General features: G+C 44.7%; 9 protein-coding genes across 18 annotated transcripts; 2 read left to right on the plus strand and 7 right to left on the minus strand.

The window, feature by feature from the left end:
• The first annotated feature begins 10981 nt into the window (after positions 1–10981).
• Positions 10982–18071, plus strand: sox10 (SRY-box transcription factor 10). 2 transcript variants are annotated; one of them, XM_084570500.1, is made up of 4 exons: positions 10982–11242; positions 13444–14256; positions 16150–16412; positions 16509–18071. In XM_084570500.1, the coding sequence occupies exons 2-4, from the start codon at positions 13811–13813 to the stop codon at positions 17306–17308; spliced, it is 1509 nt and encodes a 502-aa protein (XP_084426626.1). In that variant the 5' UTR covers positions 10982–11242; positions 13444–13810; the 3' UTR covers positions 17309–18071. The 2 variants fall into 2 exon arrangements, with proteins under 2 accessions (XP_084426626.1, XP_084426625.1); XM_084570499.1 differs by having other exon boundaries at positions 16150–18071.
• Positions 18072–23321: 5250 nt separating this feature from the next.
• polr2f (RNA polymerase II, I and III subunit F) lies at positions 23322–25928 on the minus strand. The gene is made up of 5 exons (XM_084570508.1): positions 25771–25928; positions 25529–25598; positions 25315–25445; positions 23648–23719; positions 23322–23534 (listed from the first exon to the last, which is right to left on the minus strand). The coding sequence occupies exons 1-5, from the start codon at positions 25788–25790 to the stop codon at positions 23444–23446; spliced, it is 384 nt and encodes a 127-aa protein (XP_084426634.1). The 5' UTR covers positions 25791–25928; the 3' UTR covers positions 23322–23443.
• A 138-nt stretch (positions 25929–26066) lies between these two features.
• LOC311506509 (MICAL-like protein 1) lies at positions 26067–33205 on the minus strand. 4 transcript variants are annotated; one of them, XM_084570492.1, is made up of 15 exons: positions 32846–33205; positions 32508–32772; positions 32138–32186; positions 31894–32035; positions 29933–30254; positions 29261–29790; positions 29111–29156; positions 28262–28685; positions 28042–28164; positions 27800–27926; positions 27578–27668; positions 27413–27486; positions 27209–27323; positions 27059–27105; positions 26067–26967 (listed from the first exon to the last, which is right to left on the minus strand). In XM_084570492.1, the coding sequence occupies exons 2-15, from the start codon at positions 32648–32650 to the stop codon at positions 26843–26845; spliced, it is 2358 nt and encodes a 785-aa protein (XP_084426618.1). In that variant the 5' UTR covers positions 32651–32772; positions 32846–33205; the 3' UTR covers positions 26067–26842. The 4 variants fall into 4 exon arrangements, with proteins under 4 accessions (XP_084426618.1, XP_084426620.1, XP_084426619.1 ...); XM_084570494.1 differs by having other exon boundaries at positions 29933–30075; positions 30169–30254; positions 32508–33205; XM_084570493.1 differs by having other exon boundaries at positions 29933–30251; positions 32508–33205.
• Positions 33206–34115: 910 nt separating this feature from the next.
• LOC311506512 (ADP-ribosylation factor-binding protein GGA1-like) lies at positions 34116–43020 on the plus strand. The gene is made up of 17 exons (XM_084570498.1): positions 34116–34168; positions 35298–35382; positions 35956–36031; positions 36143–36241; positions 36549–36672; positions 36751–36851; positions 36935–37015; positions 37240–37377; positions 37468–37549; positions 37725–37838; positions 37928–38071; positions 38465–38538; positions 38628–38815; positions 39576–39787; positions 39880–40049; positions 40135–40245; positions 41891–43020. The coding sequence occupies exons 1-17, from the start codon at positions 34126–34128 to the stop codon at positions 41999–42001; spliced, it is 1953 nt and encodes a 650-aa protein (XP_084426624.1). The 5' UTR covers positions 34116–34125; the 3' UTR covers positions 42002–43020.
• Positions 43021–43087: 67 nt separating this feature from the next.
• Positions 43088–53044, minus strand: LOC311506511 (putative ATP-dependent RNA helicase DDX17). 2 transcript variants are annotated; one of them, XM_084570497.1, is made up of 14 exons: positions 52919–53044; positions 52630–52692; positions 52348–52504; positions 52162–52258; positions 51949–52082; positions 51789–51854; positions 51563–51704; positions 51213–51373; positions 50949–51121; positions 50719–50829; positions 49390–49451; positions 49241–49300; positions 44901–45137; positions 43088–44119 (listed from the first exon to the last, which is right to left on the minus strand). In XM_084570497.1, exons 2-14 carry the CDS (start codon positions 52677–52679, stop codon positions 43602–43604), a joined length of 1968 nt encoding a protein of 655 aa, XP_084426623.1. In that variant the 5' UTR covers positions 52680–52692; positions 52919–53044; the 3' UTR covers positions 43088–43601. The 2 variants fall into 2 exon arrangements, with proteins under 2 accessions (XP_084426623.1, XP_084426622.1); XM_084570496.1 differs by having other exon boundaries at positions 52348–52507.
• Positions 53045–53882: 838 nt separating this feature from the next.
• Positions 53883–72392, minus strand: LOC311506515 (transmembrane protein 184B-like). The gene is made up of 9 exons (XM_084570502.1): positions 71916–72392; positions 68613–68849; positions 62655–62820; positions 59488–59578; positions 59336–59411; positions 59148–59239; positions 58598–58767; positions 58297–58491; positions 53883–56120 (listed from the first exon to the last, which is right to left on the minus strand). The coding sequence occupies exons 2-9, from the start codon at positions 68847–68849 to the stop codon at positions 55891–55893; spliced, it is 1257 nt and encodes a 418-aa protein (XP_084426628.1). The 5' UTR covers positions 71916–72392; the 3' UTR covers positions 53883–55890.
• Positions 72393–73438: 1046 nt separating this feature from the next.
• On the minus strand, positions 73439–85152 carry LOC311506516 (casein kinase I). The gene is made up of 11 exons (XM_084570503.1): positions 84957–85152; positions 79656–79746; positions 79368–79478; positions 79097–79245; positions 77743–77971; positions 76007–76177; positions 75771–75919; positions 75467–75662; positions 75223–75362; positions 74313–74380; positions 73439–74223 (listed from the first exon to the last, which is right to left on the minus strand). Exons 2-10 carry the CDS (start codon positions 79729–79731, stop codon positions 74348–74350), a joined length of 1254 nt encoding a protein of 417 aa, XP_084426629.1. The 5' UTR covers positions 79732–79746; positions 84957–85152; the 3' UTR covers positions 73439–74223; positions 74313–74347.
• Positions 85153–86984: 1832 nt separating this feature from the next.
• Positions 86985–99343, minus strand: LOC311506505 (trinucleotide repeat-containing gene 6B protein-like). 4 transcript variants are annotated; one of them, XM_084570485.1, is made up of 21 exons: positions 99009–99343; positions 97691–97778; positions 97456–97477; positions 96856–97293; positions 93812–96769; positions 93552–93716; positions 93247–93437; positions 93107–93169; positions 91920–92078; positions 91657–91800; positions 91168–91368; positions 90852–90968; positions 90543–90753; positions 90314–90466; positions 89953–90120; positions 89715–89861; positions 89201–89293; positions 88886–89101; positions 88633–88703; positions 88043–88182; positions 86985–87950 (listed from the first exon to the last, which is right to left on the minus strand). In XM_084570485.1, the coding sequence occupies exons 2-21, from the start codon at positions 97745–97747 to the stop codon at positions 87335–87337; spliced, it is 6330 nt and encodes a 2109-aa protein (XP_084426611.1). In that variant the 5' UTR covers positions 97748–97778; positions 99009–99343; the 3' UTR covers positions 86985–87334. The 4 variants fall into 4 exon arrangements, with proteins under 4 accessions (XP_084426611.1, XP_084426609.1, XP_084426610.1 ...); XM_084570483.1 differs by having other exon boundaries at positions 91135–91368; XM_084570484.1 differs by having other exon boundaries at positions 93552–93722.
• A 1582-nt stretch (positions 99344–100925) lies between these two features.
• Positions 100926–118399, minus strand: LOC311506508 (caspase recruitment domain-containing protein 10). 2 transcript variants are annotated; one of them, XM_084570490.1, is made up of 24 exons: positions 118232–118399; positions 114617–114859; positions 113239–113376; positions 111415–111601; positions 111187–111325; positions 109626–109835; positions 109406–109525; positions 109112–109237; positions 108846–109025; positions 108654–108761; positions 107936–107972; positions 107802–107839; positions 107630–107718; positions 107502–107548; positions 107305–107425; positions 106092–106269; positions 105873–105996; positions 104567–104807; positions 104410–104476; positions 104217–104319; positions 103948–104106; positions 102702–102814; positions 101990–102105; positions 100926–101800 (listed from the first exon to the last, which is right to left on the minus strand). In XM_084570490.1, exons 1-24 carry the CDS (start codon positions 118299–118301, stop codon positions 101593–101595), a joined length of 3162 nt encoding a protein of 1053 aa, XP_084426616.1. In that variant the 5' UTR covers positions 118302–118399; the 3' UTR covers positions 100926–101592. The 2 variants fall into 2 exon arrangements, with proteins under 2 accessions (XP_084426616.1, XP_084426615.1); XM_084570489.1 differs by having other exon boundaries at positions 104407–104476.
• Positions 118400–122195: the final 3796 nt, after the last annotated feature.

Here is a 122195-nt window from a genome sequence, read left to right on the forward strand (position 1 = left end):
TTCCCGTATTTCGCCCACTTTGTCCCGGGCATTTGTTCCTCAATAACTCTCCTGAAGTCCACCATCATTCATTTAAACGACACTCACTGACGTTTTCCTAAAAAAAACAGATTGCCCTGGTCTGCCTCTGATTGGCTAGTACTCGTTGCCATCTGGGTCAAAACCAATTAGAAGCAGGAAGTGTGTGGGGAAAAACTCATATATCTAAAATATCTGCTTGACAACTTATTATGGAGCTGGGAACAAGTCTAAATAAGCAATTAAACTTTAGAAACGAGCCCCCCCCCCCCAAAAAAAAAAAAAAAATGCGACCCACGACTACTAATATTTGTAAGTGACTTTACAGGCCCGAAGTTGCTTATAATAAGCAGACTTGGCAACACTGCACAGAAGTCTAAACCGCCTATAACGCCGTTGCCTGACATGCACCTCCCCAGAAATGTAACTGCACGCCGTGGTTGCGCAGACTACAAGAGCTGTGATTGGTCCGCTCGGTAGTAGCGTGTTTCCTCTTTAGTATTTCCGGCTGCTTCTCCATCTCCACAATTTTCGAATTGATTGTTTTGGATCAATAAAGATTACGGAACAAGGAACACACTGATAAAGGTTAACTGAGGAGGTCCGTAGATACAAACATTTGTAAGATTCGTCTTCAGCGAAATTTTGGCAAGAGTTTCAGTCGCCATTGTTGAAAGTGAAGCAGGAAGTAGAAACAAAAATGAACCTGACTGGCAAAACAGACACAGCGCCGACTAGTGTTTGGATGGAGTTGTTACAGAGTGAGCCAGACTGACGTGGCACAAGTATAAATAGCTCAAACTTACGTACGTAGGTTACGGCGTCTAGGTCCCGCATACTTTAAATGAGCCTTTAGAAGGGAGAAGACTTTAGCTTTGAGAGACTGGTGAACTGATAAATAGTATTTTTGTTATCCTGGTTTAACTAGAGTATGTCACATTGTATTTGACACATATTTATATTATTGTGCTGACTCTATAGAAGCTTTAACGGTGGGTGTAAAACATTAATTTTACTCTATCATGAAAACTAACTCAGATCTATTTTAGGTGACTTCTCTGACAGCTGCAGTGGATTCAAGTTTTTAAAGGAATTTAATTTAATTATTACTTTTAAAAACACCAATAACGAGCTCCAATTTTGTTGTGTTTTGGCTTTTTTTTGTTACGTATTATAGAGAGACGGGCGGTAAAATCATTTAGCCATCTCAGCTCAACTAAATGCTACAGATAAATTGCACTTAGGGAGACAAAATGAATTCTTTCCAGCGGCGAGATGCGCTTAAAGAGTTATTTGTTGCACATGAATGCATCCAAGTCATACACTGCAAAGCCCTAATGTCACCAACGCCAACAATAAGGGCGGCTTTGTTGGAGCGGACACCTCGGCCCGGGCACTTCACGCCGAGCGTGGGTAATGAATTTTACATGTGCTAAAAATAAAAGTCCATCACTCAAGTGAACTGACAGCCATCGCAGAGGAGCATCCTGCACCGCCGCTCTGCTGCAGACGACAACAATATGATGCTGTCTTCTTTTCTGACTAATGTTGTAGTAAAGAAATGCTGCGACAAAATATTATTAGCTCCACGTGCAGAGATAAGATTTAATGCAGCATCTGTATGTCTTTGGATTCTCATTAATACCAGACTTGGAAACAACTTTTGATCCTTTATCTGCCTAATGCTAATATTCAGACATAACATAACATACATGGACTTCTGTAAGTCTTCAGACATGGACAATACTAAGCCTAACCTCTGGAGAGTGTTCTTCCCATGGCTGGATGTAAGTGGAAGGGTTTATCTATACGGCCAATCAAGAAGTTCATCAACGTATGAGACTTGTTGAAGAAATCATGAAACGCCTGTCCATAAAACAGCTTTTTATTCTCTCTGGGAAGGTTATCAGTTATCCAGGTTGTGGAAACTCTAAAACAAAGGCAACTGGACTTTGGGACTTCTGTAGGTCTTCTCTTTATTGTAGACATGGTCAATGCTGTGTCCACCTTCTGGAGAACGTTCCAGATGTTGTGGAAGGTCTTCCTTTGAGGCCATGCTTTTTTTTTTTTAATACTACTAAGCTCATCAGTGGGATTTGTGGGAATCATTGGAGAAATAATGAAGGAATATCTCACACCTGACCATAGAACAGCTTTTCAGTCTGTCTGTGAAGATCTGTGGATCTGTGAAGATCCTCAGTCATCCAGGTCATGGGATATCTAAAGCAAAGCTAGGACAACTGGACGTGAAGGTGTAAATATTATGACCACCTTCCTAATATTGTGAAGGTCTCCCATGTGGTGACTCATCAGAGAATGGACATGGTCCTTCTGAGGGTGTCCTGTGGTGTCTGGGAACAGAATGTTGTTCGTGGGGGGCCTTTGAGGGGAGGGGCCTCTGTGGATCATCCCACAGATACTTGATCAGTTTGGGATCTAGAGAATTTGGAGGCCAGGTCAACACCTTGTGCTGTTCTTCATGTTTTTTTTAGTTGTTCCTAAAGCGTTTTTGTGGTTGCATCCTGCTGGGGATGGCTGCTGCCATCAAGGAGTGTCATTGCTATGGGGTGGGGGTGTCTGGTCTGGTCGAGGTGGGTGCTACATGTCTAAGTAACATCCACACCAATGAATGCCAGGTCCAGAATTTTCCCAGCAGAACACTGAACCGTCGCAAGATGGTCGATCTTAGTTACTTCTCTTGTCACTGGTCATAATGTTATGCCTGATCGGCCACGCACCCATCTAATAGTGAGATCTGTAGAGGCCTCTCAGATGAAACGGCGCCAAGAAACCACTTTTGAGCCGCTAAAAATAGACGTTGTAGGAAATGCTTGTAATTCCTACACCTTTACTCCAATTTAGATGTGAATACCTTCAAATTGAATTATAGCCAAGAATCTGCTCTTTACGCCAGTGTAACCGTAACTTGAGGACATCTGGACAAGCAGATGATATAACAAATAATATAAATTATATATTTACGTGTATATTAACTTAATTCACAGTCGAACTTTTAAAATTGTTGCACTCTCTCGTATATATTTTTGGGTACTTTCCTTTGAGCGTGATTGTTCATGAATGCATTCAGATGTATTCACTCCTGACCTTTTCAGACAGAGACATGATACTCTCACGTCCTCAAACATGAGCTGATCTGATATTATTGACAGCTTTTAGTTTTACTTTTGAAGCTTTGTTTTCAGTAGAACTTATGAGCTCCCGCCGGTGGATGGACGTCTGACTGGCCGTGTACTGTATGTTTGCCTGTAAACACTATGTAGCACGCATATCTCATCTAGCTGTGTGCATGCGGACTCCTAATGTGTACTTCCGACTGTGTGTTTGTGTGTGTGTGTCCATGCGAGCAGCTGTAGGCCCTGCGTTTGAACTCGAGCTCACATGGGCAGAGCGAGGGAGGGCCGCGGGGTGAGAAGGCGATAGGAGAGGGGACTGATGCCCGACAAACTCGCCATCTCCCTCTCCCCTTTCATCTCCCTCTCTCTGCATCAAACAACGAGCTCTTTCATTCGGGCGACTCTGCAGCCAGCCAGCCAGCCCCCAGACCCTCGAGGCCCCCCACCCGTTCACGCTGCTTAATTCAATATTCCGAGAAAAACTCATGATTGGAAGATGACTTCTTCTTCTTTCTTTTTAAAAAAATAAAAAATAAAAATCCTCTTCATTTTCCATATCTGCTCTTAAGATGCCTCACCCCCACCCACGTCTTATCCTGTAAAACACCAACGAAGCAGAACCAACGTCGGTGCAACTGGACGTCACAGCGATGGTGAACAGCACTTCCAGTCAGCTGGATGCCAGTACATTGCGTTATGGACTTGGAAACAGTTATTGTAGTGATTTGAATGCAAAATCAGATTCATCATTACACAAACTCGGAAAATTAAGGACAGAAAATAGGATATTAATTCAACGATACGGATATAAATGACTCGAATCTAATGAAAGTTTCTTGTAATGCCTCTAGACATTGAAGTAATTCCTTTCCAGTTGTGTTCAGGTGGGAACGTACTCAACCAAACAATCTGAAATACAAGTTTATAACCCACAAACAAGTCTTAAAACAACAATTACATAAACATTGTGAACTGGATATTGTGCAAGAGAAGTGTTTGCAGTGTTTTAGCTGATTAAATAAACTAAGTAATATTTATAAAGCACATGAGACGACCTCTATCTGCAGCCAGCAGCAGAAAATGAAGCTTTATCAAACTTTAAAAAGACACCAGCGACCAGATTTGGCAATTTATTTAATCTCATTTCAATACACAAGCAGCTAGCACACATTTTGCCAGTTTATTAGGTACACACCTGTCAAAGACTAATGCATTTTGTCTTGCAATAACACATCATTTCAGAAGAGATGCTAATTTATCTTCATTTTTATTACTTTATTATTAGTTTATGATAATATTTGTATTATTTGTCAATTTTCATCCAATCTAATTGTATTTTTAAATAGTTTTTCTGGTGTAAAATCTTACAAATATGTTGTTTTTTAACTTAATTTATAATAATGCACCATATTTTATCATTTTTAATATAGAGCCAGAAGCTTTATGAGCAGTAATATAGTGGAATAAAAACCACTATCCTCCAGTTGAAGTGAAGTTAATGAGAATAGTGACCCAAACTTCAAATAAAGAGTAAAGTAATTGAGTGAATGCGCTAAAAAGTTACTTTCAGACTTTCAAGTATCTGAACTGCATGTCGATGTGCTCAGCTGTTGAGCTAAATAAGTCATTTAATAAGAATTTATTTTTTCGTGTCCGAGGGGAAAAAGAGGATTTTCGTGATGATGTCCCAAACAGCAACCGACCAGACACGCAGCAGAAACCTCCGGACAAAGAAAACCATTGTCGGCGGTGGAATTCTTGAACATCGTTTTCTACATTTTCCTGCAAATGACTCGATCTCCACATCCCTCGCCTCTCATTCCGCCCAATTATCATTTCTCAAGCATGTCCTCTTGTCTTACAGAAATGGATCGTTTGGGAGTTTCCAAATCTGTTAGAAAGTTGTCTGGGCCAAAAGAAAAAATAAAATAAACTGAATAAAGACACATATACAATAGATTGGGAAACTGATGCATGTGAAATAGCATGTTACAGAGTTTCTTCCAAAAGGAAGACGGGGACAGTTGTACGTGATACAAGGCACCATTGAGGTTTCCAATTCTGTTCATCCTCCCCCATTTTTCTTGCCTCTTGTTGCCGTCGCAGCTGCAGCCGCCCCGAGCAACTCACAGTTTTAAGGGTCACTTTATGAGTTTAACGTTTGTTACTTGCTGCTACCTGCGTTTGTGACCATGGTTAATGTGATGCTGAAGTATCTCAATATCCAGCCAGATGTTATTTCTTTTAACAATAATTACTTATACTTAAGAATTTCTTATAAACCTTTAATTGTTTTTAGCACGCATGTATTGGGATAGTTTGGAACTAAACATCTTTAGAAATCAATGCTTCAGGATTCAACAATTTTACGACACTAATAGAGCAAAGAGCAAACATCCCTTCTTTTTGGGACCACCTTGAACATCAGCAACAAAGACCTTCAGTGGTTTCCTTCCTGCTTCTGTTAGAATTTATAATATGTTCCGGTGCACTCATCTCCTGTGGAGTACCACAAGGCTCCATGTTAGGCCCCATTGTACAGTAGTTTATCTATGTTTCTTTTTAATCAGTTAAAAGAGAATATTTTCTACTATTGTTCTTCCCCTCTCTTTGAAGCCAACAGTTAGTCTCTAGTGGATGTTCCAGCCTCTGGTTGCCTAGGTAACAGCAATTTTCTAAGCACAAACATATTCCTACTTTATGGAGGGAGCCAACTCTTCTCTATTTGAAAAGCAAAATACCATCAATGACAACGCCGCTCCATCTGAGATCATCCAACGCTTCAAGCCCACTATCAGCATGGTGGATTTGATGATAGGAACCAAAATGGTAGATGTTGTTTCATTGTGATAATTATCTAAACTCATCTCCTGTGGAGTACCTCAAGGCTCCATGCTAGGCCCAGTAGTTTATCTATGTTTCCTTTGCAATCTCTTAAAAAAAAAAAAAAGGAATAACTTCTACTATTGTCTTGTCTCTTTGTATCTGACAGGTGGTCTCTTGTGGGCATTCCAGGTCCTGGTTGCCATGGTAACCCTCTTGTGTATTTACGAGTGAAACAAGCAGAACATCAAAATATTGCTACTGTATGGAGGGAGCTAGCTCTTCTACATGAAAAGAAAATGCTGTCATCGACAACACCGGTCCATCTGGGTTCACCAACGCTTCAAGCCTGCTAGCAGTACAGTGAATTTGGTGGTAGGAACCAAAATGGAGGGTGGTCTTTTAAAGTGGTAAATCTTTGGGGACTTGGTTACCGGCCCTCTTCAGCTATTGTTGCCAAAAACTCAGTTTCCATTAACAATTCATAGTCTCTTGAGTTCACCCCATCAGAAAAGTGTTCCCTTTCTCCACACTCATCTCCTGTGGAGTACCACAAGGCTCTGCGTTAGGACCTATTTTATTTTCAGCAAACATGCATCCTTTGGGATCTGTTCAAATATAATATCTCCTACTACTGATAAGCAGCTGTAGGCCTACCTCACACTGAAACCTTGTGATCCAGGCGGTGTTAACTCTTTTTTTATTTATTACAATACAATTATTTTATTGAAGATGCCAAAATCTTGGATGGCTAAAAGTTTCCTTCAGTTAAACCAGAATAAAACTGAGGTTTTAATGTTTGGCCTTGCAGACAAAACAACACACCATATGAAAGTCATGTGACAGCAGAATTTAGTTTGTTGCTTGAACTTGCCTCAAGGATTCACCATCAGGAGACCACAGTCGCCTTGAGAAATGCTGCAAGCTTGCTAGCTAAAAATCACCAGGTGAAATGTTCAGATCGTAATTTATTATCAATGCCAATGGGCATCTGAGAAAGAACATCTGACATATCTGCTGGGCCAGCTTCACAACAACAAGTAGAAGGATGATTACCAAAAAAAAAAAAAAAAAGCAGCAGAGATCGGCCTCAGGTAACTAAACTCTCCCTCTCTCACCTGGGACCCTTACCCCAGTATCAGTTCCTTTTAGATGTCCCCCCTCACACAATTGAAGTAACTAGATTCTTTCCTTTTGCAGGCCAGTGGAGATATGAAGCAGGACACACAATGGGCTATTCATTAAGGTAGCAACACACACACACACACACACACACACACACAGACAGACACACAAGTTTGCAGATGCATGTAGACTTGCATCACATTTTCCGGTTCTTACACAACTAGTAACTTGGAGCAAAACAAGTCAAACACACAAAAACAACAACAACTTTTGTTGTACGTGCACAAATGTGGGATTTACAGGAGTCAAAGAGGGGGACTGATTTAAATGTAACACCGCTGCAGGAATTTATGAAGAGAAGTAAAGGGCTGAACTTTTAAATGATCTTTTAAAATTCATAATAAAGATCCAACTCATATTTGCCACTTGAAGAATGTGAGAAATTATAAAAGCTTGTGATTATTCTGGGCTACTTTTAAAACGTGGCTTCAGAAACTAAAAAAAGTTCCAGTTAGGACTTTCTGAGGCCGACCCCGACCTCCGTCCTCCCCTTAGGGCTCAAAAATAAATGGGAATCCATCAATATCTCATTATTATAGCCCCGGCGCCTCAAGCTTGAGCTCCTCAGAAAATATAAGACAGAGTTGATTACATTTGTAATTGAGTTAATAACGGCAAAGTTAACAGGGCACCGGATCCTTCTGCAAGGTTGACTGATCGACTTCAAGAGGGGGCGATGGTGGCGGTGGTGGTGGTGGGGACACACCTGCTTTGTCCTGCACAGGTGCATGAGGGGCGAGAGGCAGAGTGAATGAATTAAAGTCAGATCCCAGACGGCCAGAGTGAGTCTGTGATCAGCTCTCAAACAGGGCCGTGCTACACAACGGGATTCACTGATATAAGGGCTTTTTTAACATGTTTATCTTTGAGGTTTAGTTGTGAATACTTCATGTTTTTATCTGGGTAAAATCCACCAAAGATCATCCAGTTGTTTTTTTATAAGTTTTAGCAGCAGATAACTGGGTTGGCACACATTTAGATTTGAGTTTTGTAAAGAAATTTGCAGTATCTTTGCCTCCAACATTATTGTAATGCTATGCCACATAAACTCCAGCTCCTGATTCATATAGAAAAGCATAATGGTGCATTAGAGTGGTTCAGTCTAAGCCCTGAGCGGACTGGGACCCCACAGCCTCATGGTCACAGGACGATTCGTGGCCTCTGTTAAGGCTCGAACTTCGTTGCGGCCGACCCACACACTGACGACCTTTAACTGTCACCCTAAAGAGCTGCCTGTGTCTCCTCATTGGGTTCACAGAAACACCATCACCCTACCCTCATTTTCATCACATGACAAACATGTGGAGTTTGCATCGTTTTGTCAGTTTGTGCAGCGAACGCCTCAGAACGTCTAGTTAAATCTGTTTCATTCAGACCTGGATGACTGTGAATCTTCACAGTCACAACGTCTGCTTTTATTTTTGTGTATGAAACTTAAGCGCAATGGATACTACCTGCCTTATAAATAAATAAATATGCATTTAATTTGTGCAGAGACTTAGCAGGTTTTTACTGCATGAAGGCACAGAAGGCAAAGAAGAAGAGTCATTACTGGACATTATAGTAATCCTAAAGTTTTTGCATTAAGGTTTATTAATTCAAAGAATTTTAAAATTATATCTATTGTTAACTGTGAACATTTTACAAAACATATCTTGACCTGATTTGAAATAAAGTCTGGCACAAAGTCTTGTTTCATTTTATTTTGAAAGTTGCAGAAACTTTATTTTGACACAAATTATTTTTTTCTTTCAAACTAAAGTTTTTTTTTTGGAAAACAAAAATGAAATGTAATTGTAATTATTTAAGGACAAAATTTTACATTTTAGGATGTTAAACAATTAACAGGTAAAATTTAAGTAGAGGCGTTTGACATCTGAATAGATCTTTTCATTTATAATAATAATAATAATAATAATATAAAAAGGAGCAATATAAAGTTACAGAAGCATTAATATGTTCACATGTCAGTTTTTCTCTTCAAACAGGCTATGAAACTCTTAAAGCTTATATGCATTACACAATACACGTTTTGTTTTTCTAAACGCTTCACGCGTAATTTAATTTCTGGAGACTGTCAGACATCACAAAGGCAATTTTTTTTTATTTTTTTTTTTTCCCCCAGACACAAACATCAAGTCCTCTTTCTCTGGAAATAAGTCTTCTCACAGATAATTCACATCAAAGACAAAAGTCAGGCTGGTAAATAAGTTGTCACAGCGACACAGATAAATAAATTATGGCAGAAACATTAAATTCCAGCAAACTTATTATTTTTTTCTCTTAATAAAAAGTTTGTTTGTCTTTTTCTTCAATTCATAAACAACAACAACAAAAAAAAAATCCACTCACGTCAAACCGAGGCTGGGCCGCAAATTCCCAGCTGCACAGCGGGAAGGAAATCCCCGGAGTGGCTCCATGAAGCTCCTCGGTTTTACAGCTCCAGGAGCCGGACTGTCCCACCGCAGCTCCCCGGGATGTGCTCCCCGCGCTCCTGGAGCATTTTGCTTTATATGTTAGTAGTTTACAGACACGGAGCGATGCTAGAATGAAAGACACAAGGCTTTTCCCCCCTTATTTTCTTTTGTCAAACGCACACAACTGCTTTCTTTCTTTTTTCTTATTTAATGGGGGTGGAAGGGTGCGCTCGTTTTGATCACATGATTACAATTCACCTGTGATAAAAAAAAACAAAAAAACAAAGGGCGCAAAGAAAGGAGGGGAGAGAAGGAAGGAAAGGAGCCAGAGCATCGGACAGAGAGATGCACTCATGGTTAGGATTCCCTTATCACAGTCAACATTCATGCTTAATGTGGAGTAAAAAAAAAAAAAAAAAGTGGTGATTTTTGGATTGGGGGGCCAGTGTGTCGCACGGCGGGGATACAAGGGGTCATTGTTGCGAGGAACAGCGCTCGTGTTTGTATCCCTGCGGCCCGCAGTGTCCTCTCTCTCTCTCTCCTACTGCATACCGGCACTGTTTTGGTTTTAAACGCGCGCTGTGTCTCAGTTAAGGCGTTGATTTAATTAGAAAACGCACACGTGGACGCGAAGAGGCGAGATCTGACCAATTACAGGGCCCTTAATTGGTCATAGTCTGCACCTGTGGTGTGCCTCTGATTACACTGGAGGAGGGGGAGGGGTGAGGGTGAAGCGACAGGAGCTGAAGAGTAAAAATATGGATGAAATGATGGATGAAATCTGCCTGTTTTGAAGTTATAACCATTTTTTTAAATATAATAATCAGGGCTACAGATTGTGGTTTGCATTTTTTAAAAAATATTTTTGCCTTTTAAAAAAGAAGTTATAACTGATTCTTGCGGTCCCTGCTGAACTTGAATTTTCAGTCAAATCAGATCTATTATTTATGTCTCTCTCGGTGCGTACTGGTGCGTAAACGTGCGTAAAATCCCTTCTCATTTGCATGTGTCTATATTTGAGACCTGAACAGAAACCTACAAAACTACAAAGCCAAAATTTTATTTTATTTATTTTTAGAATAAATTTAGAAACTTTCCCCCTCGAGCTCGTCCTGGTATCTGAACACAAACCACTTTTATTGGATAATATGGATGTGAACTAAACCTGCATGAAACTCTTGACGAGGAAAAGTTGATTTAATTCGGAATGCATCTACTTTCTAGACTCTGTGCGCAGTTTAAATCTAGAAAACACGTTTTTTTTATTCTAATTCTTTGCGTAAAATTACGCACGGATAATATGGGTAAGCTAAAATTAATTAGACCACAGAGAAAAGACAGACACATAGATAGATAGATAGATAGATAGATAGATAGATAGATTTGGAGAGTGAGAGAGAGGGGGAGAGAGAGAGTAGCCAATCAGAGTTCTCGGAGTCTGCGTCCGTATACTCGCGCTGCTCCTTTAAGACCAGTCCTCAGCATCGTTTTTATTTTTTCTCTCGGCCTCATACAAGGAGCTCTTTAAGCCCTGGTACCGACACACAGAGCGGGCATTCATAGCTACTCGGGCGACGCGAGCGAGGGGGCTGGGGAGCGAGCGTCACTTTGGAAACTGGACGGATTCTCGTGCTAAACCGGCGACCTCCTTTTCTCATTGCTGAAGTAAGACGCTTAGCATTTCCATCTCCTTTTTCCTCTCTGCTGCCGGCGGCCGCTCTGACTCTGCGACCTTTGGTTGTTTCTTCTCTTCTTCGTCGAAACCTCAGAGTTAGAAATGTAATTTGTGCATTTGTTGTTGATTACTGAGTGGATTCATTAGATGCTGTTTTTGTTGTTGTTTTTTTTGGTCTGAATTGACACATTTGTTCATCCTGGAACATTTTTTATTTTCCTGCGTAAAAACCATCTGATAATGGAGCTGTCACAAACTCCAAAACAGTTTAAATGTTTTACTTTATTAATGCGTGTCTCTAGTGATGGCTGCTATTGTATTAGTGCAACAAGTGCTCATGTTTTAAACAGACGTGTGAGTTTATTTTTATTATTTATTTGCTCTTTCTTGGCGCAGATTTTAAAATCCAATCTCTTTCCAACTCATTCGGAGTTAAGAAAAGCAAATTGCGCAAACTGTTATTTAAAAGCGAAGCTCGGAGCTGCGTGAGATTGAAAAAAAAAAAATCTCAAAACTACTTTTACAGTTCAGACTTTGCGCACTTTACCTCATTAGATCCTCCGCTTTGTCCTGTATGCGCCGTTAAACTGGAGCAGTGCGGCCCGGACGCAGCCCTAACTGAAGAAACAACAACAAAACAAACTTTCGAACAAGCAAATTAAGGCCAACTTATTGGCAAGTGGGGCGGTGATAATGAGTTCACATGGGTGAAATTCATTAGGCCGCACAGCAGCGCAGTAAACGCGCTCTCAAATATAAATTAATAACCCGCATTATCTAAAAAGGGCGTGTCGGAAACAATTAGGCTGCATACTATCAGACGATAAATCAAAAGTTTTTCTTGGCGCAGTCTTTGATATTAACTGTCAACTCGCGCTTCTTTTTTTTGGCTGTTGTTGTTGATTTGATGTTCAGTTTGCAAAAGAGAAAACATAATTTCTAATTAATGTGGTCATTAAAGGAAACTACCCCCTCTCCCCTCCACTCAGTCGAGCTGTTCTCTATCACTGCGCTTTTTCAAAAGGGGGTGAAAACACTGGACTAAGCGCGCAATGGGGCGTTTGGTGCCAATTTACGCGCGGTGTTTACGCACCTTTTTGGAGACCTGATGGCAGACTGAGAAGCGGCCTCGGGGACCAGGTGGTGAGCGGATATCAAATAAAAAAACGCGCCCCAGACAGATGGCGAAGCTTCACCCAGACCTCCACTCAGATGTTAATTAAAAGCTGGTTTTTAGAAACAAGTTTATTCGAGAGTCACATGAGACGCGATCTGTAATTTGATCCGCGTTTGTTTTGGTAAAGAAAAAGAAGAAGAAGAAGAAGTGGTCAGGTTACTAAACAACAGCCAAAATCCCAACATAATAATTGTAGAAAATGTTTCAGTTTTACTGCAAAACGTGAAAAAAGGCGAAACCTGCGAGCTGACCCGAGTGTTAAGTGGGTGTGTTCCCTCTCTTAACCCGCAGCCTGCTAAGATTTGACAGCTTTGCAGAATGTCGCCACATCCCTTAATTTCCCTGCAACGCGATACCGAAGCAGAAAACAAGCCAGCGGGCTGTGCGTCGCTGCTCTAACAGGAAGCTCCCTGATTTTAACGCGTAAAAAGGCGAAGGCAGGGGTGTTGATTTAATGGATGAAGAAAAAAAAAAAAAAAAAAGTGGACAGGTTTCGCCACCGGCCCACAGACCTGCCCCTGTTCCACAAACAGACTGTGTCCAATTCACACACGCGTGTACAGAAAGCAAACGCGCGGGGGTTTATGTTTCCAGCGCCAGGTCGTGTTTATCCAAGAGTATAAATTCAAGGTCTGTGCTGCTGCTGCTGCTGCTGCTGCGGCCGCCTATATCTTCCCAACACTCTCTCTCTCCGGGGAGCTTGTCATAACTGCAAAACCTTGAACAGTAGCTTGTTAGGGGAGGGGGGCGAGGTCTGGGCCTGCACAGGGGCGCTGCGCTAAGACCTCTGCTTATGGTCTGGAGGCTATTTCATTGAGAAAATCCTCATTTTAGGTCTTGTAGGTTTAATTATTGCACTGGGAGGAAAGAAATTACACAACATCAAGAACAATCCTTCCCCGTGGTTAAGTCAAAACTCGCCAACATGTAGCCTGATAACAATTAACCAGACAACAGAAGGTCCTCCCTGAAATAACCCAATGCACCTCTGACTATCCTCCTCCGCTGTTTCAGGTCCTTTTTGTTGGATTTCACCCGCGGGGCACACGGAGGAGAGAGAGAAGGGGGAGTGAGAGCGGGCGAGTTTGGCGCAGAGGGTTGTGCAATAGCAGGTAAACTGGGGTCCAAGGTGCGCACTGAGCCGCCTCTGATACCAACTACACGGATGGAAAGAACTTTAATGTGGAACCCTCACAGAGTTTTGCAACGGAGGCTGAGAGTAGAGACGGACTGGCAGTTTATATTATAACTTGGAGGAGGCCAGAGAGACAGTGCAGTCAGTGTAGGGGATTCACAGGAACAGGAGCCCAGCAGCTAGAGCTCAGTATTTAGGATCAGGCCTTAACGTCTTCTGCGCGCCCGGAGGCTTGCGCGAAGGAAGATGTCCAGAGAGGAGCAGAGCTTTTCAGAGGTCGAGCTCAGTCCGGGGATGTCGGACGACAGTCGCTCCCTCTCCCCGGGCCATTCCTCCGGTGCAGCTGGAGGCGGGGACTCTCCTCTCCACCAGCAGCAGCAGCAGCAGAACCCGCACCAGCTGGCGGGTCTGGACGACGTGTCCGCGGGCTGCTCGTCCGTGAAATCCGAGGACGAGGACGAGCGCTTCCCCGCGGGGATCCGGGAGGCGGTGAGCCAGGTGCTCAACTGCTACGACTGGACCCTCGTGCCCATGCCCGTGCGCGTGAACAGCGGGAGCAAGCACAAGCCGCACGTGAAGAGGCCCATGAACGCCTTCATGGTGTGGGCGCAGGCGGCGCGCAGGAAACTGGCCGACCAGCACCCGCACCTGCACAACGCGGAGCTCAGCAAGACCCTGGGGAAGCTCTGGAGGTGAGGAGGCCACTTCCTGAGGGTGGTTTGGTTTCTGAGTAGTAGTTCCTGACATTAATTGCAAATAACTGGGGCACAATCACAGTAAAGGCGTCAGGGAGGATTACAAAGCATTTAGGGCGAAGACAAAACAAAATTTTTTCAAATTTTCCAAATAAAATGCTCAGAATAAACTCTGCTCTGTAGAGGTCAGAGTTTATGTGAGGGTCAAAGGTCAGTGTCAGGCCTGAAGTTCAAGTATAGCTGCATCAGGGTAAAAAAAAAAATTTACCTTAAAGGGGAACTACTGTTTTTTTACAACCTGGACCTTATGTCTGGCATAAAATACGATCGTTTCCTCACCCATATAACTTTTGTGTAATTTGTAGTCAGTCGGGAGATATTTAGATCTTCGTATATCCATATGGTGGGAGTGACTGGGGCACCGAGACGCAGCCTCTAAATAACGCATTATCTGCCGCGAAACTCGTCCACTGTGCCAATATTTTGTTATGATACTCTAGTGCTAATCCCCGTTGATTCCCAGAGATGACAGGTAACTCTGGACTCAACGGGGAATAGCACTAGAGTATCATAACAAAATAATGGTGAAATGAACGATTTTCACGGCAGATAATGCGTTATTTAGAGGATGTGTCTCGGTGCCCCAGTCACTCCCACTATATAGATATACGCTGATCTAAGTATCTCCTGAAGGAGTGCAAATAACATAAAAGTTATATGGTGAGTAAACGATCGTATTTTATTCTAGAAATAAGGTCCAGGTTGTAAAAAACAGTAGATCCCCTTTAACAAAAGTCAAAACTTCTGTCGATTTTGCCTGAATCAAATGCTTTGCCAACTTGTGTTCAAAGTTTCCATCGCTTTTTAATTTTCTCTAAATTAGTTTTTATCCCATTTATATAGATTTCATACAAAGTCAGATTAGTGCCAATGCTAGGAAACGAGTTATAGCGTCACAGGACGTTTTGCCACCTACACATTTTTTACAACACAGCAGTAATCGCTTGAACATGCGTTTCTGAACCCTCTGATTAATTATTTTTTATCTCAAATCGTTTTAGTTCTGCCTCATGTCATGATTTCATTATCCGTAATGGGGACGAGACAACGCTCCCTTTTATAAAAACATGTTCCCAATAAAAATATGTGTGCAGGAGCCTTTATGGAGACTGTGCCTTGCCGCCGTGCTGTTGCCCACTTTTGGTCACAGCTCAGCGGTTGAGCAGCATGTGAGCGTGCCGTGGTCACATGCTCCCTGAATCCAGGCTAATTTCATCCGCCGGTGATTTCCTGGCAATGCGGGCTCTTAAAAATGTAATTTTTACAAGTTCAAATATAAAAGTACAAATAGTTTAACTCTTAAAGTTGGAAGAATTGCGAGATTTATACGTTAAAAATGACCTCGAAACTCTTTAAACGAATGTTGCTGACCAGACTCTGAACCCTCGTTGCTGGCTCAGCTCTGAGTCCTCCCGTCTTTACCGCTTTCTCCTGCAGAACACCTGCAGAACACCAGGTTCTGTAAAGGTCAGGGAGGTTAAATTCGTTGACCTCGTAAGGATCTCCTATTAATTAGATAAAGACTTGACCTTTGTGCTCGGTCGGGATTAGTTAATTGTCCCAGAAGCACAATGAACGGGAGAAGGCTGAAGAGGGTCAGTTGTTTCTCATGGCATTCCTGCCAGCGGTGGTAATAGTAGGAGCCTGAGTCCCGTGTTCCCGGGCAGGATGCAACTTTGGTTATCTCATTACTGTCCAATTAGATGCAGCTGTGCACATGTAGCGAATGAATCTACCTGGGGCAACTGCAGAACCCCTGCCCCCATCCCAAGACTAAGCGTACTGTCGACGTATTTGAGCTGATTTTAAGGCTTATTCTTCTATCCCAAGGCTTCTTAATGAGAGCGACAAGCGGCCCTTCATTGAGGAAGCGGAGAGGCTGAGGAAGCAGCACAAGAAGGACTATCCCGACTACAAATATCAGCCTCGACGCCGCAAGAACGGAAAGCCCGGGTCAGGAAGTGAGGCTGACGGCAATTTGGAGGGCGATGCCACCCACAGCCAGTCCCATTATAAGGGCCTCCACCTGGATGTGGCCCTCAGTGGGGCAGCCAGGTCCCCTCTGGCAGATGGGCACCACCCTCATGCTGCAGGTGGGTGGGCTGCAACCTCCTTCCTACTAGTACCCGACTCTGTTACATTGTTAGATCCCTGTATGTCAAAAACTGAATTTTTTTGTGTCTTCGCAGGGCAGAGCCACAGTCCTCCTACACCTCCAACCACCCCCAAGACGGAGCCCCAGTCTGGGAAGGCAGGCGACGCTAAGAGGGAGGCTGCTGGGAATGGCTCACGTGGCGCAATGGGGGCAGAAGGAAGCTCAGGTGCTCCAGGATCTGGAAAACCTCACATCGACTTTGGTAATGTGGACATCGGTGAGATGAGCCATGAGGTGATGGCCAACATGGAGCCTTTCGACGTCAATGAGTTTGACCAGTACCTTCCACCTAACGGGCACCCGGTAGTTGGGCAGAGTGCCGGGGCAGGAGGTGCTGCCACCGCTTCTCCAGCTTCTCCCTACACCTACGGCATCTCCTCAGCTCTGGCAGCAGCCAGCGGACATACAGCAGCCTGGCTCTCCAAGCAGCAGCAGCAGCAGCAGCAGCAGCAGCAGCAGCACAGCTCCCCTCTGGGCTCAGACCCCTCCAAGGCCCAGATCAAGAGCGAAGCTGGAGGAGCTGCGGGACACTACGCAGAGGCAGCCTCAGTGGGTTCCCACGTCACCTACACCCCCCTCAGCCTTCCTCATTACAGCTCCGCCTTCCCCTCCCTGGCTACAAGGGCTCAGTTTGCAGAATACGCCGACCACCAGGCCTCGGGGTCGTACTACGCCCACTCCAGCCAGGCCTCAGGGTTGTACTCCGCCTTCTCTTACATGGGACCTTCACAGAGGCCCCTGTACACTGCCATCACCGACCCGGTCAACGTGTCGCAGTCGCACAGCCCCCCACACTGGGAGCAGCCCGTCTACACAACACTGTCGCGGCCATGACAGACAGCGAGACCAGAGGGCGCCGGTGCAGGTTCAGCCCCGATGTCGGACCAAAAGCAGCAGCAGCAGCAGCAGCAGCAGCATCGTTGGTGAAAGTGGTCTGGTCTGGGGGGAGTGGGCAGGCACTGGGGGAGTCAGGAGAAGAGAAACTCCGTTCTGCTCTTGACCAGATGCAAAAAAAACAAAAAAAAAAAACAAAAACGCTGTCGGAGCCCAAGGATGAGCTCGGAGTGTGGTGCCTTTGAAGAGCGCTTGATTGTTGCAGGGCACACGGCGTACAGTAGTCAGAGAGTCTATTACCATGGCGACACCAGCAAAGCAAAGCCTCTGGTGCTCCAAACAGGTGGTAGGGGACCGTGCCCCTGTATCAGAGCAGGCACACTGTAGTCAACAAGCCCTTCCTATGGGCCGTCAGCGGAGTCGGCACAAACAGGGACACAGTGAGAACTTCTAACCTGTTTCGTGAAGCATGTGAGGGAGCCAAATACATATGATTATTAAGGGGTGCCTTAAGTCTCAGGCAAGAACGACCTTTTATCAAACACATGTTGGCTTTGTATATTTTCAGAAGGTCAATACAAGAAATGACATTTTTTTTTCAGAGCCACATTTGTCCCTAATTAATTCAAACGATTGCGCTGTTTCACTTAAACTGTACAACAAAAAACGCCATGAACCCATGCTGAGGTGTTGTTAATATTATCTGAACATAGTTTAAACAAATGTACTTGAAATGTATACAGATATATATGTATATGTATAGTAGAGGATTAGGGCCATTGGAAAAAAAAAAACTCTTTGAGGGGGTATGACTTTTTTTGTTCCGAATAATTCCTACAACTTTTTCTGCAGTTTTTCATCAAACTTTTGACTTTTTTTTCCCGATATTTTTTTTTCTGAATTAATTCCTAAATTCAAAACTTTATCGTCAAATTGTGGATTTTTTTTTCACTAGAATTAAAATTTTTTTTTACAAATTCCTGAATTCTGACATTTCCCCCAAAAATGTTTGACTTTTCTTTCTCAAATTCTGACTTTAAGACTATATTTTTTAAACACTGACTTTTTTTCTCAAAATCCTGATTTTTTTCCCCCTGATTTCAGATGTTTAGTTCCCAAATTTATTTTGGAATTTTTACTTTTTCCTCAAAATTGTTGACTTTTCTCAAAAATGCAGACTTTTCTCAAAAATGCAGACTTTTTCAGAATTTAGATTTTTTCCCCGCAAAATTCTGAATTTATGCCTGAATTCTGACTTTTCCATTTAAAATTATGACCCCCCCAAATTTGTGACTTTTTTCCACAAAATTCAGATTTTTCTCAAATTCTAACTTTAATACTTGAATTCTTTTCTCAAAATTCAGTTTTTTCCTCACAGAATTCATTTTTTCCTTCAGATTTCTGACAAAACAACATATTAATTTAAATTCTTTCAACAAATTCTGAATTCTGAAAATAAATAAATAATAACCCCCCAAAACAATTTTTTTTTCCTACAGTGGGCCTAATCCACTTTTGTTGTAAAATGACCAAAGTTTTGAGACCAAAACTTTACTTTGTACAGAAGAAACTGACTTTATAGACGTTTCTCCCAACGCGACACCCTAAACTACCTTTTGATTTGTTTATTCTGTAGCTAGTTTAGTTAGTTTTCCTCGTAGCTGCGACTCGTTTATTGTAAGTTTACTTTTTAAAAAAAAGTGTTTGTGTCTAAAGTTACTTTTGATGAGATCTGACGTATTTGTGACGAATGCTCGCAAAGAAAAACATTTCTATTTATACTCTTCGTAGAAAGTTGCTGACTGTAACGTACCCGCCATTATCATCTCCACTGAAAGTCTGCACCACTGCCTTTTGCTTTTGCTTGTGCGTATTGAACAGTATTCAGTGTGAAGTCAGATTATTGATTGTAGTTTGGGAGATGCCAATACTGATAAACAGCTGCCAGAGATTTAACCCGATATTAAATAAAAAATGTGCCTTGTCTTTAACAACACGCGTTACTAACACAGGGAACAGAGACACAACCGCCGCCATCTTGTTTTTGTCATTCACACTTTTTAAACTAATGTGTTTTTAAAGGTTTTACCTTCATACTAATTTTACGCATCTTATTATCCATTCGGAAAGTTAAGAAAAAAATTATCTATTCTCTTTTAATATGCACCACTGGAAGCTTATTTAACCATTTACCTCCAGCACAAGGGTTTCCTCGTACGTCCTCGTTGCTATGTGTGTGAAATATACATGTATGAATTTTCTTATTTATATTTGCGTGCACTGTCTCCGTCGTGAAGAAGGAAAAGTTTTGACTATCGATGCCATTTTTTTTTTTTTAGTGTTTCCTCTCTCTCTCGTGTGACCGGTGCCAAGCAGAGCACGGCCACCTCTCAAATAACAGCGGGAGCGAAAGCCTAAACATGTGATGGTGACTAATGATCTTTTTACTCTCACTTGAAATAAAGCTCTTTTTATTTCTGCTTTAACACGTGTCCGCCTCTTAAAGCAGCATTTTCAACCTTATTTTCAACAAACTGTGCAACCAGAGAAAAAACCACGTCCTTGCAGCAATTAATGATGCTATTTACTGATTCGTGTACTGTAGCTTGTGGCTGATTACTCTCCCACCACGACTTGAACTAATCTAGCCTGGGGGGGGGTTACGATTGGTTATGCAGGCCTTTACACATATTTCAGGTTTCTTATACCGTGCATGCTATCTGTGTGTGTGTGTGTGTTTGTGTGTGTTGTGGGTTAAGCCTGACTCCTAATTCCCTCCCTTTAATCGGCTGTGTGATACTTTGGAAAGACAAAGAGGTCCATTGAAGGGGATCTGACCGGGAGGAGGGGAGGGAGGGGAGCAGGAGCAGGAGCAGGAGCAGGAGGAGGGAAACGGGGCGAGTGAGGGGAGCCTTACCCATAACTACCCAGCCTGCAGCTTCACTGGGACACAAAGGGACGCTCACTCTCTGCACATGCACCAATCAGCCACAACATTAAAACCACTGACAGGAGACGTGAATAACATTGACAATTCAGTGCTCTGCCGGGAAACTTTTGGACCTGACATTCATTCATGTGGATGTTACTTAGACATGTAGCACCCACCTAGACCAGACCAGACACCCCCACCCCATAGTAATGACACTCCTTGATGGCAGCAGACATCCCCAGCAGGATGCAGCCACAAACACTGTTTAGGAACAACTAAAAAAAACATGAAGAACAGCACAAGGTGTTGACCTGGCCTCCAAATTCACTAGATCCCAAACTGATCAAGTATCTGTGGGCTGATCCACAGAGGCCCCTCCCCTCAAAGGCCCCCCACTAACAACATTTTGTTCCCAGACACCACAGGACACCTTCAGCAGGCCCATGTTCATTCTCTGATGAGCCACCACAAGGGAGACCTACACAATATTGATGTACGAACCCCCAACCTGTACACTGATAAAAAAAAAATCTGTTTTTAGATGAAATTTAGATTAAAACCCTGAAAAAGTTGAGATATACTGAATTAAAGAAGGCGTCCTGCAGAGGTTTGGGTAATATCTAACTTTAGTTTTGCAGGTCAATCTATTAAGTGTAATCTGATCTGGAACGCTGCAATAATCTGCAAGCACAAATAATCTTCAAAAAGAGAGCGTTGGGAACATTTTTTTTTTGTCTTTGTTCTGCAAGGCTTTGCATTAATTAAAACACAGGCCAGGCCGCGCATCAGAACGCAGCGGTTAGTTAGACGGCTCTGGGCTCAGCGTGAAGCGACTCAGCTCAGAGATAATCCAATCTGGGCGATCCGGCGAGCGAAATAAATTCGGAATGGTCGAAAGCCGTTTGTTCCAGGTGCCGCGTAATCTCGGGGATTAACGGGGGAAACAACAGGTGGAACGAGAAGAGGAGGAAAAAAGTGTCCGAAGTGGGCGAGCAACTTTGGGAAAGAGGCAGGAGATGTTAGTGATTCCCTCAGCTGTTCTGGAGGAGGGTCTGGTGTCACATGGGGCTTCAGAAGGAGTCCAGCGTCACCCCGAGGCGCCGTCTCCCTCAGTGAAAGGACAGATTAGAGCGTTTAAAGATGCCAGCACCGACTAGTCTGCATAGCTCCACCGTCAGGACAACACGCCTCTACACGGGTTCTGTTCCCAGCTGCACTTCTTTTCTATAAATGTCATGCGTATTGTACATACACACACTCTGAGCACGTAATCCACTGATTCTTTCACCAGAGCATCATCATCATCATCATCATCATCCAGCTTTAAAAAGCTCCTAATCCCTTCTTTCTCACAGACCCTCTCCCTCTCCCCTCCTCTATCTTCCACCAGCACGCACCGAGCCATCTTTCTGCCTGAGCAACAAACCATTTCCACCAAACAATACAGCGACTGTTCGGCTGCTTTGTGCGTACGTGTTCGCATGGGGGAGGGATGGAGGGGGAGTGGAGGGAGGGAGGGATGGAGGGAGGGGAGGCAGGCAGAGAGCATCACCGCAGTCACAATACTTCACCACCATCAGCATCTTTTTTTTTCTCTCTCTCTCTCCTGAACAGAAAACATCAGGTGTTCAGTTCATCAAAAAAAGAATAAAATGCACCGATCAGCCATTACATTATGACCACTAATGGGTCAGGAGTTGTCTGTTGGTGAGATACATAAGGGGACAAGTGGAGCATCTACAAACCTGCAGCTCTTTTGGGTTGTTCTGATCCAAGGAAGGAAAAGTGGGGGACCAGCAACGGGGTGGTGGGGCGGCCAAGGCTCATTGACGCATGTGGGGAGCTAAACTTGCCCGTCTGGTACGATTCAACCCAACAAATGAGAAGCTATAACTTAGATAGCTGAAAAAAAAAAAAGAATTCTAATTGATAGAAAAGGTGTCGGAGCGCCAGAACTAGACCAGGGTGCAATGGAAGGTGGTGGTTCAGGTGGCACCAGGATGTAAGGAACAGTTGCACTTGTTGTTGTCATGAGGGGTTCCATGGTCTATATCGATGTTCCCCCCACATAGACGATGTTAGAAGCAGGGAAAAAAGGCAAAGTAAAAGGATTTAGACAACTTTGAGAACAACTGGGTCAGAGCATCTTAAAACTGCAGCTCTTGTGGGGTGGTTCCTGGTCTGCAGTGGTCAGTGCTGATCAAAAGTGGTCCAAGGATGGAAAAGAAGTGAACTGGGTAGCTGCAGACCAGTCAGGGCGGCCATGCCGACCTCTTGATGAAAACTCCTACAATGGACACATGAGAACTGGACCACGGAGACACGGAGGAGGAAGGTGGTTCTGGTCTGATGGAACGTGTTTTCCTTTATACGTCTCATGCACAACTGGGTTTTAATGTTGTGGCCATTCGCTATAAATGTGCACATAATTAATTGTTTTTTATTGTACTGAACTGGAGTCGTTTTATCTTTGAGCTACAGATGCCTACAGTTGAACGGCACCATCTTCAGCTGGAAACTGTTTTACATGACAAGCGTGAATTCACTTTAAATCCGTTTTAAGAAGATACGTCTTACCCACCAGTGGAAAATCTAATATTTATCAAACTATGTCAACTACAAGCTGTTGCATTTTAAAGTAGAAAGTGTATTTTTCCAGTTTTTTTTTATTGCATATTTACACCGTCTGTGGTGCAGCTTTGACTCCTGTTAAAGTCACTTCACACTCATTTCAAACCTCTGTGACGCTTCATCGTGTAAGAAATGCATTTTAGAAACTGTAATTTATACAAAAAGAGTTTATTTATAACAATAAAACTGTTCTTTCACTTCTCTACAAAAGCAACAAAAAGGAACATTTATAACACAGGATTATTTTGTAAAAACATTTTGAGTGTTTGTCCAGAGTTACGTCTCCCCCTTGTGGCCGTGAGTCAGAATGCAGCTGTTAAAATGATTGAGTGATAAATGTGACTTGAGTGTGGCGTGGAATGAACGCAATTACTCTGGGAACATTTTTACACTGGGAACAGTTTGTCAAGGCTCTTGATTTTCACCAGTCTTTGATTTTGTGGGTTTACATTTCAGAGGCTCACACCTGAAAACGACGGGGCTCCAGTTTAGGCTTGAACATGTAGCCGATAAATGCTGCATGGTTTGGACTCCTTCGGGTTTGTGTAGCTCCTACAGACCGGACCGGTCGTTTAGTCGGTTATGATGAGCTCGTCGCAGCCCCAGTCCTCATAACTCCCATCGGGAAGGTACCTACGGATGATGATGGGGATCTTTCTGCTCCTGTTGGAAGAGGCGAGCAAAATATTTAAATATAAACCAAAAAAAAGAAAAAAGAGGGAAGATTTATTATATGAATTCATAAAGCAATGAGGAGAACTGAAAGGATCACTTACTTAAGTTCTTTCATGGCTATTTGCAAGGGGTCTGTTTCTCCCTCTAACTCCACCATGACCGGAGCGCACATCCTGTTGGAGACAAGTCAGCGGGTGAAGTGTTGTTGGAGGCTCTGCCTTGTTTTTGGGGCAGCGACCCAGTAATTAAAGCTAAGTCGCTAAGTCCTTTCAGTAGAGACGTTGCAGCGGAGGCAAACAAAGAGGATGTTGACAGAGGAAGTTCAAAAATAGCAGAATGACAAAGCAACAGGTTAGACAAGATAAAACCTCAGATGTGACCTTTAGTTGCAACAGAAAGCGTTGCAGAACAAAGCGCTGCAAGACAGATATTGACCGGGCGTTCTTCTGGTTAGACTAGTAAGTAATTAGGGATGACCAGGAGGTTTTAACACGATCAGATCAGCTTCAGCCGAGCCTCATCTCCTGTAGTTATCTATTTCAGATCTGCCTTAAACAAAAACCATGTCCCTGCAGCATCAGAACTTCTTCTTCTTCCGTTTTAGTGGCAGTTAGAGGAAGAAGAACACAACTAAACATGTCAAGCTGTGTGGAAGAACTTTACTCTGGAAAATGAACTGAGTCGGACAGAAATTAGTAAAATGTTCAGCGTGGATGTTTGATGAGGAGGCAGTAGGAGATGATCATTGAGTTCTATCAACTTGATTCAACACCTACAGAGAAATACTAATAATCACTAAACTGAATCCATGGAGTCTACTCAGGTAAAGGCTGCTCCCAAACAACAACAACAATAATGCTTTTTAGTTTATGTGGACTTTGTAAACTTGCTGTGACAGCCATTAGCAAACTAGGATCCACTGGAGAGTCAAGGTACGAATCGACGTTCGGTTAAACTGAGAATTTCTGTTCTCTGATGTTTTGTACTTAAAATAAAGCTGATGGTGAACGGGCTAAGACACAAACATGTTCCTGTTCTTGCAACAACACAGTCTGGACTGACATGACCAGCTGATGCAATGAGTAGCTTCTCATTTCTTCAACAACCATGTCTAAAGACACATCCTGTGGTCGTGGAGAAGATGTTAGTCTGTTTGAGAAGGGTCAAATCATTGGCATGCATCAAGCAGAGAAAACATCTAAGGAGATTGAAGAAACTACTAAAACTGGGTTAAGAACTGTCCAACGCATTATTAAAAACTGGAAGGATAGTGGAGAACCATCGTCTTCCAGGAAGAAATGTGGCCTGAAGAAAATCCTGAGAAAAACAACAGTAGAACTCATGTTTAATAGTGAAAGTAAGAGCATTTCCACACGTACAATGTGAAGGGAACTCAATGGATTGGGACTGAACAGCTGTGTAGCCTTAAGAAAACCACTAATCAGTGAGGCTAACTGGAAATAAAGGCGTTAAGTTGCTAGGAGCATAAAGATTGGACTCTGGAGCAATGGAAGAAGGTCATGTGATCTGATGAGTCCAGATTTACCCTGTTCCAGAGTGATGGGGGCATCAGGGTAAGAAGAGAGGCAGATGAAGTGATGCACCCATCATGCCTAGTGTCTACTGTACAAGCCTGTGGGGGCAGTGCTATGATCTGGGGTTGCTGCAGTTGCTCAGGTCTAGGTTCAGCAACATTATGTTGCCCAAAGAATGAGGTGGAGTGACACTAAAGTCCCACCATCCATCCATCCATCATCAAACAACTCACGCTATCTGCAGAGCCCGCGTCCCCAGCACCCTGGCTCTCTCATATTTGGTCATGTACGGTGTTGTGATCCTCTTCTGGTTCGCCTGCTGGCCCTCTCCAGCGGGAAGGATCTGCACATTCTCCTGATCCTCCTGCAAACAGAACGAATCACCTTAAAGATGAGCTCCAGCCAAGTGTCCCAAGTATCGTTCAGCCTTCACCGGCTCAGACTTACATCTTCCGCGTTTTCCAGATCATCTAACCCCTCGTCCTCTTCCGCATCATCGAAATCCCCATCGTCGAAGCTACAAATTTGACAGAAAATCCAAATATAAGACGTAGATAATCAAACATATCCAGATTAAGTTTGTATCAAGGTATGCTAGCTAACCGGCTAAAAGCTAGTGTAGCTAGCCGGCTCAACCGTTAGCCCGTTATTTCTTAAACGGTGTTTTTTAAAAGTGTGTTGCTACTTACTTATCTTCGTTGTCGGACATGTCTGAGTTTATTTATATCCCTTATTAATCCCAACAATGATTTATTTTTGAGTCAGGTCCTCTTTCTCTTGTCAACATGGAACCGCATGAACGCAGCGAACGTTACACTTCCGGCGAGTCGGTGCGTTGGAAAAATACTCCGGGTGCTAAATAGGAACTTTATTTTCTTCGTTCCGTTCCACATGTACGGACAGGTTAATAAAAACGGCTTAAACGCTTTTTCTTTTTATTTCTTCGTTTATTATTTCAACACAGCACTTTGAGAATCGATTTTAAAACAAGTGGAATTTTATCCGTCTGCTTTATTGTGGTGTTTAGTTTTGAGGAGACGCTTTGTTCGTATTTCTGTCCCCTTTTTACTTACACTTGAACACAAATTTCTGGTATTTTATGTCGTAATTTCCTTTATAACTCTAAAATGTTTGGGTCAGAACACAAACCTAAATCCTCAAGTATATATATCGGGTGCATTTAATACTATTTAGTTTATCTCGACTTTGTAAGGTTGCCATTATAAAACTTTTTAAAAAGAGTTTGTCATGGTTCAATACAGGACGTTTCAAGCATAAAATTATTAGAAATATCTCCAAATAAGAAACGAATAAACCACAAATCATGATGCACAATTCCACAAAAATATTGCATTTTTGAGTAACTCAAACGTGGGATGCAGTTATTGCATCCCACGTATGCAGTTACTGCATCCCACGTTTGGGCCACTCAATTCAAATAACGTTTTTGGACTAGCACCTCCGAAAAAAGTTTGAAATAGCCTTTTAATTATAAACGGTACAATTTTTCTTCACAGACGAGACATAAAACATATCAAACAGACATTCATTGCATACTTCATCTAATATAAGTATGTAATAAAAGACAAAAAAACACATAAATATCTATTCTACGCAGCAGACAGTACAGAGACAGATAGAATGCATACTGAATCATTTGCAGAAACTAGCATTAACACATATTTGATATGATGATCAATCCTCCCACCAGCTCCAGTTGAGTTTCTTGTCTGCGACACGTTCCGCAGAAACGACCGCCCTTCAGCTTTTTTTGTGCATGGAGTCTTTGCTGCTCTCCGCTTTGTGGTTCATCATTTTAAAAACTTTCGAGGGTTTGAACTTCCCCTTTGACTTCTTCAGCTCCTTCAGTCCTTCCCTCTGGAAGTCTGAGGAGAGGACACACAGGTACCAGACAGAAGATTAAGACTCGAATGCAATTAAAGTTGGGATTAAAGAATTAAAAAGTCATTTTCTCACCTTTGTCTTTCGACGTGTCCTCCCAGAGCTTATCTTCTTCCCTTTCCCTAACAAGAAAAAACACAGAAAACACATTTTATTTCTATTTCACAACAATCAATACATGGATTTTTGGATAATTTATGGATGTTTTTCTTTTTCCTTGTCCACCTCTGTCTGTCCTGATCCAAGCTGCTGATGATCTGGTTCCTCTGTTCGATGATGGTGACCAGCTCCTTCATCATCTCCTTCTCCCGTCCTTGATCCTCTGGACTCCACTCGCTCTCTGGAGACGACGGTGAATGAAATTTGAGAAAACAACACAACACATTCACAAGCTTTGCCGACAAAAGTCACAAACAGATGCACACTGACCGGGTTTATTGAGGAGACACCGGAGCTCGTACTCCACGTCTGCCTGTCTGTCGTCTAACTTCTGCTGCTTTGTCCTGGGAAACGACAGCCGAGCATCAAACAAATAGATAAAATTCTTTGCAGGACAGATCATGTCAGAGCAAAACCTTCGCCTCGTCTACTCACAGATAAACCAGCTCCGTGTCTCTGCGTGACAGAACGTAACGCTCGTGGATTAGAGAGAACCACTCCATCAGCATTTGCTCTTCCTCTTTATCTGAAAACAGAAAGAGTTGCTTTGAAATGTGGGCAACAACCCTGCGCTCATACTACCAGTCATCTGGTGCCAATAAATCTTTTTTTATTTATTTTTTTTTATCCAGAAATAATAGAAAACATCAGACATACCGTTCTCGCAGTCTCTCAGATTCCTCTCCAGCTCGACTCCCTTCAGTTCCAGTGCATCCATTTTTTCATGCAGCTCTCTCATCTGCACCTGCAGGTCTTCTGTGGAGACACACTGGTCGGTCTGCACCTGTCAAGCAACATATAAGATAAAAAGCAAGAAAACTCAATTTACAACGGAACAATTTGCAATGAACTGTAATGAAAATTTCCACAAATATTAAGGTTAAAGATGAACGCCGTACCCTTCTCTTGACGAGTGGGAAGCCGTGACCAGGGGCAGGAGGCCGACTGGATGAGACGTCCTGAAATGTCTTTGATTTGGTCAGCGTTGGTTTTTGACTGACTTGAGTTTCTTTGCTGGACGACTACAAAATGGACATAAAATAAGACATGAACGCGTGTCAGGGGCCGTGCTGCAGATAAAACGCTCACATTGAGCCCTGATCTGATCTGTGGTCATACCTCACTCTGACATGGAGTGCGACTGTGGTCAGACGTCATGGCTGGCACAGAAAGACTTCTGGGAAACATGCGACTCTGATTTGGACTTTGTCTCGCGTCGCCAGAAACTTCAATGGTCCCCTTCCCTGTCTCGAGCGCTGCAACTTCACCGCTGCCTTTAAAACCATCCTCTGAACGGACGGCTTTCACCGGGGGCTCCGTTTGGTTTGTAGACCTCGGTTTTGCAGCCTTGCCCTCAGTGTCCTCCTCCTCCTCGTCAAACGGATTGGGAGGAGGCGGTCTGGGCTTGCACCACGACTGCCGTACTTGGACTTGTTTGGATCGAGCAGTAGCTAATGGGGGAGGAGCTGGAGGCAGCTGTGACCAGGGTCCAGAATGTACGAGGTTCATCCACGGATGGTTGATTTTCACTTTAGGGCTGGTGCTACAAAGAAAGACAAGGACGATGTTTTTAGAGGTTTGATGTTGCCGAGAAGTCTGTAACAATTTGTGCAGCTAATTTAATATTGTGATAGCAAACTGCAAAACTCTGAGATTTTCCAACATATAAACTTTCTTATTTGTTCTTCTTGGATTTTTTATAAACGCTTTACAAAACTCTTCTGGTGGTTTCCAACATTTAAAGGACCAGTGTGTAGGAATAAGTGACATCTAGTGGTGAGGTTGCAGATTGCAATATTATCGTATGTTTCTGCAAACATATCTCTAAACCCTCATGGACCTTTAATAAAGTATGTAAAGTGAATAGAGAACAAGAAAACATGTGGAGACACGTTTTATATTTCAGAACAAACAAAGCAGAGAGGTAGTTTGTGCCTGAGGCGATATCAGAGCCGTTTATGTACTTACACATGCGACGGGGAGGGTGGGGATTTATTATGCTGGGATGAATCGGCTGCAAAGAGCAAAACCTGTTTAGCTTTATTTGTCATTTATACTCCAATGACAGAACACAGTGTACAAAGATTACAGCAATAAAACAACATTGTGCATATTTACCTGTAGCCTTCGAGCCGTTCATCACCTGAGCTGATTTGGTCCTGGGTGCAGGAACCGGGCCGGCACAGTCTATCCTCCTGGGGGCTGGAACGGGACGAGTCGGCGAAACAGTCTTTGTCGCGTCCGGCTTTTCTTTCTGTTCAGGTTTATCTTTTTCCGCTTCTTCCGTGTCTTTAAGTCTGGGTGGTCGAGGACCAGGAGGTCCGACAGGTGAGTTCTCGTCGTCCTTAAGCTCCCTGCTCCTCTCCTCCCGTTCCGTCCCATCTGTTTCTGAGGTTTTACAAACCAGTCTGTCTTGTGTCTCTGTTGTCTTAGTGTAATGAGGGACGCTGGGGATGGCTAATCCACCCAGAGAATAAACACCTGCCTGAAACTTACACCTGGGCCCATTACCAGCGGAACCGAGTTGCTGATTGGGTTCGACACATGTACTTTTATTGTCTGTGGTATGGAAAGTGCAGACCAGGGAACCGGTCTCACTTCCCCCTGTATAAGACTCAGGTAAAAGAGTGCTGTGGCACAATCTGCACCTGAAAGACATTAAACATGTAAAGGCGTCATTGAGAGATAAAATTGTATAATCAAATGTTTAATCATAATCAAAATGGTCCCCTAACGGCCATCAACCACATGCAGAGTTGTTACCTGGAAACAGAAACAAGCTGTTATTACCTGAAACAGTTACGATGGTACACCTTCCCATCAACGAAATGCCTCTGTATCAGGTGGACGGGCTTGAAACACAAGTTGCACACCGTCCTCTGCCTCGTGTTGGAAAAACATTCCCCAATGCTGGTTTCCATATGCGTCGAGGTCTGAAAAGAGAAGAGGAACCGGGAGCTCAGAGGATTAGCGGCGGAGAAGTTGCAGCAGCTACGGCGAGAGGGAAACAGGTTGTGAGTCGTTACCTTCGGGGGCTTCGCAGCACCAGAGGTTTCGCTGTGCGTGATGTTGCTGACGGCGACGTGTGATGACCACAATCTGGCAGGACCTGCTGCAAAGTCAAGAGAAGCCATGCAAATGTGGCGCAACTTGGTAAATGTGGACTTTAAGATTAAAAATAAAAAAAGGACTTTAAACAACACAAAAAATGTCTGCTTGAAATATAAATGCGAGTAAAGACATGCACCATTATGAACGTGGGATTGAGTGACACTGATTTTTATATTTCTCAACAAAGACGACGTCAAACGCAGGAAAAATGAGGCAGCTTTAGGTTTTGCTGCGGTAGCAAAGTTGTCGATTAGCCGTTTTTTCATCATTAGCCATGTTAATTCAGGTGCATCTAAGGTTTACCTGCTACCTAGACATCTAACTTAGCGTTCCATAAAAGTTAGCTCCACTCCGACTCTGTAGGGGCTTCTGGTCGCAATGAAAATATCAATTATTTTATGAAAGGGCTTTAAGGAGGCATATCTCCTTTTTGTCCATGCTCTACATCGTGCTTCAGCTTTACATTTCTGTTTAAAGCATCTGTGTGTTGGATTTAACGCCATCTGGTGCTGATATTGCAGACTGCAACCAAGTAAACACTTCTGTGGGTGTGCAGCATAACCTGTGCTTGGGGCTGGTTCAACACAAAAACGAATATATTTCGATTTTTAAAAACCTTTTTCTTAATTTGCATCCCATTTGGACATTTTGCGTATACGTATTTTCAAAATGTATAAAACTCTTCTGGCGATTTCCAACCTTTAAAGGACCTGTGTGTAGGAACTAGTGACATCTAGTGGTGAGGTTGCAGACTGCAAAAAAAAGGGGACCCGCTACCTACGTAGATGAGAAGCAAACAAAAACAAGTCTTACTTTCTTGCATGAGACCAGAGGTTGCGCTAGACTTTTTCGACGTCTGTCATTTTGACTGACAGGGTCATAAGAATCCCATATTCAATAGCATTTAAATTTCATTCAATTTTCGTTAACTTAAAGTACTTTTTCAGAACAGTACTGACTTTAAATGGTAAAAAAAATAAAAAAATAAAAAAATAAAATAGTTTGCCATCCATCAGTCCTAGCAACGTGCTTTTATCCAATTCCTCCATTTTGGTAGCCGTTAGCCGCATAGACATATATACTGTACATGTGTAATCGGTGTACCAGGAAATCGTGCACTGACAAAAGTTCCGCAATGTTTGGAACACAAACTGCGATTAGAGACAAGAGCCAATTAATAACGTCACTCACCACCAAGTGGTCAGGGGTGTGAACTGCAATCTGTCAAAATGACAGATGGCCTTTTTAAAAAAAACGGTCAATGACGGAAAAATTTTGGTTAATGCGACCCCTGCATGAGACAGAATTGTGGATTTCTTAATTTGTATTGCTCTTGGAAATTTTGCATATACAGTAAACATAATTTCAAAATCAGCGCAGGGTAATGTGGCTTGTCACAAAGCAGAAATGGTTTAGAAATTGCTTGAGGAACAACAACAACAACAAGTTCAATGTGTTGCCTTAGCCTCTAAATTTCCCAGATATCAGTCCAATTGAGCATCTGTGGGATGCTCCAATCCACGGAGGCTCCACATCTCAATTTGCAGGAGTTAAAAGATCTGCTGCTCATGTTTTGGTGCAAGAAAACAAGACGTGTCAGTGTGTGATCAAACAGAAAAGACATGTTACACTCAACGCACCACAAGACTTCCCGTTGAAGACGTAGTAGTATTGAGAAAGGTAGGTGAGGACGCCTAAGCAGTCAGGCACCTTGGAGGAAGCCATGTCCCTCGGGTCCAGCAGTGCAGAGATCCCCAGTTTCGTTTCTGCAACTTCAAAAGCCTGCACAGCCAGAACAAAACATGAACAGAAAATCAAGTCGAATGACTGTTTCACGGTGATTTAGCTGTGAGAGACATGCAAACGTGGACTGGAATGACTCACCAGCTTGTTATTTTGATAAACATTATCTTTGCAGAGGGAACTGAAATCTCTGGAGCAATGTGAAGAAAGAGAGATTGATGAATTAACTGACGGACTCATCAACAAATGGTTGCTTAATGGTAAATCGTGTTACCCAGAGACAACACAGACAAGCAGCAGGATGCTATTAGAGATGACAGAGGTAAAACAAACCTTAAACCTGGCCAAGAAAAGGTTAAGGAGAGAGATTAAGCAGATTAGTCCCATCAGATTAGCCAGAATACAAAAATAAAGTCTGTATACAGTGTTGGAACAGTCCAAAGCATGCAGCAGATCACTCATACATCAAACTGGCTGATGATATCTGCAAAACGCGGGACTGTCTACTTACATCAAGTCAGGTCGGTGTTTGTGGATTATGGCGCAAAAAGCCAGTCCGTCTCTGAACGAGGTGGACATGTTCTTTATCTCCACAACGGGGTAACCGGCGCATGTGACACGGCACCACTCCTGCAGGACCCGAGGCGATGCCATCTCTCGCGACGGGACGTGATCATGGCACGTTCACAAGTTAGATGCCCAACGGAGCTGGGCAGGTTTGGAGGAAACAGGAAACGAGCATCTCACCGCCGTGCAAAACATTCTTTGCGAAATACCTGCGACCAAACGTGTGAAGTATCAGCAGCAGCAGCGGCAGCAGGAAGGAAGGAAGGAAGTTGTGTTTACCACCTTTGTGTTGCTGATTAAAAAAAAAACAAAAAAAAACACGCACGCAGAGAGACTTCACATTGTCTGGCTGTTTGTAGCCACAGAAGAGTCAGACGGTTCCTCTCACTCGCATGTCACTTTTTCCACCACGAAAGCTCTTCAGCGCATAAACTGTAGGTCCAACTAACCGCAGAGCTGCACAGGCTTGCGGCTGATCCGTTAGAAGAGGTGTTCGTTACTCGTTCTACTTGTCGTGCTCCACTTTGCGCAATAGCTGCCGCTGGAGGGAGACGCAGAGCCGCTGCTCCTCTATAATTAGGAAGGGAAGGTTTCTGGTTACTGGTTTATTTCTCGGCTGCAGACTGGGGCCAGTCACAACGTTACAGTTAATATGATTATTTATTTATTTGTTATATATCTAGTTTAAGTGCAGCCCCCATCTTCACTGAAACAATCCTTTCTCCACTTCTTCACACTTTTCATCAATGAAATCATATTTATTTTTGGATAAAATATCAGGTTTTATGCTGCGGTGTAATTCTGTAATGATTCACAAAAGATTTCAGCAAGATTTCGTTTTTTTTTTTATTTTCATCTGTGAAGTACACCATTGTTTTAAAACTACTTCCGGTCAAATCAAGTTAAGAGAAACACAGATGCATAGAAAATACGTAAAATTAATATGCTAAATATACAAAGAGACGATACACGTTTATTGGCAAAACTTCAGTACTTGTACTTTGTCTCTAATACAATTTTTTTTTAGCAGAATTTCTATAAATATGTATCAACGAAATCGCGTGCTTTAATTGTGAAGGAATGCAATTTCCGGTATGGTCCTGTTTACCCAGTGATGATGTGTGAGCATAGAAATTGGCTTCCTAGAATGGTTATTAGTATTTAGTTTAGGTTAAAAATCTATTTTGAGAGAATAAAATCAAATATTCGAGTATGTTTTCTTGATTTATTTTGTATATAAAGCTAAAAAAAATTATAATTAATCTTGACGACTGTTATAACAGCTGTGGGGAGGACGTTGTTTAAAATTCAACGATATTTTACATTATAGATTTTTTTACGCAATCGTTTTCTGTTTAACAAGAAGTTCTCTCAATTTTATACAGTTTTTAAAATATTTAAGACACACAAACTGACTAAATGATTTATTTACAGCGCATTAATTCATGTTTTTAAGTCGCAAATCTAACTGTCTGATCTATACACTCTAGTGCTATGTTTTTCTCTACGTGTTGCCTGCGCTGCTCTCGCGAGACCGAAAGCGCCTCATAAATCTCGTAGCGATGGCTGCGCCGCCCGATGCGGAGAGTTTGGAGTCTCGTATCAGTGAGTGTTTTTAAACTTATTTCTCTGAGCCAGTGATGTCCAGAGACTCGGATATTGGCAAAATAATATCCTTGAGCTGTCGTGGGTGAGATGACAGCTCACCGCTGCTACGCTTGCCTCGGGGGTGGAGTGGGAGGGAGGGAGAGACGGGGGGGGGAGTCGGCTCAAGAGCCTGCCGTCACATCCAGGATGCTAACCCTTAGCTCCAGGGCTACACCTGCCAGCTGTCAACACACAGCCAGGCGTTGCTTTAGCTCCACGGCTCGATAGCTCAGGCGGAGCTGTGAGCTTCAGCATCACGCAGGCACCATTTATTTTTAGTGTCTTAGCTTAAATGTTAATTATGACAAACCCGTGACCTCGATAGAAAGATCTAGACTGTGACAGAGCGACCACCGACAGCAGGCTAGCTACAGTTGTTAGCGCCTGCCCTGTGTGGTGTGGTTAATTAATCCCACGTTACTCATTATATATTCATTATAACACATACATTACATTTTTTTGCTGCATTATTTTTGCTTTACCATGCTTGGATCATTGAAAATAAACAGTTTGTGCATGAATATTAATGCTAACCTTGAATTGTTTTGCCTTAAAAGAGAAAATAACCACCAAGACAGTTGCTAGTTCATTAGCCGCAGCTAGCTATGAGTAAGCAAGAGCACAGAAATGACAGAAAACACTGAGTTAAGTTTATAATTTCATATTAAAATGCAGTGGAGGTATGTTAATGGTTAATTTGGAGGCTGTACTTCATTGATACAGAAAGGCAGTGTTATATTTAGATGAGTGTACCTAATAAAATGGACAGGTGGTGATGTTTACATTCTATTTAACCCAATAAAATATAGGAAATTCATTTAGAAAGACAATTATTTGTGCTGTTATACAAAATTTAGCATTTCAAGTCTTCACTTCAACTAAATTCAATGTTTCTAAATTAGATTTGATTAGATTTCCTTATTGTTATTGCACGTAGTGCAGGTGCATACACAATAAATGCAGTTTGGCATCTAACCAGAAGACCTTCCTAATAATAGGGAACAAGCTATGGGTGTTGTTCAATTATTAAACATAATGAAGTTGGATTAACGTCCGTCGCTTCTGTTGTCCGACGTCATTTTTTCAGATAAAGCCACAAATCCGCTCAACAGAGACACGGACTGGAGCAGCATCCATGCCTTCTGTGACCAGCTCAACAACGACCTGGAGGGGTAAGAGCGGACCGCCGGGCCACGACAGCGCCGTGCATCCTGTTGTAATCATCGACTACATGTTGCAGACTGGTGATCATTAACCCGCTCTGCAGAAATATTCACCTTTTCTTGGAAAGTAGCTGCGGTGCCTGAGAAAGCTCAACGTACTGCAATACAAAACCTGCAAATACTCGCAACACAAATGGACGGAAGAGTTTCCAGGGGACCCCAAAAAGGGATGCAAAGGCTCAGAATAAATGTGTAAATGGTATTAATGCCATCGATCTGCAAGTTAGTTGTGCATATCTTCAGATTCATGCAGTCTAGATCTTAAATTAAAGACAGACGTACAAGCAAATCATTTCAAACACCAGTGACGCAAACGTTAACATCTTCAAAAGTCATAAATCTTTGAGAAACAAGCGTGTCCCAGCTGGTTTAGGCTATTTGATGGAGACCGTTTCTTATTTTGCTTGAGTTTCTGACTGTTTTTCTGTTAGATTTCAAATTACCGAAGTGCATTTTACAACTTCTCTGGCCTTTATTGGATTTTTCGAATCTGCTCACTCTCCCGTTACCGATGCGTTGCAGACCTCAGCTGGCCACCAGGCTCCTGGCCCACAAGATCCAGTCTCCACAAGAGTGGGAGGCCATGCAGGCGCTGCTGGTGAGAGTCCACATCTAAACTGAATCAGAATCTGGCTTCAGCAGTAAACATTTTAGGATCCCTCTGTTGCTGTTTTTTTTTTTTAAATTTTGCAATCTTTCAACACTTCAGGTTCTGGAGACCTGTATGAAAAACTGCGGGAAAAGGTTTCACAGCGAAGTGGGCAAGTTCCGATTTCTCAATGAGCTAATCAAAGTGGTTTCCCCGAAGGTAAGAATTCTTTCAGACTGTGTGCGTAAACACTCGCTTGCCGCCCCCAGCACAACGCGCTCCAGTACAACCACATTCTCCCAAACATTGCACAAGCCACTCTCAGCTGAGATCGACACTCGCACGACAAATATTGCACATCAGCTGAACATTAGAAGAGTCACGGAGGAGGATTTAGAGCAGGACTGTTAGATTAGGATGAATTCCCTAGTGTACCTAATGAACTGGCAGCAAATTAGTTCATATTTATGTATTTTATCAGTTGTGTGTAAATCATTCAAGTGTTTGTCGTCATTTTAACTTCCAGTACTTGGGCTCTCGGTCCCCGGAGCCGGTGAAAAAGAAGGTTTTGGAGTTGATCTACAGCTGGACTCTGGGTCTGCCTGATGAGGCCAAGATCTCAGACGCCTATCAGATGCTGAAGAAGCAAGGTGAGAGCCCTCGGATGAATTTAAAACCCAACGACTAATCGCTAGAAGCCGTTATTTAACCCCTTTGTCTTCTATCAGGGATTATTAAACAAGACCCGGAGCTGCCACCTGACAAACTACTGAACCTGCCTCCACCCAGACCCAAGAACGCCATTTTCGAGGATGAGGAGAAGTCAAAAGTGAGGTCAAAATAAAAGATAACGATCATTCAAATGAAAATGTGAGCTGGGATAAACCTGTTGTGTGTTACGTGTTTTCTCAGATGCTGTCACGCCTGTTGAACAGCTCGCACCCGGAGGACCTGAAGGCCGCCAACAAACTCATCAAGGAAATGGTCCAAGAGGTGAAACGTCTTCTCCTTCCTTCTCCTTTTATAAATCACGTTTCCCGATGCACCTTAGCTGCACTTGAACGTTTTAGTCGTACAGAAAACATGAACTGAACGAGGAAGTAGTTGATCGCATGTCCTGGAGGGGTTTTGTGTTTCACTGTTTGGATTTTAACGGTAATAGGAACTGCTCTTTGTTAGATTATTGTGTATGTTAACGTGCAGTTTGCGTACTTCAGGATCAGAGGCGAGCGGAGAAGGTGTCCAAGCGAGTGAACGCCATCCAGGAGGTGAACGAGAGCGTCGCTCTGCTGACTCAGCTGCTGCAGGACTACGACAGCACGGCGGTCGATCAGAGCAACGCTGAGCTGTTGCAGGTGATTTGTTTTTTTTGTTTTAATCTGTCTGCTCACCTGTGTGTGTGTATGTGTGCTGAAGCTGAAACCGTGACTGTTTTTGTGCTGCAGGATCTGTACCAGCGCTGTGAGAAGATGAGGCCCACGCTGTTCAGACTGGCAAGTGACACGGAGGACAACGACGAGGCTCTGGGTGAGACTTATTTTTATACGCAACCTATTTATAGCGTTTTAGTTTTATCAGACAGAGCCGTGCCGTTATTCAGGTCGACGTCTGTTAGCTGTGACTCCGTAGACACATTTTCTGAACGCGACAACTCAAGGATTACTTTGCAACTTTACTGACAAAGTGCAAATCTTTCAAACAGCGGAGATCCTGCAGGCCAACGACAGCCTGACTCAAGTCATCAACCAGTACAAGCAGCAGGTGAAGGGAGAGATCGTCAACGGGAACAACACGTTAAACTCACAGAAACAAACCGGTGGGTGAAGCATCAAACGCAGAGAAAACGAACTAACTGTGGAATCTGTTTTTACTCATGCTGGACGTCCTGAATCGTGTTTCTCACAGGAGGAGGAACGGCGCTGCTGGACCTCTCGGGGCTGGACACGTCACCCCAGTCGCCTCCATCCTTCCCAGAGTTCCCCACTCCGACGGACGGCCCCTCGCAGGAGATGGGGATTAGTCTCCTTGACGACGAGCTCATGTCACTCGGTAACAGCACGTCGGACGCCTTGTTTTCGTTTTCCAGCTAGGCCCCGTTCAGACCTCGCATTAACTAAAGAGCCGGGCGATCCAATCACAAGTGGACATCTTTAAGTACCTGTGTTTAGTTTAACACCTGGTGGGATTTGGGGCCATGTTACGTATTTTGGAACAAGCTGTAAAGTCTTTGAAAAACACATGTTAACTTATACTTTATTTATTAATCTCCACCCTGAAGAGACAAAACTCAGATATTAACTGAACCCTGGAAGCTTCTACTTTTGATCAGATTCTCCAGGACGTATGTTAATGTAAGGTCTGAACGGGGTCTAGTTAAGTTAGATGGGTCATATATGTATAAAATGTATGCCGGAGCTAAAGTTCCTGTTGCTCTCTGTGCAGGTTTAAGTGAAGGAACACACACCTCCAACCCTGCGTCACAGCCTGAGGACTCCACAGCGTGGGACTCCTTCCAGGTGTCTGATCTGATCTTTCTTTGCCAAACACGCTGGACGAGTTTTAAATTCCTACCCATGGTCTCACACATACCTTTTTCTGCTTCCAGTCCTCTGAGAGCACAGACGCAGACAACCCAGCAGGACCCAGTCTCCTCCTGAGTCCGGACCCGGCTTCGCTCCCTCAGACGCTGTCGTCCGGCTCCACCCCGGGGAACTCGGCCCTGGACGAGCTGGACCTGCTGGGGAAGACGCTGCTGCAGCAGTCTCTGCCTCCAGAGGGTCTGCAGGTCAAATGGTACTTTACAAAATACTCTAGAACTAGACAGAGGAGGAGGAGGAACTGGGAAAAGGAGATAGAAGGAGAAGGAGATAGAAAGAGGAGGAACTAGGAAAAGGATAAGGAACTAGGAGGAGGGTCTAGAAAAAAAACAGGAGGAGGAGGAACTAGGAAAAAAAAACAGAAGGATGAGGAACTGGCAAAGGGTGGAGGTGGAACTAGGAACTAGAAGGAGGAGCTAGGAAAGGGAGGAGGTGGAACTAGGAGGAGGAACTAGGATGGAGGAGGAGATAGAAAGAGGAGAAACTAGGAAAAAACGAGGAGGAGGAACTAGGAAAAAAACAGAAGGAGGAGGAACTAGGAAAGGGAGAAGCTGGAACTAGAAGGAGGAACTGGGAAAGGAAGGAGGTGGAACTAGAAGAAGGAACTAGGAAAATAGGAGGAGACAGAAAGAGGAGAAACTGGGAAAAAACGAGGAGGAGGAACTAGGAACTAGAAGGAGGAAATAGGAAAGGGAGAAGCTGGAACTAGGAACTAGGAAAGGGAACTAGGAAAGGGAGGAGGTGGAACTAGGAACTAGAAGGAGGAACTAAGAAAAGGAGGAGGTGGAACTCGGAACTAGTAGTAGGAACTAGGAAAATTTTGTTGTATAATGACAAAATAAAGCACTTTAAAATTGGAGGAGGGTGAACTAGGAATATGATGAGGGGATGGAACTAGAAAAAGGAGGAAGAGGAGGACGTATAAAGAACTAAAGGCTATTCTTTCTGTATCTAAGGGACAAGCATCAGTCCAAACCGACTCTGAGGGACCTCCAGAGCAAGTCTGGAGCCAACAGTGCCCCACACCCCATTCCACCTCTCCCCAGCTCTCAGCCCGGCCTCGGAGCGACGCTGCTGGATGCGTCTCCTCCTCCTCCTCACGTGGAGGCTGCTCCTGCAGAAGTTACCCTCACCGATGTTTTTGTACCTCTAGAATCCATTAAGCCCAGTAAGTAACGTTTATTTGTGTTCAGCTTGAAGCCTGATAAGATCTCACCAACGTCTCTGCACCCCTGTCCACTCCTCCTCCTCCTCCTCCAGGTAGTCTCTTACCTGTAACCGTGTTTGACGGACACAGTCTGCGGGTTCTGTTCCACTTCGCTCGCGACTCGCCTCCGTCTCGACCCGATGTGCTGGTGGTGATCATCTCCATGCTGTCCTCGGCCCCTGTCCCCGTCACCAACATAAACTTCCAGACTACTGCTCCACAGGTCAGCGTCTGAAACACTTCCCTCCACCTTAGATTCATGAAACGAGATCCACTGCAGCTGATTTACTGTTTTCTTTCATGTGCAGTCTATGGCCGTGAAGCTGCAGCCCCCGTCAGGAACAGAGCTGCCGGCTTTCAACCCCATCCTCCCTCCTGCTGCTGTCACACAGATCCTGCTGTTAGCGAACCCAAACAAAGTAGGTCAAGACTTTTAACTGGCTCAGTTGAATGATTGTGTCCACAGCCATCAGAGAAGAACACTGTCCTTTAAATAATGAAAATTATTAAGAAAAATAAGTGTAATTTGTTTAGTCCCTGGTCTCAGTGTTGTGTTCTGTCCACTTCTCTTTCTAAAACAGTGGACAAATTAGGGAATATCAGTCATTTTAAGACTGGAGTCTTCTATGTAATTTTCACATTTTGCAAATTCATGCTGCGGGCCAGATTAGACCCTCTAGTGGGCCCCTTTTTGGCCCACGAGCCATATGTTTGACACCTGTGCCATAGTTCTTCTGGGAGACTTCAACGCCCGTATAGAAAACTTACAGGAGGAGGAACTTGGAAAGGGAGGAGGTGGAACTAGTAGGAGAAACTAGGAACTAGTAACTAATAGGAGGAACTAGGAAAACAGGAGGAGGAGGAACTAGAAGGTGGAACGAGGAACTAGAAAAATAGGAGGAGGTGGAACTAGGAACTAGTAGGAGGAACTAGGAAAACAGGAGGAGGAGGAACTAGAAGGTGGAACGAGGAACTAGAAAAATAGGAGGAGGTGGAACTAGGAACTAGTAGGAGGAACTAGGAAAACAGGAGGAGGAGGAACTAGAAGGTGGAACGAAGAACTAGGAAAATGTGAGGAGGAGGAACTAGAAGGTGGAACTAGGAACTAGTAACTAGTCGGAGGAACTAGGAAAACAGGAGGAGGAGGAACTAGAAGGTGGAACGAGGAACTAGAAAAATAGGAGGAGGTGGAACTAGGAACTAGTAGGAGGAACTAGGAAAACAGGAGGAGGAGGAACTAGAAGGTGGAACGAGGAACTAGAAAAATAGGAGGAGGTGGAACTAGGAACTAGTAGGAGGAACTAGGAAAACAGGAGGAGGAGGAACTAGAAGGTGGAACGAAGAACTAGGAAAATGTGAGGAGGAGGAACTAGAAGGTGGAACTAGGAACTAGTAACTAGTCGGAGGAACTAGGAAAACAGGAGGAGGAGGAACTAGAAGGTGGAACTAGGAACTAGTGGGAGGAAAAGGGAAACAGGAGGAGGAGGAACAAGAAGGTGGAACCAGGAACTAGAAAAATAGGAGGAGGTGGAACTAGGAACTAGTAGGAGGAACTACGAAAATAGGAGGAGGAACTAGAAGGTGGAACGAGAAACTAAGAAAATAGGAGGAGGAGGAACTAGAAGGTGGAACTAGGAACTAGTAGGAGGAACACGGAAAACAAGAGGAGGAGGAACTAGAAGGTGGAACTAGGAAAATAGGAGGAGGAGCAACTAGGAAAGGGAGGAGGAACTAGGAGGAGGAACTAGGAAAAACTGGAGCAAGAAGTAGAAGATGGGAGGAGGAACTTTTTGGCCCACAATGTTTGACACCTGTGCCATAGTTCTTCTGGGAGATTTCAGCGCCCGTATTGAAGAATTACAGTTAATGTCTTATGTTATGTTAAGACTTTGGAAATCAGACAGAGCTGTGCCATTCATCCCACTGGGCCAAACTAGAACCTCTGCTGGGACCGGTTCGTCCCAGCAGAGGTTCCAGTTTTGCTCTAACTCTAATCCCTGCTGTACCTCACTGAGACTTAACTCTTTCCTGAACTGTAACCTTCTCTTGTCTCTCGTCCCTCAGGAGAAAGTGCAGCTGCAGTACAGACTAACCTTCACCATGGGCGACCAGGAGCACAGCGAGAGCGGCAGTCTAGAACAGTTTCCTCCCCCGGAGAAGTGGGGGAACCTATAGCACTTAAAAACACAAGCTTGACAGACTCTGGCCTCGTTTCCCGACCAACTCAACACTCGGCATAAACCCGTTTTTCCTGCTTTTCTTTCTCTTTTTTGTTTTTGGCAATCACGATGTTCTTTCTTCCGATTCTTTTCCTGGTCTGTGCACTTTGCTCTAAACGAGGAACATCTCGACTCCACCGTCAGTCCTCCCTCAGCATGCTCTGCCCACACGGGACGCGCGTCACATAGACAAATCTTAGTTTACAAAACAAGGCTTATGATTAATCAACTCTTTGTGGTGTCTGGTTATTTTCTGATTAATCTTTCACGACGACTGTGTGCACTTTTTCTTTTTTTTTTTCTGGACTATTTTAACGTTTTTTCTCTCGCTCTTTCTAATCTGATGTAAAGAACAAAACTTAACTGTAACATCAGAGCCGTGTATTTTCCCCGCCATATGTGCCTATTTTGCAGTTCTGACATTATTTAAAGTTTAGCTCATCTGTTACTCGTTCGTCGTAGTAGAGAAAACGGGACTTCTTTAGTACGGTTTTCACTAAATAAATCTTTAGTTGATCTTAAAAAGTATTGAGTTATGCAAACGGAGCTCTGGCCTGGTGTTCCGCCATTTTGGGGAGTGTTTCAAGCGACAGAGGGGAGGGGGGAAATAAATGCAGTCTTACAACGTTGCAGGAGCATAATCGGTTCTCAGCGGAGAGACGACAGACTAACTTTCCCCCACAAATGTTTCTGAGCAGGAAGTTAGTCTGACGTCCAGGTTATCTTCCAACCAGCAGGTGGCAGTGGTCGTTCAAATGGAGGAAAATGAAATCCCTCGCCACCAAACTTTTTCGCGCAGGTGATAGCTGCTCTAACTTATCGGCCGTGCTGTACCCTCCCTCCTCCACCACCAGGGGGCTCCCAATCACATTCCCCAATGAGACACTGTTCTGTGCATTTGAACTGTGCAGCGTGCAAAAGCATAAACACTGGTGAAAATATCCAAAATGGGTAATAAAGTTTGTTTTTTTTCTTCTTGGTGATCTAAAGGATTTTTATTAATTAATTTGTCTGGTTATTAAAGGTTTAATGGAGACAGAAGTTCGCTGAAGAGTTTTATTAAACATGAGAAACAAAGTAAATAGGGACTTACTGTTAGGAAACCTCAATCGTATCCTTGGTGATGAACTAAACAACCTACAGTGGGTTAGTAAATACAAACTAGGAAAGAAAAGCTGATTTACATGCCATGAATACGAGTCTAAATTATTATCCACCACGTTGAGATAACTGTGTTTAAACCAAATTTTTTTTTTTCCCTTTAACCTCAAGATACATCAAAGATCTCGTCATTATTTCAAAAAAGTTTACAAAGTTTTAAACACAAAAATAAAGAAATACACTAGAGTTAGCGTCAGCACCTACCTGTGATACACCTAAAGGGAAAATCTCACGTAAAAGAGGCTCAACGATACAAAAACGTGTTTGTACAAAACATTTCCCCGAAGTCCATCGTTAAACTAAACTAATCGTGAAAATAAACTTTAAAAGTAAGAGCCGGGAGCCTCTCTGGAGGTTTTCGTGGAATGTGAGAATCTGAAATAAATCTAAAAAGATTATTTTCTGCCTGAAAGAGAAGGCGGCGGCGGCGGGGCAAACTGGAACGGCGAGTGCCCCATGAGGCCCATCATAGGCTGGGGCGGGTTGAACTGCTGGGCCATGAGAGGCTGAGGGCCCGAGGACGGAGGTGGAGGAGGCGGCGGTGGGGCCTGGCCGCCGCCGCCGGACCCAGAGCTGCCCCTGGAGCTGCTGTACTGGCTGCTGCTGCCGCCGCCGCTGCTGCTGCCGTTGTTGTTCTGGTACTGGTCGTAGGAGCTGGAGCTGGAGCTGTAGCTGCGTCCTCCGTCCCTGCTGCTGCGATCCCTGTAGGACGAAGAGGAGGAGGACGAGGAGCGCTCCCCGTCCCGGCTGCTTCTGTCTCGGCTGTAGCTGCTGCCGCTGTTGCCGCTGCGGCTGTCCTTGGAGCTGCTGCCGCTGCCCCCGCCGACCGAACGCATCCGCCTGTCGCACTCGTCCTGGTACATCAGGTTGGGGTTGTTGGAGCTGGAGTTGCCGCGGAAACGGGAACGGCCGCCTGGAGATGCAAAGGAAATAAGGAAATATCTGTTAACCATACAGTACACCTTAGAACTTTTCTACATTTCTGCATAATCATCTGATAATTTGCTTTTTTTTTGGCCATCAGACTAAATCTCCACATCATCTCCACTGTGAAGCACGGTGGTGGCAGCATCATGCTCTGGGGAAGCTTCCCTGCAACAGGCTTTTAACAGCAGGGGTAAAATTAATGCAGCGAATTGAAACTTGGGAGAAGATTTATTTTCTCAAAGCTCAGACCTCAATCCAATCAGGAAATGGGACTGGATCTGAAAAAGGCTGACAGAGCTTGAGCGGTTTTACAAAGAACCGAGTAAAACTGTGGGCAGTACAGTGGGTGTAGTGGTTAGCACTGATGCCTCACAGCTAGAAGGTTCTGGGTTCCAATCCATGGGCTGACTGGGCCTTTCTTTCTGTGTGGAGTTCACATGTTCTCCCTGTGTCTGTGTGGGTTCTCTCCAGGTTCCTCCCACCGTCCAAAGACATACTGGTTGGGTTCATTGGTGACTCTAAATTGGCCGTAGGTGTGAGTGTGATAGACTGGAGACCTGTCCAGGGTCTACCAATGACAGCTGGGATAGGCTCCACCCCCACACGACCAGAGAACAAGCGATTACAGGTCCAGATGTGGAAGCCTGATTCAGCTCTATCCACATAGATCCACTGCTGTGATTGCAGCCAGAGGTGCAGCTACTCAATACTGACTTATTTCACATCATATCTTTAATTAAGTGAACGCCAACATAATCAACCCTCACCTCCTCCGCCTCCTCCGCGTCCCGTGTCGACCAGCTGCAGCAGTTTGGGGTTGATGGCCTGTCGGGCCTCCTCCAGCACCCGGATCAGCTCCCGGGCCTGCCGGAGGTTCCCCGGAGTGAAGAAGGTGTACGCGGTTCCCTTGTTGGTGCTGCGGGCCGTGCGGCCGATGCGGTGGATGTAGTCCTCCGACGAGTTGGGATAGTCGTAGTTGATGACGAACTTGACATCCTCCACGTCTTTGAGGGAGTCGAGGGGAAGAGGGCGGAGTCGGGGGGAGGGAGAAGATGTGAAACAGAAGTCAAAACGACACCAAAAGAAACTGAATCACTCATGATTTTAGCTGTTTTTGTTTTTAGAAACGAGCGACATTCAGACAGACAATACCTGCAAGACCCACCGTCCTCTGAAAGCATCACTTACCTGTCAAACGATCAACTACTCGTACAAATACACAATTAGAAAAGGACTTGAGTTTAAAAATAAAGGCCTATTGCAAAAGAGGACTCATGCTAGCAGCTTATAAAGATGAATCAAAGGTTTCACGAGATCGTTGTGCAAAAGCTTGAGAAGCTGCTGATTAATGGGTCTTTTTTTATATTTTTAAGAAAACAAAACATAAATCTAGAGGTCTGTTTCTCATTACAGTTGACAAAGGGCTCAGAAAACACTGCTGATTAGAGGAAAAAACAACACGTTTTGGAAGCATAATGATGAAGGCTGGCGGAGGAGGAAATGGAGGAAAGGGTGGTGGTGAAAGGGGGTGAGGTAGAGTACTTACCCCGGTTATCAGAGATTTAGTGAAAGTTACCTCTCTGCTCCCAAAACCCATCACCAGTCCTGGGAGGTCTGCAGGGGTAGGAGGAGAGCGCACGGGACAAAAAGATCAGCCCCTTCTCCCACCTCGCCACTCCTCCACGACACTCCCAAAGCTGGAAGGTGTCTGGGCTCCAGCCGGACTGTGCTGGGAGGAGGTCCTACTCTAAACTGAGCCTCTTCACGCGTTCGGCCCGGAGACTCTACTGCTGGGTTTATGGAGGTGATCGGTGGAGACAATGACCCTTCGCTGCCATTTCTAAATATTACTGAGTGGCAGTGACTAGTAACCTCTAATGGAGATCAGGGCTTTGATTGGTGCGGCTCGCTCCAAACGCCTCCCAAGTCGCTTCCAGTGGCAGTGGTATCATAGAGCCCAGCTTTTCAAGTTTAGTAACAAGAAACAGACGCTAAAGGAGACACGTAAGGGGGAGAGGGATCTGAGAGTGGGCTCTGTGTCGTGTATTTATCAAGTCTGATCTGGTGGTCCGGTACGATGTATACAAAGAAAAATGGCCCAAAGTGTTAAAGACAAAAGAGAGGAGGGAGGGAGGGAGGGAGGGAGGGAGGGAGGGGGCGTGAAAGAGGGACACACGGTGGATTTTGGGGATAACAGGTCAAAGGGACAAAAAGGACGAGGGCCAGATATGGTTCAAATAAAACAACAAGAGGAGAAAGGGTTAAAGTGGTGGAAGAGAGAAAGAGACAGAAGACAAAAAGGAAGAAGGAAACGTTTTTTTTAAAAGGTGCGGACACACCAAACAGACATCGAAGAACGACCGGCGACGGAAGCTGAACCAAAACATCACGGAGACGACATCCAGCGATCAACGGCCTGGCTGGTAACGTGCCGTCTGGATATTATAAGGTGTGTTTCAACCGATATGCAGACAAGACAAAAAGAGACACAGACGTGGCCGACGTCCATCTGCGCATAACACAATTAAACTGGATCTTTGCAGGAGCATAATCAGTTCCCAGCAGAGAAACTCCAGACCAACGTTCTGTTGCAAAAATTCTGTGGGTGAGAGAAAACCTGCTGGCTTCCAGGCTATCTTCATACCACACAGTCTGTATTCTTTATTCATGAGGGGAAACGGGAAGGGCTACTATTGGCAGGGAGGCTAGGTAGCTAGGAAGAGCTACTGTTAGCTGGGAGGCTAGGAAGAGATCCTGTTAGCTGGGAGGCTAGGAAGAGCTACTGTTAGCTGGGAGGCTAGGAAGAGATCCTGTTAGCTGGGAGGCTAGTCGGAGCTACTGTTAGCTGGGAGGCTAGGAAGAGATTCTGTTAAATGGGAGGCTAGGAGGAGCTACTGTTAGCTGGGAGGCTAGGAGGAGCTACTGTTGGCTGGGAGGGTAGAAGGAGCTACTGTTAGCTGGGAGGGTAGAAGGAGCTACTGTTGGCTGGGAGGCTAGGAGGAGCTACTGTTGGCTGGGAGGGTAGAAGGAGCTACTGTTGGCTGGGAGGGTAGAAGGAGCTACTGTTAGCTGGGAGGCTAGGAGGAGCTACTGTTGGCTGGGAGGGTAGAAGGAGCTACTGTTGGCTGGGAGGCTAGGAGGAGCTACTGTTGGCTGGGAGGGTAGAAGGAGCTACTGTTAGCTGGGAGGCTAGGAGGAGCTACTGTTGGCTGGGAGGGTAGAAGGAGCTACTGTTGGCTGGGAGGGTAGAAGGAGCTACTGTTAGCTGGGAGGCTAGGAGGAGCTACTGTTGGCTGGGAGGGTAGAAGGAGCTACTGTTGGCTGGGAGGCTAGGAGGAGCTACTGTTGGCTGGGAGGGTAGAAGGAGCTACTGTTAGCTGGGAGGCTAGGAAGACCTACTTTTAGGTGGGAGGCTGGGAAGAGCTACTGTTAGCTGGGAGGCTAGGAAGAGCTACGGTTAGCTAGAAGGCTAGGAAGAGCCACTGTTAGCTGGGAGGCTAGGAAGAGCTACTGTTAGCTGGGAGGCTAGGAAGAGCTACTGTTAGCTGGGAGGCTAGGAGGAGATTCTGTTAAATGGGAGGCTAGGAAGAGCTATAACCTGTTGTACATAGCTCGCCTGAATCATAACGAACAGATTTGTCTTTTCATTTAATGGTGTTTTTGTTCAAATATTTGTGTATTTAAATGTTCAGATGAGCCTTCTGTGTACACCTTCTGTACTTCAGTCTAACTTCGACTGTCTCTCTGAACTGATCGGCCAATCAGAGCGTTCTCATTGATGCCACAGACAGAGGTGTGACTAGAGCCAACGGTGTGAGACACAACGGAAAAACTAGCGCCACGGACGCTCAACATTGGAATCGTACGACCATCGGGTTGGTGTGTCGCGACGTGAAAAATGACAGAAGACGACAGCAGATAAAACAGATGACGTGAGAGAGACAGAGAGTGAAAGGACGGATGGAGAGGAAGAGGAGTGAAAGGGGAGGGAAACTGATCATAGAGAGGTGGTTCCTCCAGGCCAGGACTCCTGCCAGCCAGGACCAGACATGACGTCCGCAGAGGGAGAGGCCGACCGGGGCCGGCCGGCACAGCCAGTGGTGGGGGGTGTCAGGGGCTGGCATCGGGGGGGCAGTTCAGAGGGGAGTCTCCAGCATAGCCAGCCGGCTTTGGCTGCTTTCCACCCTCACTTCCTGGCAGTTGTCTTCTTGTAACGCACCACTGAATCTCAGCTTCACAGAACTTCACTAGGATTATCTGTGGGACCAATTTCAAATTTTGTTGTCTCCTCTGGGACTTTGCAGGAAAGTTCTCATCCCATATGCAGACTAAATATAAATAGACGTTTTTTTTTTCTTTAAAGTCTCTGGGTGAAGTTCATTAGAGTCGATCTAATCAGCAAAAGGTGTGGTCAAAGGGAGTCCACCCTCCTCCACACCCCCCTCTTCGCCCTCTCACCTGACAGCCGCCCCCAGCCCATCGCATGATCAAATTTGGAAGCCCTGCAGCACCCTGCGCTCGCCCCCTCCCTCCCTCCCTCCCCCAATCACCCAGGCAGCCAGAGTCCTGGAAGTGGGGGGAGGAAAGAGATTTGCGTGCGGGCTCTGGTTTTCTAGGTTTTCAGCGGAGGTGGCTGTCTGTCTGGGATTGATTAATCGGGCTGTCTCTCTCTCCCCGAGTCAGCTTTCGATTTGTCATGCCTAGGTCCGGCTGCAGGCTCCCGAGGGCCTGTGTGCTTCTAGTTGCCGGAAGAGAGACTTGGAAACAGACAAACAAAAAAAAAAGTAAATAAATAAACAAACAAAAATGAAAAGAAAACAAATGAACACAGAATTAGGTTAAAAGGTTGACTGCCATCCTGTAAGGGGCTGCTTCGCTGGCCTCGCCCCTTACATCGTCACACTTCATTCAACATTATGTCCTGCACTTTATCCACGAAGCATCAACTGTTGTGTGCAGACGTCTTTTTGACAAATCTACTGTAAATAAACATGCACTGAAGAGCCTGGTCGTTATTAATATTATTCTACATTAAGGATCTATATCAGTGTGTTGCTGCTACGCTGAGGAAATGATCTGCGTTTGCACTTGAGCACACAAAACATACCCAAACCACGCGAGGCCACGTCCGTAGCGATGAGGATGGGAGCTTTGCCGCTGCGGAACTCTGCAACATGACGACACGTTAGAGACGGTAAATCAGTTTTGAAGGAGACAACGTGGAAGAAACAGGTTGGTGAAGGTGTTCAAACGCACCTGTTAACACCCAGTCTCTCTCTGGCTGACTCTTGTCACCATGAATACACATCGCCGGCCACCTAGAGGATAAACCAGCATCCTGTCAGACGTCGTTATGTGCAGATATTTTAAACGCTGGGTTCTCTTCGTGGAGGTTTTCATTGCATCCTGGTGCCACATGTTCTCAAGCACACGGCCGTCCACATGACGCAAAAGAGGACTCTAACATAAAGTTAGCTAAACTAGGGCTGAACAATGAACTGATTATCAGATTGATTTAAAATTTAAAAGTATTTATGCAGCATTATTTTTTTTCTTTTATTAAAACTTAAAGGGGAACTACTGTTTTTTACAACCTGGACCTTATTTCTGGCATCAAATACGTTTATTCACCCATATAACTTTTGTGTCATTTGCACTCCTTCAGGAGATAATTAGATCTGCGTATATTCATATAGTGGGAGTGAATGGGGCACCGAGACACAGCCTCTAAATAACGCATTATCTGCCGCAAAACTCGTTCATTTCACCAATATTTTGTTCTTGTACGCTACTGCTAGTTTTTTGCAACATGGCTGAATATTTTTCCGATTCTCAGGTTGTGGACGAACCACAGCAGTAGCAAATTACAGGTAAAGAAGCCGACCGTTGCGAGTGCGTGCGACGCTCAGAGATGACATCATCCAGGTCAGAAGACATCATATGATGATAACAGGTAACTCCAGAGTCAACAGGGAATAGCACTAGCGTATCATAACAAAATATTGGCAAAATGAACGAGTTTTGCGGCAGATAATGTGTTATTTAGAGGCTGTGTCTCGGTGCCCCATTCACTCCCACTATATGGATATACGCGGATCTAAATATTTCCTGAACGAGTGCAAATGACACCAAAGTTATACGGGTGAGTAAACGATCGTATTTTATGCTAGAAATAAGATCCAGGTTGTAAAAAAACGGTAGTTCCCCTTTAAACTTGACTACAGAATGTGTAACAAATACAATTTGGAAATGATTCACATCTCTGCAACCAAGGCTTGGTTTAAACAACAATATACTTTCCAGTTCAAATTGACCTGAAACACAGGAAACACAATGCGGTCCTGCGAGACGACAAATCTCTCAAGATTAGCCCACGTTGGAGGGAGATCTAGAAACTGAAAACTGAAATATCTCTTATCGGATCACGAATCGGTAGCGATACCCAGCCCTACTACGTACAAATAAATCAAACAAAGGAGAAATACAATAACATACTGCGTCTAAATTGTTCAACTTAGACTAAATTATTTGCAAATCACCGCTGCTGGGACGAGTTTGTTTCTTATCTGAGAATCTTTTACTCACCCATCACGTCTCATCCTGCGCGTGAGGTCGTCACACCGTTTCTTGGTCTCCACAAAAATTATGGTCTTGTTCTCTTTCTCAGCCATAATCTCCTCCATTAGCTGGATCAGCCTGAGGAGGAGGAGGGAAAAAAAATCATCAGCTGTGCATGCAAACACCTCTCTCGAAAGAGTTGAGAAGCAACTGGGAACATTATAAAGTACAAGGCCAAAGAAAAGGTCTGCTCTTACTTGTGGTCCTTTTCACTCTCCATGCAAACATCAACAATCTGAAGGATGTTGTGGTTGGCGCTGAGCTCCAGAGCTCCGACGTTGATTTGGACGTAGTCCTTCAGGAAGTCCTCGGCCAGCTGGCGGACCTCTTTAGGCCAGGTAGCGCTCCACATCAGAGTCTGTCTGTCCGGCTGGAGAAAGAACAAGCACACAATGATGACATTAAACCGAACGTCTCATTCTTTCAAAATGTATTTTATATATAAAACCATCGAGCTTTACCCTGATCTGGTCCACAATTTTGCGAATCTGCGGTTCGAAGCCCATGTCCAGCATTCGGTCGGCTTCATCCAGAACTAGATAAGTACAGCGACGCAGGTTGGTCTTTCCAGCCTCGAGGAAGTCGATCAGACGACCCGGAGTGGCAATGCAGATCTCAACACCTCAACACAGAGGATGAGACAGTATTTATTAGAAAAGAACTTGAAACAAACTCAGGTCAGTTATGAACAACTTTTATCACCCTCTACATCTATCTATCTATCTATCTATCTATCTATCTATTTATCTATCTATCTCAGATGAATCAGGGATTAAAACAGCATGAATCCACTAAGTATAGTACTGTTCACCTCTCTCCAGGTCTCTGATCTGAGGTCCCTTGGGTGCGCCCCCGTAGACACAGGTGCTTTTGATGCGGGATGACTTTCCGTAGTCGTACGCCACCTGCTGCACCTGCTGAGCCAGCTCTCTTGTCGGGGCCAACACCAAACACTGCAGAGCACACAATACATACTTCTGTATCAGACACTTCAACATTAAGATCAGCAGCCTACTCAGTGACTGGTCTTCACATACAATGGGTCCATCTCCGCGCTCCAAGTAGGGCTGGTGATTGATGTGCACGATGGCAGGCAGGAGATACTTGGGAAACAAAAAAGCAAAAAGGGAAACTTCAGTGCATTTCGTCTTATAGTTATATTCATCTTCGTCGGCGCTGGAGGAAGAGGTGTCTCACCGATAAGGTCTTCCCAGAGCCGGTCTGAGCGATGCCCACCATGTCCCTCCCGCTGAGGGCCAGAGGGAAACCTTGCGCCTGAATCGCTGTGGGCTCCTTGAAGTTCTGCTGCATCAGTACGTCCATTACATACTCTATATAAAAGAGAAACGTTATTCAGGTTATTCTGTCACAGCAGATTTGGTTCAGCCGGCGTTGGTGTCACGTTCTTACGGGGAAACTGTGCCTGATGGAAGCTGGTGACGGGCTTTGGGCAGCCTGAACCTCGGACAGTGATCTCTTTCTTCCTGCGGTACTCCTCAACATCATACTGGAAGAAAAATAAAACAACAAACAAATGTGAAGGCCAGCAAAGATGCTACTACAGGGAGAATCAGACAGTGATGCTACATGAAATACCTGGCTCAATCGCTGCACTTCCAGGTGTTCACTGTAAAAGTTCTTCTCAAATTTGGGAAGCTCATCCAGGTCCCATCTTTTCTTCCTCAAACGGTCTCCGGGGTTCCCGAACTTTTTTCCCGGTGGGGGTCCGCCTCTGCTGGATCCGAATCGAGGACTGCTGCAACACGAGACAAACAGTTCCTGGATGTTTGATTTAAATATCAGCGTTTTCTCTCTCTCTCTCTGCAATTCACAATGAGATGCCTCTGGTGTTAGCTCACATGCTAACCAGCTGCTTACCCTCTGTCACGGCCACGGTCTCGGTCCCTGTCTCCGTACGAACCTCTCATTTTGATCAATCTTCTATGGGGGATTAATCAGATATTTAAAATATGCAGTTGTGTGCACTCGTTGTGTAGCTTGTGTGTTTATTGTCAGCGTTTCTGGCCTGGTTTAATAACCACAGGACCTATTTCAGCTAAATGCAAACGCTAACCTCGACCGTTGACTGAATGTAGAAAAAAAAAAACGTTATTTATCTGCAGAAAAGTCAAATATTACAATAAACCATATTTTTGTCGTTTCAAACCTCGCTTAACTTCAGGTCAGTTCACTTTATAGCAAGACGCAGCAGGTAGTAAGGACAGGAATGCTGTGTTGTTGTTGTTATTGTTGTTAGCTTAGCTCAGGCTGAGCCGGCGACCGGAAGCTAATGTGAGTGGCTAGCTGTCTAATGAAAAGGCCCCGCCCCCTTAAATTTTAATTATTTATTCAATTATTATTATTATTTTTTTTTATAATAAATTCATTAGATATTTAAATTAACAGTTCGGCAAATTGACGCTTATTTGTAGTTGTTATCCAGCTTTCCTTACAATTTCTGCCCTTTTTTATTTTTTTAGCTTCGCGCTCCTAGGCGGCGACCGGAAGCTACTGTGAGAGGCCAACTGATAAATAGGCTCCGCCCACCAAAGTACTATTTCCATTTTATGTAGTACTATTATTAATATTATTATTTTAATACAATAAACGTATTACTTTTTCTGCAACAAATACAAATTGTATGACCCCCTTACACATAATTAATAAGATATTTAAGTGTGCAGTTGACCATTAATTGTACGTGTTATCCAGTCTGGCCTTGTTGGTTAGCTTAGCTCTCAGCTAACGACCGGAAGTGGTCAGTGGCTAGCTGCTCGGTAAGCCACTCCCACCAAAGTACAGTTTACGTTTTATTAAACTTTTTTATTTATTTATCACAATTTACCATTTTGAGTGGATATGGATTTACTTTTTAATTTTTTTAATTTAAATTTTCTGTTTGCTACTGAAAGATTTTTTGTGTACTGCTAATTTACCTACATTTTTATATCCTTCATAGACTTGTTTAGTAGCCGTAATAGTTTTCTAAATGTTAAATAAAACTAGAGTCATTGCACATTGCCATATATTTTTGCAATAAAAAGACAAACAGACAGCTGGGATAGGCTCCAGCAGACCCCCGTGACCCTTAACAGGACTAAACGGGTTTAGAAGATGAATGAATGAAAGACAAACATGTCCTTTTCTTCCATTTGTCTTTAATTTCCTTTGCAACACCAACAGAAAAGCAATACAGCATCAAAACATGTGATATTACCAATATACAAATTAAAACGTATACAAAAAGGAATTCAAATAAACAGCGGTACATATGAAATCAAAATATTAAAACACACAAAAATTTTTTTTTCAAACGAATCACTAGACCAAGCAAATCTACAGTCGTCATCATGAACACTGCTTGGTTTTGACTATTTACAGCATTCTTTTCTTTCAGGAATACTACTTCCTGGTTTCATATATTCAGCTTTATGATTAACATCCAGCTTTTACATCTAGTATCAAATAAATCGTTTGATAGTGTTTTCAATCAAGATGCCTGCACTTGATATGCTGTCACCTGGGGGCACAGTAGAAGGTAGTGAATTTCACTTTTTTTTTTTTAGTATCACTAACTTAATGTAGATTAAAGCAACAAATTGCACCAAACTTTATGGATACAAAAGTGATGCGGTCATTATACAGCAGCAGGAGGCAGTTGGGATGGACGCTGCGAATACTTTCAGTATTTTGCTAAATTAATATACGTGTAGGAAGTAAAGTGACGGATATAAACTTTTAATTTGACTACATTCATTCCTCAGAAGGACTAAACTATAATGTCCTATGTGTTTACCTGCAGTGTATAACTGGAGCAAATCTCGATTCAACATAACGAGCAAGAATAAAAGTTTTTAATAGTAGGCAGCACTGGGTCTCATGTTACCTTCAGCCCCGTCAATGAACATTTAGGATCACAACCATAAGCAAATTACATACTGGCCACTTCAAAAACGCATACAAACATCAGCTGATTACGAGCTAACTCATATCTCCTTCTAGGTAAAAAAAAAAAAAAAGATAACGAAGATCAGAGGATGTCTGGGCAGCCTGAAGGTTTGTGCCTTTTTTTTTTTGTTCCCTTCTCTCTCCTGCTTTCAGATGCCCACATACCAGAGTACAATGTTGAACTTGTTGTGTCTGTAATGACCCACATCCTGACAACTCTGCAGCAGTGATGCCGTTGCAGATAGCGCCGGCAGAGGCAGGCCAGATCTGCGCTGCACGTTATCGCCAGTAATTACGGGATTACGGTCCAGAGAACATCACAGCTGTGCCGGCTCTGCGGGGGAAGTGTCGCTTCTTGGGTAATCTGCGTGGGCCCTGTCCTTCCGTCCGTCCGTCCCTCTGCCCACGCTAAAAAATCTCTCCTACAGCTGTTCCCCTTCGCGCTCCACGAACAACAACGGCGCGGGAGTCACGCTACTACACGTCGTTCAGACAACAACAAGGACGAAACACGCAGTATATTTATAACACTTCTAGAATAATAATTCTCCAGCAAAGTAGCTTTAAAATGAAGTCCTACAACATTTAAATAAAATATTCTAATTGAAATCATATATTAAAATGAACCGCAGCACTTCGAAGGCTCTTTAGTTTTGCTATAAATCAACGTTTTAAGACAGTGTCTTGTCGTTAACGGGAGCACAGGGTGCTGCTCCCACTATTTGGCAACGTTAGGGGGAGTTGGGAGGTGAGGAGGAGGAGGAGGAGGAGGAGAGACGATTATAGAAAACTAAAGAATCAAAGAGGGAGGCCGTGTGTCTCAGATGAAGGTGGCACTTGTTTTCTCTCCAGCTTATATTTGACTGTTTTTGTGCAGCATTAAGATGCTCTATGCAGGCACGGTCATTAGCACTGATCCCTACGGACACAGATGTCGTACTACAACTATGACGTCAACTTAAAAGCAAACAGCATGGCCGGCGATCGAATCCAATGTTCCCAACCTCACTCCTCCCTCACTGTATTCATCACTTTATCACTCCTTACCTACTGTAGAAATGAGTTCCCTTTTCATTATAAAACCCTCTTGACTGTTTAGGTTGAAACAAAACATCTTGATTTGTCTCATATACGAAGCTGCTGAACATACGATGTGGGCTACAGGAGTATTGGGAGGGGAGGGGAGGGGGCTCAGAACTCGTCGTCGGAGCTGAGCAGAAGGGTTTTCTCCGTGTCCCCGCGGGTGCTGAGGTTACTGTGGCTGCGGGACAGCGGCGGCCCCCCGCCTCGCTCCAGCGTGGACTGCTGGGTGTACTGCTGATAAGCCGGGGAGAAGTTGTGGATGGCGTCCTGGACCATGTCCCCTGGGTTCATGGTCTCCTTCAGGCTGCTGGAGATGCTCTTCATCGGGGCACAGCGACCTGGAGGAGCGACGGGAGCGTTAATGGAGAGACTCTGAGCAGGACAGACGAGGGGCGGAGTGACGGATGAGTGACCTGACAAATAAATCTCTGAAATGTTGCAAAGAATGTGTGAATTCTGCTGCTAGGCCAAAAATAAACATAAAGAAACAAACAAGACGGTGAAATATCCATTATTCCAAATGTTATGCTATAATATAATGAGTGTTTAATGTGGGGCAGCAAATTAAAACAAATTCTAAGTAGATAACTCAAAGAAGCTGTACTGATTTCATGCCGAACTGAAAACTGAGACACCAACAATGTTAAAGTAACAAAAAAAAGCATTTCAACATAAAGAAATGTGACAGATGCAGACGACACACAGCTAACATCAGACCTACCGTACTGTCCATAGATAGGAAACGAGCCTTTGAGCGCCGCACAGCAAAACAAGAGAAGAGAAAGACAAGAAAGTCAAGATGAAAATGAAGGGGTAGAAAAACAGAGCAGAAGAAAAGACCTTAGAAAAGGACGTTAGACTCAGAGTATGAGGGAGATAATGCCCAAAGAGGTTTCTATTATCTGATAACGGGCTCCTCAAAGGGCATTACTCCAAATATACTCTGGTTTGCTTGACAAAGAAAATCATTAACACCTTTAAATTATGTCCACGCCTTGAGAAATCTAAATCTAAAGTTGGTTTCTGTGATGGAGAAAGAGAGAGCAGCGATCAGAAACCACGAATGTTAATGGAAGTCAGAGTTGTCGCGACGAAAGGAGGAGAAACCTGGTGGTGAAACAAAGTGGGAAAGGGAACCACGTTGAACTGATCTCAACTTTGTGGTGACGACCGACATGAGAAACTGATCCAGTTGATTGAGATATGACGCAAACAAAGAGTTCCCTAAACTTTTACCTGAAGGAAACACAGCCTGAGACTTTGGTTCCTACTGGGGACGTCCCGAACAGTATCAGGGCTGATCCAGGCACTTTTAAAATGATCAGCCAAGCCTGATCTTAAACCAAAACCACGTCTCTATAGCGTCGAAACTTCTTCTTCTGTTTTAATAGCAGTTAGGGTTAGGGTTAGTCAAAGCCGACAAAAATCGAAGAAGAAGAAAAAGAAGAGGAACCACAATCACGTCTGCTGTGTGGAAGAAATTTGCAATTTGTAAATAGTTGAATGTGACTGTTTGGTGGTAGCCTGGTCGTTACCATCCTACGTTTGTGCCCAAAATTTGATTTCGGTCTGGCACGGAGTCTGGCCCAACTGCACTTCCGCGGTTCGCGTGTAACCGCGCCAATCAGCGAACAGTTGAGTGATGACGCGGAACTCGCCTGCCGAGTTGCTTGTAGTCCAGCGAAGCTTGTAGTTCAACAGCATAGCAACAATGGCGACGGAGGAAGAGACGCTAGAAGCCATCCGCGAAGTTGTCTCGACTCTCGAGAGCATCACGGAATTAAAACCAGAACAAGAGGCTTGTCTTGTCAATTTTATAAATGGCAAGGACGTCGTAGCTCTCCTTTCAACCGGCTTTGGGAAAAGTTTGATTTATTTAACTGGAAGCGGAAGTGGTAAGCGTAAGAGCCTGAACTCCGGCGCACAATATACGTCATTACCAAACGTTGCTGATTGGTTAAGGGAACTCCAATGATTTTAAACCTCAAAATAAGCATCCGCCCATTACGGAGACAGATTCCTATTACATTGGGCCAGACTAACGTACCAGACCGAAATCAAATTTTGGGCGGAAGTACGTAGAGGATGGTAACGACCACGCTAGTTTGGTGAGGTGGTAGTAGTTGATCATCATTCAATACTACCAACTAGATTCAACAACTCAAGCAAAGGCTGCAGCCGAACAACAACAATAAAATAAACACTGAACGTTTAATAGAAGAGAAAAGTTTCCTGGAGACGGCGTCAAGGAGAAAAACCTTCCAGAGAGGGTTAGGGAGTTTGTGGCAGCGTTGGATGACCAGAACATTTCTGGAGTAGAAAACACAAGGTACCAGCTACCCTCTCCTCACTACATTAACTTAGACAGAAAGATTTATTGGACTGAATCCAGACTAATATGGGGCAAAAAAACCTGCTACGAAGAGATGGACAATAAGAGAATCATTTCACACGAGGACGTGGTTCACTTTATCTTCTGAATCTTCCAAACACACACTGACACACAGGCCTTACCGTATGAGTCCAGCCGTTTGTCCATGTACACCTTGTACGTGAAGGCGTGGCGCAAGGCGACGGCAGCAAAGAACATCTCAATGCAGATGATGAAGTTCTGGTAGCCCGCGGCGACCGTTCCCTCGCCCACAGTGAAGTCGGCCGAGTTTATCTGAGGAATGGCTCCACACTTCTCCAGGATGGCCAGCAGCATCCCTGAACCACAGAGACGGAAAACAGAAATAACAAACAGAGAGGAGTTAGTCAGTTAATCAGTGCTTGACTTATTATTATATTATTCACGTTGTTGAGGCGTTCTCACCCTGCCAGAAGGACAAAAAGATGACCGACTTGACCATGAAGAACTTGAGCACGGGGTTGTACGGGACGAGCAGTTCACGAGTGGCAAAGTAGAAGAGGAAGAGGGCGTAGAGCGACAGACTGACGGAGATGTTGTAGATGATCATGATGTACAAGTAGCCACTCGCCGCGCTGGAGGGAAAAGAAGCACAGAGAAACAGATTGAAGCTACAGAACGGGAAGAATGATTTCATTTGGGCAAATAATGAAAAACATTTTAGATCTAGAGATACTGCAGCACGGCTTGACTGTGTCAGACGTTTACATACATTAAGGTTGGAGCCACTACTCTGAGAGTCATTAAGGAAGGAGATGTATTCTGTCTCCGAGAGATGTGTGTGTACGGTGTATGTAGACGTCTGACTTCAACGGTCAAATGTAAATCTGATTTCTAAACATCTATGAAGAGATTTGAGGTTTAAATCAGCGTTACTCATCTGAAGAGACATTTGTCCAAAGCACAACCCTAGAAACTAACCCATACTGTAAACTAAGTTACTGTAGAAACATACTTGAAGTCTCCATCTTTGTATTTCCCAAAGGCCTGGAGAATGACAGTGATCATCGCCATCAGCGGTTTCACCACACAGAACTGGAGGGTCGCCTACGGAAGCAAGAGCAAAACACGATTAACTTCTTATTCTACGATTGTCACAGTGTCACACTACAGTGTACGAGCCAAATGAAGAGGGACTGGCACCTGTTTGCAGAACCTCAGGAAACCAATGGAGTAGGTCCTGCCCCACAGACAACAGGTCCCGTACATACAGCTTGACCTAAAGTGAAGTTAAAACCGGTCAAAATAAATGGTAACGTGCTAAATAAGAGGAGACGGCAGCAAGCGAGACTCACTCGATAGGTTTCCCTCTGATTTCAGCCATGATGGCGCTCTCTCCTCCCAGATACTCGTAGCACAGACTCAGGAAGTTGTAGATGACGAAGGCTGCAGACATAAAAAACAGGTGAGTGGTTTTATAGGGTGACTGCTGGTGTCAGATCCTACTAAGCAGCCAACAACGCTTTAATTTGCAACTAGAGTGAGAAAGAAGACTGGCTCAGTTAACTGCAACATCCTTCCAAGAAACTGTAGATCTTGGATGAACCAACCTTGGAGTGGATGCCACGACTTCATTCATACTTAAAACAACCGATTAAGTACGGACATCTGTCCCTGTCCAAGTTCTGTTCCAAGTCAAAGTGCCATCCAACCAAGTACAGTCCAAACCCTGCCCGTTTTATCGAGGACACATCAAGAGGTACCTTGTGTTGACTTGGTACAACCAGGTATCCTAGAATGTATTTTGTGGGCGTCAATAAATATACTTCCTGTATCCTCCAATCCTCCTGTCTGTACTTCAGAATCAAACTTGTCAAGTCTGAAGTTCACGCCCTAGCTCCAGACGACAGTTCATAGCTCTTCCTAGTTTCCTAGCATCCATGCTAATAGTGGCTCTTCCTAGTTTCCTAGCATCCATGCTAATAGTGGCTCTTCCTAGTTTCCTAGCATCCATGCTAATAGTGGCTCTTCCTAGTTTCCTAGCATCCATGCTAATAGTGGCTCTTCCTAGTTTCCTAGCATCCATGCTAATAGTAGCTCTTCCTAGTTTCCTAGCATCCATGCTAATAGTAGCTCTTCCTAGTTTCCTAGCATCCATGCTAATAGTAGCTCTTCCTAGTTCCCTAGCATCCATGCTAATAGTAGCTCTTCCTAGTTTCCTAGCATCCATGCTAATAGTAGCTCTTCCTAGTTTCCTAGCATCCATGCTAACAGTAGCTCGTCCTAGTTTCCTAGCATCCATGCTAACAGTAGCTCTTCCTAGTTTCCTAGCATCCATGCCAATAGTAGCTCTTCCTAGTTTCCTAGCATCCATGCCAATAGTAGCTCTTCCTAGTTTCCTAGCATCCATGCTAACAGTAGCTCTTCCTAGTTTCCTAGCATCCATGCTAACAGTAGCTCTTCCTGGTTTCCTAGCATCCATGCTAATAGTAGCTCTTCCTAGTTTCCTAGCATCCATGCTAATAGTGGCTCTTCCTAGTTTCCTAGCATCCATGCTAATAGTGGCTCTTCCTAGTTTCCTAGCATCCATGCTAATAGTGGCTCTTCCTAGTTTCCTAGCATCCATGCTAATAGTAGCTCTTCCTAGTTTCCTAGCATCCATGCTAATAGTAGCTCTTCCTAGTTTCCTAGCATCCATGCTAATAGTAGTTCTTCCTAGTTTCCTAGCATCCATGCCAATAGTAGCTCTTCCTGGTTTCCTAGCATCCATGCTAACAGTAGCTCTTCCTGGTTTCCTAGCATCCATGCTAACAGTAGCTCTTCCTAGTTTCCTAGCATCCATGCTAACAGTGGCTCTTCCTAGTTTCCTAGCATCCATGCTAACAGTGGCTCTTCCTAGTTTCCTAGCATCCATGCTAACAGTGGCTCTTCCTAGTTTCCTAGCATCCATGCTAACAGTAGCTCTTCCTAGTTTCCTAGCATCCATGCTAACAGTAGCTCTTCCTAGTTTCCTAGCATCCATGCTAACAGTAGCTCTTCCTAGTTTCCTAGCATCCATGCTAACAGTAGCTCTTCCTAGTTTCCTAGCATCCATGCTAATAGTAGCTCTTCCTAGTTTCCTAGCATCCATGCTAATAGAGGCGCTTCCTAGTTTCCTAGCATCCATGCTAACAGTGGCTCTTCCTAGTTTCCTAGCATCCATGCTAACAGTGGCTCTTCCTAGTTTCCTAGCATCCATGCTAACAGTGGCTCTTCCTAGTTTCCTAGCATCCATGCTAATAGTAGCTCTTCCTAGTTTCCTAGCATCCATGCTAATAGTAGCTCTTCCTGTTTCCTCATTAGTCCGACAAAGATGACGTCACAGTCTGCCTTCACTGCTGGTAGTTCTTTCAGGTCGGTTTAGTGCGTCCGTACCATATTATGTGGTGGACAGCTGCATACTCATTTCCTTTTACAATGTATTTGTATCACATTTAGCTTCCATCTACAGGTTAGATATGATATGCAGTTAGATTCTTAACCAAATTATCCTCTCAGGCATGAACACATCTGTTCTTTTCTTTAAAAACCACTCCTGTGTCGACATATAGAAAGGAACATCGTTACATTTACACAGAAAAGCATCATGTCCTACGTGCTGGTCAGAAACCTGCTGGCTATTTTGCTGACAAGCAACAAGAAGCTTAAATAAACCTGACTGGACTCCACACTGTTCACAGTAATTGATGTCCCTGAGTGTTTTTCATTAGCTGCTCCAGGTGCTCGCAGGCTAATTTAAGGGTGACCCACAGATACCAGCGCCTCACCGCCTCCGCCCTCCTGACAGGCTGAAGGTGGCAGAGCTTTAAAGTAAGCCTGTGGTTGCAGCACAGCGGCAAAACTGACCAGTCAGCACAGCGCTGGCTTTGTTGGAGCAGCATGATTAGTGTGTTTGTTCAGTGTAAAATGTACAGGCACTTATTTTAACCTGGAAAAATGTTGGTAGTGTGGAATAAAAAGAACAAAACACCCAAGAATAGTAATGTTTTAGTTACTAATCCAGACCACTAGCTGTGGTGCGGTATTCCAGACATCCTTCTTCCTTGCAACATTTCCCAGTTCCTCATGAGGGACCCTGAGGCACTCCCCGGCTCAGGTAAATCCACCTGAGGGGTCCCCCAAACCGCCTCCACTGGCCTCTGTCAATGTGAAGATCCTTAAAATATTTCTATTATCAACAAATCTGACAGTTTTGATGCTGAGCCCGTGGATGGATAACTTCAGATGCCTTCTAAAGGACTTCCTCATTTTCACACAGTTGCTAGGAAACAGGTTACCCCTCCCCTGCAACCCCGACAGGCCACGGAGACGTGAGAACAAAGATGACCACCTTCGTAAAAGAAGACACTGTAAAGGCCATCTGCCACTGGGGTATTGCAACACATAAATACTAGCCGGCAGTCAAACCACTCACTCTCGTCACTGTGGTGAACGTCGGCCTCCGGGCCTGTTCCCCTCCCCCTGCGCTCCTCCGTCCACTCACCTTCGTAGCAGTCTCGTACGGTGTCGAAGTACACGTAATACTCCTCGTTGGTGAAGAAGAGGAGGCTGAGCCAGGAGTCGAAGGCATAGATGGGGACGATGAAGAGGACCCTCACGATGTGCCTCTGCTCGTTTGGGGAGCTGTAGTAACGCAGGTGCATGTAGATCTGAAATGAAGAAAGACAAGCGGAAAAAGTTTTGCGAAGTTCTACAATTCTTTCCATGGAAGATATTATCTGATCGGTAATGTTGCCGCCTTCATGTGGAACTCGTGAGCTTATGGTTAGGACATGGGAAGTCTCGGACGCTGTAGGCAAGTCATTTTATCACGCTAACAACCAGGTAAACGTTCTCCTTACACCTATTAAACATTATGAAGAAAACTCAGGTCATACGTCCTGAACTCTAATCACAAGAGGGCCCCACATGAAGGGCATGAACGTCATGTACACGACTTCCCATGTGTTAACCACAAGCTCTCAGGTTCCATTTGAAAATTTAAAGGTGCAGTAGGTAAGTCTTATAAAACTAACTTTCTGTCATATTTGCTGAAACTGACCCTATGTTCAAGTATAATTGCATGAAGCAGGTCATTTAAAAAAAATATTCAGCTCCCCTGGCCCCGCCTAGAGCCTGTAGCGCGATTTGCAAGACATCCACCGCTCCACATCCAGATGCACCAATCACGTCCAGGGGTGTATCTAACAGAGTGTCAATCACTGCTCATGGACACGCATTTCATAGCGCCCTCCCCTCCCTCCACCACCTCGCACCACTTGTCCGCGGGCGTGTAGAAGGAGCCGGGACGTAATCCTCCTCCGAGGCCTGTGCCTCAGCTTCACTCTCAAACGTCTAACCACATCAACAGGTAGCGGTCATATATCTACCACAGAGCAAACTGATAAATCTAAACTGTGGAATAAAACGCCACAATGAATGCTTCTAACTGTTATTGATAGCAAACATCACCGATGTAGGCTACTTTCAGAAACATCCTAACCTTGGTTTTGTCCTAAAGTTTACTATTGCTAAATATTTTGACCTAAAATTATTTAGCAATAACGAAGGGTATTATAAAAACTATTTTGTTGTTGTTACGTCGGTGTGTTCCATGCTAGTTTGTTTACTCGCTCTCTCTCGGTTCTCTGCTCGTGCACAGTATTCCAGGGCCGATATGCACGCGCTCTATCGTGCACAGCTCTCCCTTGTGGGGGGAGGGGCTTGGGAGACCTTTTTGGGCTTTAGCGGAAAGTGGGGAGGGACTGAGAAGTTGTCGATGTTCAAATTTTCTGGCTAAGTCCTGGATCTTCGCAATCCTGCCTACTGCACCTTTAAGAGTAAACAGCACAAGAAGATTTTCTTCCGTTTGCCTCGCGAAAACAGTAAAATATGCCTCCAATATGTTTTCTTGACGGTATCACGATGAATCACTTTGACTGTGGCTTTGCTGTTGAGCCTTTCACGCTGGACACACTGCATTATCTGAATAGGATTAAAAAATCTTAAGGAAAGTACATGAAAATATTGACATACAGGCAAAAGTGCTTAAACACATGCACTCGAGAGCATTTATACTTACAAGAATACAAGAAACATACTGTACGTACTCCCATGCCAGTTCATCAGGTTCACAAGTGAAAACAAATGCTTTATAATATATCAGTCCTGCATTTAATCCCTGCTCAAGACTGTTGTAATGTTTGGTTCATGATGAATTTATGGAGCTGGAAACTTTACCGAAGCTTCTGTTATTGAACCTGGTTCGCTGCGTAAACTTAGCCTAGAATCTAGACGCGCCCCTAGCGGCAGTCTAGTTACTCTCCGTTGACTTGAGATTTAGAAAAATCCAAGACGGACCGGGCCAAATCACGAGTCGGTGGGCGGGCTTAACATGATGACGACTGACCTGCGACCATAAGTTCCGTGAGTTCCCCATCCTGCTAGAACTACCAGAGCGATGGCTGCCGCTAGCGAACAACTTTCTTTCCAATCGGCTTTGGCCGCCACTCTGAAAGACTTGAAGTTAAGCTTTTCTCTGAGAAAAGAACAAGAAACTGCACTGAGGTCGTTCTTACAAATAGAAGGATGTATTTGGAGTTTTGCCAACCGGATACGGCAAAAGTTTGATCCACAGCTTAAAAATGATTAATGCAGGAGAAACTCAACCTGTAGGCGAAAAAAACAGGATGCAACAAGAACTATTTAATATCTATTAGGATAAGTTTTTTCCACAACACGTGCAAGGAACTCTCTTTTCCGTCGCTCTGACTACGTCACCTTCTTCGTTGCTCTGATTGGTTGTAGCGCTATCCTGTTGCGTGGAGAGGGAGTTTGAAAGACAACCGTTTATCCCACCGCCTCCGGTTGAGCCCTGTCTACGGAGAGGGCCCAGACCCTACATTTAACGTGGGTCAGGCTCGTCAGGCTAGCGTAAACTGTGATTGTCAAAACAATATAAACATCCATCGGTTCAACACGACACAACTCAATAGTACTAGAAACCACAGCCTCCACAGTGAAAACACAGCTCTGTCTGCTAACAAATGCTGAACGCTATAAGCTTCACGAAGGGAAGATTTAGTGCAGGACTGTTATACTAGAATGCATTTGTTTTCACTGGTGTACCTAATAAACATATTTTTCTCATTAAAAACAGGTAAATGGATTATGCCTCAGCTACACGCTGGTTAGACTGGTTTGCTCAAACTAACCACAACCTCATGAAACCTGTACTTGTGCAGTGAGTTTGTCGGAAACCGGAGTAGAACCTGAGTCTGTGTGAGGGGTGTGTGTTGTTGAGGGGTGTGTGTGTTGTGAGCGGACATGCGGTTGTTTTAGGAAACTGATACTGGGCTTTTATCACTCCTATTCAGAGCCGGCAGACGGCAGGAAAAAAAACAAGTTGGGCCTTTGTCACCGGCACCTCTGTCTGCTCCACCCGGCTCCTTTCCACTTACACAACACCTCCCCCCCCCCCCCCCCTCTCCCCCCACACCACCACCACCTATCACCTTTCCTGGCCTGTAAACAGACACACACCACTGGCAGAGTTACAAACAATGGGTGACAACACGCAGGCATTGTTGCTAGGTGACCCTCTGATGACGGCGCAGTCGAGCCAGGAGCACCTGTTGCCAGAGTGACGGAGAGCTATTCATTAACCCTGGATGTGAAGAACATCGGCAAACAATGGAAGACAAATCATTCATCTGGGCCTCCAGGTACAATAGACCCCCCCCCCCCCGTTACATAAAAGGGATGCTGAGTAAATACTTTACTGTAACAGGAGAGCTGATAACAAACAGCACCACCGGTAGATGTTAAAGACTGATGTTACTATTATACAAGTTAAAGTCCAGCTATACGTCTACATTAAGTTGTTTGATGCTGGTAATCAACGTTGTGTAACTCCTTTACCAAACGCCTTCCTCCAGGTTTCCTGTCACCTCTTAGTAAAGTAAAAACAGTGTCATATTTTTAGTAAGATTTATTTTTTTCTGCAGCGTAGCTCTTTGCAAAATCTACATACAATAAATAAGCATGTAGGGCTTCAGTGAAACTACACTCAGGCTGGGTTTATGCTCTTAATGGTGCAGCGAAGACTCCAGCAAACAATCTTTTAAACCCACCATGGATGCACTAAGATAAGATAAGATAAGATAAGATAAGATAATACTTTATTGTCTGTTACACAAGGTTACAGAAAATTGTCTTTGACAAGGCTCCAGTCACAAGAAAAACATTCACACAGACATATACAAACAGGACATGGGGTGTTGAGGTATCAGCTGACTGTGGTGTTCATTTTGTGCTGTTCAGTATGGCTATTGCAGAGGGGATGAAGGATTTCTTGTAGATGTTTTTACGGGCCAGTGGTACATTAAAACGCCTGCCTGATGGTAGTAGCTGGAAGGAGTGATGTAGGGGGTGGGAGTGGTCCTCTGTGATCAGGTTGGCTTTCCTGACCACAGAGCGGCTGTACAGCTCAGATACGGGGAGATGGGGGGAGCCAGTTATTTTGGCAGCATGATTCACTATGCGTGACAGTCTTGTTTTGTGTTTGATGGTGAGTTGGTTGTACCAGGAAGAGATATTGAAAGTGAGAACTGATTCGATGAGGGAGCGGTAAACCAAGTTTAACACCTCCTTGCTGACCTGAAAAGTTCTGAGTTTCCTGAGCATTTAGGGCAGTGATCCCCAACCCCCCGGGCCCCCGGACCGGTAACCGGTCCATGGGGTCATTTGGTACCGGGCCACGCAGAAAGAATAAATAACTAATAAATAACGGAGATAAGATGGTTATCCCGAGGGAGATCGCTGGCCAGAGTGTTTGAATTACGAGAGCCGCTGCAGAGATTTCTCTCGGGGGAAAAAAGTCACCGCTGGCAGCGCACTTCAGTGACGAGGAACGGATCTTAAAACTGGCGACATATTCAACCTGCTCAGTGAACTGAACTTGTCACTTCAGGGGTGAAAATGACAACTGTCTTCAAGTCCGCAGATAAAGACTTTTACCGCCTATATTTATACATTTTTTTTTATACCTGCTATTTTGTATAATACTTGGAAAGCTAATTTTTTTATTTATTTTTTTGTTTCTTTACTTACGGCTTGAATCGGGACCAGAGTAACCAATTTCGTTCCTTCCCATGTACCAACATGTGTCGTAATGACAATAAAGAATCCTTGAATCCTTAAAGTAGCTGCGTTTAAAGACAAACTGGATTTGTGGGGACGGCGCGTGGACAGAGGTGGATTTGCCACCTTACCATTAACGTTTCCATAGCGACCAGAGAGCATTGAGGCAGAGAGGATGTTGGTGTGACATTATGAGGACGCTGCTAATAAAGTTGCACATGAATACACAGTGGATTTACGTTCATTATTATTATTATTATTATTTTATAGAGAAAATACGACAGTTTTTATGCCGTTCTTATCATTTTATTTTGTTTTTATCTGCTACACCTTTAGACATTAAACCGGTCCGTGACATTAAACCGGTCCGTGGCGCAAAAAAAAAAAAAGGTTGGGGGCCACTGATTTAGGGTACTGCAGGACATAGACGTCGTAACCTACGCATTGTGGAGAAGGAGAAGCAGCCGGAAAGTGGAAACACACTACTAGCCTGGTCGTTACCATCCTACGTTTCCGCCCAAAATTTGATTTCGGTCTCGCACGTTAGTCTGGCCCAATGTAATAGGAATCTGTCTCCGTAATGGGCGGATGCTTATTTTGAGGTTTAAAATCATTGGAGTTCCCTTAACCAATCAGCAACGTTTGGTAATGACGTATATTGTGCGCCGGAGTTCAGGCTCTTACGCTTACCACTTCCGCTTCCAGTTAAATAAATCAAACTTTTCCCAAAGCCAGTTGGAAGGAGAGCTACGACGTCCTTGCCATTTATAAAATTGACAAGACAAGCCTCTTGTTCTGGTTTTAATTCCGTGATGCTCTCGAGAGTTGAGACAACTTCGCGGATGGCTTCTAGCGTCTCTTCCTCCGTCGCCATTGTTGCTATGCTGTTGAACTACAAGCTTCGCTGGACTACAAGCAACTCGGCAGGCGAGTGCCGCGTCATCACTCAACTGTTCGCTGATTGGCGCGGTTACACGCGAACCGCGGAAGTGCAATTGGGCCAGACTACGTGCGAGACCGAAATCAAATTTTGGGCGGAAACGTAGGATGGTAACGACCAGGCTATCACGCTACTACCAAGCAGACCAATCACAGCCACTGCGATCTGCGTCGCCGTGATGCCTAGGTACATTTCTGGGAAGGTGCACATCGGGTCTGCACCGTCGCTGCAGCTACAGAAGCCTAAACCAGCTATCACACTAACTAGACCTAACAGATTTACCTTCTCACTGGTAATAGAAGAGCACATGCATCTGTTGTTGGATCAAAATATCTGCATAGGATGTGGAAAGTGACGCTGGAGACGTCAGGTCCTCCTTACCTGGTGGCACGTGATCAGAAGAGCCGTCCAGACGAAAAACCCTGAAATAGTTTGGGCGGTGGAGGTCATGAGGAAAATCGGCTCCTCCGGCGTGACCAGCGGGGCTCCTGGCACCCACGAGGAGTTGGGTCCCTGAGGGGCCACGGTGGCCAGGGACCCCGGCGGGGGGAGGCCATCAGGGGAGTCGTTCCCCAACGTCTCTGACAGGCGCTTGTCTCGCCACCAAAGCTGACTCATCTGTGTGGAGGAGACATTTTATATCAACACTTGGCCGCAGGGACGTGACAATCCGAGAAATGAAGCATGAATAAAACACGACAATGTGTCTGAGGCGGTCCTGAGACCTAAATCTGAAGCCAACATCCGCCGGTGCTGGAATCGGAAAACAGAAACGGTTACGGAGCAAAGTAGGCCAGTGCACACATCTAGAGAGCACGAGAGGTTGTGTGGATTGACAGATGGAGCGAGATCAAAATAGAGGGAGTGGAAAGAGGAGGCATAAGGTAGGTGGGTGAGGAGAGGGTGGCAAAGAGAGACGTGGGGTGGAGAGAGGGGGGAGAGGGGGAGAGGGGGCTGAAAATCCCTAAAACACAGCGTGTGACAGCGATGAGCTGAGATCCGCTGACCCACTTTCTCCACTTCCTGTTCACTGTGATCTCGAGTTAGTGCAGCCAGAAATGACTGCAACACACAAACACTCATCTATAAACAGGATTATTCACATGAAACACATATTTTCACAAAACGGATGCGGGAAAAAAAATGTAGTTTCTAAAAATAATACAGCCTTTTAACAGGACACGACGACGGGGCCAAACCGGAGCTCACGACATCACAAGCCTCCAGAAAGGTGACTCCGCCGCCGCCGCTACCACCCCTCATTGTCGAATCAAATCACATCTCTGTCATCCGTCCAGCTACGTCAGCGTCTCGGCGCGGCTTCCAGGAAGGCAATAATCTAATCGTTCGCGGCGAAAACTAATTTCACAATGACTTTCAAACCCCCTGTGCTCCGGGCTAAATATAGGTGTGGCTGTGGGATGACTCAAAGCCTCGGTCGGCGTCGCAGTAAGCGGCGAACGCATCGGCACATCAGACAACACGCTCAAGAAACTACAAGACACTAGAGAACAGAAAATTATTAGTTGCATTTATATGAAAACTGATTATTTACTCTTTTTTTCTCCCAAACTAGCCTGGACTCCTCTAGACCTCTGAAGGTGTGTGCTGTGGGATCTGAAACCAAGATGTTAGCTCCATGGATTTGTCCAGAACATCCCACAGATGCTGAATAGGACTGAGATCTGGAGAATTTAGGGGCCAAGGACTCGTTGCTGTTCATTCATTCATTCATCTTCTAAACCCGTTTAGTCCTGTTAAGGGTCACGGGGGTCTGCTGGAGCCTATCCCAGCTGTCACCGGGCGAGAGGCAGGGGTACACCCTGGACAGGTCACCAGTCCATCGCAGGGCTAACACACAAAGACAGACAACCATTCACACTCACACCTACGGCCAATTTAGAATCACCAATGAACCTAATCAGCATGTCTTTGGACGGTGGGAGGAAGCTGGAGAACCTGGAGAGAACCCACGCAGACACAGGGAGAACATGCAAACTCCACACAGAAAGGCCAGCTGGCCCACGGATTCGAACCGGTGACCTTCTTGCTGTGCGGCATCAGTGCTAACCACCTCGCCACTGTGCCGCCCCACTCGTTGTTGTTGTTCCTCCATTTTTGCTTTGCGGCAGGGAGCATTATTCGGCTCAAAGAGTACGCCGTTCCCATAAAAGGGTCTCCAAAAGTGTGCAGGTATGTTGTACATGTGGAAGTAACATCCACATGAATGGAAGGATCCAGGGTCTCATTATTGCCCAAAGCATCAAACAGCCTCAGCCGGCGAGCATGTCTTCTTCCAATATGCTTTCCGACGCACCAGACCATCAGTTCACTTGTGTCTATTCTAGGAGCTTTCAGCTGTAGAGAGCAGTCAGCATGGACGCCCTGACTGGTCTCCGGCTACACAGCCTTGTACATAACTAGGTACGTCCCGATCAGCATCAGGAGATCGGTATCTGGGCCCGATCGAGGCATTTTCAAAAGGATCGGATTTTACAGGTCTGCTGTAAACTAAAACCTGGTCCCTGTATCGTCAAAACGCTTCCTCTTCTGTTGTAGTTCGCTGAAGTGGCAAAAACCAAAGAAGGAGAAAAAAAGACTACTACTTCTTCTTCTTCTTCTTTCGTTTTAGTGGCTAGCCACCGGAAAAAATCAAACCAAAGAACCTAAATCATGTGACTGAACATGTGACCCATGTGGAAAAAACTTTACTTTGGAAAATGAAGTGAACTGTGCAATGTGGATGTTTGGTGAGGAGGTAAGTAGGAGATCGTCGTTCAGTACTACCAACTTGAGTCCACTCAGGTAAAGGCTGCAGACAAACAACAATAAACACTGAACGTTTAAAAGAAGAGTAAAGCGTCCTGGAGGAGAAAAATATTCCCAGAGAGGGTTGAGGTACGAGCTACCCTCTAAACACTACAATAACTTGGACAGAAAGATTTATTGGACAGAATCTAGTCGACTCTAGGAGAAGACAAGGAACATATATGAAAAGCCTTTATAAAAACACATGTTCTGACCCAGTCGTCTAGCGTTCGTCACGGTTTGTCCCTTGTCAGAGTCTCTCAAATCCTTCCTCTTGTCCATTTGTCCTGCTTCTTCTAACACCAACTTAGACGACAGAGTGTTTACTTGTTCCCTAATGTACCTCGCCTGCTGACAGGTGCCCAGACAGTCACTTCACCTATCCTATACTTTTATAGCTTGTCGGTGTATTTGCAACAGTGAATGCATTAAAAATAAATAAGCTCCAGGGTGAGGTCCCTGCAATAACAGGTTCTGGTTCCCAGGAGGCCTCAGACAACAGAGAGACAGAGAGAGACAGAGACACAGAGACAGAGAGACAGAGGCAGCTCATCCATCCTGCTGACTGCACCCGGGGGTACATTTCAAAACATGCATTGTACTTTGACCTCGATCGCACCATCCGTCTTTGTGATAGGCCCCGGTAGTTGTTCTCGGCTAGGAGAGCTAAACACATCACAAACACGGCGGAGGCACAACAAGGCGACTCAGCGGTGAACATACAGGGTTTTAACAGAGGACAATATATGATATATATATAGAGAGAGAAAGGGTGCGATTAAATGGACATAGCTTTAATGTTGAAGCTTAAGAGAAAAAACATAACAAGAAATATAAATCTCGGTGCTAATCACTCCATCCTGCTGCTTCCCTTACCTCCGCTGCAGTTGTTTGATCTGCGCTGATTTCAATCCAGGCATCAATTTAGCTCCTCATCATCTCTCGCAGCCGATAGCTTCTTTTTCCCCCCTTTTTCTTTTTCTACAAGTTATTCTGCGAACATTCAGACGACAGCCGCCCATGTATCTGCTCGAAGCATTATTGTTGGAAGCCCGGAAACTCCTCTCCGGAAAAATAAATAAAAAAGCCGTCCGGGGGGGGGCTGAACCCTGAACCGACCGCTGCCGTCGCCGTTAGCCTTCCTTGCTAGCTAGCTAGCTAGCTTACCGCTAACTTGGCCGTTTATTTATTTTTTTCCTCCGCGTCAAGTCAAAACAAATAAAAGTATCGAGCGTTTAAGACGCGACGCACTCGATTTAAACTTTAAAAACGCGCGTTAAAAGAAAATAACCGGTGTTTTCCTGACGTTTTTAAAAAGCCGTTGACGGACCGTTATTTCTCCCTCATCACTTCTCTGTAGCAGCAGCAGCAGCAGCAGCAGCAGCGTCGGCGCATGCGCAGTCAAGTTTGAGTAATAACTTCACAATCCAGATGTTTATTCTTCTTTTATATATGTATATATTAACAAAAAACACCTTAAAAATGGAGTCAACAAAGAAGAAATTTAGCCAAAGTTGTCAGCAACGTTATTAAGTTTTATTACTTCATAAAATATACACAAATACTGTAAATAAAGTGTGTTAAAAGAACTGTACATGATATCAGTACACAATACATAAAGTGAAATCCCACGCTCGCCCACCCAAAAAAAATTAAAAATTAAATCGCCTCCTTCCTCTTCTACAACACATAGTTCCAGTGCCACTGGGTCAACGGCCTGTACAAAGGTAATTACACACACACACACACACACACAGCACACTGCTATTTACACATCCCTGCAATTGCATCCGTCTTCTGAATGACATCTTCGAGGTTGCTGGAGATTTAAAAATAAAAAAAAGACAACCCAAAACCAAAAAAAGGTGACATCAAACTATTGGCGTGTTAAGTTTTTGCAGAAGGGAAAGCCCTAAAAGTGTTTGAGGTGGAATAGAAGAAGAAGAAAGAGGAAAAAAAAAAAGGGAAGTCTAATAAGTTACAATGCTGGAAAACTGAGAATAAAAGGACAGGGAAATAAAAAATAGCTTAAACATAAATAGACACTAAAAAAAAAAAAAAAAAACTGCATTCAAACAAAGAACGTGAGTTCCTTAGAAGGGATTCAGTTTCACTCTCACTCATACACAACATTTTAGATGACCCAGCTGGCACAGCAACAACAGCCCCACCCACAACTGTACTTTAAATACCCCCAAAATAATTCTGCCCCTAGTTTCGCCCGTTAGTATGCCTTTTTCTACTTTACACCTTAAAACAAACAAAAAAAAACAACCACATTTGGCTTTACGTTGAAATTAAAAAACAAAAACATATTTACAGTGGAGTAAACAAAACAAATATAATTAGATGCCCCCTCCCACCCTTCCCTCCCCTCCCACCCAAACACAGCCTGGCCCCATTTACCTCCGATAACAAAAGAATTAAAAAAGGTAACATTAAGAACTATCGTAAAAATTGCAGCCGCTGTTTGTTAGCCAAAATCGGCAGCTGTGGTCTCTGGTCGAATTTCCTGAGGAGCTTCCCTCAAGACGCAGGAGTGTTGTCTTTGTGATAGCACACTTTACCCACTAACATTAAAACAAAAAACAAACAGGCAAAGTAAGGGGCGGTGAAGACTCTGATGGCTAAGTTTTGAGGAAATCATCACAAAAGGGATGATCGCTACTTCACCAGAAACTCTACAACAGCTAAAACATCACTTGCTTATCCTTTTTTAAAAGTCCCTCCTGTGTGTCCACTGTCCGCTCACCTACATGTCCTCACGTCTTTTAGCCGTCTTTCAAAACAAAAAAGAAGGAATTTAAGATGACATTTTTATTTATTTTTTTTAATTAAGCCTTTATCAGTCATTCCCTTCCCTGATGCCTTTTTACCCCTTAGATGCCAACAGTTCTTCACATTTTGTCAGAGCGTTGAGGGACTATTTTGAGGAAGAGGAGGCCCGGGTGCACTGCGCTGTCGTTTTTTCTTCTGTGCTGTGGTGATGGCGTTGGTGGCGACCCAAAGTTTAGGAAAGAGGATTCATGAAAGAAAGCCTGCTGGACGCCTTCATGTGTTTTTTTCCGGATCCTTCACAGATTTACCGTCCTTTTCCGACGTGTCCATTAGCGATCATCTTTTCATAAAAACAAGGTGAAAGTAAAAGGAAAAGAAACCGTAGCCATGAACAGACCTCGCAGCCCTGCAACAACAAAACGGATGTTCATTAGCGAAGGCATGTGGCGGTGATTTAAAGTAACTCAATTAAAATAAAGTGTAACTAGACCTCACCTGTCAGTTTCACATGCATGCAGTGCCAAAGACTTCTACTTCCCCAGGTGCTCAAACGGCACGCTGACCTGCAGGGAACACAGAATAAAGCAATGGAGTATTTTACTTAGTTAACTGTCAACTAAATATGTGACCAGGTGATGAGGTTGTATTTTAGAAACCACTCTCTCTCTCTCTCTGACCACAGCTGACCTCATTCTTTTGTTATTGTGAACACACAATGAGCCCATGGTCACATTAAAGACCAAACCTCAGGAGGGGTGCTCTTGCGTCAGTGGAGTTTAACTTTATTTGTTCAGGAAGGAAAAACAAAAGCACGACCACTGATCTAAATGATCACCAGAAAAAGCACCCTAAGTGATCTCTGTTCATTAGTAATGAGAGTTTTGTTTTAAATATTTTGTCCTTGTAGCTGTTAACTAAAAAAAATGAACAAATAAAAGTATTTAATACGAGTACACAGGATGTGATTCTATCATTCAATAACATATCAGCATGTGGCTAATTACTGATGTGACCATGCTGATGTATAAGGAGTCATGTGGAGTTAAGTTACTATTTACTCAATCACCAGTGTCTTTACCTTTATTACCAGAGATCACGGTGCGTATGGAAGCTTCTAAGGTTCGAGTTATAATCTGAGTTTTGTACAGGTCTAGGGTCAGGTCAGGGCAGAGAGGAATAAATAACTCAGCGTGTGTCCACATACAAAGAACAGCGCTGTCCGTGGTTCTGAAACAGCGGTAGGTAGCTTTGCTGGAGACGCATTTCAACGCCAGGTGTGAACACAGGTACTAAAACCCAATCGAAGGGCCCAAGACAGATGCTGATGCAAAGTCTGAACAAGGCCTCACCTGATGTTCACCCCACATGGAGCAAACAAGCTCAGAAAGAGTGACTGTTTTCTCACCTGTGATGTAGAAATTCTCGACTGGTCGTGGCGGGCTGTGAGGTCAGAGGACGATACGTTGGCGGGAGCCCCGCGGTGGAGGCGCATGCTCACCTTCCTCTCCCGCTCCGCACGAGAAATTGCACGTGGCGACGTGTTACCTGGAACGACAAAACAACAAAACAAGACCACGTTTGATTCAAATAGTCAAGAAAAAAAACATTCCAGTGTGAGCCAAGTATTATTGGGGACACTGAAAACTCACCAGACTGCTGTACCCGTGAGGCAGGGTTAGAGATGGCTTGCTCTGGCCCGTTCCTGACTCTGTTGGGAGCTCCAGGATTGGGACCTGGAGGGAGGCCCCGAGACGCAGACCCCCTGGGGGCTCCTCCGATCCGCTCATCCCTGTCATCTCCTGCCCTCCTCTCCCGATCCCCGTCCTCAGCCGTCCGACTGGCACCCTGACACACGAGATAATATAATGTAAGCTTTGGAGCACTGTGGTGGAGGTGGTGGTCGACCGAGCAAAACATGGATGCTTCTGTTAGAAGGTCACGATGTAAACTCACAAATTTGAGCATGTTCCAGTCAAAGACGTAATCGTAAGAGAAGCCCTGTCGGTGGAACAGATTCCTGAAGAGCTGTCGTAGGTAGGAGTAGTCGGGTTTGTCATCAAAGCGAAGTGAACGGCAAAAGTTCAGGTACGTGGAGAACTCAGCTGTAGAAGAATAAAGAAAAGTATTAAGCAGCGACTCTGAAAACCGTTGGGTAACTTTCCATCCTTAAATTTATAAGGGTCACTTACATGGGTAGCCTTTGCAAAGAACTTCAATGGGCGTGGACATTTTCTTCTCGCTGATTCGTTCGTATTTCTGTCTCTTGGTCGCGGCCTTGAGGCCCTGCCACGGGAGGGAGCCCAGGTTGAAGTACATGAGGACGTAGCCGAGGGACTCCAGGTCATCACGTCTGGACTGCTCTGTGGACACGAAACATGACCGCACACACACACACACACACACACACACACGTCAGTGAGAAAACGGAGATCAGCCGAGAAAAAGGCCAGACTTCTTTAACAGCCTGTGATGAGTGATGGTTTACAGTTCTCTTTAACCGTCACAAACAGCTCCAGGAAGGACGATAAAAGTCACCTCAAGTGGTCAAAAAAAGCTGGAAAAGTGATGATAGGATGGAGTTTATATGTGCGGCTCATCCTTTTGCGTTTCTGAAGAATTAAAGCTACTGCATCATCGAATTCTACCGCAAGTCAACACGATTTCTCTCACAAGATAAAGACAAAACTAAAATAACAAACTAAAGGTTCTTCTGCTTGAGAGAATATAAAAATTACTTCAGGGTTAGGATTCACGAACAACAAAATACTTACAAACTGATCTGACAACAGCAAGTAATCAAAATGCGTCGTTATTGCAGCTAGTAGCTCTTATTTGCATGGGACTAGTTTTGTATAGAGGCCTCTAGTAATTTGTAATGATTCAGGAGGCCGTCTGATCGTGATCCATGCAAATCAGTCAAGTCAGTAGTTTTGTTAAAAAGAATTAGACCTCAAATTACCAACAAGAATATTTCAACAGAGAAAAGTAATCCAGTAAATCAACATGTTGGGGAGTTTGTTTGTTCCTGCCTCTAAACCATGGCGGCAGATGCAAAAGGAGATGGTGGACACGCGTGATGGATTTAATCACACCATACTGTAAGGCAGTTTGTAAATTTGTGTGTTTTGTTTCGTTTTTCTGCGTCTTTTCACTCGTTATGAATCAAAGTTTGGTCAGACGTTTGGTGCAAAGTCAAGATGTCCCTGCGTAGCACAGAAAACTCTGATCCGTATATCAGGTCGGTCGTAAACCGTCCAGGATCAACACGGTCTTATCACGTAACGTTGTTTTATTTACACACACACACACAAAGTGACAGAGCCTCAACATCATATCTGAGGAAATGTTAGCAGATTCCACTAAAACACAGAGGTGGGCGGTAAATAAATCACATAACCTGCCCAGGTTATACTAGTCTTGTGTGAATAGTGCTTTAGAGAGACAGAGCACGCAATGACGGTGACAACCAGCAGGCGCCTTTTCATCCTTGACCACATTTCCTCATAATCCATCTTCCCTCACATCCTGTGTATAATCTGATACGGTGGTCGTAAACAACGACACAAGCAGTAGGCACGAACAAACCCTTGTAGGGGCATGGGGAAGAGGAGCAACAGTTTGGGGAAAATGTGGCGAACACGACGGAGCTCTTCACCTCAGGGCAAAGAAAGAGGGTCATGTAGAGCTCAGATGAACTGGTTTTTATGTGGTGGAGTCTCACATTGAGAAAACAACACCATCCTGATGAGCAGAACAGTAACAGAACTACACTAGAACATATGAACACTAAACCAGCAGAATAATTAGGTTTCTGGTTACCACTGTACACTCAGTCCCACTGGCTGGTTACCTGGAGAAACTACTGAAAGACTTCCATTCTTGTGTGAGTAAATGAGGTTTTGTATCAGCAGTAAGTGCAGCTCACCAATTCCAAGGTGTGTGTTGATGGAGGCGTAGCGCGCCGTGCCCGTCAGGTTCTTGTTCTCCCTGTACGGGATGTGCTGGTGCGTGCGGGCATCGCGGTACTTTTTGGCCAGGCCAAAGTCGATGATGTACACCAGGTTGCCCTTCTTGCCGAGGCCCATCAGGAAGTTGTCGGGCTTCACGTCTCGATGGATGAAGTTCTTGGAGTGGATGTACTCGATGCGACTGATCTGGGGGAGGGACAGGCGAAGAGTTCATAAATCAGCTGCTGAATCTACTCATTGATCTTGTGTTTAAATGTGCACACAATCCCAGATGCTCTATAATAACACAGCAACATCCTAAATACTTTTATTCCACAGGTGGTGATGTGAATACATGAGCACGTGATCCTTATATCTAGCAGGAACTTTCTCTAGGTCCTAGGAACCTTTGGAGGTATTCAGTCACACTGGAGCAACCAGGCTCTAAATTAAGTTCAGATGAATTATTTTAATTTTTAAATGTGAAGGGGTGAGGTTTGCAGCCATTAACATTTCTAATTGCTCAAGCCGTAGCTCAGACAAGCTTGTAAAATCATTTTAGTTGGTTTAAATCTAGTCTGTTGCATTTTTAATACATTTTGTTACTCCTACAACTCCATTTGCATTAAAATAAATCATGTAGCACGGGATAAATAAAGCATCTATCTATCCATCACCAACTACTGGACGGACTACTTGTCTTCATGTATCAGTAGACTTAATTATCCTAATCGATGAGGCTGTTTAGACTTTGATGGAGTTGAAACGCAGACAATCAACCGTGTGAAGGAAGCGCTCAGAAAAAGTTCCTAAAAAGGTCCCAGTAGTTTGGTTAGAACCACGTCGGCCAGCACTTTGCTTGCCAAGTAAGACATAAAAGGAGCTCAAAGGGGGGTGGGGCTTTAGGATTTATGATGACAGGGTCCAGGAAGGTGATGACCCCAGGCTATAAGTGGCGGGTCAAACGCCCGTACAGATGACTGACACAGCAACTTGGCCGCAGTTAAAACAAAAGGTGAGAGGAGCCGTGCTACAGAGAGAGCGATCCGTGAAATGAAATATCTGGGGCAGCAGAAGACACCGAGATCACGAAGTACACTGGCTGCACGAGCGCAGCAGAGACCAAAACATCTATAATCTTTAAAAGAAGCCTCGGGGGAATCATGTGCAATGTTTATATATAGAGCAAGCAACCAAGAAAACATAGGCAAGTAGATCACGACCCAGTAGGATCACAAGAACGTCTCTCATAGTGAGATGTTGGGTAAAGGAAATGTCCTGACCTCCCTGACTTTAAATAAATAAATAAATAAATAAATATCTGTGTCCTACCATCTGGTCTGCCAGAAGCAGGACGGTTTTTAAGCTGAACTTCCGAGAGCAAAAGTTGAAAAGGTCCTCCAGACTGGGGCCGAGCAGCTCCATCACCATGACGTTGTAGTCTCCTTCAGCACCACACCACTTTATCGATGGAATACCCACTAGTGAAGACACGTCCACCAGTCAACACAATATCTTTCTAGTGGGTTCTACTCAATTAAAATGTTAAATCAGAGAATATCACAAGAGATTTAAAGCTTTTTCCAGGTTTGCCTTTGTTTACCTCCTCCTTGCATCATCTTGTAGAACTTGCTCTCGATGTGCAGCTGTGGGTGTTTGGTCTTGACACATTCCAGCTTGATGGCCACCTCCTCACCGGTGGCGATGTTGGCCCCTGGGGAGACGAGGAACACGACAGTTGCGCATTTACCCCAGAAAACAAGATCGGAGCACGAGAAGGGAAAACCAAGCTCAGTGGCCGGATGAAGAAGGAAAATACATTTCAATGTCAATCTAATGTGGAAAGAGAGAGACAAACGGAAAGTTGGGCAGAAATAGAAAACCCTCTCACCAAGGTAAATGTCTCCAAAGGAACCGCTCCCTATCTTTCGCCCGAGCCGGTACTTGTTCCCCACTCTCAGCTCCATGGTCGCAAGTTGTCACTGTCAAACAGAAAATGGAGACGTTGTTAATAGACACTCACATCCTAGTTCATTAGGTACACTAGTGAATACAAGTGCGTTCTAACAGTCCTGCACCAAATCTTAAGCTTCATGAAGGTTATGGTGTTCAGCATTTGTTTAAGATAACAGAGAGGTTGTATGATTGTATCGTGTTCTGCTCACACATGTTCCTATTATTTTGACAACTGACCTTCTGTCAGTGCGCTAGGTTAAAGGAACCGTATGTAGGATTGTGGCCCAAACTGGTACTGCAATCCCTTTCAAAATACTGTAGAACGGTGTATCCCCCCCCCCCCCCCCCCCCCGACTCCAGGTTGCCAGCTAAGCTGCAGGATCCAGCAGGAACGTAGGCTGCTACAAGGAGCTTCCAAAGGCAAGTGACGAGTCCTTTCTGTTAATAAAGTTTATGCTTCATGAGAGATGCTTTGCGAAGTAATTACGTATCGCAAAAATTTACTAATGCCGATTAGCCAAACATTTCGTAAAGATGTACTGTAATACCACATTTCAGTCGGAACATAGATTGTTTTCATACCCTGCTAGTGGTGCGATATAAAGCTTTTCATGAACGCATTTAGCACGGGCGACCATGGAACATCCACTGTCTATATGTACGGAAGCACGGGGCTTTTAGCCTGTACCAACAAACATGGTAGAATATAGCATCCAAAAGTCCAGGGTCAATTGACCTTTGGCTAAGCCCCGTCCCCCCTTAGTTACTGTTGCTACGTCCGACATTCTCTTCTGGGCTGTGGTTTTCTGGTTATCTATAAGGCTCTGGTATCAACATGGCTTATGCTGTGACAGCTCTTCCTGATGAACTTTTGTCAAACTTTTATAAAGCAGCAAATAAAGTGTCCGATAGAAGTAGGCAAAAGGGGGCTGCAACATGCGTTGGAAGGCTATATTCAGGACATACAAGTGAAACGCAACGAACAACAAGGCATCCAAACAGAGGCAAAAGCATACCGGTCACAGTCAAAAAGGAGCCACCGCATATCCTATTAATCAAGACGGAGGCTGGGACTGACAATATCAAGGAGCAACACTGTTCATGCAAAGCTGGGTACGTCTCTATTCACTTCTATAATCGTTATTACGAAGCAAACGGACTAACGTTACGCACGTATAACGTATTTCTTCAGCGTGTGCTAGCGTATCAACAACTACGCAACTTAAGCTGTAACGGTGATGTTTTGGTTAGCTCCACAGGGTTTTGCACGCACATCATTGGGCTTATCCATACCCTGGATGCTGGATATATACCGACAGTATAGCCTGCCGAGACCGAAAATATGAGACGCCTGCGTTAAAGTCAATGGAGCGCTGTGAAAAAGTGTCGGACCCCTGTGGGAGCTCTCTTGGCTGTGATTGGTCAATCTACATTCTAGGGCGGGGCTTAGCCAAAGGTCACATCCATGCCATTCCGGACTTTGTCACGACGTAGTTCGGATTCATAACGAGGTCTTTTAGGTTTTGTAACGTTATACATGTTTTATCCGACACGTTCGTAGCTGCAGCTGCGGTAACTAGAGCAGAGCTGGCAACCCGGAAGACGAAACTCTACTGACTTCGTGATTGGTCGATAGGTGGAGGGTGGCGCCTCAGGCCAAAACTCAACATGACAACATCAACATCAGTTGAGGGCTGCAACTCTCACTTTTAAATGACAATATCCTGGCCGGACCACTGTTGTCAGTGATATAAGTATTTGAAATGAACATGATTTCTTCATGTCTAGTGACATATCAGGGCCATTTTATGATTAATTGAAATACATTTCTTACATACGGTTCCTTTAAGTAACAGAATTACTTTAGTGTTTAATGTAATCCAGTTTAACAACATCCTCCAAACTTACTGACGCTGTTTCAACATAAACTGAACACTAGAACAGTCGTGAAGACAGAGATTTAATGCAGGACTGTTGTAATTAATTCATTTTCACTAGTGTTCCTCATGAACTCTCTGTTCCCATCACGATACATTTGGGGCAACATGAGATGAGCTACTGCACAGCGCAAATTAACGGACAGAGACTATTTCCTCCACTTCTTTTAAAGGACATCCTCCAGTCAGATCACAGGATGAATCCGTCGAGACGTTTGGTCACGAGAAACACAGGATTAGAAATAAAAATAAATAAACCAGGACCTCCTCTAACACCAGTTTGAACTTGGATGACAAGTGAACCAGAATCAGCTCATGCATGAGTACTAGGATTTAGCACACATGAGGAAACAAGGCTATTTTTTTCTCTCTCTCTCTCTTTTTTTTTTTTTCTGAGCCGAGCTGCACGTGACGCGACGCCGGAGCAGGATCATCACTTATTTAGTACTCGCTCTTACCACGCCACATTGTGCAGCCGCTGCAAAAGCAAATCTAAGCTCTGTGCTGTTCGGTGCCAGCGCTGCCAAGGGAGGGAAGTCAGGAGCAGCCACGGAGCTCTGACTGGGCTTTATCCACGTCAGACGACTTAGTCTCACGAAATCCATAAAGTAGATGATGCATCAGATCATCATTTATAGAAGGAATACAAAATATGTCCTTTTATAGCAGTAATGGACACTTTAATGTGCAAGTTAACTCCTAAGCTTGTAAATAACTTGTGCACCACTACATCCAACAGGGAACTAAGCCTCATGACAACTCTGGAGAACTGAAAAACAATATGAGCTCAGTTTTTGCGTACGTGCCAACTCGACTCCAGCTGAACAGTCATCAGTTCTGCAAAGCTACTCCTCTGCATCAAGTCTGCTTCCACCCAGAATCTCCTTTTACATATCCAACACGTTACTTCGCTTGATTGTAAGCAGTCGATGAGCGTCTAATTTATTCTAAAACCACAATTAAGAAACGGTTTCAGGATCATGTGAGCCAAGAGAAAGGATTCAAACAACATCTCAACGTCCTCATTTGAAGTGAAAACAGCCTCCAAGACAACACCTCTACCTGACGACAGCACACAGACACAGTGGATGTGATGGAGGCAGATGGATGTGGGTTAATAATGGGTTGGGGGTCATTACACCAAGAGGGTGTCAACGTGCTGCAGACAAGAACCCGGTTAAGGGAGCAACGCTACATGCTGGAGCGCCACGGATTAATTACTCGCCACAAAAAACAGTGACGCGTGATGCTAAGCGGCGTTTCAGACCGTTTTCCAGCAACGACCCCGCTATCTGACGCTTTAAATACGACGGGACAATATGTCTTTATCTTGACTGACGGCTCTGATTAAGGGAACCAACTGCAACTGTTGACACTGAGGCTAAATGAAATGATCTGATCATATAAACGTGTTTACACGCCCCAAAGCCAATTAGCTTATTTTATTGGTACACAAAGTATGGAGTCGAATCTGAATCAGCGCTGATTCAGCAGACGGAGGAGGACGAGGACTAAGACGGAGTTTCCAACGTTGCTGCTCACGTCGATTCCAGCTTTGTTCAACAGCCGATTGTTTTAGTACCTCCACGTTTCTGTCCCTCAGTCAGATCAAGTGTTTATCGTGTTTATTGGGGCTAATATCTTTCTTCTGAACACTGAGCTCCTAATAATCATGTAAACACTTGATCTGGTTGGATTAAACCACCAGGATGGACAGAAACACGGAGGTAGCAGACCATCCAGCTGGTTAAACAAGAGTTGGAAAGTATTACTGATAAGATATGTTTATAAACCTAGCAGCAATTTGAATTTAAACCCGTTTTATACTAAAGGATAGACTGAAACTGGATTAAATTAATCTGTATTTTTACTTTTTTTGCAACAACATACTCTCAAGACCATATAATCGCATCAGAGTAGCTCAATAATATCTAGTACTGTCTTTCTAATTGATTTGATTGTCCTTCATGATCAAACACATGTGCATTGTGTTTGTTCCTCCACAACGATCAGCTGGTTTCTCTCAGGCTGAAATAAATCCATTCTCTCTCCGAGCACGTTTGCTCCCGTGTGGGGGGGGGGGTAAACCATCGAGACGAGGGACAGAAACATGGAGGCAGAAAAACAAACAAAACTTTAGTAGAACACGTGTTTGGAAAAGACGAACGACGCTGAGAACGCACGGCTCCGTCTTCTTCTGTCGAGTCAAACGTGCACAGGGGGGAACGGACTTGGAAGTGTTTACACAGTTTACACCTGAACTAATTAACAAATGTTTCTCAACACCGCTCTACATCTATTTTAATAATCCAAGGTGTTTCGATTGTGATTATTAACTTTAAAGCCTGTGTTAAAGTAGAAACTGACTGGGGAGGGAAAACAACAACAGACTGGTTAAGATGGTACAGTACACATCTGTTTGGAGACAGGATGTCCCGAGGAGGAGGAGGAGGAGGAGGTGCACCATGGCTAAACCCCGTCTATACATCTCTGTAATGACCTCAATCCTCCCTTAACCCGAGAGTGAAACAATAAAAAGTTTCTGTGCAATCACACGATCGTGCAGCTGAATATAAAGCAACCCCCCGTCTGACACTGAACTTGCAGACAGGAAGAGAAAAAAGAGACAAAAACAAGTGTCAAACCACAAGATTTCACAATCACATGAAAAGGTTACGCCTCTCACACTGAGGCAGCTGTCACTACATACACAAACAACTCTTGTGTTACACGCTGCTCGTCAAATCCCTGTATTTATGTAATAAACTTGCATAATGACACTTGTTTTATGTCCCTAAAAGCTCATAAAGAAGCTTACATTAACGTAACTAGGTGCTATTTGATACGCCAGTTGCGTTAACGGCAAAATACTTAAAATATTTAATTAAACTTAACTCGGTAATTTGAACAGTTTTACGCCAAAAATAATCCGTTTGTGTGTATAAAAACGCTTTAAGTAAGGGTTAGTAGAAACACCAGCCGCAGGCATTAACATTAGCCGAGTAAGCTAGTGGAAATACGTTAGCCGAGCGGTTATCCGTTATAACTGCCACATTTGAATTTAAATACAGATAAAACTGTATTTTATCAAACTTCGACTTTTTTTATTTTATTTTTATTTTATAATACTTACAACCGCACCCATCTATATGTAGTGGACTAGCCTGTGTAGATAGCCATCCCTACTACTCGCCCCCTCCCCCTCTCTCCCTGTTAAGCCGTCAATAGGAGACTCCGATTCGGCCGAATCAGGCCCGTTTTCCCCCTTGGTTTCCCCGGTCCCCGGACCCGACACTCACCCGATACTAGGTTCGTCCGAGAGCTGGTTCGGCGGAGGTTCTGATCCGGTGGTTGTCAGTCGGACACGGGCCCGGGCAGAGGAGGATGGGAGCGGATTCTGGCGGCGTTCATTCCTCCCAGCTCTTAGCTCAGTCGTCGGTTGCGCTCCCTGTTAATAGTCCCTGAGAAGCTCCAGCAGCAGCACGAGCGGCCGTTCTCCACTCGAGGCGGTCGCTCCCCCGCCTCTCTTTACTTAACGGCGTGCGTGCGTGCGTGCGTGCGTGAGCGTGCGTGTTCGCGACGTCGGTGACGTCAGCTCTTAAAGGGACACGTCACATTTCCTTCCTCCTTCATTTTAACCAGTCATTTATTCTTATTAAAACATGTGTATCATCCTAGAAGTTTATTTTATTTTAATTTAAATAATAAAATAAAAGGTTTTTTTAGTATTTTTCCTTTTTACACTTAAAATTTTTTTTAGACAAAACATTTTTTTGACAAAGTTAGAGGAAGAACTTATTTGTATGTCCTTGTCCTCTTTATCTTCTTCTCCTTCCTCCTTCGACTTCATACTTCTTCTGTTGCATTTCCAGTAGATTTGATGCTCCCCAGCAGCCGAACCACATTTGTCAGTAAACATCTACAGCGATGAATGTTCTGGGGCACGTAAACACGTTTTATCTGATCCGGTTATTTTCATTTCCATCCGTGTAAACAGGACTCTCTGATCTGATCTGATCTGATCTGATCGGAGCGACTGATCTGAGTCACGAATCGACACAAAGAACAAGACGAAGAAGAAGAAGAAGAAGAAGAACGACTGCGAGGGCAACCTTAGAAGCCAATACTTTCATCTTTATTAATCTTGTTCTCATTGTTTAAATAAATTTTTTTTTTTTATCCTTTGTAAAATCTCAAAACAAAAACACTGAACAGGAGTGTTAAAGCCTGTCTTAATTTAAAACGAATACACAACAACAGAACATTTAAAAACGTACGGTAACGCTTCACTCTGCATCTGTAAACAACCCGCGCCCCCCCTCCCCTCCCCTCCCCTCCCCTCCCACCCCGTCCCACCCGCTCCACACAGTTTGATAAGATTTGGCATGTCCATTTTTTTTTTTTTTCCTCGACGCATATGCCTTCAGCTCTTTGTGTCATTAAAATGTCTTTTTTTTTTAAATTTTTTTTTTTTTTTTTTTTTTTAATTATTGCAGGTCGGACAATAAAAAAGACTGCTAAAAAACAAACGACTTCAAATGAGAGAAAAACAAAAAGCATTAGTGCCAAATATTTCTTAACACACAGTCAGCAGTATACCGAATGCACTCAAAAACATTTTTGTATAGACCTTCTGTATAGTAAGCAGCCTTGCCCACATTATGACAGGCATTAACATGCACACACACATTATCCTCACACTCGCGCACACACACACACACACACACAACAAATGCGGTGGTTTAATCCACTTACTTGGTCTCATTCTCACTCATACAGTATAGTGTGCATCGACACGTGGAGAAATGCATCATAGCCTCAGCAATTTAACATTTATCACTGCAACAGTAACAAACATGTTCAAGAGAGAGAACAACAGAGAAAAAAAAAAAAAAAAAAAGAGAGTGCGTGAGATACAACAGTAGGAGGTCAGCATTTTTGAAAACAGAACAATGACGTTTTTCAATATTTTCACTGTTCAAAAAAATTAAAACCAAATACGTACAAACAAACAGAAAAAAAACAAACAAAAAAAAACTGAACATACACAGTAAGATACAGTTCTGTTGTCGATCAGAGCTGTTTGCATGTGTTTGGACTCCATCTTTAAGGGGATGTGAATACAAACTTGCACTTTCAAACCTCACATCATGTAGTAGTTTTTAAGTTCTTATACAATGAAGGTAATGCTGTTTACAGTGCCCATCTGTCTGAAGGCTTCTCTGTATTTGGTGTGTGCATGTGTATGTAAATCTGTCGAAAAAAGTCCCCCTATTTACTAAGCACATTGCAATCCAGTCAAGTCTTTCAGACCAACTGACTTTTCGTTCTTTTTTTTTTTTGTTTTTTTTTTTAGGTTTTTTTTTTTCAGGTTTTCAAGTCTAAGCAGTTGAAATCTTCATCTGTGGAAAAAAAGGCTGTGTACACATCTAACAGTCCCTGCATTTGTTTATATAATAGCTTAAGTCTGGCCACGAGAATGTGTGTAAGCATGTCTCACATTTCTGCTTTATGTGTGTGCACATTACAATGCATATGTGTGTGTAAAATGTGTAGTACATTAATATGCATACCATGTAAATGTGTGTGCCATAGTAAGTACATATGTCTTCCCAGTGTATGCTGCTGTATCAATATCAGTGTGTCCAAGAACCCTACGAAACAGAGAGAAGGCCCGTCACATGGAGTCGGCTCCTCCTCCCAGCAGGTCGCCGGGCAACAATCCGGCAGGGCTGTCCATTTGGTGCCTCTCCTCCATTGGCGGCGCCCCCCACAGGCTGCTGCTGCTGCTGCTGGGGTATCCTGCAGTCATGCCCCCCCACAGCCCAGACCTCCCGGACTCCACTCCCCCGACGCCGCCTCCTCCCTCCCCCGCGCCGTTGGTGCTCCACTGGGAAAAGATCCCCAGCCCGGATCCTTGGGCTGAGGAGGTTTCTGAAGGATTGCCCATATTCTCGATGTTCTGCCAGCTGGACCCGGAGGACCTCACGCCGGACAGAACCGTCCCTCCGCTCTCCCCTCCTCCTCCTCCTCCTCCACCTCCACCGCCGCCGCCGCCATTATTTCCGTTTCCACCGGAAGATGTGCCCACCGCTGCCCGCTCGCTCCCCGGAGAGCTTCCTCCGCTGCTGGCCACGGCCGTGCCCGATCCAGACGAGCCCAGCGCCCCGCTAGCTGCCGCTCCGCCTGAACCCGCCCCCTCCGCCCCTCCAGCCTGGGAATGTGCAAAATAGCGAGCGACTTCTTCTTCACTTACAAACTCCGCCAGGATTGTGGTGTTGCCCAGAACGCACCTGAGAAGGAGTTAAAAGACAAAACACTTAGAATTCAGCAACGTGGAAATGATGAGTGGTGGGTACAGGTGTAATAACGAGGGTAAACCTACATGTGCAGTGCACCCTGGGCCTTGGCTGCTTCCTGCCGGCTGCTGTAACGAATCAGAGCGCTGCCCTGGGTCAGGCCGAGGTGGAAGGTCAGCAGGGGGCCATGCTGCATACAGATAGTCCTCAGCGTGGAGCCATCAATCTACAAGGAGCGAAAGAATAAAACAGTTTGTGTGTGTGTGTGGGAGACGATTCTTCTGTAATTAACCACAATCTTGAGTCGTCAATTATCAGGCACATTAATAAATAATGTCGACAGCTGCTTCATCGATCTGGGTTTGAGTCACAGTTACAGTAAAGGGCTCAAGTTGTGCACACGAGCAGCAAGACTCTGCATTAGTAGAACACATCCAGAGCCAGGGTCTTTCGTTCAAACCCTAATTGATTAAATGGCTCACCCAGGTCCACAATCCAATTACGACTGGGTCACGCGTCGTTCTAGCTAATTTGCATAAGACGCACGGAAGGGGAATACAGATGAATGAAACCCTGACCGGTCTGTGCACGCAGACGTTTTTTTATTTATGGCCAAGAAACTAAAAATATTAAGGTATATTTATCTGCATGAGTGACACACGGTGACACTTCTTACCTGGGGGGTCAGGTTGCTCAGCAGCAACCAGCAGCTGCCTCTGGAAGCAACACCATCGCTCCAAGCTGAGCCTATGAAGACAAGAAGATAAGATTTCCCTCTAAACATTATATATTTAAGACATAAGCCGACTTCTGTACAGTCAACTCAGCTTTTAAGTCATGTTCTGTGAGCAACAGTAACACGCGCCGTGTTCTTTGCAGGGATCATGACAGTTTTCACATTCCTTGTTAAAAACTAACACAAAAATTACCTGGCCCAAACCTCGACTCTTGATTAATCCCACCTCCTCCCCAGCTCTGGGCCAACCGTGGACCTCCAGTGCCCCAGGGGGAGGGCGAGGCCTGCTTCTGATTGGTCAGGCCGGGAGGGGGGCGTGGCAGCTGCGAGCTGTTGCGATTGGTCTTCCACATCTTGTTTTGTCCGATGGGCTCTGGGGGCCAGCTGGGCTTGTACTCGGCGTACTTTCCTAAGGAGGAAGTGGGGAGAAACACAGAACAGTTAAGTCTTCTGGCAAAGACGTGCACGAATTAACATTTGAGAGGATATAAATACATAAAACGATTACCTGTGCTGTGTGCATTGCTGAGGGGACTGTCTGAGGCACTGTAGGGCCAGGCACCAGGTGAAGGCAGCGAGGTGTTGAGGGAGGGGTTTGGCCCTGCAACACATTAACGAGATTATCAACTCTGACACAAATAAGACAAGATGAAAACACGTCATCTGGACTGTAGATAAAAAACAGAGGAAAACAATCTCTGGCCTCAGACTGTTAATAAATGGCATGTGGTGGAATCTTAATTGAAATCAGTCTTAGTTCCTCGACGACTGTGTGCTTTCTGGTGGACGTCTGCCTTAAAATACAAGTAACTGTTCTGTAGTAATAGACGAAATACAAACAGTTCCTGGCGAATGGAAACTTAAATCCATTTATGAGTCTTAATCTTCATGACGTTCAGCTGTGTGTCTGATTAGATAGCAGCATTGTAAACGTTTCATCCGTCCCTACCGCAGCAAGTCTCTAAAATCTTTCATTTGGAATATGTGTCTCATCAAAACACCGGTTCGGTCGGTTTCAGTACCTATGTTGTCTCGCAGTAACTGGTGGTCAGAGTCGTTGAGGCTCGGGGATCCTGGGGAGCCAAGAACACTTCCAGGGGTCATGTAGGGATCAGACTCTGGGTCTCCACTACTCTGTATCCCCTTCCAGGGCACGCCAGGCTGGAACTCTGTCACCAGACAACAACAGAAAACCTACTGATTTAACCGGCAACGTCGACGCCTGTTTGGTGAACGAGTACCAGAGGAAGACATCCTCACCTGGAGGCCAGCTCGATGTGGCGGGTTTGTTCCCCATTTTGCTCCCAGGGGTCCGGTGCCAGCTGTCCGCGGAGCCTTGAGGGGGAATCCCTAAACCGTCACTGCCCAGCATCTCATACTGGGAGTACGGGGACCCTCCTCTAACCTTTATGTTACCGGGTAAAGGGCCTAGGGGACGGGACAGGAGACAGAAATAAGGTCAGAGCAGATTGACATGAATATGTTACAAACCACTTTGGCTCAGGCAAGACTGAAGGTGATTAGCAACGAGCGCATTCACAGCAGCCTGGGAGGTGGTGTGCTTTGCCAAAGTGTGAATAAAAATAAAAATAAAAACGCCACAAACCATCTGTTGACCTACCGTTCTTGTGAAGGGCTGTGTCGGGGGGAGAGGGAGCCGGGGAGTGTCCCTCCATCATCCATTTGAAGCGGGACTGCTGTCCTCCCATGTCCTTCATCCCGCCCATCATGGGGCCGAGCTCCAGTCCTGACAGGTTGCCGCCGGGTGTGAGCCCTGGCAAGAGGAAAAGAGTTCAACACAGAACTTTGTCTGAGCTGGTCGGTGGCGAACCAGAAGAAGCCGGACTCACCAGAGTACATCCCTTGTGTTTTGGCATGAAGGTCTGATAGTGCCCCCCCAAGTCCAGGATGTGAAAGAGGGTCAACCATGGCCTGTTTGGAGAGGCCTCCTCCCAGGTGAGAGGGGGACAGTTTGGAGCTGCCTCCGCCCGTTGCTGCTCCTCCAACGCCACCCTGCTGATGCTGTCTCTGTTGCTGCAGAATAGCCATAATCCTCGCCAGCTGGGAAGATAACAGTAAAAAAAAAGCACAGTGAACGTTGACAAACTGTCTCGCCCGGTCATTCCAAGTCTGCAAGCCTGAAACACGACCACGCTCACCTGTTGCGGGTCGGTCTGCTGCCTGAGAGGCTGAGGTTGAGGGAACTTCCTCTGGTTCTGCAGGAGCTGCTGTTGCTGCTGCTGCTGTTGTTGTTGTTGTAGAAGAAGCTGACAAGCCTGCGGGTCGGTGAGCACATCGACATGAGCTACTAACAACACGCCAGCATGGAGTCAAACTTTACGCCTGTCCGACATCCAATCACTCTTCCTACGCATTGAATTTCAGCTGTGAATTTGCAAACGGACCCTGTAGGCCTTGCTGAATTAAAAACTGAATATTCACCTCAGTGGACTGCGTCGCATTTAAAGCACGTACCAGATGGAACTGCTGCATGTGGGGGTAAATGTTGCTGAGCATCGCGAGCTGCTGCGGGGGAATCTGAGGAGGGAACACTCCTCCGCCGACACCGCCGACCCCTCCGACACTTCCAACGCCACCGACACCTCCCACTCCTCCGACTACTCCCCCCACGCTGCCACCAGGAGAGGGCATCTGCTTCAGCATGGGACCCGGCACCTGCACGTCACAGGAAGGTTAGACGGAGAAACCATTATATAAATACACGCCATGCATCGAGATCTGTTTAGTCTAAATTTACAGAGGTTGTGTCCTTCTAGAAGCAACAAACATGCAGCTGCGTTACCGTCCGACACTCGACAACCTCCTGTCCGTCAGTTTTACAAGATGCTTGATAAACCGAGAAGGAAGGAATGCCGGGAGAGACTGGCGGGACACAGGAGACCCTTCGTCTCTCATTAAAAACAAACTCGACTCAAACTAACAAACATCTAGAGGACGACGGACCTGAGCAGACAGGAACTGATGAGGCACTTGAGCACGTAACCCCTGGGAGGGGTTCATGGGATGCATGCCAGGCTGGTGCATCCCCCGAGGCTGAGGCATCCCTCCGCCGCCGCCACCGAACACTCCCCCGCCGTGGCCGCCCATCTGGAGCACAACGGAAACGGTGGAACAACAATAGAATCTGCGGCGACGATTTCCGCCAAAAATTTAACAGTAGTTCATCGTGATTAAAACACGAGTCACAACCGTGGACGGACTCCTACCTTTTCACCGTAGGGCCCCATGTCGACAGGGCCCATGTCTTTGGAACTAGGCATGCGGTAACCTCCTCCACCTCTTCCACCCCTCCGCATCTCTCCGTTGTAGTCGCTCATTCCTCTCTTGTCTCCTTCCATCTTTTTGTCCACACCTGGATCATCACCCTGAGGAGCAAGAAGACATTTCAGCGCCCTCGCACTTCACAGGAGAGTGACAAGAGGCCTTACCGCGAACCAACCCAGGGTGAAAGACTATGAATCATGTAATATGAATCATAAGACAGCAAAGACTAAGGCATTTTTAAAATGAGCAGATCGGTATTTGGCTTCAGCCAAGCCAGATCTTTTGTATTTATTTATTTTAGGTCTGCCATAAACCAAAAACCACATCGCTACGGCATTAAAAACATCTGGCGGTTGGCTAGCGTCAAAGCTGACAGAACTTGCAGAAGAAGAAGAGTCTACACTGAAACGACAGCAACAAACGCTGAACGTTTAAAAGAAGAGAAATGTTTCCTGGAAGACAGCGTCAAGGAGAAAAATATTCCAGAGAGGGTTAGGGAGTTTATGGCAGCGTTGGACGACCAGAACATTTTTTCAGTAGAGAAGCCAAGTTACGAGCTACTCTCTCCTCACTACGTTAACTAAGATTTACTGGACTGAATCCAGTTACATCTAGGAGAACACAAAGAAGACAAGAAAAGACTTTGGGAATCTACAGGAGACCAACTTTAGGACATTTAAGATCAGATTGGGAGCGAGAAACACTTCAGACTTCACTGTGAAATGTCAATAGTCACTTATAATTAGGGCTGGGTATCACTACCGACTTCCTGATTCGATTCAGTCTCAATTGATTTTGAGAGGTTTCAGTTTTGAAACAATTTTACTAAACATTTGGAGATTTGTGGTATTTTTATCCCTCAATATTTTCTCATATGTCTCTGCTTTAGTCTGGTTCTTCTCTGTCGTATTACTTTTTAAATCCAATCAGCTTCAAAGTCTGACGGTTTTCTCAGAGCTGGAGCTTCTGTCATGGTTTGGATCTCCCTCACACATCGACTAATCTCATTTATCATGTGACAGAAGATTTCTAATACAAAGGTGCAGGAGATATGGGGGTAAAAACGGATTTTATAAAGTGAAATCAGGCCCATAGCTACTTATAAAAGTTAAAAATATAACGATCTTACCAGAAGACCCATGTTTGAAAACTGGCGCGACACCGGATTCATCCAGCTGTCTCCTCCGCCACTCTTTAGGAAAGAAATCCAAACATTATTCTCAGATCAATAAAAAACAACGCGAATGAACAGGATCCTCCTTTCCCTACCTTGATGTTGCCCCTCTTTCCTCCGTGAGTTTGACCCCAGCCTCCAGAGTTGAAGGAGGAGCCGCTACCCTGGGAGCCAGCGCTGGGCCAGACGCCTCCGCCGCTATCCTCCTCCTCGTCCCAGCTGGGGTGACGCGAGGCCGCAATGGAGCCGTCTCCCTTCCCTCCCCAGCTTTCCATCGACTTAGAGACTGAAGCAAAACAAACAAACAAACAAAAAAGTTATTTCTCACTTGGAAACTTTCCGACACTCATTCATACTCTTAAAAATAACAGAGACACTCATCGATGCGTTCTTTTCTTACCGGGTTTACCAGGGATGGGCGAACGGTTCCCCCAGCCAGAGGGTTTGCCAGGTCCAGGTTCATCATGATCACCCCAACCTGTAGCTGCCTCTGTTGTCTGGCCCCAAGCAGCAGTACCATTATCCACAGATTGTGCACCTCCTCCCCACATACCTGGACCTGGACCTGGACCTGGCATTGATGAAATTCAACTCTATGCTTTAGAATCTACAAAAAATGCTGCTAAAAACATCTTACGTTATTTCTGACGGCCTTCTTACCCGCTGCGCCGTTGCCAGAGTTTGTGTTGCTGCCGTGCTGCATCCCCTGCTGCCTTCTAGGGGGCTGCTGCTGCTGCTGCTGCATTGATGGTGGCGGCGGCGGCGGCGGCGCCTGCTGGCCCGGCGCTGAACTGTTCTTGTCCCACAGGTTCACATTCTTGGTGTTGTAGCGGGTCGGGTCTCCCCAGGCCGAAGTGCCGTCGTCTATTTCCATTTTGCGACTGATGGACTGAGGGGACGGCTCCTCCCAGCCGCTGGGCTCCAGAGAGTCACCCCCACCGCCGGAGATTTGGGGGATTGGGCCGGCGGTCCAGCCCGTACTTTGGTTCTGATTCTTCAAAGGTGGAGCTCCACCTCCTACGTTTGACCGGCTGTTCCACCCTCCTCCTTGCATGGGACCTCCTGGTGGCTGCTGGCCCTGTGATTGGTGCGGCTGTTGATTTGGAGCTTTCATTGGTGCCACTTGGCTGTTTGGTATCTGTGCTGCTGCTGCTGCTGCTGCGTGGGGTTTGGCGCTCCCCCAGTCCTGGTGGGATTTGCCTCCACCCACATCACCCCCTCCCCATCCTCCTCCTCCTCCTCCTCCTCCTCCTCCTCGCTGAGATCCCCCTTCGTCCAGGTTACCCCAGGAAGATCCCTCTTCGGAGTTGCTTCCACCTCTACTTCGCCCGTCTCCCCACCCACCTCCAGGTGCAGAGTCTCTCTTTCCCCAGTCTCCTCCCGCTCCTCCCCAACCACCTGCCTCCCCTCTTCCAGGGCCCTTCCACCCTCCTGTTCCTTTATCCTCTGGGCCGTCTCCCCATCCACTACCCTGTTCTCCAAATTCCCTCCAGTTTCCTCCTCCTCCTCCTCCTCCTCCTCCTCCTCCTCCTCCACCACCTCCTCCTCTGTGATCCCCCCACTGTTGTTCTTCAGTGCCCCATCCTTTGCCCTTGTTTTCAGGTGGGGGGTCGCCCCATCCTCCAGCTGCCTTTCCCTGGTTGCCCTCTGTATCTTCATCTGGCGACCCTGGCTTCCTTACGGTGCTACTAGGCTTGAGGGGAGCACCCGTGGACTGTGTGGCACCGCCCTCCCAGCCATCCCTCCCTGTAGCAGGACCACAGCTGAGGCTGGCCGATGTGTCATTAGTGACCGACCCAGTGTTAGACGGGTACCCAGGGCTGTGACTGATGGTAGTGTTCATGGTTGCTGATGAGAATGCAGAGGAAGATGAACTGTTTCTTTCGTTTCTTTTCGCCGCCGCCGCCGCCGCCATCGCGGGGTCCAGGTCCCAGGCCACGTTCTGTCGGATCTGGGTCTGACCCCAGCCGGTGTTGGACAGAACCCTGGGGTCCAGGTCAGATCGATTGAGCATGCTCAGTAAGGCCACTTCAGCGTTGGAGGTCTGGTTGGAGCGGCTGCGCGCGGACGAGGATCGGTCCTGCTGCTGCTCGCTGCCGCTCCCTCCTCCACCACTTCCAGCTGTGGATCCTCCTCCACTGGAGGACGACGGTCCACCACCTCCAGTACCTCCACCCTGTCCTCCTCCTCCTCCTCCTCCACCCCACTCCCCGACTGCACCCTCCCCACTTTCTATCCCTTTCTGATTGTCCCAAGCTTTTGTCATAGTTGCAAACTTTGGTGAGGCCGAGTCCTCCAAACTGCTACCACCATTACCTCCGCTGCTTGCGTTACTGCTCACATCTGCTCCTCTTCCACTTCCTATTGCTAAATTACTCGAACCTCCTGCAGTGCCACCCCACACTGCTTCTGAGCTGCTTCCTTCCCACGCTCCCTGAGATACCACTGGGGTAGTTGAACCACCGCCACTCCCCCTGCCCCATGCTGCCTTGTCACCCTGGCTACCAAAGCCCCAAACATTCCCTTCCTGCCCCTGAGCTCCGGTCCCTCCTCCTCCACCCCACCCATCCGCCTGGGAGGCACCTGGACCGAGGTCAGTGGACACCGGAGGCATTGATCTCCAAGAAGAAGAGGCAGCAGAGGAGGAAGACGAAGAGCCAGAAAGATTACCGCTCCCTTCTCCTTCGCTTGCGACGCCACAGTCCCCCTCGTTGCCACCCTCCTGATTTGGTCCTGCTTCTCGTGCCCCGCCGCCTGAACCCAGCTCTGGCCCTGGGTTTCCTAAGTGCTGCTGCTGCTGTTCTCCACTCCTGGCTCCCACAGCCGTTTCAGAGTGCTGCTGGTGGAGGCCAGTTTGATTCACAGATGAAAGAGTGTGAGTGGTGATGAGGGTGGTGCTGGCAGAGAATGAGGAAGCTGAAGTAATGGACGAGTGTAGAGGAAGGCTGTCGCCGGCCGTAGTCGGTGTCCCGCTCTGCACGAGGGCGGGCCAAGCAGAGGGGTTCACGTTGGGGTTGAAATTGGCACCAGGGACGCTGCTGCTGTTGCTGCTGCCACCCATGGGACTCTCCTGAGGCCCAGGAAGAAGATGGGAGACTTTGGAATTGTAAAATGCTGCTGATCCGAGCCCTGCCTCCACCTGAGACGAGGTGGAAGAGGCCCACACACCACCGCTCGACTGAACACATTCATTAAGTGAGGAAGAGGGGGAAAGAGGAGAAGAACGAGGTGGGGAAGGATTGTCCATGTTCCCTGCTCCTCCTCCTCCTCCTCCTCCTCCTCCTAGTGCTCCTCCCTTCTGCTGGATGTTTCTCTCGCTCCATGAGGCACTACTGTTGTTGTTGTTGTTACTGGGGCATTCTTGCTCCTGTCCCCCTCCGCCAGCCCCGTCAGAGCTCATGTTGGCCCCGCCGATGATGCTGGGCCAGTCCTCCAGGTCAGTCCCGTCCACAATCACCTTCCCGCAGCCCTGAGAAGAGGACTGGCTGCCAGAGCCCGCCCCCCATGTGGAATTTGCATAAGTTGAAGTAGTAGTAGTAGTAGAAGAAGACGACAGAGCAGCGACACATAATGAGGATGAGTTGGGGGGTGAAGGGGAGGATGAACCCAGGTTGGAATCTGTGGACAAAACAGAAAACATTATTTAATCGACAATACTCGCCGTTTCATTTTCTAAACTGAGACTAGACTTGACATTCGCCCACCTGTGCCTCCAGCTGCATTTGCATTGGGGTTTTCTGCTCCCTGTGAGGAAAGAGGCGGCCCGGCTGCCCAGCCACTGCCACCCCCGACCCCTCCCGCACCCACTTCACCTCCCCCGAGCAGCATGGAGGACAGTGGCGGCTGGCCCCTCTTCAGTAGCACTTTGTGGTCCTGCTGGCAGCGAAATCTCGGCGGAACCTCTCTAGACATGTATCGCTGCTGCTGCTGCGAGGTCTGACTTCCAGAGGGGGAGGAGGAGGGCTGTCCGTTGGCCACAGCAGTCCGCTGCTTTGCATTGTTCCCGCCACCAGGAGGAACTTGGGCAGAAACCCCGGCTGCACCAGGACTGGGGGACGAGGGGGCGACAGGGCCAGGGCTGGGGGACACTGAGCCTGGGGTGGCGAGTGGCTGGGAACAGGAGGGCTTGGCTGATTCTGGCACTGGAACACACAAATGCACGAGAGCGCGGTGCATTACTCAATTTAAATAACGTTTCAGGGAATTTTAAAACGTCTATAGCGTCTATGCAAAACATATTCGAGTTGTAGCACTTGAAATGTCACATGAGGAAGAGTGAGATGATAACAAAAACAAACTCGTACCTTTGATTTTCTGTTCTGGCACCTAAAAGGAGTGAGGTAGACATAAAGCAGAGAGGAAACGGTTTTAAAGAAAGCAATAAAGATAATTACGACTTCTGGTCACAAGCGAAATAAATCCATAAAAACTTTTAGTATAATCTTCGTCGGCTTTAATCTCACTACTGAATCTGAGAAGGCAAACATTTGAAATACGAGACCGAATATTCATTTTCATTCATTCCAGGACGGTGTTTACCTTCTGAGAGGTTTCCCTTTTCTTTTTATCTTCTTTCTTCTTTTTCTTGTCTTCCATGAACTACTGTTCCCCTTCTTGATTCTCCTGTCTGTGGAGAGAGAAGTGTACGCGATAAATTATTTATCTTACCTGAGCCACAATGAATGTAATTTAACGCACACGAAAAGAAATGTCACGCACACACACACACAAACATATATATATACATATAGAGGCAGTTTTAGACGGAAAATGAATCGTACACGTTCATGAGATGGTTGCCAACTGCACTCCTACACAGTGCGGGCTGTAATGTTAACCAGGGGCAGACAGCTTGACAACAGCCCCTGGTAGCCTAGCTCCACGCTGCATAATTCATTAACCCAGCAAATGATTGCAGTTCCAACCAGCACACAGACAGCGGCCAAACAAACTCCAAACTCCTCAACATCTCTGGAAAAAGGTCAATTTTTTTACCGATCATTACTGCAATGATCCAGAGGACACTAGCTTTTTTTATTTATTTATTTATTTATTTATTTATCTTTTAATGTGACTACATGATCATGGCCTGTACAGCGACCTTTACACCTGGCAGAAGCAAACATACAAACACATCCGAGTCAAGTGAGACAGTTTTTTTTTGTGTAAAGCAAAACATACAAGGTCTCAGATTCCACATAGCTGTAAATACGACTAGGCCCTTCTGTTAGCTTAAGCTGCACTTAATTAGCACCAGAGCTAATGTAAGAAGCCCAACAACTTGTGGCTTTAAGCCCTTCGGCTGCATTAACGAAGCTGCTTTTAATAATGTGTTCGTGAAATGTTTGCAAGAAAAGGAAAAGGGGGTCTGGTTAGGCGTAAACAGGCCAGTTTGGGGTATCTGTGCGGGCTGCTAGGAAGCACCGGGGGTGAGCTAATGGCTGTCGACTTTAAAGCAGCTGGTGAGCTCCCGTGCTTTGACCTGAGGAGCCGAGGTAAGCTGTCACAGAGCCACCATAACCTGTACGCAGCTGACTGCTGCACACACGTCAAATTAACAGCCGATAAGCACCTTATTCCCCCCAAAGTCATTTGCATAATTCGCTTTAATAATAAACAACTTTGTCAAAAACGCATCGTTAAAACGACATAATCCACACGAAGGTTTGCACGGGGGGCGTTTGAATCCACACTAACGGTCGACAGGGCCAAATGAAACGACGAACTTAGGTGACGTTTCTACAGCATAACAAGCTAGCTGCTAACTGCTAGTGGCTAATTTTAGGGCAATGATAATACCAAAGCAAAACGTTAGGAATTAGCTCATATGCCGCGAAAACATGTGTATCGTACTCACCTCGGGAATCACGTAGGACATAAAGTGCTTCTGTGCAAAAATCCTTGCAGACCTACCTACCTACCTACCGCTAGCAGGCTAGCAAAGGTAGCTAGCCTAGCGAGCTAGTTCTTCGAGGCTTTCAAGGCTAAATTGAATAAGAAATGACATCACCGAAAGGCGAAATGTTAATCGTACAAAAACCAAAAAAAAAAAAAAAAAAAACCGAAGAAAAAGGCGAGTATCCTGTTTTTCTTAATGCGCGACTGTAGTCCCTCAAGCTGTAAACAAAACACGCATAACAACCCCTTGATGACTGTCAGACGCTGTGTGATCGGTTAGTTTACTGTCGGCCATTTTGCTTCTGTGTGGAGGTTTTAGCCCGCATATTATATCACCAGGCTGCTTGTTGATCACGGAGGGGAGGAGGAGGAGGAGGAGCGGGCGGGAGGGAGGGAGGAGAAGGAGGGGGTACCCGACACCGTCCACCAGGGGGCGCCTTAACACTGCACACATGACGTCATGCTCGCGGGGCATAAATAATAAGTAAATGTTGTTTTTGTTTTGTTTTTTCAACACGTTTTAGCTGTTTATTCACCTAGAAAGTGTTATAATTTTATAGAATAAGATTTTATATTAATAAAGGAACATTATGTGTTTTTTTCAACATGTTTTAGATATGTATTCATGTAGAAAAAGTGTCAACTGTTTTGAATTACACTTTATTTTTTATTGGACAGCATGTTTTTGTTATTTATTAATGTAGAAAAAGCGATTATTGTTTTGAATTACACTTTATTTTTTATTAAATTACATGTTTTAGCAGTTTATTAATGAAGTAAAATTGATAATTGTCTTGAATTCATTTTATTTTAGCTGAGGAACGTGCTTTAGCTGCTCATTAGTTGTAAAAACTTGACAATTGTATTGAATTACACTTTATTTTTTATTGAACAACATGTTTTAGGAATTTATTTATCTAAAAATGCATAAATTAATTGACTTTATTTTATTGAGCAACATGTGCTAGCTATTTATTCATGTAGAATACGTGATACCTGCATTGAATTCAACTTTATCCTAATTGGGGGATATAATGTGTTTTTACCATGTTTTCTATTTATTAATTGAATTTCACTTTATTTTTATTGAGGAGCATGTTTTAGCTCTTTATTAAATTAAAAAAAAATGTATAACTGTACACAATCCAACTTTATTTTTATTGAACATGTTTTTGCTATTTGTCAATTCAGAAAAAGTGATGCTTGCATTAAGTATTGACAGAAGCTTGTATTGAATTCCACTTTATATATTTTTATAGAGAAATATTGTAGTATAACATATATTGTAGTGTATGTTTATTTGTTATTTTTGTTGTTTGGGATCAACGTGATTGTTATTTATTAATGTAGAAAGAATAATGAGTGTCTTAAGTTACTTAAATACTTTGTTTTTAAGTTATTTACCTGAAGAAAATTGACTGGAGGGGGAGCAGGCGGAGTACCCGACACCGTCCACCAGGGGGCGTCTGAACACTGGAAACTGTTTTTTGTTTTCGCTACATGTTTTATTCATGCAGAAGAAGAATTTTTAAAGCTTTATTTTTAAAGTAAGAAAAGGAAAGTTTTGGGCTTTCTTCCTTTTTTTTACATCTTTTAATTCATCAAGTAAATATTATGACTAGGTTAATTTTATTTCATATGTGATTGTCACAGTGATAACAGCTGATAATTTTTATTCAGGTTTTTATTTTACATGTAGAAACGTTTCTACATGTATTCTGCTTTATTTTTGCTGAGGATAGTTTCTGTTACATATTTTAGCTGTTTATTCATGAAGGAAAGCTTATAATTGTTCTTGACTATTATAAAGTATTTCAATATCAAAAAATATGAGATTAAATGTTGTGTAGTTGAGCATACAAGTAAAGTCAGCGTGTTCTTTTTGTATTAATTTATTTATGAAACGTATTAGAGAAGAAAAAAAGCAGTTAGAAAATGTAAATAAAAATGTTTTCGTAAAACTAAAGTCACATTAGTTTAATACTTGGTGTATAAAGTATTTGCACAGTTTTTTGCCATACAGACGCCGCGTAACGTCACATTTAAACTGAAATTAAGACATTTTAATAATACAGTTAAACGCACTTAGAGCCTAAACAACAATAACAAATGTAAAACTGTCAAAGTAAACACCTGTATGTGGACTGTATGTCTGGTAGACTGTGTCATTCATACTGCAGATATATCTCTACAATCCCACAACTTATGTCAGTCTTTGTCTTGACTCACATCATTAAAGTAAATGTGCAGCGACCTAAACAATGTGCGTTTGTGTGGTAACTCCAGTGTAAAAGTACAGTTATATAAAAACTTTAAGAAGTCTGAATGCAAAAATAAGTAACTCAAGAATAATTCATATGGGTAGGTTTGTGTTAACACATATTATTATTTGTGGCTCATATAACAAATATATATTTTTTACTCTTCTCTCATTGTAGCCAGTCCAGCTCAGCTCTATGACACTTAAAATAAAAATTCCTAAACCAGTTTGTGGTTGGTTTAGTGTTATTTATAGATTGCGTGGTACGGTCTGTGCTCTTCTTCTACTGCAGCCGATCCAGTTCGACCCAGGCGACCGCCCTCTGCTGGCTGTGGATGGCGTTGCGTAAGGCTCCTAACAGCTCATCGGTGCAGCTCCAGGTGTTGGGCTCCACGGTGTAGTAGAGCAGCGGCAGCGTCTCCAGCTGCAGCTCCTCGGCCTGGCACACCTCCTCCATCACAGTGTCCTCCCCACAACGCGGGAAGAACTTCCTGTTTTCGAAGTGAAGCGATTAGAAGATACCACACTGCTTGTAGAATGTCTTGAAGACGTTTCATCCAAGAAGCATCTTCAAGAAACTCTCTCTTACTTCCTTTTACTCTTTTTTTTAATTATTATTAATAAACCATGACCTTGATGACTGAGAACCTTCACAGACACATCAAACTTCTTGCACTGACCTCAGCTTCTTGTGCTTTTTGTTCTTGGGGCGGATGTGAATGACGATGGGGTAAATCCCGTGCCTCAGTAAGCCCTCCACGCTGTGCAGCCCCAGCTCTAAGAGACAGTGCTTGTCCTGAGACGGAGACACAGATCAGGATCATGAGTGACAGTGGAGAGTTCTTGGAGGTTAAATTATATTTACTCAGCAAAATGGGAAGGAACTTTGAGCCCAGCTTCGTTTACATGGACATATATTTCTTCTTCAGCCTGATCAATTCCAACTCAACTGTTTATGCGGATGTTAAATAAAATGACCTGATGAGATTAAATGTGTTTACATCAGTCACTATCGAAACTTATCGACAAAGTTCTGGTTCTGTTGCTGTGGAGCATCACATCTCCAGGATATATAACTCTTAATTTAATCAACAGAAGACGACCAACATGTCTCCAATGTTGCATGGATTCTAGCTTGGTTCATCTTTTCAAACACTTCTTGTTTCAACAACAGGTTGTTTTTCTACCTCCATGTTTCTGTCCCTCCTGGAAACACCTCCCTACATGGAGCAAACATGCTCAGAGAGAATGGATTTATTCCAATAACCAGAGAGAAACCAGCACATCAAGAGTTTACATTGTTATTAAAGGTCTACACCACCACCTCTCCATCTGATTGAATATTCCTTCAGTCTGTTCATGTGAATGTAAATGTGGCCGCTGATGTTTCACCTGGTTGATGACTTCCTGTATTGACTCCAGCCGTATACCCAGAGCCTGATCTGGACTGTGGGAATCCAAGAAGAATATTCTCTTGTCTTGTCTCTCCGACGCCTGGATGGGCTCTGAAACCACGAGAAGAGAGTTTCATCACGTGAAGGTCAAACGAAGACCTTTTGTTCATTTTGTTTTGTTCGGTGTGACTAAGAAGAGACAAGCTAAAACTAATACCTGATGATAAAAACTATGACGAAACGTGAACGAGACGAGACTGGAGTGTTTTTTTTGATATGATGAGATGTTAATTTAATATCAGACATTCATGACTGTCTTTTGATTGGATAAAGGGACATTTGCCTGTCTGATCTCAGACAGTAGGTGGAAGAAAACGACGTTTGAAGGAGCATCACTCTGATATTTATGCTGCTCCATCTCTGTTCCCATAAAGCTGGGAGCATGAAGCATTCAGAGTTCCTTTTGCTGGAACTAAGCGGCCAAGCCCAGCTCTCGAAAAACAACCCCACACCCCACACTATAATCCCCCCCTCCATTAAACTTCACATTTGGCACAGTGCAGTCAGACAAGTACCGTTCTCCTGGCAACCACCAAACCCAGATTCATCCATCACATTGCCAGATGGAGAAGCGTGATTCATAACTCCAGACAACACGTCTCCACTGCTCTAGAGTCCAGTGGCGGCGTGCTTTACACCACTGCATCTGACGCTTTTCATTGCATTTGGTGATGTATGGCTTGGATGCAGCTGCTCGGCCATGGAAACCCATTCCATGAAGTTCTCTACACTGTTCTTGAGCTGATCTGAAGGCCACATGAAGTTTGGAGGTCTGTAGCGATTGACTCTGCAGAAAGTTGGCGTCCTCTGCGCACTACGAGCCTCAGCGTCATTTTATGTGGCCTGCTACTTCGTGGCTGAGTTGCTGTCGCTTCCACTTTGTTATAATAGCACTGACTGCTGACTGTGGAATATTTAGTAGCGAGGAAATTTCATGACTGGACTTGTTGCACAAGTGGTTGAGGTTATCACAGTACCACGCTGGAATTCCCTGAGCTCCTGAGAGCGACACATTCTTTCACAAATGTTTGTAGAAGCAGTCTGCATACCTAGGTGCCTGTGGCCATGGAAGTTATTGGAACACCTGAATTCAATTATATGGATGCGTGAGTGAATACTTCTATCTATTTTTATCTATTTTTTTACTATATAAAGTAGTAAAATTAACACTTTTGTGCACATACCTGGTGGGCAGGTGTTGAACTTCAGACCAGACTCCGCTGGCTGCAGCAGCCTCTCTATCAGACCACGGGACAGCAGGGACGGGGAGAAGATGACCGGACGCTTTGTCTGGACCTGCACCGGATGCACCAAACTGTACGGGATCAAGTGCTCCTCGTGACCTGAGGGAAGGGGAAGGGGAAGGGGGGGCACATTAATGTAAAGTGAACACACACAGAAAACAGAATTATTTATAATTTATCACAGAAATACACTGTTGGCTTGAACGTACGTTTGCTGAGGGTGTAAAGGACCTGCTGGGTCGAACCAGCCCCACGACAGCTGGGGTCGACGGCCTTGACCAATCGCACGCTGCCTGAGGATTTCTTTGGAAACTACAGGATAAGATCAACATTAAAGGAGTTTTATAATAGTCTGAGTGAAGTTGTGCGCGCTGTTCGTGTAAACGTGAGCAGACGTACCACCTTCTTCTTGAAGTCTTTCTGCTCCAGAGCCATTTTTCGTAATCGTATCAGCAACAGCTGCTGTGCCCTGAGGGGAATGTTGATTTAATCCAAGTTAATGGCTGTTCATGATTAAAAGATAACCACTTACATGCTGTGATTGAAAGCACATGATAACCTGTTGTAGTTGGGCATGGTTCCTGTCTGCAGGGGCTTGGCCGTGCTCCTGTCCACCAAGGCGCAGCGCCAGTGGTACTTCCCGTCGTGCCTCGTGTCTGTGACGTGTATGATGTCGTCACATGACACGGCCAGCGTTGGCGGGTCGCCGCGAGGCTCCATGTTGAGATTGACACGCACGTAGAAGGAGTCTGCCCCCGTAAAAGTAGGTGAAGAAATCTGGGAGCACAGCTTTGAGTATGCTGAGGACAGAGGGGGATCGGTATTAGACCCAAACACACAGATATTTTATTTAAAATTTATCAACTCTCTTGAGACATAGACTGTAGAAAAAAAATGAACGACACGTCTCCACTTCCTCCCATTGGTCAAAGTGAGGCTAGTCCAGGGATACGGGTAGCACCATCTTGCAAGTTGGGATCATACACTGTATATAAATATGGACAACGTGTCCCCACTTCCTTGCATTGACGCTATTTTCTCAGGGACACGGGCAGCGCCATCTTGCGAGTTTGGAGTCAGTACGGTCCGAGTGTGGAGCCACGCGGAGCTGCGATATCGACCACACTTCCTCCGGACTCACTTTAATTAATACTACGCTCTGCTCTACCTTCACCAGTTACAAGGAAATGTTGGAATACAACTGGTAGTCGCCATTATGTCACATCCTGTTTCTATAGCATCAAATTACTAACTAAAAAAATAACAGAAAATCCAGAAAATTTACACTTGACAATGCATCCATATTACATTAACTACCTAAAATGACAGAAACCATCCTTGAAATAGAAAAGATTTGACCTGTATTTTAGTGTTTTAGTTTGGCACAAGTCCCATCCACTAACATGGAGGGGGCGGAGCTTACGACCTATACTGCAGCCAGCCACCAGGGGGAGCTCTACTTGCCTTGGCTTCAATTTTGAGGAGCAGTTCCGCCGTCCATCTTTAAGAGTTGAGCCACGTTATCGATAATCTTAAAGTTTAAATATTTTTGTTTCTAGTGGACCGCTTCATTGAATGGTTGTCAATGGCAACTGTCGATCATCATGACGTCATATCCTAGACGTATTTATCGCATCAGACAACTAAAACTAAACTTCCCCAACGCTTGAATATAAACTAGCATTATATTAACTACATAAAAGGACAAAAACATGGCCCATCCACTAACATGGAGGGGGTGGAGCTTATATGACCTATACTAAAGCTGGCCACAAGGGGGAGCTCCACATGTTCTGGCTTCACTTTAGAGGAGCTGTCATGGCGTCCATTTCTTTTTACAGTCTATGCTCTGAGATAACTCTCACCCTCTAGGTTGCTCTGGTGTTTGAGCATCGAAGGCTCGGTCCACCACTGAAGAGAAAAGTGGGCGACCTCCGCGGTGCACTGAGCCAGCAGCACACTTCCCCCACCAAACAGGACCCGCTCCAGCTAAACAACACACAGACAACACACAGTGTTTTTGTTTCAAGGCAGCGTGAAGACGCTTATTCTCTTTATGAATTCACCAGACAGACACAACACACCTCCAGGAGCTCACTGCCCTCCTTCAGTCCACATTGCTCGGCCGGAGAACCCGGTCTCACGTGGCTGACAAAGATCCCCGACCGGTTCCCTCCGACAATCGTGATATCGTCCGCTAAACTGGCTCTTCCGTGCCTTGGTGAAGTGGGGGGGCTCGAAGACGGGGAGCGGAGGGGGTTCCTGAGAGATGGGAAGAAGCACCGTTAAGTGATGGTTGTTCATTATTAATACCCAGGATGTATTGAAGACACATTAGAGAGAATGCACATAACGAAGGAGAAGAAGAAGAAGAAGCTGTTTCCAGCAACGTGACTCTGGATCAATATTCAGATGAAATTTTAGACTTTCTGACACAAAATATCTGGTCTGAATTTACATGGTTGTTCAATTATTGTATTATTCTTGTAAATGTTGTGTATATAGATTCTTTTTTTCATATTTTCTTTTTAGTTTCTTATTTTTAGGTTTTTCTCGTATTATGTACGTTATGCTGAGTGTACAGTGAAAATTCCCTATCTATTTATCTATCTATCCATCCATCCATCCGTCCATCATCTATCTATCCATCCATCGTCCGTCCATCATCCATCCGTCCATCCATGCATCCATCTGTCCGTCCATCCATCCATCCATCCGTCCATCTGTCATCCATCCATCCATCCATCATCCATCCATCCGTCCATCCGTCCATCCATCATCTATCCGTCCATCTGTCCATCCATCCATCTGTCCATCCATCCATCCGTCCATCCGTCCATCCATCCATCCGTCCATCCATCCATCCATCCATCCGTCCATCCGTCCATCGTCCATCTATCAATCCATCTGGCCATCCGTTCATCCATCATCTATCCATCCATCCATCCATCCATCCATCCATCCATCCATCCATCCGTCCGTCCATTCGTCCATCCATCCATCCATCCATCCATCCATCCATCCATCCATCGGTCCATCTGTTCATCCATCCATCCATCCATCCATCTGTCCATAACAGTAGTTTCATTTCTGGTTTTAAAACCAGGCTTTAAAAAACCAAAGTGCACAGTCCCAGTCACTGCAGCACCTCTTGTTGCTCATAAGTGAATTTAAACTGACTTTTCATTATTGCCATTTGTCTCCTCGTATGTGTCCTGCATTCAGCTCATTAACCTTTGTGCAAAATTATTACGTTTTTCATTATTATTATCAGGCGTCAAAACTGCAAGGCTGTACCTGGGAGCACCGGGGCTGGGGTGTTCTGAGGAGACGGCGGGCAGGTTGACCAGGTCAGGGGGGAACAGGTGAGAGTGTAACGAGGTGCAGGAGTCCCACAGAGAAGGTTCACTCGGCTCACCTGAAAATACCACAGAGACTTAAATATGTGCAGCAAGCGAATAACGATCAGAATGAAAGATTAGAGCTAAACGTACCTGTGATGTTGTCATTTTCATCACTGCCCCACGAGTCCAAGTCAAACCTTTGCGGAGAAGGAGAAGGAAGACGTTAGGGGAAATGAAACGAAGGCGGGAAAAGCTGAAGAGTGCCATGTCAAACTCACTCTGTGGTAAACCGCCGGTTGATGGAGTTCATGCAAGGAGGAAAGGGGAACGTGGAGAGGCGGTTTATTTCCTTTTCTGTGTTTTCTGTCTGAGGATGCAGAGGTAAACGTAAAGACGGCGATTCCTTTTCTCTTTCATTCACGTGTCAGCGAGCGACGCTTTGATACTCACCGACAGCAAGAGATTCTCCTCCGAGTTGGAACGAGAATCTGTGAATACGGCAGAGAGGGAAATTTTAAACCACTAAGAAAATTGCTGCACGAAACTCTGAAGAAGCGTTTTTGGTATCGGCGAAGTCGACTCACCCTCTGAGTTTTCATTGCCTTGGCCTTTAGAGGACGTCTGTGACAGAGAGAAAGCTACATCATGATCCAGCAGCTAATGAGAGGTTTGGTTCAGGTTCTGACACGCTAAGAATGTATTACACCATCTCATACCGTAAAACACTTTCCCTCTCCAAGAAAACATGTTTGTTCAGCAACATCAACCAAAGAAATATTTATATACACCAATCAGGCATAACATTATGACCTAATATTATGTAGGTCTCCCTTGAGCCTCCAAAACAGTTGTGACTCATCAGAGAATGAACATGGGCCTTCTGAGGGCGTCCTGTGGTGTCTGGTAACAGGATGTTGATATTGGGGGGGCCTTTGAGAGGAGGGGGCTCTGTGGATCAATTTGGGATCGAGTGAATTTGGAGGCCAGGTCAACACCTCACTTGACACTTCATGTTTTTTTGAGTTGTGCATCCTGCTGGGGATGGCTGCTGCCATCAAGGAGTGTCATTGCTATGGGGTGGGGGTGCCTGGTCTGGTCTAGGTGGGTGCTACATGTCTAAGTAATATCCAGGTCCAAAAGTTTCCCAGCAGAACATTGAACTGTCGCAAGATGGTCAACGTTACTCACTTCTCCTGTAAGTGGTCGTAATGTTATGGCGGACTGGTGTAGTTTAAAGAACAATATGATTCCCACTCATTTTGATTTCTTTGTTACTGTTACTGGAGATGAAACACCACTGACTTTTCTCAGGACCAGGTGGGTGCTGCTGTTGGACGGGGGGCTCATGTCCAGGTCCAGGGAACAGCAGGGCCCGAAGCACTGCTCCTCACTCCACAGAGACAGGTGGGACTGTGGACAAGACACGGGGGGATATTATATCAAATGCTCCGTGAGGGACGGTTGCTCCTAACTTTTTAAAATTTTTTTGCTTACACAGTGCAGACAGGGGCTGCTCTGCTCCATCGGCACCCGGCACCGCTCCCTCTCTCTCTCCAGCTCCCTCTGCTGCTGCTCCATGTTGGCCTGCAGCTCGGCGATGCGCTTACGCAGACGGTTCTTGTCCAGGAGACAGTCGGTGTACTCCAGCTGCAGGCTGTCCCGACTGCGCAGAGCCTGGTTAGAAACACAAAGCAGACTGCGTTGGTTGGTTGGGTGGGTGGTTGGTTTTACACATGTGTGTCCAGACTCGAGTCTCTGACCTGGTCTCGCTCCTTTTCCATTTCCATGATTTGGTTGAAATAGGACACGCTCCTCTTCTGCTCGGTCTCCCAGTCCAGCTGGAGAGTCCTCACCTTCAGCCGCAGCTGCTCGCACTGCGACTCCAACTGCACAGATAGTGTTCAGACCATCGGTTCAGTTTTATTTATATTGCACGAATAACAATCAAATATGTCCTGTGATGCTTTGCAGAACCCCAGAGACTGAACCCCCACACAGAAAGCACTGAGCAGCTCATATGGGTGGAGGAAGTAGCTTGAGGCCAGGCTTATCACCTTGTCCCGGTGCTCCTCGGTGCTCTGTAGCTCCCCCTGGAGTCTGGTGATGATATCGCAGAGGTCCTGCCTCTGCTCTGCAGCCTCCCTGCGGTCCTGCTGCAGGATGTCCATCAGCGCCTGGCACGAACACAACGTTTACACATCATCATCAAACACAAACGCCCCGGCAAAAAAAATATACGGATCTGAATTTTCTGGTGAATGATTTAAAACGTACGATGACTCCAGTGGTGGGAACTGGTCTTTTCTTTTGAGTTCCCATATTGTCGGTTTTCCGAACCTCGATACGCTGAGTCGGCTTTACCGGTAAAGCCGGGGGAGAGCCGTTCACTCCATTAGAGCCATTAGAGTGTGAATGGTTTGTTTTGATCTCAGTACCAGTCGTTTGGTTCTCCGCCTCCGTCAGCCTGGACTTAAGCTCCTCCACCTGTATGAAGAAAAAACATCACGATCCCAGGAACTTTAATGATAATAATGAGCCTCGTACAGGTTAGTATTTCCAGGTATATGTTGTTGTGATTCGTGTTTCGGTCTACGTGTCGAGGCTCGAGGCTGATAACATCTATACCCAGGCGTCTCTTTTACTGCAGCTGCGTGCCAGCCGAAGCAGTTTCAGTTGAATAGCCTCGGGCGCAACTATTCGCTGCCTTTTCATACCGTCAGGCAAAAAAACATTCCTTTCTATTTTCCCATCCCACCGCTTACAAAACAGGCCTTTGTTTCTAAAATATCACACGGAAAATGAAGTATCTTAAGCAACGTTTCCACTCTAGGAACTTTCCCGGGGATGAGTAGTCTTTGAAGGTACTTAGCGAGTCTCAGAGGAAAACAATTCCGCTTGCCAAAAACAACATTTCAGTTCTTTATAGGAGCTTTGAGGGTAGGGCTCGTAGGCCGGGCTCGTTTAAGCCGCTTTAAATAGTCTTTTCTTACGACTGCTCATTGATCTTCCACTGGTGAAACTAAGGCCCTCTTTTTGAAATGTTCTTCATGCTTTCTTTTGTTGTAGTGGTGCCATCCTTTTATATGATGTTATCACTGTTGAATGAATTACTGGCACACACTAGATCAGAGTGGAGCAGATCAAATTTCACTCCTCTCTTAGCGGGTCTTAAACCGAGAGCTGCAAAGGTCATCAAAGGTCTGGAGGAACCTTTTAGCTCTAGGTGGTTAGCACTGATGCCTCACAGCAAGAAGGTTCTGGGTTCTAATCCATCTCCAGCTTCATCCCACCGTCCAAAGACATGCTCCTTGGGTTCATTGGTGATTCTAAATTGGCCGTAAGCGTGGTTGTCTGTCTCTTAGCCCTGCGATAAACTGGCCCAATGACAGCTGGGATAGGCTCCAGCCTTCCTCCGACCCACCGAGGGACAAGCGGTTGCATATAATTTCTATCTCACTGTCTACAGCGGCACTTCAAAATCGAAACTGAAACTGTTATTAAGTTATATTTACTGTGACCCTGTTTGGTTTTCCTTGCGTTTCCTGTCCTCCTCCACTTCCTGCCTGTGTTTTCCCTCTGATCATTTGTTTGGCTTCTCGTCAGCCCCTCAGCCCACATGTGTCTATATATAGCGCTCCCTTTCCCTTCGTCAAGTCGTCTGCCTGACATGCTTCCAACTTCCATGACCTCCCTGCAGCGCCTTTTGTTCCTGATCTATCTAGGCTTCATTAAAGTCCAGTTTGGTTCCTTCCCCTGGCTTCCCCTTGCGTCTGCATTTATGTCACCACAGAAATCAAATCAAGCTCGAGGGGATCAACATAACCGGCCGACGTACCTGCCTCAGCAGTTCCCTCTCTCGCGCCGAGGCTTTGCTTTGCTCCTCCAAGGCCTTGGAGTACTTCACGGCCTGCTCCAGGTGTCTGTCCTTGAGCTTCCCCAGCTCCCGACTCGCCGTCTCGCAGTCCTGACGCAACCTTGAGACCACGAACCGATCACACATCATTTTCGTGCGTCAACAGGTGAAACTTAGGAAAGAGGCACTTAAAAACTGAACCGAGCCAACCTTTCCAGCTGCAGCCTGTCGTGACGTAACTCCTGAGCTTTGTGTTCGGCACGGCTGCGTTCGTCCTCCGCCATCCGACATCGCTGGGACAGGCGCCGCTCGCACATCCGGCTGTTTCGAAGCTGCTCCCTCAGTTTACGCACCTCCAGCAGCAGAAACTGAGTCAAGCCCTCCGGACCTTCCTCATCTGGGGAAGACACACGGGTAGAGTTTTTATTACCATGGGGGCGACTAAACAATCTGTGCAGGCTGTAAACTCACTGACATACAAGTTTATGTGTTGTCAGGGGGAATAACACACCAACATGGATTCATGTGAATGGGATCAGATGTTTGCCTTTAGACGATAAGAGCCTTTTTAGAAATCTTAAAGTTGGCCCATATCTCAGGTCTGTTTGTTGTTGGCTATGAGAAAATACAAATCTTTCCAGACTCTGAACGTCTAATCTTTTAATGTGTTTACTATGTGGCAGGAAGGAATGTCTTTACACACAACTCTAACCTGAAGTGTTTTGAGTGATTTAGCCAAACCCTGAACTCAATTTATAGCCTGGAAGTCAGTCCAAAGTTCCCCTCGCCTACAAGATGTTTGTTGGTCTGGAGTCTCCATGCTGGGAACTGGACAACATGTCTCAGCTCCCTCACATTGGTCAAACTGACGCCAGTATCTCGGGGATATGGGCGCCGTCATCTTGTGATTGGTTGCCGCAATGGCAACTGTCAATCACCATGATGTCACGTCCCGTTTTTATAAAAATTGACTCTTGAACATACATCAGCCGTATATTTTACAAGCTGTTTTTTACAACCTGGACCTTATTTCTGGCATAAAATACGATCGTTTACTCACCCATATAACTTTGGTGTCATTTGGAGTCGTTTGGACGATATTTAGATCAGCGTATATCCATATAGTGGGAGTGAATGGGGCACCGAAACGCAGCCTCTGAATAACGAATTATCTGCCGCAAAACTCGTTCATTTCACCAATATTTTGTTATCATACGCTAGTGCTATTCCCCGTTGAGTCCGGAGTTACCCGTTATCATCATCCGGGGTCTGTAGGGTCTGACCTGGATGATGTCATCTCTGAGCGCCGTGCACACACACTCGTCGGCTTGTTTACCTGTAATTTGCTACTGCTAGTTTTTTTGCAACATGGCTGAATATTTTGTGGACAACGACTTTGTTTATGATGGACGTCCTTACCATTTGGAACAGCTGGCCAAAGAACAACAAACCACTGCATGTCCGCGAATAGATAACAGGTAACTCCAGACTCAACGGGGAATAGCACTAGCGTATCATAACAAAATATTGGCGAAATGAACGAGTTTTGCGGCAGATAATGCGTTATTTAGAGGCTGCGTTTCGGTGCCCCAGTCACTCCCACTATATGGATATACGCGGCGCTCCACTGGATCTAAATATCGTCCAAACGATACCAAATGACACCAAAGTTATATGGGTGAGTAAACGGTTGTATTTTATGCCAGAAATAAGGTCCAGGTTTTAAAAAACGGCAATTCCCCTTTAACTACCTAAAATAAAAATTATTTGACGTGTTCTTTAATGTTTTTAGTTTGACCCAAGTCCCACCCACTAACATGGAAGGGTGCTTTGGCCACACACTTTGGCTTCACTTTTGGCAAACTGTCATGGCGACCACTTCTTCTGCGGTCTATGGTTGAAACACGCCCCATCATCAAATCCAAACCTTGTGTTGCCAGCCTCATATTCTGACAATAATTCAGTCTGGATACTTAAATCTGCATCCCTGCCGTCCCTCTTTCTACCCAGATGTAAGAATAACTCTTTTCTTGCCCAGTATGAGGGAGCATCGTTGCGTGGGCTGCTCTCCCGTCAGCTGCGTGTACTGCTCTGGGTGGTAAAACTCCAGCGATTCCATGAAGGCCTGAAGACCTCGCTGGCCTTGACCACGCAAAATGTCCAGCAATCGACCTGAAAGGAGGAAAACAAAACGTTGGTACTGTAAAAAAACAGCTGAAGCTGCCCGACCACAAAAATGCTACGTCTTTGATGTGTCACTACGCCTGTAATTATGTCTTGTAGGTATTTCAAACATGAACGCCTGAGCTGACTCTCTTGCAATGAAACAATGTGCACTCAGTGTCGGATCAGGTGCTCTGCTTCATCCCATGAACAACTATTTCAACATCCACCCTTCGTCTTTATCGCCGTTCACTCCTCATTCTTTCCTAACCGCCTGCCTTTTACTTAGCCATGTCTTTTATCTCTACTCTCTCCTTGCTTCTGTCTCCCACAGCAATATTTATCTTTATGACCTGTTCCTCGCTGACACAGTCATTCGCAGTTCTTGTTGGCAGCTTTACAAAACACAGGACAGTACTTTACTGAGATAAGTGCATTTTTTAAAGGTTGTAGATTGGTTTCATTCGCCTCAAATTTTACATTATCATTTTTGAGTTCTTTTCCAAATGAATATTTCTGGCTCACTCAACACCACTTCAAGGGGTGCTGCAGCATTTTTCTTTGACTTCTGGGAGTTTCATTGCGATTAGCATTGAGGATAATAGTTCTCGTGAACGAGATATCTCAAGAACACCATGATGGAAATCCACCAAATTTGGCACAACCATTCATTTGGACTCAAAGATGAACCGATTAAAATTTGGTCTCCAAGGGTCAAAGGTCAAGGTCACCATGGCCTTGCAAAACACATCTTTTTTGGCAGCAATTTAACGTGTGAACGCAAAATCCCAGGACAAGATGGAAGAGTTTTCTTTAAATTTGGCACAAAAGTTCATTTGGATTCAAGGATGAACTGGTTGGAATTTGGTGTCCAAAGTTCAAAGGTCAAGATTACTGTGACCTTGACAAAAACAAAACAAAAAAAAAAAAACACAAGTCAACTTGTGAATGCAAAATCGCAGGAAAACTTTGGCACAAATATCCACCTGGACTCAAGAATGAGAGGGTTACAGCTGCTTGTGTCTTCTCGGTTTCATTTCTAAATAAATTAAACGTATTTTCTCACATTTCACATTTCACATTCGGTTACAGCTTGTTTTGTGGATATGAATGTTTTTAAATGGATGGAATGACCTCCTCTTCAGGTCTCTCCTTCTTCTCCTTAAATACAAATGATCTATTGCTATTTATGCCACGCTGAATAAATGGTTATTTTAGTATTTGACGTGAGGTTGCGTCTTCCTCTCACCAGCCTTGCTGATTCGGAGGGGATACTGCGTCGAGGTGAGCACCTCGTCTTCGTCCTGCTCGTCGATGACCTTGCACTGGCGCAGGTATGGGGTGAGCTTGGCCGGGTTCAGGATGCGCGTGAGCTTGTGTCGCACTCCCTCCACGCGGTCCCATAGCTCCTCGCAGCGCTCCTCCGACCACGGGGCAGCGGGCCGCACCTCCTCCGAGCCCATGTCGTCATCCTCCACCCAAACTGTCACACCTGCAAGAGACCAGAAACATTTTACTTCAGATTCAATTCGTTTGAATCTGTACAACGTGATCATGATGTCACTACAATGGCTTGATGGATTTTCTCCAAATCTGGCACAAAGGTTAATTTGGACTCGAAGATAAACTGATTAGAATTTCGCGTCCACGGGTCAAAGGTCAAGGTCGCTGAGACTTTATAAACACATTTTTAGAAATAATCTAACTTGAGAACGCAAAATCGCAGCAAAAAGTGGAAGGACTGTCTTTGAATTTGGAATGAAAGTTGATTTGGATTCAAGGACGACCTGATTATAATTTGGTGTCCACGGGTCAAAGGTCAAGGTCACTGTGACATCTCAAAACACATATTTTTTTGGCAATGGCTTAAATTGCAAACTCAGAATCCCAGGAAAAGTTTAAAGGACGGTCTTTAAATTTGACAGGAAAGTTCATTTGAACTCAAGCGTGGACTGACTGACTGACCGTTTTTTTTATCTGTGTCCCTCAAACCAGTGAAAGTGGGACACTTCGTAAACCACCACAGCCTCAATCTGCTTTAACAACTATTTTAACTCCTAGTTAAAAGTGGTGACATGGAGATTTTCTCTGTTCAACACTGAATATCTATCAGTGAATATAGACTATATGTGGAACTCTTTTACTGGAAACCCTCCAAGAAACAGACAAACCGAACTTCATTTAACAAAGAGATGAAGACAAAAGCCAAAGAGATTTGCATAAATGAAGAAGCAGTGCAAGTTAATACAAGAGCAGCGATGATTTTTACTTGTCGTACAGCACGGGGTCATAAGGGGTCATTTTTATCCCTTTTTAGGGCGGCACAGCGGGTGTGGTGGTTAACACTGATGTCTCACAACAAGAAGGTCCTGGGTTCCAATCCATTGGTCGACTGGTTCCTTTCTGTGTGGAGTTTGCATGTTCTCCCTGTGTCTGCGTGGGTTCTCTCCAGGTACTCCAGCTTCCTCCCACCGTCCAAAGACATGCTGGTTAGGTTCATTGGTGATTCTAAATTGGCTGTTTGAAATATGACTTTGTTAAAGAGGACAAATTAACAGACCAAACAAAAGACCAATGGAGCGACCTCTTCTTTCACCTCATGCAGTACAGGGTCATAAAGTTATCATTTCAATTCATTCATTCATCTTCTGTAATCGCTTGTCCTCTGGGGGGCTGGAGCTTATCCCAGTTGTCATTGGGCGAGAGGCAGGGTCCACCCTGGACAGGTCTCCAGTCTATCACAGGGCTAACACAGAGAGACAGACAACCATTCACACTCACACCTACGGCCAGTCTAGAATCACCAATGAACCTAACCAGCATGTCTTTGGACGGTGGAAGGAAGCTGGAGTACCTGGAGAGAACCCACCCATGGATTCAAACCCAGAACCTTCTTGCTGTGAGGCATCAGTGCTAACCACCACACCCACCGCGCCGTTTATTATTTCCATTTCTTTAACTCTTTTTAACAAACTGGCCTCTTTGAAAGTATAACAAAAAGATGCAAGTTCTAAAGCATTTGTGTCTAAGCTCATTTACGGACGATTTATTTGTGATTGCCTTTGAAGGTGATGACATCTTAGGATGAATGACCCCTTAACACTGGTAAAGAAGGCAAATTAAAAGGCCAAACAAAAAAATATATATACGTTCTTAGACGTCTGTGAAGGTTTCCAGTCGTTCAAGTCATGGTGTGGCTACAAAAACTAAGCTGAGACAAGAGCATCTGGACTCGGTGGGCATCATTATTATGTTGGACGTCTTTGTTAAAGAGGCCTCTTCTTTCACCTCATCAGCTTCTTCTACTTCTTTTTTTATTTATAGACATTTCGGTGCTGAACAAAGAAAAGAGAAGGCTCTGTGGTCGGCGTTTCTCTCACAGCAAAGGAATGAAAACACTGGCGTGAGTCACCTGCACCTAAAAACAAGGGGACCACAGACAAAAGCTTTCTCTGCCCCATTCACTTCAGGAGACAAGACGAGGGGTGGGAGAGGGGATTTGTGAATAGAACTGCCTCTGTGGGAGTTTGTTGATGCACTCACACCGAACCATTAATTTAGCTTGACAAACCGACGCCCGTGCCTCCAGAGCTGTGTCGATGCATGCCTCATTTTTGATTCACGTTTCCAAACAAGCTCTTTAACATAAAAAGGGATTACCCATGGTGTTTACACATCCCAGACACTGAGCAACAGCGCGAGCGAGTGACTCTGCGCTGGGCTCGGCGGCCGATCACAGCTATCTGAGCTGGCAGGCAGGTTGAGGCAGGTATGCACGGTCTGGAATCTGTGTCATTACCCAGGAAACCGTCTACTCATGTGATTACAACGCCGCTCAGAGGAGACGGACCCCGAAGTCAGAGCGCCAGCCGTCACGTCTCCACTCGGACATGTGAAATCAAATAGCTTCTCTGGATATTTTGTGATATTATATTAACAAAAAGTAGATAATTCAACGTTTTCCACCTTTTATAAGTTAATTCCGTCCATCGTTTGTCCACATTTTGTGGATTAAAATCACATATTGTCTTTTTTGTGTGTGTGTTTTCAAACCGTCCTTTTCTAAAAAGCAAAGTTTTAATTTTGTGTGAAGTTTGCAAAAGTTTGCAGCTTTAGAAAACAAATTAACTTAGACTTTAATGATCTACAAGATCTACAAAGTAAAAAGAAAGATAAAACAAAATACAAGTAAAATCTAGTAAAATAAAATAAAGATAGTACAAGCAAAAAAAATACATTTACAGAATTAGCATATGAACAAACAGAGAACAGAAGAATATAGATTATATACACAGGAATGATAGTAAGGTAAATTAACATTTTGTATTTAACTTAAAATAAAGTAAAATATTGTCATTTTTTTAAAAAAATAATGTGTCAAATGACTTAAATAATATTTTTTGTTGCAAAAATAAAAGAATAACCAATGATTATCATGTCTAAAAGCTTTTACACCTGCACACGTGTGAAAATTACACCAAAATGCCCATAAAGTTGGAATAATTTTGTTTTCAGACGCATTCCTCTTTTTATTCCTATTTATAGAAGTCACACTAGTCGCAATAGTTCCGTGAGAAGAGGTAAAAAATATTTTATTCCAACTTTACGAGCATCAGTGATCATCGTAAAAACAATTTCTACTTTTACTTGGGGGGCTAGAAGTCTCCACAGACCGAAACCCGGACCCCTGAACCTTATCACTGCAGCTGCAGCTCTAACAGGAAGTAATATAATGTAGTTTTATGGCTACTGATTGATAGAAAAGCTCCAGGTTCGCCACTAATCCCCTGGCAACACACCGCAAAAACGTATACGAACGCAGATCCTGAGAGTAAAGAATCAGTTGAAGTCTTAAACTGCTCACCACTCATGTCCTCCACCCGTGGAGATGAAGCCAAGTCGAGCGCGCTGTGATCAATCCCTTTACATCCCATTAAGATCCAAATATGAGTCCGGAGTGGGACTAAGGAGAAGAAATCGGAGTGAAGAGGACGTGGTGGGCGTCACCTGACCGGAGAGCCGCTGAGCGCACAGGTCCCTCTTTACGCACACCTCTTTACGCACCCTGCTCCAACTCCTCCATGCCTCCACTCCACAGGCCAATCGGCAGCGAAGAGGAAGCAAAAAACAAACAAACAAACCCACATGTGACCACGCAACAGATTTCCTCATTCAACACTCGGCGGGGGCGGTTGTATAAAAAGTAATCAGTGTCAGTGGCGCTTTTACGCACTAGATGGCGCTTTGAACCAACGATTATCCACTCATGAAGCGTCCACTTAGAATCTCAGCGTTACAAATAATGTTAAAATACACTAGCAGAAAAGAGAGGCATTAGGTCTAACTGGTAAAGAAACCGTGTCACAGCAAATAGGTGAGTTCACTCATTATGGCCCTGACTCATCCCTCCAGGTGTTCCTCTGCAAACAAGAAAGGGAAAAAATAGCTCCGGAGACTCGTAAAACTTCAGGAGCCTGAGGACATTTGAGAGCAGCAGATTAGTCACCAGCCAGGGAAACCTTCTTAACACAGTCACACACAGAGTTTCACCCTGTTGGGTTTTAAATTCCTGTAGGGCTTTGGACTGTAATTAAATAAAAGCTGACTCATGACTCATTCACACAGGAAGTGACAGATAAAAAAAGGCAGGGCAATCAAAGGAGTGTGATGATTGCAGCAGTAGGTGACATATATTCTGAGAAAATGTGTTGTAATTCAAATAATCTCAAGTTTGGAGTCAGGCCTAACCTGAATAAACCGGTTTCTGCTGAGCTCCACGACAGAAGGAGTAGACACTAAACAATAATATTCACCACAGGAAGCTCAGTTAGCTCTGAAGCAGGACGCTAAAAATTGCCTGTGTGTGTGTATTTATATTTACCTCACATCACAAAAATGATTTGTCAAGAGTGCAGGGAGAAACCAGAACAGAAATGTTCAGAGTTTTCAGACAGGAAATAGAGTCGGCTTCATAAATAACTCGGTTTCCTGCTTGTGTCTTTATCTGCTCCATCACTGTTTGCTTTTTGTCTTTGGTCATGACTCACAAAGTGTTTTTCTTACACAGCTCCCCGCCACCTCCCTCTTTTTCTCCTTCCGTTCGCTCTCCGTCTCCCTCCCCGCTGCCTGTCGTTAACTTTCAGACGGACCAATCCGTCCTCCGGCGGAGCCTTCGCCGAGGCCTCCCGGTCTGTGGAAGGAAGGGAGGGCAGCGGTGGACGGGCATTCCAGTTGTCTCTGAGGTGACGGGGACACAGAGGAGCCCTTTGACGGCGGCACCGGACCCCACAGTCTGCTCAGGCTGGAATGTGTGATACGGTGACAGCTCAGTCACACAGAAATAGGCCGTGCAGAATTATTTAAGTCTTTATTTAGAATTATTTAGTGTCATTTAAAGGGGAACTAGTGTTTTTTACAACCTGGACCTTATTTCTGGCATAAAATACGATCGTTTACTCACCCATATAACTGTGGTGTCATTTGGAGTCGTTCGGTCGAAATTTAAATCCGCGTATATCCACACAGTGGGAGTGACTGGGGCACCGAAATGCAGCCTCTAAATAACGCATTATCTGCCGTGAAACTCGTTAATTTCATCAATATTTTGTTATGATATGCTAGTGCTATTCCCTGATGAGTCCGGAGTTACCTGTATGGTTCGTCCACAACCTCAGAATCAGAAAAATATTCAGCCATGTTGCGTGCACTGCTTAGAGGTGACATCATCCAGGTCAGAGGTTAGTAGGTCAATCTACAGACCCTGGATGATGACAACAGGTAACTCCGGACTCAAGGGGGAATAGCACTAGCGTATCATAACAAAATATTGGTGAAATGAACGAGTTTCGCGGCAGATAATGGGTTATTTAGAGGCTGTGTTTAGGTGCCCCATTCACTTCCACTATATGGATATACGCTGATCTAAATATCGTCCGAACGACTCCAAATGACACAAAAGTTATATAGGTAAGTAAACGATCGTATTTTATGCCAGAAATAAGGTCCAGGCTGTAAAAAAACAGTAATTCCCTTTTAACTTTACTTGATTTGAGAACATTTCCAGTCCATAATTCTGCTGCTGGGGAAAATCTTTGAATGTCACATTGGATATAACCACTCAGCAGCTTAAACAGCACCAGTGTTCTGTGCTGTTCTGATTTCATTTTTAATTTGTTCCCGCTCGGAGCACAACAGGCCCGGCTCTTCATCCAGCAGCTGACCCCCCGTGGCTCCATCTATGACTCAAGCCCTGGCGGCCGAACAGAATCGCTCCTTTGTGTCCGTGAAGAATGCGTCTTTTCTGGAAACAGAGGCCGAGACACGGAGTAATGTGGGCATGAGTAACAGAGACAGATTTAAATCCGATGACATGTGATTTATGCTTCCTCTGTGAGATATTGCATCAGTAGCTTTCACTACTGATGCTAGTAAAGTATAAATAGAGTATAAATAAGGCAGCAGTGAAACATATTTAACCGAATATTTAATCATTTCACTCCATTCTCCATTGGCTCCCCGTATGTTTTGGAATCGACTTTAAGACCATGCCCTGGTAATGTCATTGACCATTTAACACCATACATGTCAGTTTGCACCCTGAGGTCAAAGGTCAACTGTCTGTTCCAGGGGCCCTACAGTTGTGGAACAATCTGGAGTAAATCAGAGCGTCTGACGCTGTGATTTCTGTTAAATCTGTCCTTAAAACAAGTGCAATGTACATATCAATGTTTTGATTTAAAGATGACTATAAGATGACAATAAAGGCTGTCTACTCTCATCTCATCTCATCTCATCTTGTCTTGTCTTACATTATCTTACCTCATTTCATCTCATCTTATATTATCTTGTCTTATATTATCTTACCTCATTTCATCTCATCTCATCTTATCTTGTCTTGTCTTATATTATCTTACCTCATTTCATCTCATCCCATCTCATCTCATCTCATTTTATATTATCTCATCTTATCTTGTTTTATATTATCTCACCTCATTTCATCTCATCCATCTCATCTCATCTCATCTTGTCTTATATTATCTCACCTCATTTCATCTCATCCATCTCATCTCATATTATCTCATCTCATCTCATCTTATCTTGTCTAATATTATCTCACCTCATTTCATCTCATCCATCTCATCTCATCTCATATTATCTCATCTCTTCTTATCTCATCTTGTCTTATATTATCTCACCTCATTTCATCTCATCTTATATTATCTCATCTCATCTTATCCTGTCTTATATTATCTTACCAAATTTCATCTAATCCCATCTCATCTCATTTTATATTATCTCATCTTATCTTATCTTGTTTTATATTATCTCACCTCATTTCATCTCATCTCATATTATCTCATCTCATCTCATATTATCTAATCTTATCTTGTGTTATATTATCTCATCTCATCTCATATTATCTCATCTCATCAGGTTTTATCTTGTCTGGTTTTAACTGATATTGTCTTGTCTTTTGCAGGACTAACAGCTAATAGCGACTAAAAACAAGAAGCTAACACTCGACTAAAATCACTTAGAATTGAAAACTAGCTGCAGGTTAGTCCAAATACTCCGACCTACATCAGTCCAGGTATGAAAGAATCTGGATAAACTCAACTTACTGCTCTACATTTAAAGCATCATATATATATATATTTTTTTTTTTGAGGGGCCACAGTTTCACAACTTCATGGCTTTGCCCCCTTGTAACCTCTCACGTGGGAACGCCAGTGTGGCCTTAATGCGATCCTGTAAAACATCCCACACTAATACCATGCAATTTCCTGTTTAACATGGAATCAACATCAATAAGAGCAGAGCATCAACAT

The sequence above is a fragment of the Chelon labrosus genome (assembly GCF_963514085.1).
Source record: "Chelon labrosus genome assembly, chromosome: 21".
Classification (NCBI taxonomy): Eukaryota; Metazoa; Chordata; class Actinopteri; order Mugiliformes; family Mugilidae; genus Chelon; species Chelon labrosus.

Coding starts and splice junctions, on each gene's coding strand:
- LOC311506509 (XM_084570492.1), bottom strand. CDS start 32,650: ATGGCATCGCCTCGGGTCCTGCAGGAGTGGTGCCGTGTCACATGCGCC. Junction 29,157..29,260: donor GAACGGCTCGAAGGCTACAG/GTAAATATGCAC, acceptor TGCTCTTTGCAG/CCGATTCATCCCAGCATAAT. Junction 28,165..28,261: donor GCACTCCATGTCAGAGTGAG/GTATGACCACAG, acceptor TCCATTTTGTAG/TCGTCCAGCAAAGAAACTCA.
- LOC311506511 (XM_084570496.1), bottom strand. CDS start 52,679: ATGAGAGGTTCGTACGGAGACAGGGACCGAGACCGTGGCCGTGACAGA. Junction 52,259..52,347: donor AAGTGCAGCGATTGAGCCAG/GTATTTCATGTA, acceptor TTTTTCTTCCAG/TATGATGTTGAGGAGTACCG. Junction 45,138..49,240: donor CGTGGCCTCGCGTGGTTTGG/GTATGTTTTGTG, acceptor ACTCCCTCAAAG/ACGTGGAGGATGTCAAGTTC.
- LOC311506516 (XM_084570503.1), bottom strand. CDS start 79,731: ATGGAGCTGAGAGTGGGGAACAAGTACCGGCTCGGGCGAAAGATAGGG. Junction 79,479..79,655: donor CTTTGGAGACATTTACCTTG/GTGAGAGGGTTT, acceptor TCGTCTCCCCAG/GGGCCAACATCGCCACCGGT. Junction 75,920..76,006: donor TCTTTGCAAAGGCTACCCAT/GTAAGTGACCCT, acceptor ATTCTTCTACAG/CTGAGTTCTCCACGTACCTG.
- polr2f (XM_084570508.1), bottom strand. CDS start 25,790: ATGTCCGACAACGAAGATAA. Junction 25,446..25,528: donor ATCTGGAAAACGCGGAAGAT/GTAAGTCTGAGC, acceptor TTCTGTTTGCAG/GAGGATCAGGAGAATGTGCA. Junction 23,535..23,647: donor ATAGCCATGAAAGAACTTAA/GTAAGTGATCCT, acceptor CTCTTCCAACAG/GAGCAGAAAGATCCCCATCA.
- LOC311506515 (XM_084570502.1), bottom strand. CDS start 68,849: ATGAGTCAGCTTTGGTGGCGAGACAAGCGCCTGTCAGAGACGTTGGGG. Junction 59,412..59,487: donor ATCAGAGGGAAACCTATCGA/GTGAGTCTCGCT, acceptor ACTTCACTTTAG/GTCAAGCTGTATGTACGGGA. Junction 59,240..59,335: donor TCCTGAGGTTCTGCAAACAG/GTGCCAGTCCCT, acceptor TTGCTTCCGTAG/GCGACCCTCCAGTTCTGTGT.
- LOC311506505 (XM_084570482.1), bottom strand. CDS start 97,747: ATGGAAGACAAGAAAAAGAAGAAAGAAGATAAAAAGAAAAGGGAAACC. Junction 93,170..93,246: donor GAAAGAGGGGCAACATCAAG/GTAGGGAAAGGA, acceptor TCTTTCCTAAAG/AGTGGCGGAGGAGACAGCTG. Junction 90,969..91,134: donor ATGCGACGCAGTCCACTGAG/GTGAATATTCAG, acceptor ACCGACCCGCAG/GCTTGTCAGCTTCTTCTACA.
- LOC311506512 (XM_084570498.1), top strand. CDS start 34,126: ATGGCTGCGCCGCCCGATGCGGAGAGTTTGGAGTCTCGTATCA. Junction 36,673..36,750: donor TCAGATGCTGAAGAAGCAAG/GTGAGAGCCCTC, acceptor GTCTTCTATCAG/GGATTATTAAACAAGACCCG. Junction 38,072..38,464: donor CGACGAGCTCATGTCACTCG/GTAACAGCACGT, acceptor CTCTCTGTGCAG/GTTTAAGTGAAGGAACACAC.
- sox10 (XM_084570499.1), top strand. CDS start 13,811: ATGTCCAGAGAGGAGCAGAGCTTTTCAGAGGTCGAGCTCAGTCCGGGG. Junction 14,257..16,149: donor ACCCTGGGGAAGCTCTGGAG/GTGAGGAGGCCA, acceptor TTCTATCCCAAG/GCTTCTTAATGAGAGCGACA.
- LOC311506508 (XM_084570489.1), bottom strand. CDS start 118,301: ATGGGATGTAAAGGGATTGATCACAGCGCGCTCGACTTGGCTTCATCT. Junction 109,026..109,111: donor TGGAAAAGGAGCGAGACCAG/GTCAGAGACTCG, acceptor GTTTCTAACCAG/GCTCTGCGCAGTCGGGACAG. Junction 108,762..108,845: donor GCAGCCCCTGTCTGCACTGT/GTAAGCAAAAAA, acceptor TCTTGTCCACAG/TCCCACCTGTCTCTGTGGAG.